The sequence below is a fragment of the Megalobrama amblycephala genome, linkage group LG3 (assembly GCF_018812025.1).
Source record: "Megalobrama amblycephala isolate DHTTF-2021 linkage group LG3, ASM1881202v1, whole genome shotgun sequence".
Taxonomy (NCBI): domain Eukaryota; kingdom Metazoa; phylum Chordata; class Actinopteri; order Cypriniformes; family Xenocyprididae; genus Megalobrama; species Megalobrama amblycephala.
The window spans coordinates 25,230,597-25,374,775 of NC_063046.1; the positions used below are offsets into that span (position 1 = coordinate 25,230,597).

At 40.3% G+C, this 144,179-nt stretch overlaps 1 pseudogene; it reads left to right on the plus strand.

Moving 5' to 3' along the window:
* Positions 1-112,950: 112,950 nt before the first annotated feature.
* On the plus strand, positions 112,951-113,069 carry LOC125265969 (annotated as a pseudogene).
* Positions 113,070-144,179: the final 31,110 nt, after the last annotated feature.

Below are 144,179 nucleotides of genomic sequence, written 5' to 3' on the forward strand. Positions count from 1 at the left end.
ATTTGTCTTTGAATAGTGTACTCTCTCTGTGGGCGTAGCCACATTAGTGGATGAGTTGACTTCCAAATTACTGACATCTCTCTCTTTTCAAACAGATTACACTGATAATATTTGTTTTCGATTTGACTTACATTATGTACAACCTGATTTCAATGTTTCTTTAGACATTGTCTCATGTTTGTGTGATAAGTATTCACTAAGTTACAGTTCATTTTCTAACGAGTATCAGAATGGACTTCATTGAGAATAATAAGGCAGATTGCGCATCATGTTAGTACCCTTTCGATACTTCACTCGTACTGCGTATGGGGAAAAGTCTCCCTTTTTCCCCGTCACTGAAGCCTTTTTCAATAACGCAGTGTAACTGCACCGTCATTGGTTCACTCATAGACAAGTTGTTGAACCAATGGCGGCGCGGCATAGCTGCGCGGCCTATGGCGAGAAAGCGTGCGAACTTTCCCTCCGAAATGGGCGGGGTTAAGGGCTATATAAGCAGGCGTTTCGCCATAGGATTTCAGTGCTTTCTCCTTCAGCGACGACTTCTACTTCTCCTCGCTGATCTCCGCCTGAAGCCGAAGAAGCTCGCCGCCTTCTAGAAGCTCTCGCCGCCGTCTAAAGAGGCTCCTGCAGCGGACTCAGCTGGACTCGCCGGTCGGAGACAGCGCCGGCGCCCTCGCTGACTGCAGCCCGCAGCGCCGTCCTTGAGTCGCCGCCTCCCGCTTCCCGCTTCCGGCCGCTTCCCAGCGTGTCTCCTGCCGCCATCCGGCGCGCCTTCCTGAGAGCTTCTCCGCGGCTTATTGCCGCTCTAAAAGAGCATAAACAGCGGTTTTCACAGCTTCATTTGAGCTTCTGCGGCCCTCGCCGCTCTAAAAAGAGCCCCCCAATCGCCGTTATCACGGCGGCGGCGTTGATACAAATGCCGCGCCACTCATGTGGCACGTGCAGAGCCCCTCTGCACGACGACGATGGTCACAGCGAGTGCGTCGCTTGCCTGGGCAAGTCCCACGCTGACGGCGCGCTTGCTGGAGCCTCATGCCCGCACTGCGAGAGCATGAGTCTCGGTTCCCTGCGCTCGCGGGTCGCCTTCTTCACAGAGGGCGATTTCGCCGCTCGCGCCCTCCCGTCTCCTTCCTCCCGCGAGACAGCGGGGTAGAGCGACCCAGCGCCCAGAGTTTGGCGAGCTCACGCCGGCCCAGCCCCCGCGTGCCTCGCCCTCTCCTCCAAGGGAACATTCTCCCGTCTTGTTCTCCCGACCCGAGCAGCGTCCCTCTGCCGATGCAAGCGACCTCGTCTCGTTTGGAGGATCGGACGACGAACAGGATGACTCCATGTCCCTCGCTGCCTCCGAAGCAGAAGGTTGGGCTGGCGAGCCGGAAGATCCCGCTCCCCCACCTCCTTTGGAGCCCATAGAACACGGCCAAGGCATGGATGCCGAACTCTTCCGCATCCTGTCCAGGGCCGTGGAAGAGCTGGACCTCGAGTGGGCCCCTCCAGAGGAGCCATCTCGCAGCAGCCTGGACGAATGGTTCCTCCCAGGCCGCTGCCAAGCGCCTCGCCAGCGCTCAGCTCCTTTCTTCCCCGAGGTCCACACTAAATCGTGGCGCGCTCCGTACTCCGCCCGCCTCCACACGACGCATCGCTCTGCCCTCACCGCCGTTGACGGCGCCGAGGAGAAGGGATACGAGCATCTGCCACCCCTGGATGAAGCGGTGGCTGCTCACCTCTGTCCTCCCGCAGCTGTGGGATGGAAGACGAAGAGGGCCCTTCCTTCCAAGCCCTGCCGGACCACATCCACTCTGGCTGGACGGGCTTACACCTCGGCGGGCAAGGCTGCCTCTGCGCTCCATACAATGGCCATATTCCAAGTCTTCCAGGCCAAACTCCTCCGCTCGCTGGATGAGTCTGGTATAGACGCACCGGCCTTCAAGGACCTCCGCAGCGCCACCGATCTAGCCCTGCGAGCCACGAAGGCTACGGCCCAGGCCATTGGCCGCTCAATGGCCAGCCTGGTAGTGTTGGAGCGCCACCTGTGGCTCAACTTGACGGAAATAAAGGACCTGGATAAGACGGCCTTCCTGGACGCTCCGGTCTCACCCTCCGGTCTCTTTGGGCCAGCAGTGGATGGCTTTACCGAGCGCTTCACCGCAGCGCAGAAGTCGTCTCAGGCTATGAGACATTTTCTGCCCAAGCGCTCCAGCTCTGCTTCTGCTTCCAGCCGCCCCAGGACTGCGCCGGCTCAGCAGAACAAGCTAACGCCATCCGCCGCACAGGCAGCGCCACCTAAGGAGCACCGCCAACGCGCACGCCCTGCAAAGCGCCCTCCCTTCCCGAGACGCCAGGGACCCCGGCCCAAGATTGTGCTGGACCCGGTGACTCCGAAGACGTCCTGATTTCTGAAAAAGGAAGAGGATGGGGGATTGTCTCATTGCGACCGGACCACCCCAAAAGCTACTACGTGCAGTTTCCCCTCCGCATCGTTTAATTCCAGGCGTGGGAAACATGCTTCATGTTGTAGCTGGGCCCACACCTGTTGCGCCCACTCAAAACGCCGTTTTCACGGCGAACACTATTTTACTTCATCAAAAAGAGAGCAAATTTCCTCATCCACCTCTCTCGGTGTGCGGCCCCCTCTCCGGTGGCCTGCCATCCGATGTCATTCAACCCCTTGTCACTCGGGCCGAGGCTTGGCAAGCCATCCCTGATGTGTCAGAATGGATCCTGGGGATCGTAACTCAGGGCTACTCGCTCCAATTTGCATGACGGCCCCCTCGCTTCGGCGGGGTGCTTCAAACCTCGGTGAACCCGGGCGACGCTCACGTCCTCCATGCCGAGGTTATGACGATGCTAAGAAAGGGAGCTGTGGAAATAGTTTCCCCTGCGGAGCGCGAGTCAGGCTTTTACAGCCGCTACTTTCTGGTCCCCAAGAAGGATGGCGGTCTCATTCCCATCCTAGATCTCAGACTTTCACGGCACCTCGCACTTGAACGCGGCACTTTCCCCTGTGAGACAAATGGGAATCCGGGTTCTAAATTACCTCGACGACTGGCTCATCCTAGCCCGTTCGTGAGCCGAGCTGGAACACCGCAGATCCGTGCTCCTCAGCCATCTGCAATGCCTGGGTCTCAGGGTCAACTTAGCCAAGAGCTCGCTGTGCCCCAGCCAGCAAATTTCGTTTCTGGGGGCAGTCTTAGACTCAGTCCGTATGACGGCAGTAGTCTCATCAGAGCGCGCTCTGGCGATTCAGCAGCTCGCGGCCTCAGTCAAGAACAAAGCCTATCTCCCTCTGAAGCTTTTCCAGAGGTTGCTAGGGTTGATGGCTTCCGCCTCCCCGGTGCTACAGCTCGGCCTTCTTCGGATGCGGCCTCTGCAGTACTGGTTGAAGTTCCGGGTTCCTCCAAACACCTGGCGGCACGGCCGCCTATGTCTCAAGGTCAATCAGGCCTGTCTTCTAGCCCTGAAACCTTGGTTGAACCCTGCCTGGTTCAGTCTTGGAGTACCCCTGCAGGCGGTCTCACGAAGGACGGTGCTCTCAACGGACGCCTCCAACTCGGGTTGGGGCACTGTGTGCGAGGGCAGACCGGCCTTCGGCTCGTGGAGTCACGAGGAAAGCCGTCTACATATCAATTGTCTAGAGATGCTAGCAGTGATGAAAGCCCTTCAATCCTTTCAGGCTCACTTGACAGGACGCCATGTCTTAGTCCAATCGGACAGCATGACAGTGGTGTCGTACATAAACCATCAGGGAGGTCTCTCGTCCAGCCGCTTGTGCGCTCTGGCGAAACGTCTTCTGATATGGGCTCTGCCAAGACTTCAGTCGCTCAGAGCGACTCATATTCCTGGCAAGACCAATCTGGGCGCGGACATGTTGTCACGGAGCAACATCTCCTCAGACGAGTGGATGCTCCACCCCCAGACGGTTCTCACGATTTGGGAGTTCTTCGGGAAAGCGGGCATAGATCTCTTTGCCTCAGAAGACAACTCTCACTGCCCAACATTTTTCTCGAAGGAGGTCGATGCTCTGGCCCACGCATGGCCCAGCACGCTCCTTTATGCTTTTCCTCCGATCGCACTGATCCCTCAGGTCATCAGGCGCATCAGAGAAGACCAACACAGAGTCCTTCTGGTGGCCCCGCTCTGGAGGAGCCAAGTCTGGTCCTCGGAGCTGTTCAAGCTCTCCACGAGAGCCCCCTGGCCGATTCCCCTGAGACGGGATCTCCTCTCTCAGGCAAACAGAACGATCTGGCACCCACAGCCAGAGCTCTGGGCTCTACACCTCTGGTCCCTCAATGGGAGCCGACTAACCTCCCCGGGGACATTCTAAATACCATTTCTCAGGCGAGAGCCCCGTCCACGAGACGCCTCTACTCTCAAAAATGGTCGGTCTTTGTTGATTGGTGTTCCTCACGCAACATAGACCCTGTGGAGAGTGACGTATCCTTCATACTGTCTTTCCTCCAAGAGCGTTTGGATATGGGGCGTGCCCCTTCAACGCTTAAAGTTTATGTGGCAGCCATCGCAGCGTTTCATGCTCCTATTGCCGGCCAATCAGTGGGGCGAAACGGCCTTGTAGTCCGTTTCTTAAGGGGTTCTAGGCGATTAAATCCACCTCGTCCCCTTACTGTGCCCACTTGGGACCTTTCTCTGGTCCTCAGGGCCCTAAAAGGCAACCCCTTTGAGCCGCTGCATTCAGCTGACCTCAGGTCCCTGACGCTAAAAACCGCTCTGCTACTTGCACTAGCATCGGTCAAGCGTGTTGGCGATTTGCAGGCCCTCTCTGTGAGCCCTGCATGCCTCGAATTTGGACCTAATGATTCTAAGGTCATTCTGAAACCCAGGCATAGCTACGTTCCCAAAGTGCTCTCAACCCCGTTTAGAGCGCAGGTCATCTCACTTTCCGCTCTTCCTTCCTCTACGGATGAACGAGAGCTGGAATTACTCTGCCCTGTCAGGGCATTGAGGACCTATGTGGAGCGATCTCAGCCTTTCAGGCAGTCGGATCAGCTCTTTGTTTGTTTTGGTGGCCGCACCAAGGGGTCTCTGGTCTCAAAACAACGTCTCTCATGTTGGATAGTCGACGCCATTAATCTTTGTTACTCCTCCCTGGGTGCTGAATGCCCCATAGGAGTTAGAGCTCATTCCACTAGGGGAATGGCTTCCTCATGGGCTTGGTCCAACGGAGTTTCCATAAAAGACATCTGTGAGGCGGCCGGCTGGTCTTCGCCGTCCACTTTTGTCAGGTTCTACCATCTTGATGTCCCGACCTTACAAGCTCGGGTTCTTTCAGTGTGATTGGCGGCCCCTTATGAGTTCCGCCTCACGCCGTTACAGGATTCATTTCCTTTGTAGTGTAACAAGGGATACGGCGGCTTTGCCTTCTTGCTTGTTTCCCTGGTCCCCTCCCGGCGTCCAAAACAAATATGTCATTCCCTGCCGTGGCACGGCGCGGTTGAATTCGTTCCCCATACGCAGTACTCGTTCCGTATCGAAAGGGAACGTACTCGGTTACTAACGTAACCTCGGTTCCCTGAGATACGGAACGAGTACTGCGTTACTTGCCGTGCCACGAGGCTGCGGCTTCAGAGTCGTCGCTTCAGTCGATTGGCACTGAAATCCTATGGCAAAACGCCTGCTTATATAGCCCTTAACCCCGCCCATTACGGCGGAAAAGTTCGCACGCTTTCTCGCCATAGGCCGCGCAGCTATGCCGCGCCGCCATTGGTTCAACAACTTGTCTATGAGTGAACTTATGACGGTGCAGTTACACTGCGTTATTGAAAAAGGCTTCAGTGACGGGGAAAAAGGGAGACTTTTCCCCATACGCAGTACTCGTTCCGTATCTCAGGGAACCAAGGTTACGTTAGTAACCGAGTACGTATTTTGAGTCTCTTTCGCACTTGTAAGAAAAAAAACTGAGGTGGTATCACTGGTGCGACCACCAACCCCGGAGAGTTAATTACTCACCCTCATGTCATTCAAACCCATAAGACCTTCGTTCATCTTTGGAACACAAGTTAAGATATATTTGATGAAATCCGAGAGGTATATGACTCCACCATAGACAGCAATTTAACCACCACTTTCAAGGTCCAGAAAGGTACTAAAAGACATTGTTAAGAAAAGTTGATGTGACTGCAGTGGTTCAACCTTAACGTTATGAAGCGACAAGAATGATGGATGGATGGATGTGGATGGAGACACTTTCTTCAGCTCATACTCGTTTGGTAATGCTTACTGCCATTATAAAGCTTGAACGCGTCAGGATATTTATTAATATTTATCCGATTGTGTTCATCAGAAAAAATAAAGTCATATACGATGGCTTGAGGGTGAGTTAAGCTTTGGATCATTTTCATTTGAAAGTGAACTAATCCATGAACTAAATGTGTATTAAAGGGTTGTTCTGCCAAAAGTGTGTCTGATGTGTTCAGCTATTAGGTTATAAAGCTTACAAAATGTTTATTATAAACTAACACTAAAACCAAGAATCTGCCCTACCTAAATTTACGGCCAGGAGCCGCTACTGAAATTTAGTTTACAAAACAAAGCAATGCATGTTTTAATGCTAGTAAATGTGTAAGTACAAGGTGCCTATCCACCCAGCCATGGTGTCTTCATCTGTGCTGATCTGCATCTTGAGCATATGATGTCACTTGGATGTAAGCATGGCCAAGCCCGCTGAACACACTCCAGTTTCTTGACTCCACCCCATGTCAAAACAGTGCCATGAAGTGAATGTTGCAGAGATAAAATAGGATCAAAGTTCTTTATTTTTCTTTATATTTATTTTTATTTTACAATTCTTTATTTTTGTTTGCAAAACAACTTTTTTTTTGCTCAATACTTTTATTTTTATTTTTCAAAACTTTATTCTTTTCCAAATCTATGTGCCATATTGCAAATCTATGGCTAAAAGGGGTTTATTACTACAGATTTGAAAACGTCTCAGGTTACGTATTTAACCATGGTTCCCTGAGAACAGGGAACGAAACACTGCATTTGACATGCTTTGGGGAACGCCTCCATATGAACCGGTGTCTGAAAACAATTATCAAATCACAACAATCCTATTGGCCGGTGACAGCCTATGATGTCATCATTGCGCGACCCGGAAGTATATAAGGAGTGCCTAGAGAAGCAGTCAGTATCTTATCATCTGAAGGGACTGTTCAGCAGGCAGCCCCGACGCATGGCAGGTAATGCAGTGTCTCATTCCCTGTTCTCAGGGAACCATGGTTACATATGTAACCTGAGACATTCCCTTTCGAAAGGGAACTCAACACTGTTTGACACACTTTGGGGAACGATATACCAACGCCGCCATACTTGAGGGGAGTGCATGCCAAAAAATGGCTAGACAAATGTCAGAACTGGCAGTTTCAACTGAAATGCCAGAACCACTCCCCCTATGGGTCATACATAGGCTGTCAGTGACAGTATTCCCTATGGCCAACAGCCCAAGCTATAAGCCTCAAAGAGGCCTTCAACAGAAGGCCTACCAAGACCACTCAAAGGCTTCTGGAACCAAGCTTCTTTTCAAAGAAAATGTACCTTTAAGGGTATGTAGCCATGGGGCCCGAGGGAACCCCAGCCAGTCACTTGTCAGGGGAATGTACTCGACCCTGATTGCCACCAGGGAGGCCAACCTGGTCTAACAGAAACCTAGTCTTGGCCAACAACCTGTCTGATCAGAGAGTCTCAATTCACATTCTTCAGAGAAGTTATCCAGTAAGAGGGACTGCAAAGAGGCATTAACCAGCTCAGACCAGATCATAGAGACGGGCATCCAGTGAGGATAGTAAAACTCTGCTCAAACCTAGGATCTACTCAGCGCTTGATTATTTGCACTGAGGAGACTGTGCACTCTAAAGGGACCCAAACAAGGGGAGTACAACCAGCCTAGGGGCCGGTCTTCAACAGGGAGGCCTCAGAGAGGCCTTCAACCACTGACCAGACTTAGGGAGCTAAGTACTATGCAGAACAACCCTCTAGACGAGAGGAGTACTGGGCTCAACCTAACAGGTAGACCATACTGTAGGCACAAAATCATGGAGGCTCCCAGAGTGCCTACAACATTAACTAATTCTACACAATGTAGAATATATCACCGCAGCCTTGCAAAGGCCAGCTATGTGAAAACTGCATGCTTAATCTACTAAAGACACCCAGAAGTGGGGGATTTGATTACAGGGCGACCTGTGAAGGCCACACACCTAAAAGCAGCTCAATTGCTTAAAATGCAAGAGCCCACAAAACATGGGAACTTGTTCTGATAGAAACCGAGTTAACCTAGCAGATAAGACTGTAGAGTGCCCACATAACAGTCTACCTCAACACATTCCAACAAGCAGTGTACTCAGTAAAAACACTTTTTTTTACTTTTTAAGCAAGAAGAGTACAAACTCACAGCATCATGCTCTGAAGGAGGCCCAAATAGGGCCTGCGATTCTAGAAAGACACGTGGCGTCAGCTAGTGGCAGTGTCTAAGCTCTAAGGGAGCCATATATGAGAACCAGTGAGGTTAACTATTTAACTCAACCTGAACTTAATTTTATCCACACATTCCAACAGGCAATGTACACCATTAACCCTTAAAGTAAGTACAAAGAATATTACTCTACCATGTTCTAAGGGAGGCCAAAAAAACAGGCCTACTACTTCAAATGATCACGGGCATAAACCTGTGGCAGTGCTAGTTCTAAGTGAGCAAACTCTAACTAAAACATCTATCAACAAGCCTTGTAATACAACAAGCTATTGTGCTCTGAAGGAGGCCCAAACAGAGCCTTCTACTTCAAACAACACGAGTGTCAGCTTGTGGCAGTGTTCGAGCTCTAAGGGAGCCATATATGAAAACCAAACCAAATGTAGTGAGGTTAACTTTATTAAACTCAACCTGAGCTTATACATTCCAACAGGCAATATCCTCAGTAAAAACACTTTTTACCCTTTCAGCAAGGGGAGTACAAACTATGTCACCATAATCTTAAGGAGGCCAAAGTCAGGCCTACTATTCCAGAACACACGGGTGCTAGCCTGTGGCAGTATTAGAGCTACTGAGCTCACATAGCGTAGGGCAGGAATCAGAACTAAAGTAATAAAGTACAATAACTTTGAATAACAAGGGAGTACTATTAATCCAACCCTGAAAAATACAGGGTGGGTACTTCACATCAGAAATTCTCACCAAAAACAGATACAATCTGTACTGAACTCAGAGAAACAGGAGCTTTCATAAAAAGCTACAACAATATCACTCAAGCTTGAATATAGTTCAAGGGGTTCAGGGGAAAAACTAAAGTCAAAGTACTAGTAGATAGTTCTGGAGGAGCGGGGCCACAGCAACAAAGTTTCTATTCACATAGTGAAAAGGGGCCTACACCACCTGAGACAACGACACCAGGGAGACTAAGCAATAGTCTGCTACCTTAGCTGCTATCTATTTTGCACTTACACCAAAGGGACAATGGGCCTTGGTCTGACAACTCTGATAAGAAGAGGCCAGAACTAGTAAATACTGCACTCACATAACAGGGGTAGTATAAAAAGGGCGTAAAATGCTTCTAGCAGACCGCCTAAGCCCTAGTTCTAGCCTTGGCCAGCCATAGCTGTGGGCCTATAAGGCCAACACATAAGCATAGATCTGCCTGGGGCTAAGAAACAACAGCCTCTACCAACGACTCTCAACTGAGAGGAGGCAAACTCTGAGAATACTGTATTTCTACAATAAAGCTCAGAGGAGCAGAGCTCAACCCAAGCACACAATGTCAGGCGGCCTGTAAGGCAGATGCTAAACATAGATCTATCTTAAGTTAGTGAATGTTAATCTCAAAACTCTAGCATTTACTATAGGAGAAAGCTAATTTACCATGAGGTGGCTAACAGTGCAGCTTAGTTAAAGCCCACATCTGAAAATACATATGAACGGTAGCTTCATTGTCTTAGTGAATTTTGCAAAGAATGAAGCCAACACATCCAAAAAGGGGACAAACAAAGTACTACCCTTAATAATATATCGTTCCAGCCAACCTAATGGAAATTCAGGGCCCTAAACTGCATCCTATACAGGAAACCAAGGTTTTTATAAATGTAAAGAGACCTACCAAGCCAAATTCAGCAGGCCCAACTGCTATGCTTACAAACAGACATTGTGTGTAAAGCAACACCAGCCTGACCTGCTGCCACGTATAGAGCGTTGAAGCCTGCCTATATCACGAGATAGTTGCACCCATCTCGTCAGTAGGAGGCATCGACACGTACCCATACTCACTCCATCAATACCAGTGAATTAGCCTGCTGATGTTGATGAATGCGAGCTGAATGCAGGTTCTTCCATGCCTTCTCGATCTCAGTATGAAGATCAAGAAGGAATGGAAAGCTTACGGTGACTGGAGGATTATGGCAAAAAAGGAACCGTTCGAACAGTCCGTGAGCAGTTTCTTTCTTAACCTGCTCCAATGGCAGAACACAAAACACACTCACAATAAAAACAGACAGATCCCACAAGAACTGCCTGTACATGCTCTTTTGTTCTCATAAAAGACAACATTATAAGTTATGTATGTGATCAGATGTCAACAATATTTGACACAGATGCACATACTTCCTAAAAGGTTTGTCAGACATAATTTGTCTTACCTTAATACCAGTTTGATATTGCTTGCTTTCAAACAAAACAGTCCCTGAAGATGAAAAAGATACTGACTGCTTCTCTAGGCGCTCCTTATATACTTCCGGGGCGCACAATGATGACGTCATAGGCTGTCGCCAGTCAATAGGATTGTCGTGATTTGATAATTGTTTTCAGACACCGGTTCACGAGGAGGCGTTTCCCCAAAGTGTGTCAAACGCAGTGTTGAGTTCCCTTTTGAACGTGAACTGTTAATGACAATCTTTTCTTTACAAAAACTTATTTATCACAAGCATTTCTTTAAAGGTGTCCTAGAACCAGTTTTTACAAGATGTAATATAAGTCTAAGGTGTCCCCTGAATGTGTCTGTGAAGTTTCAGCTCAAAATACCCCACAGATTTTTTTTTTTATTAATGTTTTTAACTACCTATTTTGGGGCATCATTAACTATGCACCGATTTAGGCTGCGGCCCTTTTAAATTGTGCGCTCCCTGCCCCCTGAGCTCTCAACTATAATACAGTGCATTTACAAAGTTCACACAGCTAATATAACCCTCAAATGGATCTTTACAAGATGTTCGTCATGCATACTGCATGCATGCGTCGGATCATGTGAGTATAGTATTTATTTGGATGTTTACATTTGATTCTGAATGAGTTTGAGGCTGTGCTTCGTGGCTAAAGCTAACATTACACACTGTTGGAGAGATTTATAAAGAATGAAGTTGTGTTTATGCATTATACAGACTACAAGTGTTTAAAAATGAAAATAGCGACGGCTCTCTTGTCTCCGTGAATACAGTAAGAAACGATGGTAACTTTAACCACGTTTAACAGTACATTAGCAACATGCTAACTAAACATTTAGAAAGACAATTTACAAATATCACTAAAAATATCATGTAATCATGGATCATGTCAGTTATTATCGCACCATCTGCCATTTTTTGCTATTGTTCTTGCTTGCTTACCTAGTCTGATAATTCAGCTGTGCACAGATCCAGACATTAATACTGGCTGCCCTTGTGTAATGCCTTTAACATGGGTTGGCATATGCAAATATTGGGGTCATAACAGTCGGTGTTATGCTGAGATTCACCTGTTTTTCTGAGGTCTTTTAACCCTTGTGCGGTCTTCGCTTAAGGGACTACACTCGTGGTCTTCGGGGTCTCTGACAACAAAATGCAATTTTGTAACAATATAATATATTTTTTAAAAACCAATGTAATTTTACTCTGTTTATTAAAGTTTTTACTCAACATTTTTGCAGTTTTTGGAGGATTTGTGATATCTTTTACATTTATATAAATAAATAAAAAAAAAAGCAAAAGCAGAAGCAGCTTTTTATGTAAAATTCACTTTATAAAAGGCCCAGATTTCTAACTTTCATTCATGGGGATAACATGGATAATTTGACATGGTTTAGTGTAAGATTTTTGCCCATCTTTTGGAAAATGCAGTTATAAAATTAAAAAAACTAAAAATCATTTTTACCAGTAGATGGCTGCAGAGCTCCACTATTTGCTATGTGCTATTTGAATGACTGAAAGACATCTTTTCACAATTTTTTTCAGTTGGATTCATATCTAAATGTTATGAAATCACAATAAAACAATAAAAATTACTTTTTGTCAAAGTATAGCATTTTTTGTACTAAAAAAAAAATCAGTTTTTCAATAATATCATCAATAATGTAACCCACAGAGACCCCACTTAGAAACTGGACAAAATCCACTCTCAAAATCAGAAACAACGCACAACACACACAGACAGAAATGAAGTGGCACACTTCCAAAAATGCAAAAAACATCCCCAATACAAAATGGACATGCTCACACACGCACACGCACGCACACAAAAATATAAATTATTTATTTTATTATTTTATTATTTTTATTATAAAATTATTATTGAAAAACTGATTTTGCCCTGCACAAAAAACTTTTTTTTTAATTTGTAGATCTTAAAAGTGTTAACCACTGTACAAAGTCTCATGCCATTTGGACAAAGAGAACATTTTTTTAATTTGAGCAAAGATCATTTGCAGGTCAAAAAGACCCCGAAGACCGCATAAGGGTTAAACAAATGAGATTTACACAAGAAGGAGGAAACAATGGTGTTTGAGACTCACTGTGTGTCATTTCCATGTACTGAACTATTGTTATTCAACTATGCCAAGGTAAATTCAATTTTTGATTCTAGGACACCTTTAACATACTGTAAGGAATCTTTCTAAGTCGATAATCTGGTGGTGATGTGGTTTTCAGACTCAATTTATTTGTACACAAGATTAATACTCTTCATTTGAAAGAATATTATGATTATATATATATATATATATATATATATATATATATATATATATATATATATATATAGTATAGTGCTCATCAAGATACATAGTTTCAAAGCAGCTTTATAGAAAATGCATGTGTCTACATTTCAATTTAGAGTGATCTGTTATCAGAGGTGAGTGTGTCCATGTAATGTCCATATTTTAGAAATGTACAGTTCGAAGATAATACAAATCACGCAGTTAGCTAACATAATGTATTGATTTTAGGCAGAAACAATGAGTTTAAGTAATTACAATTTGTTAACATAATTATTACAATATACAGAAAATTTAGCAGAGGTGCATGTTGATTCAGATTTGGCATCATCTAAAGTCCTTTCAGGAGTTATCTCTTCACAGGTGTTGGGTCATCTGAAGTCTTCATAGGCTTGAAACAAACTGGGGCTGGTGTAAAAAAAAAAAAAAAAAGTAGTGAGGATACTGTCATGGACTACAGACTCATCATTACAGAGGAAATGATGAGTTAAGAAAGTGTTTATTTAAGCAGCAGTGAGCATATCAGGCAGGTAAGAATTGAGAATACCAATGCAATGTAGAATGGTGATCTTGAATGGATATAATACAGTCTTTTGTCTTACAGGTATTGCCAGAAGAAGCAGACAGCCCAGGATACCAGGAATTGGAGAATACAGAAGTTGGAACACAGAGAATATTACACAAAGGTAGATAATCACAGATAAGTAAGGCATCAGACATTTTAGCAGTCCAAGTCGTAAACGACAAGTCCAGATAAGGAAAGTGAGAGTGGTGCTGTCTTTTATGGAGAGGAGCTAGTGAGGATGATGGCAGACAGATGTGGTGATTGGGAAGTGTGCTCAGGTGGTAGCCAGAGAGGATTATGGGAGAAGTAGTGTGCTGCGGTGACTGGGATGGTGACTGCAGATTCTGGCACAATCATTAGATATTTAATTAAATATTATTTAGAACTTTGTTTCCATATGTGGATGCATTTTTTTTTTTTTTTTATCTCTTCAATAATACAATTATACTGTAAGTGTATACCATGATAAAAATACAAAGGTGAAAGCACAGAAATATGTAGAAAAAAAAAAAAAAAACTGTTTGGCTGAGTAGTGACAGCAATGTGACCTTGTCAAATGGTCTCTGAAACTAATTGCATTGGTCTCAATCTAGCCTGGAAATGTGTCATGTCTGTCATGAGTTTTGTGGTGACACAATTCCAGTTTCATTATCCAATCCACGTCCAAGTTATACATGAATAAAAATGATTTTGCATGCATTCTACATGTCAACCAGGGCATAAATGACAAAACGAAATGTAACGTTCTCTCATCATTAGCAATCACAGAGCATCCTCAGTGCTAGTGCTGTCAAAACTGTGATGATTTTGCATCACTTTTTGTTAAATTTGTAGCATGTTGTCGGTAAAATAGTGTCCATAAGGGAAAGTAAAACTGAAATCAGAAACGTTCTATGTACAGAAGAGCTTAATGTATCTTTCTCTTAAATGTTGAAAGCTTCACTCCAGATTAATGTGTGTGATAGAGAGTGGATAGCTTACATTTGAACATTTTTATTTTCCTTGAGTCCTTGAGTTTCGGTGTCAGATACAAGCCCTCTTGAGTACCTGAACAGATTTCTTCCTTCAAATAGGACATTTAAGAAGTCCTCCAAGCTGAAAGAGCGTGATTAAATATGTGGAAGCAGTTTTAAAACGAAATATGAACTATTCACTGTTCATTCGTTGTACTGCCCCATCTTCTTCAAGAAAAAAAAAAACATTTTCATAGATTTCTGCCTCAGGCAGTTTGTCTTATCCAGAAAAAAAAAAAAAAAAAAAAAAATCCAGGGCCTCCTTTTATGATATCAGTAAATGTTTCATGCCAAACCTAATGAAATCCTAATTCTCATACTGACATCTAGTGTTAGACTATGGAATGGACATCTTCTTAGACTGTAACCATAGAAACACATAAACATATAAGAAGTTGTCCTGACCTTTATTGCAATGATCTGCTGCTAATGTCATGCAAGGATTCAGTGTTTGTGTAAATAAATTAGTATAAATGAATAAACACCATAACTACAAATACAACCACCACTACTACTACAGTATGTAACTGAAACCACTCTGCTGCTGCTGCTGCTACTACTACTACTACTAATTTACTTCATATCATACTTCATCAATTTACTGAATATATTTATATTCAGTTATGCCTTAAAAATATTTTATCTTATCAGTCTTTAGACTAAAACTGTAAGGCTGTTTTCCTTTGAAATATTAAACCCAACAGTATTTAATGATTACAAATGAGTCACCAGCCCTATAACTAATCATAAAACCTTAGTATGACGTGTCTAAAGCATATCGGTCAAAAGTGTCTGGCATTGAGGTGTTCAGTCATGCTTTCTGTTTTCTATTTTCAAGATAAATGAGCACAGTAAGGGTTTAGGAGATTTGCCATATAGGCTATAGCTTTCAGTCCATTGATTTACCTAGTATTACTATGGAACATATCATCATTACTCAGACAAGCAGTCTGATATACTGTGGACTATTGCGAATATTAGGAAATATCTGACCAATCAGAATCAAGTATTGCTTTAAAGTCAGTTGCTTTGTGTCCTTACTGAACTGCAGAGTATCTTTATTGCATGCTTGTGCACCTCCTGTTGAATCTCATGGGAAGCGATTACACATAACACCATGCTGTGGCACTCCAATCCTCATACTAGCTCTTGCCCTCAGTATATGCACACTTCAGACATGCACCCTGAAGGCTTTGTTGGCTGTTAGGTTGGATCCAGATGATATGCAATCTTGCTCTGATGTGAATGAGTTCTACTCCTGAAGCACCCTATTCCCAGTGTTTGCTTTCTCTCCCTAGATACACATCAGTTATGCTCTGCCTTTATGAGGACAACCTCAATACATCTACTGTGCCTATATTGCCTAAAATTTTATGAAACTATGATGTAAAAGAGTGCTATCATCAAGTTGCCAAACATGGTAGTTGTCGGCTATAATAAAGTACTGAGAAGCGCAGGGATGCACTCTGATGACTGACAAAAAGCACTTTCTTTTATATGCACCAAACAGCCTAGTCTACTGTACATGTAATCTGCTGTTCCACTCCCTCGTTATTGTTTAAAGGTTTGTGCTGTGTATTTGTGTATTTTATGTTTTCTGACTTTTCACATGACTGACAAAATCTGGAAAAAAGAAGAGAGAGAGAGAGAGAGAGAGAGAGAGAGAGAGGGAGGGAGAGAGAGAGTTCATTAGGAAGAATTTCATAGCATATTTCATACAATGGTAAAATTAAAAGTTTGGGGCCACTTAGAATTTCTTTTATTGAGCAATCATGAAAGTGAAGACTTTTATAATGTTACAAAAAATTTATATTTCAGATCAATGCTGTTCTTACTGTTAACAAATGTGACAAAAAAAAAAAAAAAAAAAAAAAAAAAAAAAAAGGTAACCAGCACAACTGTTTACAACATTGAGAATAATAATAGATCTTTCTTGAGTATCAAGGGAGTAATGGCTGCAGAAATGTCAACTTCACCATTACATTATTAATTTACATTTTAAAATATAATAAAATATGAAACAGTTATTTCAAATTGTATTAATATTCACAATGTTACTGTTTTTACTGTAATTTTTCAAATAAATGCAGCCTTGGGTAGCCTAAGAGACTTAATTTAAAAACATAATCTTGCCAACTCCAAACTTTTGAATGGTAGTTTTATATATTATAACTTATAACTCTAAACTTACTTTGTAGTTAGAGCAATGACAGTAGGATTAATCTTGTTGAATGTATGATGGGTGTTGAATTTAAGTTTTTTTTTTTTTTTGTGCTATAGTATAGTATAGTATAGTATACACAGTGTTTCAAAGTGGCATTTAAAGGGTATTGGGTAATTGCTAATTACCTTTTCTTCTCACATTAATTAGATAAAAAGAAAATGAAATTTATCTATATGAAATAGTCACAGGAGAGTGTCTTCATTATGCAATACTTCCTCAATACTTCACATGAAAAAAAAAAAAAAAGAAGATGATTTTTCTCTGTTAGAAAATGTATAGACTGAGAAATAGAACATTTATTATGCATTATGTTTTATTTTCTTCGACACTCTTGAAATCTCTCAGTCCTGGGAATTGTTGCCCCATAGTTTTTCTTCAGGGCCTGAGGCAGCAATGGATAGATCTCATTTTGAGCTTTATAAGGCAACTGCCTAATCTACAATCGCATGAAAAAGTAAAGTGGATTTTAGCACTTCAAAGAGGTATTTCATCCCGAAGATTTCCGCAACCATTTGTTAATATTGGGTTTAACCTTTCATCCCTTCTATTTCTTGTTTACTCTGTCAATTTTCCCAACATTTTCTCATTGATACTTATGTTCAGTGTCTGAACTGAATAAAAAGGTAAGAGCTTATTGTACTGAAACGCTGAAATGGGGACCAGACTTTTTGGATAAGGAATAAGCCAATGCAATAGCTCACAAATTGTGCTTGACAAAATTAAAACTTATGTATCTTGAACACAATCAGCCAGAGGGGTTGAATGAAACTGAAGGAATGTGCCATTATTGCAGGTTAAGAATTGCTGCACTGTATTTTGTCATGAGGTTCGACACCTGCAGGGGCTAGAAACTATTAGTCAACTGACACAACCATAGAACATGTTTATTAGGCAAATCAAATAACAGCAAACAGCATTTTTTTTTTTTTTTTTTTTTTTACAAATAAGACATTTTACAACTCTAGGCCTTTGTGTAAATCCATCTCTTTTGATAATTGGAAGACAACATTTAGCAGGTCCCAATTATGGGACTTCACAAAAAACTCTTCTGGCTCATTAAAACTGAAATAAATTAGTTAACCTGAAATAAATGCTATAAAATTCCATCCTAAATTATAATAATTCATTGCTCTGTGACACTTTCCATTACGTTCCAGGTTAATCAAATATCACACGCATTATATCAAATGCTAATATGCTGGCAAGCTTGAGAAAACAAACAGCGAGTAATGACTATCTCAACATTTACAAACGTTTTAACAAAGTCATATCCAATATTTGCATTTTGTAAATTAAATGGCACAAATTGGAATTGTGGGAGTTTGATTTATGATCCATTGCTGGCATGTCTTATATTTAAAAGTTGGTAAATTAATTGCTTCTCATATGTCTAATTATAGGTGTCCTCCTCAAATTGCATGAATTAATATCTATAGGCTACTGGATATAGCAACCAGAACTAATCAATTACATTTGCCTGCCTAGTCTCTTAAATGATCATATTTATCAGGATATCACTGGCTTATACATCCATGGAAGACAGAATAAAGACCTTACTTACTACAAGCTTTTTTAGCATGTGACATTCAGATATGCCAAGATACCATTATTGAGATCTAGAGGAGACATACGTGAGATTAGGCTTGAGAAACCTTTTACTCTTTATTTAATGTCATTGGCATAGAGAAAAGAAAAAAAAAAGTAGAGAATAAATATCTTATTTATGATTTAAATTAGTTTCATTCAGTAACCTTTCAGATTAAATAGTATACATTCCTTTAACAACAACAAAAATCTCCTTTTTAATGCATCATCGGAGTAGGATGTGAACAAGTTTGTGTTTTTTTCTTTTCCAGATGAAAGCACTATTCCAGGACTGGCTGCATTTCCACTGAGACCTCAGTCTCCTTGACCACTTCACCTTGTGTTTGTAGGCATTAATTTCTGTGTGACATGAGCTGGTGCCTGATCATAGCAATCAGGTGTCCCAAGAGCACCTATCTAGTGGTCAGAATAACAAAAGTCCTTTAGCAACCAGCAGATGGCAGTCTTGATCTATTTTGACTAGCACCAACTTTAAACCTTTGCCTGTGCGCTATAACATCTTGACTTAGTTTTCCCTTTCGAATGTTCAGACATGCTATCAACACATGAAAGGTACATTTGTTGAAAATCTGTCCTAGTAGCAGCCACAGCAAAACATAATCCAATATAAAATAATCTGATCAATTCTGAGTACATCTCAGAATTTTTTTTTTTTTTTTTTTTTTTTTGCTATCATATACAAGCAGATACAACAGTGTAGACCTATCCATGCAAGATTTTCTTTGTATATGTGTATTTATTATTAATTTAAACTGTTGTTATTATTATGTTTCCATTTTCACCTCAAAGCTTATTCCATTCAAACACTCTTCCTTTTGTCCTACTTCTTAAGGCACTGAGCCAGGTTTCTAGTATAACGCCTGGAGTAAACAAAGTCCCCTTTTTGTGACGCACTCTGGGCAAGTGACCCATTTTCACCACACGTTATTGAAAAAAGAAAGTCATCTGTGCATGAAAAAAAAAAAATCTCTCATGCATATAGATGTAATTCTGCAACATGGATATGTTCAGCTACATCAAATCAACAGATGAACTCAATTTCTCAATGACCTTGTCCCTTCTATGATTTCACACTTTTTATGGAATATGTAGCGCTGTCAGAAAACCAATCTCCAGATGTTTTTCACCTATTTATAAATGTGCGATGAGGGGTCAAGACTGGCATTAATCAGAACAGATGCAGATCTAGGTAAGTGCCAATGGAGAGTCTCTAGAGTTTATTCGTATCTGCAACACACCACTGCTTCTCACACTTTGACTCGGGGCGAGAGCGCAGAGTAGAGGAGACCAGACGTCAGGTGGAACTTTCTAACCCAGCGCTGTCATCAGCACCCACAGTGGGCCCGTTACAATTAATTTACCATTGCCAAAAGGCCCTGGCACTTCAAAAAGCTTCTCATCCACCTCCATCAGGCACCAAAACATGCTTGGTGTGATGTTAAATCAGGAACTGCAGCACAACACATTACATCCACCAAGAATGCAACTGTTGAATGATGGCAACATTTAAGATTTGGCCCAAACCGATTATATCAGCATATCTCAAATCAGCAGGTCAGTGGCATAATAATCACTTCACTTTCATTCTTGTTATTCTAGTCATCAAAACATGACCTTGTATACACAACCAGTGGTTCTTAATGACACTATAAACTGCCTTTCAATATTAGAAAAAAACTTTTTTTTCCCTCTCTGCTTGAAGTCTGAAAAACACAAAGAAAAAGGAAGCAGGGATAAACTTCACCCAGACAGGCCGGTCCTTTATCTAAATGGAATCAGTCACCCAGCATTATTAAACAGTGAATGGACACTCCACAATTGTGCGCTTTGTGGCACTGTGGCAGAAATAGCCTGCTAGCGTGTCTTAGCCAGCCGTGCTTGTATTTATTTATTCTGCTCAACCCTCGGATGCACCTGGGCAGTGGCCTCTTCCTGCTATCAAAGGCCATTCCCCAATGCAGTTCAAAAGATGGATGGTCTCGGGGGTGGGGTCGTCATGAAAGGTAAGATCAAAAACACAATGGGCCGTCCAGCTGCCCAGCCAGGCCTCGAGAGGAAGAGGAAGGACTGCTGATCTTTGTGGGGGGAAAGTTGACAGGCTTCATTTGTCAGATCTGCCCTGCCCTGGCACTCCAGACATCTCTTTGCTGGGAGAGTGCCTTTACAGGACCCAGATACACCAACTGGCATTTATATAGGAGGATTTTTACCTGTAAATGAAATATTTGTAATTTTTAATCATGACATGAGATTGAAGCTGCTATCGGAATTTGTGATATAAAGCTTACAGCTTTGCCATCACAGGGATATATAACATTTTAAAATATATTCCAATAGAAAACAGTTATTTTAAACTGTAAAAAAAGATATATAATTTTTTTTTTTTTTTTTTTTTTTTTGATAAAATAAATGCAGCCTTGGTGATCATAAGATACTTCTTTCAAAAATGTTTAAAAATCTTTAAAAAATTACCACAAACTTTTGAATGGTAGTGTATGTCCTTGTCTACAGTCTACAAACACAATGGTATGAAAACTATGAGGATCTGAATATGAAACATTATTTAAGATTGTGTCACTTGAATTTTGAATTTGGAAGACTTCCAGCAGGGCAACTAATATCCATTTACATATTCTATGTAAATACAAATGCTTTGGGTTTTACCCTTATATTTTCATGTACAGTTTGTTTGTACAATCCATAATTCATTGTTTTCTTTTCTGAATGCAAGTCATCTAAACCCTGAGGCTTCAAAGCTGCCTCAAGCTACGACACACCCACTGTGTTTCCAGAATTGAGTTTTTGTTGGAAAATAGTTTTGAAAAGTTACACTTGGTGCCAATTCCATAACTGTCCCTCTGGCAAAAGTGCCCTGATAAAACAAGTTTTTTTTTTTTTTTTTTTTTGTAATGCTGACATCTGCCAAAGAAAAAGATATCTGAAGATCCTTTGTCATAGGGATTGTATGTGACCTTTTGTTATATTGGCTGGTCAATTTACTTCATTTGCACACTTAGTTAGCCATGTAGGTACATGACAGACAGGGCTTCATGAGTATTAACGGTTCTGTCTTCCGAACTGTTAATATTCATGAAGGAATCTCTTTTGACCAGGTCATGATTTATTTCATAAGCTTGTGTCATCCATAGCATACTTAGAAGCTTATGTTAATTTTTACAAGGGCTCTTTAACTCACAAAAGACTGCCATCATACATTGATTGAAGTATCTGATACAAATTACTGTCTCCATAGAGCAGACTAACCTATACCTCACATTCTTTCCAATAAGAACTATGCATGTTAAATTAATGTCTTCAATAAAGACATGAATATATGTGGGTATTTGCCTTTTGTATAGTTTGTATAATTCAGAACAAAGATAAGCATACATTTTATGTCAAGTTAATGTAGCACCAAGGGATTCACAGACCAGGAGTAAACTAAAAATAAAGCTTTACAGTCTGATCCCATAGGATAACACTTTTAAGTTCCTGTGATGCCATAAGGGAACTGATTTAAATTTTATGGGTCTTTAGAAAACTATAGCCTACTTGTGCTTCAGTGAAACCCAGGACAGCTTCACTTTTCCTAAGTACAATTAATTTGCCTGAAGAACATGTAAGGTAACTGCAAACATGTTTTCTTCTCCAAAGAACAATACAGTCAACTAGAGAACAGCAAGAAGCAGTCTTTGATAAGACTCATAGGATCTATCACACAAAGAGCACACAGTCAGAAAATGCACTTCTCATTTCTTTGAGGTCAAGGAGAAACTGAAGGACTCCCTTTTCCTGTGTTTCTCTTTCCTCATAAATATGCATATGCCTGGGCTATGGGGATGCCATTGAGTATCCTTGTTTTCTGACCTCTTTAGCAAGTGTTAATCCATGAAAAGTCTAGACCCATTTCACAAAGGTGTACAAGCCCTGCCCATCTCCCTGGAGCTTCAACCAAGATTGAGAATTTGTGGAAGTTAAGTACCAAGAATGGCTGCCTTGATGCTCTATACTGATAAAGTACAGAGCATCAAGCTATGAAGGTTACACAAACATGATTTATGAATGAGTTTTAATTGTTTAAATTGTCTTTCCTCACTTTCCTATTTTTTTTTTTTTTTACAAACTCCAGGTTTTCCCAGAACTATTGCTTTACATATCAATTGTCACTGTGCATGTGCAAACCGAATTTATATAAATAAATACCTATATTTATACATATTTACTTCCAGTCCTTGAATCTGATTGGTCGAGTAGAGTTCCAGAGTGCTGATATAACAGTCCAACACTATTGGGACTTCATTTTTCATTGCTCGTCTGTGTTTGCGAGTTACATCTGTGCGTTAGTGGTGGGGATTTTTCAGTGATTTCCTCTTTATGAGTTTATGAATCATTCGCTCTGGAAAGCTATTGAGTGTTGTTAGGAGACGTGCAACGTGCAACATTCTGCTGTGGTTTCGTTAAAAACAAAAAAATCAACCTCAATATCGTATTGAAAATACAAACTTCTTGTTTAATGAACTGTTGCATAAAAGCAATATCACTATCACACGTGCACGATTGCAAGAGTGATATTATTAAGTTAATCTAGATCAGTGTTTCTCAACTCCAGTCCTCAGGACCCACTGCTCTGCACATTTTGTATGTATCCCTTATTTAACACACCTGATTTAGATCATCAGCTCATTAGGAGAGTCTGCATGAACTGAAGTGAGTGTGTCATATAAGAGAGACATACAAAATGTGCAGAGCAGTGGGTCCCGAGGACTGGAGTTGAGAACCACTGATCTAGATCAATGTATGTGTGTGAGCAATGTTAAAATTTTTTCATTTCATTTTTAGGTAGGTTATGGGGAAAACAACCATAGCAGTTGAACTGCTTGTGCAAATTGATAGTGCAACACTTAAAGTCACAACAGATTAGAAACAAATAAAAATGAATGGCCATGGAAATAAAGACTGTTTTAGGTTTGTGTTTCTGGAAAGATCTGGGGCAATGAGTTATTTGATTTGCAAATTGCTCTTGGCTATTACCTCCTACCCACACGCTCTTTATCCATGTTCCCTCACACTCTCTGAGCTGTCCAGCATGATTATGGGCCAAATCACTCCTACCCTGTCATGACAGTTATTAATGAGGGTATGTATTACTCTCCTAATTAGCTGTGACACTGAACATGTCATCTGGATCAAGATTAAATGTATGACAAACACTACATTCTGATAAATAGATGCCACTTACCCCTGGAAAAGCACTTTATCCTCAACACAAGCTAAATCTTATATCTTTTATTTGGAATACATTTACTGATGTAAATACATTTCTCATTAGGAAAGAATAAAACAAAACAGAATTGTGGAAATTACTGCGACAGAGTGAAGTGAAGTGAAGTGAAGTGAAGTGACATGTGGCCAAGTATGGTGACCCATACTCGGAATTTGTGCTCTGCATTTAACCCATCCAAGTGCACACACACACACACACACACACACACACACACACACACACACACACACACACACACACACACACACACACACACACACACACACACACACACACACACACACACACACACACACACACACACACACACCGTGAACACACACCCGGAGCAGTTGGGGGTACGGTGCTTTGCTCAAGGGTCTCACCTCAGTCATGGTATTGAAGGTGGGGAGAGCACTGGACATTCACTCCCCTCACCGACAATCCCTGCCGGACCTGAGACTCGAACCCATGACCTTTGGGTTACAAGTCCAACTCTCTATCCATGACTGCCCCAGAGTAATTATGGCAAGAAAGTTTTTTTTTTTTGTTTTTTTGTTTTATGAAATACATAAAAATAAAGCATATTGCGTATAATGGAAATATATTACCTTAAAGTTAGTTCACCCAAAAATGAAAATTCTGTCATTAATTATTCACCCTCATGTCGTTATCTGAAATCTGAGCACTTTGTCCCTCCATAGACAGCTCGTTACTGAAACTTTAATGCTTCAAAAAGTCCTAAAGTCATAGTCGTAAAACTAATCATTATGAATTGAATGGTTTTGTCCAAATTTTCTGAAGACTCGATCGCTTTTTCAGCAAACAAACAGAAGCTGCTTAACACACGAGAATTAACCTCATTGGTTATGCAGCACGTTTGAGATTCCACGAGAGGTTTGTTTTGCACGTCATTCAAGTTCGGTTGAGCATCTGTTTATGTTCGCTGATTAAAGTTTATATGTAAGTAAAAGCCTAAATTAAATCTGTTCACCATAAAAAGTGATCAAGTCTCTTCAGAAAATTTGGACTAAACCACTCAATCCATATGGATTAGTTTTCTGATCTCTTTATGAAGCATCAAATTTGCACTTGCATATACTGGGACAGAAAGCTCTCAGATTTAATCAAAAAGATCTTCATTTGCATTCTGAAGATGAACAAAAGTCTTACGGTTTTGGAAAGACATGAGGGTGAGTAATTCCCTTTAAAATGGGTAATTCCCTTTAAGATGAAATAGCACAGCTTCATCTGATTAAAACACCTCTGGGTCTCTCTACAATACTGGCTGTAGTGGACCAAAACAAAAACAAAAAACAAATATTATTTCATATCATACATTAAATTATTACTGTGTACTTTGACTTAAAATTAAGTCAAAATGTGATACGTGTGTCTGTCATTACTGCCATTTTCCTTCTGTAATACTTCTATGTAAATATAACCAAATTCTGGTAATAGTTCTATTTCTTTTTTCTTTATCCAAAATTCTAAATAAGAGCTTCTTTAAAAAATGCATTACAAATCAAAAAAAAAAAAAAAAAAAAAAAAAAAAAAAAAGGATATGAACAATATGACTTCATTTACATCACATTGTGAATCAGTAAACCTGAATTACTAAATCATCTGCAGAACAAGTAAAGCACAGACATTTTTTAAGCTAACTGACATTTGACAACACATTTTAGAAACTAAGCAACGATTTTCCATTCTTTGACATGAAATGTGCAACATACTGCATGCATTATTACAACTCCCAATTGCTTTGGTCTCTTGAGTGAGGAAACTGCATATCAAATCTCCGATATTGAAAAGCACCTACTGTGCTTTCAGAAATGATGAAAGGTTACCGGTCAAAAACGTAGCTTAATTATACTCTCTGGCTATTGGGAATTCATCTGTCACTTACATTAGTGATTAAGGTTTACAGTTTGTCAATCACCTGTGTTCCCCCTGAGCAAACACACAATGTGTGAACCACCTTTTTGACCTCACCATCAATGGCAGCACAGCATGCCCTTTTCCAACAAAACTTTTTGCCAAATGAACATCAGAATGAAACAGTCTGTGGTAGCCTTTGAACACATCAGTGCAACAGAGACAAAAGGTGATCTTGCTTCAAAGTTCTCTGCTTGTGAAAGGCATCTGAATTGCACCCCACATACACAATACAAATCACCTTCTCTGTCATTTTCTGTCATCATTGAAGGCTCCACTAACCCTCGACTAGAGAGAGTAGCTCACCGTCTGGACTGTCCAGAGGTATCATAACACTTTCTAAATTCAAATCCCTCACTGGACTAGTAAGGCTTGCGGGAGGATGGAAAGAACTGGTTGTCAGGCTCAATATATAACCCTGATCCCATTAGAGACAGACCCGCAAAATTGAAGAGAGGCATTATGAGGTCTTAGCGTAAGACAGCAACCAGAGGATTGTTTGATGGAGGTCAGAGAGGCTCTCCCATGCTGCTGAAGCACACATTTTGTTTGAACCCCTCGAACAGATTTGCTCTAGGCAAAATGTATCATTTCCAGATCTGAACCCACTGAGACATGAACCGCGCAGGGGAAGGTGACTGATCCGGTTCTATCGCTTGTCTGTTGGGTAATACTGCATGCATGAAAACACAGGTCTGTCCATGATACAGTAGAACAAAGTCTCTCTGTAGCCTGTGGCCACTTTTAATCTGCAAACCCTCAGGAATCCCAGTGGTATCACAGGTGTATAATTAGCCGCCTGCTTCCTGTACCAGATAACATGGTTTAGAGCTGACTATTTCTACTTGCTTTATTGATTGTATTTGCATTGTTGATCTGGAAGATCTTAAAAGCAGATTCTCATAGAGACTGTTAAAAAAAATTGTTTCTGAGCCCAAAAGCGTGAAATGCATGCACCCAACGAATAACCAACCCCACCCCACCCTATCCACTGTTTGCAAGCAGGTGCTGTTTGTACCTAATAGCACAAGTGACAAAACTGGCTCAGCCCGGAGATTATAAAATCTTGCGAAGGTATTAGATGTCACTCAGCCTGCTGCTCTACAGATGTCTGTTAGAGAGGCGACATTTGCTAGAGCTCAGGAGGATGCAACACTTCTCCTGGAATGTGCACGCACCACTAAGGGGCACAGCAGGCCTTGGGCCTGGTATGGCATCCACAATCCAATGATCCATCCTCTGTTTGGAGACAGCCTTCCCCTTCCGCTGTCCCCCAAAACAGACAAAGAGCTGTTCAGAGCTTTTGAAACTCTGCATGCAGTCCAAATAAACACGCAGACATGTTTCTCTTTCAGAGAACGCCTGCAGATCCCCAACCCTATTGACGGAAGTGAGTGCAGTCAGGAGGACCATCTTCAAAGAGACTGCACTTAGCTCTACTGACTCTAAGGGCTCAAAAGGAGCTCACGGTGGGCCCAGCAAGACTACAGAGAGATCCCATGAGGTAATAAGGCATGGCCTAGGAGGATTTGACCACCTGGCACCTACAAGGAACCTGATTATCAGATCGTGCTTCCCTAAATACTCAACATCCACTGCATCATGACATGCCACTATGGCAGCCACATACACAAGGTGGAAGCGGACAGAAGTGAACAGGTCTATTTGCGCTGTGCTGAATCGACTCCAAATCGGCTGGACCACCTGGGGAAGGAGTGTCCTCTGCCCCTGAAGGGTAACTCATCATGAGAGAATGTCAGCTGTGTGAGTGAGTTTGCCAGGGATTTGAGTGGACCACGGTGACTTCAGACTTCACACGGCAGTGTTGGACTCGTCTGTTGTGACCACAACATTTGTAACCACTTGGCCACTTGTTCTAGGGGAATCCCTGCTCATAGAAATGCAAGGTCTGTCCGAGGGCTGAATAAGCAACGAAAAATCGGCATGATGGCCACACAATGTGTGCCACTGCACCATGACCATTTTGGGACTTGAGTCTGTAACCAATGCTGAAGCAGTCCTATATGCATCAACCCCAGCGGAGTGACCTCTGCTGAGGATGCCATATGCCCCAGGAGCCTCTGAAATTGTATCAGTGGAACCGCTGTTTTACCCCTGAATGTCTTCAGGGAGTTCAGCATCAACTGAGCATGCTGATTCGTGAGGCTCACTGTCATAGTGACTGAGTCCAACTCCACGCTGATAAAAGAGATGCCCTGCACAGCTTGCTCTTTTCCCAGTTGACCTGAAACTCCAAACGGCTGAGGTGTCTGAGTACCAGTTGTTGTGTGCACACATCAAATCTCGAGAGTGAGCTAGGATCAGCTAGTTGATGAGATAGTTGAGAATGCAAATGCCCACTTTCCTTCACAGGGCAAAGGCAGTCTCTGCAATTTTTGAGAAGATGCGAAGACCCAAGAGGACCTTGGATGGGAGTCTGGGATGATTCTGCCAGGTGGCGGCATTTTGCGAGCATAAATGCACCGCAACTGCATGCTCCACCTGTGGAACATCTGGAAAGTCCCTGGCCGTCTCACTATTGAGGGTAGTGAGAGTGGAAGAACTTGTGAAGCTGCAGGGCAGTGAAAGGTGCCCTCCACGACTTTGTCAGCAAAGAAAAAGGGGTTTTTCTTCTGCACTTGCGGTCACTGGGGTTGGCATGGCTGTGAGTTGCATTCTGAGCCCAGATACTAATCTTCCAGCAGTGAACTCATGGGACAGGTGGATGATTCCACTCCAGCCCCGAGCCCAAATGAGAAATCAGGTGCACCATGTGACACACGGTCAAAGTCATCCAGGAACTCCACCGGGTGCAATGTGCAAGACATGGAATGAGAGGCTCATGGGGATTGACCTGGCGGAAACTCTCCCATATGCCCTCATACTGCCCTCAGCGCTACCTGCCGCAACCTTGTGCATTGCAGAAGGACCGGAACAAGCAACTGAGGTGACTCTCTCTCTTACCAGAAAAGAGAGCTGTGATCACAGCATTGCCATGGTAATGTTCTCGCAATGAGGACATGAGCCATCCACAAACTCTTTCTCAGCGTGGGTGAGACCCAAACACTTGAGACGGTGATCATGACCGTCCGAGACTGGAAGATATTGATCACATCCAGAAACACACAGGCGGAGAGGCATCTTTAAAATACACTCTCTATCTGTTTTTGCCCTTTTAGAGGAAAGCTGCTCTCTTATGTTGCTGAAGCACCCAGGGGAACTCTCTCTGCACTTATCAGAATGAGTGATGTACGGCGTCTCCCTTTGATACCGGTATGTCCAAGGGGGTGGCATGCAAATTCCACTTACCAATTCACATGGCCTTTTCTCAAAGTATCAGAGGTGTATGGGGCTCCCAAGTGCGACCCCTAGTGTAAATCATTGACAGCACATCATTGATAGCACATCGAAGTGACTAATAGATAATGTTTCATGACAGAGTTTCAGTAATTTCTGAGTTGAAAAAGAATTAAAAAAATGTTGCCTAAATAAACAATACATGTTCTCAGTCAGACCATTTATTCTGTTTTATATAAAATGTTTTTTTTTTTTTTTTTTTTGGACATGCTTAAAAACAAATCCTCCAATTACACACCATTCATAGCATGATTCTTAGAAATGATTCATGATTCTTCAAAATCAATCAAAGCAGTTTGAACTAAAAAACAAACACTATGCCTGGGGTGAAAGCCAGGATCCAGCATATGTTTAAAATCATAAACATGTCAAAGAGAGTTTGTCAATCCAGTGCTTTGGTGTGGATGTAAGATAATAAAGCATAACAAGAAGAGAAAATAAGATGAAAAACTAAAGGCATTTACACCAAACTGTAATCCAATAGTGTTTGTTATTCCATGTAAAACAGGAATAAAAGCCTCTAATCAATCTGCAACACCACAGTAATTTGAGGTTCTCAAGCGTTTTTGGCCAGTTCGTATGCCCTACTTATTTAACGTATTTCAAGCACACTCTCCTATCTTACTTTTAATTAATTCTATAAATCATTATTAATAACCTTTAAAGCTTCCCATCTGCATGCCTGTAATCACCATAGTCAATCTTTGGTGTCAGTTTTGATTGCCAATCCATGTCCTCCACTAATTGACCTTGTCCACTGAGGGAAGAGGAAAGCGAATTGCCTTCCCTTTTGATAGTCGATTTATTCCTGCGCTGAATGATGAGTGCTTAGATTTTGTTCTGAAAATTTAATTAAATCTTGTCTCTTTGAGAGGCAGAACGAAATGCCAGAAGCAGGTGAGCATGGGGTTAAAACATAAGTATATATTATGTGAAGATGTGATATTATGGATCTTTTTAGGTTCATTCAAATTCAGTTTCAAAGAAGATGCAGTTCGAATTATGAAAGCTTATTGCTACCAATGAAGAAGCTGCTTGGCAAGCAGTGGGTTTTGTTTTGTTAGTATTCCATCAAAGATATTATGGGTCATATGCTGTGTCAGACTTGTTATTGTTCCCTAGCTGTTAGAATTTGTCATAAAGGTTTAAAGCAACATCCCATTAGTTGAGAAATTATTTTAGTAACCAGATCCATACACCTTCACTCTCTTCCATTGTAGTAACTGAAGCTGCCAGTATGTCTATATGGTGCTGACATCTTGAGTCTCGAGTCTGCGCATAGTGAACATGGAGCCCAAGTCTGCGCAGTAGTGAGCGTGAAGTGGAGCCGCGATATCAAGGTCCCGCCCAAACTCAGAACAACTCATTATTTCGGTTTGAAATAAACAGAAAAAAAAATATTTGAAGTGTAATTTAATTGTTTAATTTGTCTCACGTCCCACTGGAATACATGGGGAGGGCGGGGTTTATGATCTATACTGCATCCAGACACCTGGGGGCAATCGAGATGCTTTGGCTTCACATTTCAGTACTTGTGTGGCACACTTGCTTTAATCTGGTTAATGCACATGTATTTAAAAATATTATTGTTATTGTTTAATGCATCAGTTCATGTTGGAGTTATCATTAACATTAAGCCAAGCTTAATTAGTGATGAAACATTTTTACTGTTATCTAAAGTATAGATTGTCTAGATAGCTAGCTAATGTGAACTTCTATTTTCCAAAATAATAGCCCACAGAATGTTTAGAAACTAAACAGAAATAAAAACTTGGCTTTTTTTTCTCTACATGTATCAAAACTAGGTAGCTAGCTATGTAAACAAAGCCACAATGCTAGCTCAAATTTTGCTGCATCATACTTAAACAATTAAGGTAAAAATACAATAATTAAATGGGAAACAAGTCATTTACTTACCATAATTAAAATGTGTGTTGTATATCCTAGAGTTGCTAGTTGCCATCCAGCCTTCTCGCTTAACTGCTGCAATCCAAGTGTCATATTGATTTTCAGAAATCTAAACACTTTAATTTACAAAAGTAGGATAGTTCCAGGCCTGAGGTAGCATCCCACCACCCAGCAATATGGATCTTTTGATATTTTTAATAGCGGGATTAGATACATTATCACAATCCTATACATCAAGCACCTCCTGCCGATGTTTTGAATGCGCTGGACCAACTGGAAACATCCAAGGAACAAAGACGTCACTTCCTTAAACTGACGAATAGCCATTGATATGGTCTATAACGTGCGTTCAGACCTGACAAAACATTGCAAAACGTTTTTTAAACAGAAACGGTGGTGCGTTGAACCAAATCCACTGGAAGGCAAGCCTGCAACCTTTAGCCAAAAAAGCGGAATGGCTAATGCTAGCGCTCTGCCTTGGGCGGTACGAAGGGAAGGAGATTAGAGGCTGTTTGTTGAATGGATGTCAATGGATGAGAGGCTTCACTATGCTAATTAAACAGCTTTTGTGGGGAAATAGCTAATCATTTAATTAATCGACAACCTGTTCACTAATCTTCAGGGTAACACTTTAGAATACTGATCCTTCATTTATGAATAACTACAACAATTGAGTAATGCATTGTTTACACTCTAGTAACTACTATTAACTAACAATAAACTCTGATTAATGAATTAGTAAGTAATAGTGATTAGTTAAATGTGGTAGTTCATTATTAACTACTGAATGATGAGTAGCGTTGGTTATGACGTTATTGACTGGACGAGCGGCGTTATGGGGAACGGCGGTGTGGGAAAACAGCCATCCGTGCTGCTCCTCGTTCCAGATGAGGCGAGTGTTCGACCGTTCGGTGGCGGGATGGGAGGCTGCTCGCAAGCTCGCGGACCTGCGGCAGGGAGCTCGACCTGTTTCCGACTACGCCATTGAGTTCCGCACCCTGGCGGCGGAGTGTAAATGGAACGAGGAGGCGCAGTGGGATGTGTTCCTGCATGGGCTGGCCGACCGTGTTCAACAAGAAATTTATTCACTGGATTTACCCACCACTCTTAACGGACTGATTGAGCTCGTGCTACGAGTGGATGGCCGTTTGCACGAACGCGCTGAACGCAGGAAGCCTGTAGCACGTCTCGAAGAGCTGGTTGCTATGGGGATCAGTGGAGAGAGCACGGTCGGTCCCCCGTTCGATCCTGAGCCCATGCAGGTGGGGAGAGCTCGGCTCTCCTGGGAGGAGAGGACACACCGGAGGGAGAAAGGACTTTGTTTGTACTGTGATGGAGCTGGACATTTTCTTAAAGACTGCCCAGTAAAAGAAAGCCCGGCAGTATGACCGAGGTTACTGTCGGGCGGTCTAACCTTGGATAAACCCTCGTCTGCGACGCTCCTCCCGGTGAGACTGCAGTGGGTATCGGGACATCACACCTGCCAGGCTCTGGTCGACTCAGGCGCTGAGGGAAGCATTATGGACTGGGATCTGGCGATACGTTTGCACATTCCTATTCGCCCTCTGGGTCGCACCATATCTGTTTTCGCTCTCAACGGACAGAAATTACCCACCATCACACACGCCACGGAGTCCATAACCGTCATCATTTCCGGTAATCATACTGAACTGCTGTCATTTTACCTCTCCAGATCTGTTCATCATCCCATCGTCCTGGGGCATCCATGGCTGGTGGAACACAAGCCCAGGATCGAGTGGGGCCAGGGATCCGTGGCGGAGTGGAGTCAGCATTGTCATGCATCTTGTTTGTTGTCTGCGTGTTCTTCTGTGTCTCGTTCTGTGTTGCAGGAGGAGTCGGTGAACCTGTCAAACGTGCCCCAGGAGTACCTCGACCTGAAGGAAGTGTTCAGTAAGTCCCGGGCTGCTTCTCTTCCTCCGCATCGTCCCTATGACTGTGCCATAGACTTAGTTCCAGGGTCTTCTCCGCCTAAAGGCAAGTTATATTCACTTTCTAGTCCTGAAAGGGAGGTCATGGAGAAATATATTTCTGATTCTCTGGCAGCTGGGATCATCCACCCTTCCTCGTCTCCCGCGGGGGCAGGTTTTTTTTCGTGGGTAAGACATATTGATATTTTCTTCTTCTCTCCAGGAACATGTGCAACACGTCAGGCGAGTGCTCCAGAGGCTGTTAGAGAATGGGCTTTTTGTCAAGGCGGAGAAGTGCATTTTCCATGCACAGTCAGTTCCATTTTTGGGGTACATCGTGTCATCCGAGGGAGTGCGCATGGATCCTGACAAGGTTAAGGCTGTGGTGGATTGGCCAATTCCAGATTCCCGCAAGGCCCTGCAGAGGTTTTTGGGATTCGCCAATTTTTACCGGCGTTTTATACGCAATTTCAGCCAACTAGCCGCTCCTCTGACTGCCTTGACCTCCCCCGCAACGGCGTTCAGGTGGTCGGATGCAGCTGAGGCTGCATTCTCCAACCTCAAGAGCCGCTTCGTTTCGGCTCCCATTCTTGTCGCCCCTGATCCTTCACGTCAGTTTGTGGTGGAGGTTGATGCGTCAGAGGTGGGGGTAGGTGCAGTTCTATCCCAGCGCTCCGCAGCGGACGATAAGATGCATCCTTGCGTGTTTTTTTCACATCGTTTAACCGCTGCCGAACGCAATTACGACATTGGCAACAGGGAGCTGCTGGCGGTCAAATTAGCTTTGGAAGAGTGGCGTCACTGGTTGGAGGGTTCAGGGGTACCTTTCATCGTCTGGACTGATCATAAGAACCTTGAATACATCAGTTCCGCTAAACGACTAAACTCTAGGTAGGCTCGGTGGGCTCTGTTTTTCGGTCGTTTTGATTTTTCTCTACCTTACCGTCCCGGGTCCAAAAACATCAAGCCCGATGCATTATCTCGTGTTTTTGATCGTTCCGAGCGCCCGTCCACTCCCGAGTGTATTCTTCCTGAGAGACTTATTGTCTCTTCACTCACATGGGAGGTCAAGTCGAAGGTCCGCACGGCCTTAGAAGGGGTAACGCCTCCGCCTGGGTGCCCACCGAGTCGGTTATTTGTGCCAGAGGAGTTACGTTCAGACATTATCCGATGGGGCCACGATTCCAATCTGGCTTGTCATCCAGGGGTTAGTCGTACCAATTTTTTGGTCAAACAACGATTCTGGTGGCCCTACATGGCTCGCGACGTTCGCAATTTTGTTTTGGCTTGCTCTGTCTGCGCTCGTGGTAAGACTTCCAATCGTCCCCCAGAGGGGCTCCTTCAACCGCTGTCTGTCCCTTCGAGACCCTGGTCCCAAATAGCGCTAGATTTCGTCACAGGCCTCCCTCCTTCACAGGGCAATACGGTGATTTTGACCGTAGTGGACCGGTTCTCGAAGGCGGCACATTTCATCCCCTTGCCCAAATTACCTACTTCCAAGGAGACAGCGGTTACTGTCATTAATCACGTCTTCCGTATCCATGGCCTCCCGGTAGACGTGGTTTCTGACAGGGGATCCCAATTTACCTCCAAATTCTGGAAGGAGTTTTGTCGTTTCCTGGGGGCGACGGTTAGTTTGTCATCTGGGTTCCATCCCCAGACGAACGGGCAAGCTGAGAGAGCCAACCAGGATTTGGAGAGAATGTTGCGATGTCGGGTTGCTCAGAATCCTTCTCCTGGAGTCAGCAGCTTCCTTGGGTGGAGTACGCGCACAACTCATTACCGGTGTCAGCTACGGGCCTGTCGCCTTTTCAGTGTAGTCTAGGTTACCAGCCACCTGTTTTTCCCAGTCTGGAACCCGAAGTCGCGGTCCCCTCCGCTCACGCCTTCGTCCAGAGGTGTCGTCACACGTGGAGAAGAGCCCGAGAGACTCTTCTTCAGGTGGGAGCGCGCACCAAGGCCCAGGCCGATCGCCACCGGCTGAAGCCTCCCGTATACGTCGTTGGTCAAAAAGTGTGGCTTTCATCCAAGAACATTCCGCTCCGCTCCATGAGTAACAAGTTAGCAACCAAATTCATTGGCCCGTTTACGGTCACCAAAATTCTTAGCCCGGTGACTGTCCACCTCAAATTGCCACCAGCGTACCGCAGAATTCATCCCGTCTTTCACATGTCTAAAATTAAACCTGTTTTTCATTCTAACATTAATCCGCCGGTTCCGGTTCCTTCCCCCGCCGCGACTCGTAGATGGGGAACCTACTTATTCGGTCCGTCGTATCTTGGACGCTAGGCGGAGGGGACGCGGATTCCAGTACTTGGTGGACTGGGAAGGTTACGGTCCGGAGGAGAGGAGTTAGGTTCCTGCCAGAGACATCCTGGATCACTCTCTTATTGATGATTACTATCGACAGGTAGGCTCTCCTGGGAGCGCCAGGAGGCACTCGTAGGAGAGGGGGTACTGTCACGGTCCATGGGTTCACTTACTCGCCCTCTTGTGGTTGTGGTGTGTTGCCTGTGGTTACTGATTGTGTGGGCGTCACCCACCTGTTTGATTGTGATGTGCTGCCAGCCGTGTCTTGTTCTGTGTTTACTATATCTCGTGCGTGTCTACATGGTGTCTTTGTCAGTTCGCTGCAGGCTGTCCCGGTGTCGTGTGTTCCGTGTTTCACTTCCCGTTTCCTGGATTTCTGGACTATCGTCTTGTGCCCGCGTCTGGGTGGATTATATGAACTGTCGTCTTGTGCCCGCGTCTGGGTTGGATTATCCTTGGTTTCTGATACCCGCTGCAGCCCTGTGCCACCCTGTTCATCTGCCTCCGCACGCCATTGCTTCAGCACGCCTCAGTCACTGCAACGACTGCCCATTTGGAGTTATTGTACAGCGTATTCTGTCAATAAATATTGTTTTACTTGCACTTGGATCCTCTCTCCGTGTTCATTTCCTGACAGATAATCAGTAACTACTATTTTTTTCATACCTCCCAGAGAACTACTAAGAACTACTATATACAGGTTCATAATTAATGTGAATAATGCATAATGTATAATTAATTCTAAAGTAAAGGTCATGGTAGTCCTCTAGTAATGACTGAAGTATTACCAAATCATTCAGAAGGAATTACTAATTATTTGGATCAGTATGAAAAAACATGATAACTCTCTAGTAACTACTGGAGTCATTGTAAACTTTTGAGGTTTTTGTAAAGTATTGGATAGTAATAACTCAAGAGTTACTACATAACTCTAAAGTAACTACTTCTTATTTGGATCAGTATTCTAAAGTGAAGATCATGGTAACCCACTATTAATTACTGAAGTGTTACTACATCCTTCTAAATGTCAGGTTTGAAGGTGGTGAAAGGAGCGAGGACTCAATTGCAGGTAGAAGGGCTCTTTATTAATAATAAAAAATAAAACCAGAAACAAAAACTACCCCGTGGGGGAAAAGAGACATGACAAAGACTTGACTTGACTACAAGAGGGAAACATACGATAAAGAACGACATTCAATGACAGGAAATTACGACAACGAACCAGCACAGGACTGCAAACACAAGGAGAATAAATAGCAGAGCAAACAAGGCAGGAAATGAGGGAGGACAGGTGGGGCAAATCAACCAATAATGAGATAACAAGGTGGGCGGGGTCAAGACAATAGACATGAGAGCACATGGCACAAAGAAACACATGACAAGCCATGTGCTCACACCAAACAAAACAAAGACACAAGCACATGGCCAATGAAGACAAATCACAAGCCATGTGCTCACACCAAACAAAACAAAGACACAAGCACATGGCCAATGAAGACAAATCACAAGCCATGTGCTTACACAAGACGAGACACGAACACGTGACTATGAAAACTCATAAGCCACGTGTTCACACAAAACAAGACAACATGAGAGCACGCAGCCCGTGAAACACAGACTGCGTGCTACACAACACAAGACAAAAACACAACATGAAAGCACGCGGCAGGTGGATATAACCGCGTGCTACACAAAACATGAGACAAGAGCGCACGGCAAGTGAAAGTACACACAAACCGTGCGCTCACAATAAAGACAGGACTGGGAGCGCGAGTGTCCGAATCCCGACACGAAACCGAAACCAAACTAGACATGGGTGCCGGGATCCGAACGCCACGCTCCCAACATGAAACAAGGCACGCAGACGAGAGAGCGCACGGCTCGAGAACACTCGAGACCGTACGCTCCCACAAAAACAGGACAAGAACGGGAGTGTCAGAGCTCTGTCACAAAACCAAGAAATAAACTAGACAGAAGTGACAGAACCCTGACACTACCCCCCCTCTAAAGGGACGCCACCTGGCAAGACAACACGACAGAACATCAAAACTCAAAGACAAAGAGGGGAGGGAGGGAGGGGAGCCAAGTCAGAGCCAGCAAAAACAAAACAGGATGTCTTTAAGGAAACCAGGGAGGGACGGGAGGGTTGAGCCAGGGAGGCTCAGGCAGGTCTGGGGTCCCAGCTGAGGGCCAGGGAGAGGCTGGAGGGACAGACCAGGGCGGGACTGGCGGGACAGACCAGGGGGGCTTCAGCTGGTCTGGGGTCCTGGCAAATGGGCAGGGAAATGCAGGGAGCTTGGGTGGAATCGGCTGGGCAGACGTCTTGGATGGCGCCGGCAGGGCAAGGCGCTTGACTGGCGCCGGCAGGGCAAGGCGCTGGGGAGGCGCCGGCAGGGCAAGGCGCTTGGGTGGCGCCGGCAGGGCAAACGGCTCGGGTGCCGCCGGCAGGGCAAGGCGCTTGGGTGGCGCCGGCAGGGCAGACAGCTTGGCAGGCGCCGGCAGGGCAAGGCGCTTGGGTGGCGCCGGCAGGGCAAACGGCTCGGGCAAGGCGCTCGGGTGGCGCCGGCAGGGCAAGAAGCTTGGGCGGCGCAAGAGTGGCCTCCAGACCGGCCTCCGAGACTGGAGCGGGTTCAGGAACGTATTCACGGGCAGGAGCGGGCTCTGGAGCGGACTCACGGACAGGAGCGGGCTCTGGAGCGGACTCACGGACAGGAGCGGGCTCTGGGAAGGCCTCCGGGCCTGAAGCGGGCTCTGGGAAGGCCTCCGGGCTTGAAGCGGGCTCTGGGAAGGCCTCCGGGCCTACAGGGATGGAGGAAGACTTCTTCCTCCTCTTCCTCCGTTTATGAGAGCGAGGAGGTGGCACTGTGCCTACCTCCTCTGTGGGCGCTGCAGCTTCCTTGGTCAGCTCTGGCGGTGCTGCAGCGGTCACAGCAACCACTGGAAGGGCTGCAGTGGGTTCAGCCACCTCTGGGCAGGTGGCAGATGAGGCTGACCTGTTCTTCCTCCTCCTCCCTCTCCCCGAAGAGGTCATCGGACGACTGGGGACTTGGCAGCTTGTGAGGGGAATGGGAGGTGGACCAAGAGGGGGGAAGGCCACCCTCCTCTCCGCGGTTGTAAACAAACCCCACAAACTGCCAGAAAGACAAAATCCCCAGCATTCCCATCTCCCAGGCGCTGACGGGCTCATTAAGGCTGCTGTTAAAAATGTCCTTGAGCGCTGCGTCGCTGATGTTGAGCCCCTCCGCTGTGAGCACGAACAGGTGAGCAAACTCCTTAACGCTGGCTTCCCCTTGCCGAAGAGAGAGGAGCTTGCTGCGCTGATCCACCATCAGCTGAGCGGAGGGGCTGGGAGATGGAAAAAGGAAGATGCCCATCCTTCTGCTGAGTCCTCAATTGGCTGGTTCGTTCTGTCAGGTTTGAAGGTGGTGAAAGGAGCGAGGACTCAATTGCAGGTAGAAGGGCTCTTTATTAATAATAAAAAATAAAACCAGAAACAAAAACTACCCCGTGGGGGAAAAGAGACATGACAAAGACTTGACTTGACTTGACTTGACTTGACTTGGCTACAAGAGGGAAACATACGATAAAGAACGACATTCAATGACAGGAAATTACGACAACGAACCAGCACAGGACTGCAAACACAAGGAGAATAAATAGCAGAGCAAACAAGGCAGGAAATGAGGGGGGACAGGTGGGGCAAATCAACCAATAATGAGATAACAAGGTGGGCGGGGTCAAGACAATAGACATGAGAGCACATGGCACAAAGAAACACATGACAAGCCATGTGCTCACACCAAACAAAACAAAGACACAAGCACATGGCCAATGAAGACAAATCACAAGCCATGTGCTCACACCAAACAAAACAAAGACACAAGCACATGGCCAATGAAGACAAATCACAAGCCATGTGCTTACACAAGACGAGACACGAACACGTGACTATGAAAACTCATAAGCCACGTGTTCACACAAAACAAGACAACATGAGAGCACGCAGCCCGTGAAACACAGACTGTGTGCTACACAACACAAGACAAAAACACAACATTAAAGCACGTGGCAGGTGGAAATAACCGCGTGCTACACAAAACATGAGACAAGAGCGCACGGCAAGTGAAAGTACACACAAACCGTGCGCTCACAATAAAGACAGGACTGGGAGCGCGAGTGTCCGAATCCCGACACGAAACCGAAACCAAACTAGACATGGGTGCCGGGATCCGAACGCCACGCTCCCAACATGAAACAAGGCACGCAGACGAGAAAGCGCACGGCTCGAGAACACTCGAGACCGTACGCTCCCACAAAAACAGGACAAGAACGGGAGTGTCAGAGCTCTGTCACAAAACCAAGAAATAAACTAGACAGAAGTGATAGAACCCTGACACTAAAGGAATTACTAATTATTTGGATCAGTATTCTAAAGTGAAGATCATGGTAAACCACTAGTAATTACTTAAGTGTTACTACATCCTTTTAAAGGAACTACTAATTATTTGGATCAGTATTCTTAAGTGAAGATCATGGTAACCCACTAGTAATTATTTAAGTGTTACCAAATACATCAGAAGGAATTACTGTACAAAAACTTACAAAAACCTCAAAAGTTTACAATGACTTCAGTAGTTACTAGAGAGTTATCATGTTTTTCACTTTAGAATACTGATCCAAATAATTAGTAATTCCTTCTGATGTTACATGTACACTCTGTTCTGGACTCATTTGGACTTGTTGTTGTTCCATTTCCCACCGCCAGTTAGTCACCATGGCAACTGATCACCACCATCATCACACCCAGCTGTTCCCAATTACCCTCCTTGTTATCCCGTGTATATAAACCCTGTGTTTCTGGTCTTATGTTGTCTGGTATTGTTCGTACTATGTTGCTGTATGTTCCTGTGGATTCCTGTTTCCTTCCTAGTAAAGACTTATTCTGACTCTATCTCTATCTTCGATGACCGTGGATTTCTCCAACGACGCCAGTCCCACTCCTTCTCCAGTGCACAGCCATCAACACCCTGACTGCGAGGATCGGCAGCATGAGCCCACCGCAGACCGCGAAGAGGACTTTGCTGCGACGTTCAAGCCAGCGCCTACGAGAGCGACCGAGCGGGACATCGCCACGGAGCCTGAGCAACGCGGGACTGACCAGGTGTGGGAGCCGGCTGTACCATCCGTCGCCGAGGGAATCTTAGTGGAGTACGAGGGTATGGAAGTGAGCCCCACCCAACCCCCTGCCACTGAGAGTGAGTTTTTGGTCAACTCTGGAGACATTTTTTTTAATTTAGAAGAGGTGAATATACAACCTGTTTTACTACAGTCTCTGGCCCCTCCCAGCCTCCCTCTCCCACCACCTCTTCAAAATTTTTTTGGGATTCTTTCATATTCTGAAGAACTGTTTAGCACACTCCAAACCCCTCCTCTGTCCCCAGCCACGCCTGCTATCCAGTCGTCACTGTCTCCCGTCAGCGCCTCAGTTTCCCTATCTCCTCTCAGTGGTAGGGTTCCACCTCGGGACTGCTGGGAGCCACCTCCTCCTGGACGTGAGGAGCCTGGGGTCCCCCATCCAGCCTCAGAGCTCTTCACTCCCCCTCGACCCGTCGACCTGGCTCCTACACCTACGCTCCTTCCTCCCTCAGCATCAGCAGGTACCATCGGGCATTCGGCCTCGCTGAGCTCCCTCGGCACGTCGGCTCTGCCTGGGTCGGACATCGCCATGCCTCTGCAACGGACTTACGGGCCAGTCGCTGCTCTCTGGCCCTCCACCCCTTCTGCGACGGTTAGCTCCGCCCTCCATCAGGCTCCACCTCCGCCCTCGGTCACTCCAGCTCCACCTCTGCCCTCTGGATACCTGCTTCCACCTCGGGGGGTCGTCACTGCGGCTCTGTCGCGGTTGCCAAGGTCATCGGGGTCGTTTCAAGTCTTCGGCGTTCCGGCTGCATGGTGGGCTCCTATGCTCATGTCATCGCCTCTGCCGATCATCCCCATGGTGACGTATGGAAATACACCACCATGGTTCCTCCCGTCAGCGACGCCGCCATGGGGCGCAGTCTTGGCTGTGTACTGGATGGTTTCGCTACTTCCTCTGTTCAAGGCTCCCCTCTGGACTTCACCTCCACCTGCACCTCCCTGGTCATCATCACCTGCATCTCTCTGGTCACCATCACCTACACCTCCCTGGACTCCTGATCTTCGCCTCCTCCCGGATAGCCGCCCGCCTCCTGAACCGCCTCCTACATTATCTGCTCCATCTCTTCTTCTTCTTCCCCTCTCCACGGCACGAGGATGCGCCTTTCCGGGAGGGGGCGATATGTTACATGTACACTCTGTTCTGGACTCATTTGGACTTGTTGTTGTTCCATTTCCCACCACCAGTTAGTCACTATGGCAACTGATCACCACCATCATCATCACACCCAGCTGTTCCCAATTACCCTCCTTGTTATCCCGTGTATATAAACCCTGTGTTTCTGGTCTTGTGTTGTCCGGTATTGTTCGTACTATGTTGCTTTATGTTCCTGTGTATTCCTGTTTCCTTCCTAGTAAAAACTTATTCCGACTCTATCTCCTCGTCGTGTGCTTAGTATACCAGCAACCGTAACATCTGAAGGATTTGGTAGCTAATAGTTCAGTCATTACTAGTGGGTTACCGTGACCTTAACTTTAGAATTAAGTAGGCTATACATTATGCATCATTCATGTTAATTATGAACCTGTATTTAGTAGTTCTCAGTAGTTCTCTGGGAGGTAACAGTAGTTACTACTACAGTAGTTACTGATTAGCTAATAGTGACCTATCACCTTCAACTGAGCACTATTACTTACTAATTCATTGATCAGAGTTTCTTGTTAGTTAATAGTAGTTACTAGAGTGTTAATAATGCATTACTCATTTGTTCCTGTGTAGTAATTCATTAATGAAGGATCAGTATTCTAAAGTGTTACCATCTTCAGCATGTTTTACACTAAACAATACTTTCGTTGGGAACTATATGTAGATTTTAGCTTGATAAAAATGTGTTTTTTTTTTTTTAAGAGAAGGCAGACTAGGTCAGGCAGACAGATAGGACTCATTTACGGCATTACCAACAGCGAATGTGCCTCATTACTGTTTAACAGATAGAATAATAGGTGTTGTGTAAAAGCCACTGGAAGGCAAGCCTGCAACCTTTAGCCAAAAAAGCATAACAGCTAATGCTAAGGCTCCGGCTGTGGCGGTATACGCAGGGAAGGAGTTTTGAACGGCGGGCACTGATGTCACTGCCGTTACACAATAGGCTGAGAGGTGCAGCACATGATTAAGTTAGCCGTTACGGTTTCTCCAATGGTAAGAGATACAGACCCTCTCCTTATAATATACAATCTCTGGTTGAACACCCCGTTCTGGCAAATGAGAAGGCCATTCTTTGTGTTCTTTTTTGAAAAATGTTCAGAGCCTGATGAAGTCGGTATAAATACGTGTTTAATACTGCAAAATACACTCGATGTTACAGTCACTGCCCTTGTCGTCCAGAATAATAAAAAAAAAAAACATGAAGGGATTTGTGGAAACTGTGGTTTCTAATTATTGTGATCCAACATTTGCATTTATGTTTATGAAAGTTTATGAAAGTACCACTCCACAATACAATAGAAAAATATATAAGTATAGTATTTTTATGTTACATTAATCAGTGTCTAGCACACCTTCCTAAGCAAGGGATGTGGACCTGAAGACATTGCAATTACTAAATGATATTTAGACAGACTTAAAGAAGTTCCAGATCTATACTTGTGCTCTTATTATTTAAGTTATTTTGCCATTCATGTAAATAAACATGTGCAAACAATATACTTGCTCTTGTGAATTTATTTTGATGTTAATTACATTTACGAGCTGTTTCTTTAATATTGCATGGTTTATATGCATGTTGATGCTGATTGGGCTGACATTTTTGACACACCCACCAAACAAGAGAAAACGTCTCTCAAACCAGTTGCACACCATTTCCAGGAAATATGTCGTTCAACCCGAAAACCGTAGCCAAATGTTGCGCACCAGTTTGAGCTTGAATGTGCCCATGGTCTATAACATGATTTACGTAATCACATTACTTTTTTAAGGAATGAGTAAAGTAACGCATTTCCCATTTAATGACTGACACCTCTCCTGTCCGCATGCTGAGAAAAAAAAGGTGTAAGCTGGTGCAGAGGTGTGTGCGCTGTCACTGTGTAAACATAATGGTTATTGCAGCTCTAGACTAAATGAGAGCATGCATTTACTCTTCTCACTTGCACAAAAATAGATTAAGTATTCCTCAAAATGAACAAAAACAGTGAAATGCAAACTCAAAATATTAGAAAAACCTGCAGTAAATAAATTTGTTAAATAACACAAACATAATAGGCCTATGTATTTAAACTCACTTTATTAACCAAATGTCTCCTTTACATTTTTTGAAGAAAAAAAACATGCAAGCCCAGCCTAGGTGAAAAAAAGTAAAGCAAAAGTATTACTTTCCATAAAAAGTAACTAAGTAACACAAATTAGTTAATTTTTAGGGGGTAATGCAATATTGTAACACCTTGCTTTTCAAAGTTACTTTCCCCAACACTGATCAAATTGTGTATTTTACTTACCAGTAGAGACAAGACAAGCCACTATTTCACTGAAACTTCAGTTTATTTACTTACCCTCATGTTCTTTCAAACTCATAGGACTTTCTTTGAAAATCTGAGATTGCTGTCCCTCCATTGAAAGTCCACATAACCAATAATGACACGTCAAAGACACAGTAAACATAAACAATTTGAAATGAGCTGTTTAACTCAAATGTTGAAGAGAAGACTTGAAGCTCAAGTGTCCTTGCTTGACACACGAAAACCAATGAGGTATATGTTCCATTGTGTCACACAAGCATATTTGAGCTTTTATCAGATTTAATATGCTCGACTATGTATTGATGACAGAATGTTTTTTTTTTTTTTTTTTTTGAACTACCTTATCCAATACAAGGACGGCCTGCTACCACAGGTAACGGAAATACTCTATTCAATATTGAGAGACTGACATTATTTTACAAATGCTGCAGTAATGCAAACATTTAAACAGAAAGAAATTAAGACAATAGAGATCTTGGTAACACTTTACATTAAGGTTCCCTTTGTAAAGGGTTTATAAAGGTGTTTGTTAATGAGTAAAAAGTCATTTACAAATGCATTATAAATCATAAATAATGCCGTTATAACTGCATGAATAAAAAGGGCGACTTTAATGCAATACCTGCCAAATAGTGAGCCATTTTTTAACTTGCATGTTATGCTTAATAAATGTATTTATTAACACTTATTTAACTCAAAATCAGATTCCTGGTTTATTTCATGATGCAGCAAAAATTGACTATCATAACTAGACTGAAGGGTGTTGTATTTGTAGTTTTATTATTAATATCAGAGCCATCTTAAAGGATTAGTTCACTTTTAAATAAACTTTTGCTGATAATTTACTCACCCCCATGTCATCCAAGATGTCCATGTCTTTCTTTCTTCAGTAGAAAAGAAATTAAGGTTTTTGATGTAAACATTCTAGGATTTTTCTCCATATCATTCATTTCAATGGGCACCAAACGGTTGAAGGTCCAAATGGCAGCTTCAGTGCAGCTTCAAAGGGCTTTAAATGACACCAGACGATGAATAAGGGCCTTATCTAGTGAAACGATCGGTCATTTAAAAAAAAAAAAAAAAAAGTTCAAGTTTTATAAGCACAAATGCTGGCTTTGCTCTTTTCTCCGATGCGCGTTCATGACGTCACGTAATATGCAATTACGTTGAAAAGGTTGAAAAAATTACGTTGCCCTTATTGTTTCCATGGCGACGCGTGCGCGTCATGAGCACTGAACGTAGCCACAATAACACTGTATGAGAGATGGATCACTATTATTTTGTTTTTCCTTTTTTATTTAAAATATTCGCAAACTTGCTTATGTCTTCAACTATATGATATTCCGATTCTCAAATATGTGTGAGTGAGTGTGTTTTGTCGTTTAAAAACCTTTATAAATGATCTTTATCTTGATCTATAATGCGAGATGGGCGCCGCCATCTTAGTTTGCACTGCAGTTCACAGAGTTCTGTCAGTCTGATTTACAGCAGGTGAATACATCAGTTTCTCCTGAAATATATGCAAGTAAGTGGCTGGTGAACTGGAAGAATAAGAGAGTAAACTTTATAGTTACTTAGACCCATTATGTGTGTCTGATATGAATAAATGTCGGCAAATTATATTTGAATTCACTGTTTATTGATGCTTCCACTGACGTCTGACATCAGTGTGTATTTTATAAACTCCAAATGTATTGTTTAATGGTGCTTATGCGTATTTAAATGTCTGAAACCTTAAAAGAAACATTATGTGGCTGAAAACACTGCATAGCTGTGATGACAAGAGAGCACGCGTCCGTCTCGTAGCCAGAGCGCGAAAGCACAGTTTGAATCTAGCAGTTATGTGACGTCGCTGAACATTCTAAATCCCATATGTGGAACCGTACGCCCAGGGGCACAGAAATAAACATCCCATATGTGGGAACGTACCGCTCAAAGGGTTAAACAATAAACTGACACAAAGACATTTGAATATGCGATCCTCCTTCCGCACATTTGTAATGTAAACACTGACTCGATACTTCCGCCTACGTCAACCGTGACCTTTTCAACGTAATTGCGTATTACGTGACGTCACGAACGCGCATCGGAGAAAAGAGCAAGGCCAGCATTTGTGCTTATAAAACTTAAACTTTTTAATTATTTTTTTAAATGACCAATCGTTTCGCTAGATAAGACCCTTATTCATCGTCTGGTATCGTCTGGTGTCGTTTAAAGCCCTTTGAAGCTGCACTGAAACTGCCATTTGGACCTTCAACCGTTTGGTGCCCATTGACATGAATGATATGGAGAAAAATCCTAGAATGTTTACATCAAAAACCTTCATTTCTTTTCGACTGAAGAAAGAAAGACATGGACATCTTGGATGACATAGGGGTGAGTAAATTATCAGCAAAAGTTTATTTAAAAGTGGAGTAATCTTTTAACAAAATGTAAAATCTTCCTTTGATCAAATTGGAAGACCGATTATTGCCCGAAAGTGAACCTTAATGTAAAGTGGAAATCTGTGAACCATTTATTAATTAGTTATAAACATTAATAACCAGTGAAAGTGAACCTTAATGTAAAGTGAACACATGTGAATCATTTATTAATGAGTTATAAACATTAATAACCTGTGAAAGTGAACCTTAATGTAAAGTGAACACATGTGAACCATTTGAAGACTTCGGATGCAAATAAAGCCTCTAAATGCCATCTGAAATTTAATGAGCTTTTTTATCAAGCTTGTATGTTTATGTTCAGTAATTTCACTTTAATGGCAATAGATCCTTTCCATTGCCATTAAAGTGAAAAAAACTGAACATAAACATACAAGCTTGATAAAAAAGCTTATTTTAGAAGAAAATTTCAGATGGCACTTAGAAGATTTTGCATCTGAAGTCTTCATCATGAGTTATAAACATTAATAACCTGTGAAAGTGAACCTTAATGTAAAGTGAACACATGTGAACCATTTACTCATGAGTTATAAACATTTATAACTGCATTTATTTTCCCCAGGTTTTTTTTTTTTTCCTAAAAAGCGTGTTTGAATGTGCGGCAACTATAGTTGCCGGTGGGCAAATATGTTGTATGTACCCCTTCAATGTAAAAGTTGAATAGGAGGAGAACATTTATGCATCTAACTCAAAATAACTGCTTTCAACAGATCAACAGATCAATCACAGTTGAAGAACATTCAATGTGAACACAAAAAAGTTGCATCTAGCTTATAATTTCTTGAATATGAAAACACAACAAACAACAAATCCTTTTGTTTTAAAGTGGTGGAACATGGTGCAGAACAAAGTGCAGCCGTTAAGTTGCTCCAACAGAGCAACACAATTTTAAACAAAATTTTAAATTACATTATTCATTAGAAAAAATTACTCCTATATGTGATCCTGGACCACAAAACCAGTCATAAGTCGCGCGGGTATATTGGTAGCAATAGCAAACAATACATTGTATGGGTCAAAATTTATTGATTTTTTTTTTTCTTTAATGCCAAAAATCATTAGGATATTAAGTAAAGATCATGTTCAATTAAGATATTTTGTAAATTTTCTACCATAAATATATAAAAAAAATTGTGAGTGGATATACATTGTTAAGGACTTCATTTGGTCAACTTCAAGGTGATTTTCTCAATATTTTAATTTTTTTGCACCTTCAGATTCCAGATTTTCAAATAGTTGTATATTGGCCAAATGTCCTATCCTAACAAACCATACATCAACGGAAAGATTATATTCACCTTTCAGATTATGTATAAATCTTAATTTTCAAAAAATTGACCCTTATGAATGGTTTTGTAGTCCAAGGTCACAAACAAACAAAAAATAAATAAATTAAAAAATAAATAAATAAACAAATAACAATATATAATATATAACAATATAAAATATTATGAAAGCAAAAAGCACTAAACAAGACCAATAACCTTGATTTATTAACCCATTAGACACAGTATACCCCATTTCCCCATGATATATGTACTTACAAGTCATTTGCCCACCGGCAACTATAGTTGCCGCTTGGAATTTTGACTAAGTATGCAAAAAACTATAGATCTCTTGTAAGATTTGTTTTGTTTGGATGATTCTAGAGACCCTCATGATTACGTAGATATATATATGTCAAGAAAAAATTCTTAAAGGTGCTAAAGAGGATGTTTTGTTTTATACATTTTTGCAATATTACTTTAAACTGTCTTTACTAATTGATAAAAGACTATTTATTAGGTGCACTGGAAGTAATAATATTAATATAGATCATCTTTGCACGAGGCAGGACCTTAAAAACCTCAGCCAATCTGATTGGCCCTCTGGCTTGTCAATAACTGCCGTGACGTTCCTTGTGAGAGACGGACGCGGCTACGCTCTCCAGTAACTTTCCATACTGCACAGGCGCTGCATGCAATGTTTTTGTCAGGAGACAGGAATAACAACTGCAGATTATGAGTTACCTGCGGTGAGTCTGACATAATGAATCCAAAAACACGACACAGCGAATACCGGTGGTAAACACTCGTGTTCCAATACTCGTGCACGAGTTTTGGGAGGCGTTCCTTTGAAATGAGCTGTGAAGGAGGGGGGCTGTTCTTACGCACGTGCTCATTTCAAAAACTCAGTAACAGTCTTTGGATTCTCAGTTGACGAAAAAATCCTCTCTATCACCTTTAATATTAACATGAAAATTACTTTTCTTTGGGAGGGTTTGCCTTCTCTATGCTTCCTGGAAGAAGGGGTAGGAAGTTGACAGCCTCATGTCAGAGGAAGGAAGTGAATACCTTTTTTTTGTTCTTGAAATCCTTTATTTGGATGTTTTCTTGCATGTCATTGAGAAATAAAACATGGAAAACATCTAGAAAAAAACTTACAAAAGGAAAATGACAACCATACAGCCGCAGTGCCGGTCTTAAATGGGTTAAGACCGGAATGCATCTAAAATGCAGACACGCATCCGATTTTCTCTCAACTGATTACTTTTACTTTAGACATAACCAGCTCTGTTTATTTAAACTTTGTGTGTATTTGACAGTATTAGTGCAGATGCAAAAGATAAAGTCCACTAATCGGAGGCTGTTAGTGTGCACGCGTGCTTCTGGTTAAGAACAGCATGCAAATGAAATGTTTAACCGGCAATGCTTTAAAGCACTTGCAAATAATGAACTTTTGTGATTGCGAATAAGTGCAGTGTCCTGTGAGTGAGTGTAACATGTGATGCAAATGTACATCAAGTTTTACAGTATTGAGACGGATGCGCCAGAACTGCAACTGATAGTTTGCGCAATGTCAAAATCAAGCTGTCATTTAATTTGATTTTTTACATGAAATTTACAGTTGTAAAGGGCAATGAAGAACAACCAATCATTATCAAGCGAGGGCATGCCTACCTGGGTGTTACGTCATCAGCTGTCGACCAGAGTCTTGTAGAGAGATATGTACAGTTTGATCGTTTCATCTATGTTTACTGAAGTAAACAAAGTTAGAGATCTGTTGAAGCTTTTGTTTAGTCCAAGTGTGAACATAAACATTTATTTTAAGTACTGATGGATTCTTATGTTTACTGGATTCTTATGTATTCTTATGTATTCTTATGGATTCTTATGGATTCTTATGTATTCTGATGTCAAGATCAAGATGGTGCCGCGCATGGCAGCCACAGTGCTTAGCTCTTCAGTGTTTGTTCTGTTTTTGTTAGTTTTTCCTGTTTTCTGTTTTTCAAACACCATCAGTTTTACCAGGGATGAACTGCTGAACATTCGGCAGTACACACAACAAAACACACAACTTTTACCGGATTTCGATTATTCAGACGTTTTGTTGAATGTTGTAGTCGGCGGAGCGGCAGCGCTGTTTAGACGCTTCAGGACACGCAGACGGGGAAAGCGCGCCGGCGCCCTCGTGAAGCTCAGACAGCGCGGATTAAGAACGCCGCTGCCTAGCATCCATCTGGCGAATCTCCGCTCTCTGCCCAACAAAACGGACGCACTCCTTCTGCTCTCCCGGACAAATAAGGATTTCTCGAACTCGGCTGCTCTGTGCTTCACGGAAACCTGGCTGAACGACGCCATTCCGGACAGCGTGTTAAGTCTGCCGGGCTTTCAGCTGTTTAGATCAGATCGCGATGCAGAATCAACGGGGAAATCGCGCGGCGACGGGACGTGCTTTTACATCAACGAAAGGTGGTGTTCAGATGTAACGGTGTTAAAGAAGATGTGCTGTCCAGATCTTGAAACACTCTTCATTAACTGCAAACCGTTCTATTCGCCGCGGGAGTTTTGCTCGTTCATTCTGGTGAGCGTCTACATTCTTCCGCAAGCGCACGTGAGCTCGGCTTTACAGATACTCGCTGATATGATCACAGAGAGCGAGCAACAACACCCGGACTCTGTTCTTATCATTCTCGGGGACTTGAATAAAGCGATTCTCTCATGTGAACTGCCCAAATACAGACAGCATGTTACCTGTCCCACCAGAGACAGTAATATACTCGACCATTGTTACACAGCAATAAAGGATGCATATCACTCTGTCCCACGGGCAGCTTTGGGGCTCTCTGATCACTGTTTAGTTCATCTCATACCAACCTACAGGCAGAAACTGAAATCAGCTAAACCTGTAGCAAAGACTGTAAAGAGATGGACCACCGAAACAGAGCGGGCTTTACAAGCCTGTTTCGAATGGACTGATTGGAGTGTTTTTGAAGCTGCTGCCACTGATCTGGACGAGCTCACAGAGACTGTTACATCATATATCAGTTTCTGTGAGGATCTGTGCATTCCTACAAAGACTCATCTAACTTACAACAATGACAAACCCTGGTTCACTGCAAAACTCAGCCAGCTCCGTCAGGCCAAAGAAGATGCCCGCAGAAAAGGGGACAGGGTCTTGTACAAACAGGCCAAATACACACTGGAAAAGGAGATCAGAGTGGCAAAGAGGAATTATTCTGATAAACTTCGGAATCAGTTCTCTTCTAATGACACAGCTTCAGTGTGGAAAGGTCTGAAAGTTATCACCAACTACAAGACACCATGGGTTTTATTGCAGGTTTGAAAAATCACCATTCACACCTCCACCAACCCCCCTCTCCCCCACACCTGCAATTCAGTTCAGTGAAGATGACATGCGCCAGGTCTTCAGAAAGAACAAGAGAAGAAAGGCACCAGGCCCACACAGCGTTTCACCAGCCTGTCTGAAAACCTGCGCTGACCAGCTGGCCCCCATCTTCACACAGATCTTCAACAGATCACTGGAGCTGTGCGAAGTCCCCTCATGCTTCAAACGCTCCACCATCATCCCCGTCCCAAAGAAACCCAAAATTACTGGACTAAATGACTACAGACCTGTGGCTCTAACGTCTGTGGCCATGAAGTCATTTGAAAGACTGGTTCTGGCTTTTCTGAAGGACATCACTGGACCCTTACTGGACCCCCTGCAGTTTGCTTACTGAGCAAACAGGTCTGTGGATGATGCAGTCAATATGGGACTGCATTATGTTCTCCAGCATCTGGATAGACCAGGGACTTATGTGAGGATCCTGTTTGTTGACTTCAGCTCTGCTTTTAACACCATCGTCCCATCACTCCTCCAGCCTAAACTAACTCAGCTCTCCGTGCCCAGCTCTGTCTGTCAGTGGATCACCAGCTTCCTGACAGACAGGCAGCAGCTAGTGAGGCTGGGAAAATTCTCATCCAGCACCCTCACCATCAGCACCGGTGCCCCTCAGGGCTGTGTTCTCTCCCCACTGCTCTTCTCCCTCTACACAAACGACTGCACCTCTAAAGACCCCTCTGTCAAGCTTTTGAAGTTTGCGGATGACACCACACTGATCGGCCTCAACCAGGATGGTGACGAGTCTGCTTACAGACTGGAGGTTGAACAGCTGGCTGTCTGGTGCAGTCTTAACAACCTGGAGCTCAAGACAGTGGAGATGACCGTGGACTTCAGGAGAAACCCCCCTGCTCTTCCCCCACTCACCATCATGAACAGCACTGTGGAAGCAGTGGAGTCATTCAGGTTCCTGGGCACCACCATCTCCCAGGACCTGAAGTGGGACAACCACATAGAGTCCATTGTGAAAAAGGCCCAGCAGAGGTTCTACTTCCTTCGCCAGCTGAGGAAGTTCAACCTACCACAGGAGCTGCTGAGACAGTTCTACTCTGCTATCATCGAATCCATCCTCTGCACTTCAATTACCGTCTGGTTCAGCTCAGCTACCAAATCTGACCTCAGAAGACTACAGAGGGTAGTCCGGACTGCTGAGCGAATCATTGGCACAACCCTCCCCACTCTCCAAGAACTGTACTTATCCAGAGTGAGAAAAAGGGCAAAGAAGATCACTCTGGACCCCTCACATCCAGCACACTCCCTCTTTGAACTGTTGCCATCCGGTCGACGCTACAGAGCCCTGAGCACCAGAACGACCAGACACAGGAAGAGTTTCTTCCCTCAAGCAATCCATCTCATGAACACTTGACAAACACAGAACACACAACACTATTACACTTTATTTACTTAAAACACATATTTATATCTCAATTTGCACACATAATTGTACATACAATTGTCTATAATATATATTGTCTTTTGCTTTTTTTGCACTTTGTCTATCTTGTAAATTTGTATATTATTATTTTATTCTTTTTATTATGTGTCTTGTCTTGTCGCTGTTACTCTGTTGCACTGTGGAGCTTCTGTCACTAAAACAAATTCCTACTATGTGTAAACAACATACCTGGCAATAAAGCTCTTTCTGATTCTGATTCTGATTCTTCTTCTTCATATAGAATTCATGTGCATTTCATACAACATTGGGGTTTTAGATAAACTAAACATAGAACGCATAACAATGGTTTGACTGATGAGAGATGTTGTATAGAGGATAATGAAAATATAATGTTTATTTATTTATTTAGGATAGGAAAGAGCAATCACAGCTAGGGGTGTAATATAAATATCGTCTGTGATAATCATTGTTGTTTTAATAATGTGCGATCTGACATCTGACATGATCTGACGAGTATATCCCTCACACACACCCAGAGAATGCATGCAGACATTACATTATGTAGTTTTGTAGATTAGACTAGCGACTGTACATTTAGAATGCATGATTTCACTGCAAGATTTACTCTATATTTATATAATTTTAATGTAGTTAATAAATATCACACAAAGAGAGCATTTTTTCTCCAGATATCAGCATGATAACAAATGTGACAGATTTATTCAAGTTTAATAAACAAGTTAATATTAAGTGACACAATATTGCCTGTTTTTGCTCTATTTTGTCAACGACAATGGTTCAAAACAAAGCCACAGCACTGTAATTGCGTCTTTGAGCAACACACAGCAGTTACTGCTTACTGAGCGAATCAGTTGAATCGACTATGTTAGATTACGATAGTCAAATGCTTAGTTCCTGAATGAATCAGCCGTTTGAAAGAATCGGTTGAATCTTAATGACTCAGTCATTAAAGATGACTTGCTGCACCTAGTGGCAGTTTTATGTCTTATGTTTTTAATCATTTCAAATATCAATATTCAACATTTTTACACCAAAACATTATTTATGCATTTGCAACTTTATATTATTGTCACCTCAGAGCTGTATTAAACTGTCTGTGTAAATGCATCTAAATGCCACTTCAGATACAGCTTCTGTTTCCTCTATTGCAAAGATGAATTTTGTTGAAACTTATTTAATTTGATTGGAGACAGTCCTCCTTTTGTCTTATTATTATAATTGAATTTGATTACATTTATGAAATTGACATAAAAGATGATGCATGTATAATTAGGTTTAAAGAATGGATTTATAAAGGTAAAAATGAAAATAAATGTAAATGTATTGGGAAAAAACAAAAAACAAAAAAAAATCTGTTACTGCTGTGACCATCACGCAGAATATGAAGAATATTAAAAACTGTCCTGAGTCAGCTGTCCATGACAGTCCTAAACCTGCCAAGGTACCATCACAGTACACACTCAGCAAAATATCATCTAGTTATCGTTATCGATAAAATCTGATTGATCATAATTTGTCTATATTGCACACCCCTAGTCAAAGCAGTGTGTTTGTACCTGTACTGCATGTCATGTCCACCACACATTCAACTGATGATAATGTGTGTAATGACATGCACATTAAGAACATTTGTGACAACCAGTACCCTGACTTTACCATTCCTACTGTAATTCTTTCAAAATAGTCATGTTGCACACTGTCCAATTTGACAGCTCTTTCAACAAGAGGTTGAAAGTCATGCATTGTTACTATTAATTTGTATTCTGCTGACTATACACACTCAAGGAATAAAGCCCTGCTATTTATTATTAAATGTTCTTGTTTATGTCAGAATTAAAAGATTCATCATTTGCTACAGTTGTGTAACGTGCCGGTTGTAAATATAACACACAACGAAGATGATAACACTCAAATCAGTCTTTACTTTGATAATCCAACAGAAGACAGAGTCCAGGCAGGAACGGAACACGACACAACACAACTAAATACGAGACCCGACCTTGAACTAAGGAATAACAGGAACTTATATACTGATGATTAACTCAAATGACAGACAGCTGTGATGATTAGTGCAGTGTCCATGGTGACTGATTGTGGCGGGAAAACAGAACAAAGGAGCACATGTGACAGAATGAAAACCAAAACAAACAGAACATGACGGTGACCGTGACAGTACTCCCCCCTGCCGGTAGGTGCGTCCTCACGCCGTAAAGTAACATCAAGGAGGGAGGGCAGGAGGGGGTTCTGGAGGTGGCCGAAGTGGTAGTAAAACAGCAGATGATGCTGGAGGTGGTTCTGGAGGTGGACGGCCGACCGGGAGGAGGTGGAAAACAAAAGTCCAGGGTGGAGTGAGCCAAGGTGGAGCCTTGAACAGAGGAAGATGTAGACCGATTCAGGCCACAGCCAAGACTGCGCCCCATGGCGGCGTCGCAGGAGGGAGGAGTCATGGTGATGTAGTCACTGACTCCACCATTGGGACGACTGGAGGCGACGATGACATGGACGGTAGAGCCCACCACGCAGCCGGAGAGCCGATGATGTGAAGGGACCCCGATGGCCTGGGTGACCGCTACGGAGTTGCAGCGACGACCCCCCAAGGTGGAAGCAGGGATCCGGAGGGCAGAGGTGGAGCTAGCCGTAGCAGAAGGGGCCCAGCGAGGCCAATTGCCCGATGGTACCTGCTGACGACGAGGGTGGAAGGAGCGTAGGTGTAGGAGCCAGGTCGATGGGTCAAGGGGGAGTGGAGCGTTCTGAGGCCAGAGGCGGAGCCACGGTCTCCTCACACCCAGGAGGAGGTGGCTCCCAGCAGTCCCGAGGTGGATCCACGCCACTGAGAAGAGATGGAGGAGAAACTGAAGGGCTGATGGGAGACTGGAGAGGGGTTTGGAGAGCGCTACAAAATCCCTCAAAACATAGAAAAGTCTCAAAATAATTTTGGAGAGGTGGCAGGAGAGGGAGGTTGGATATGTAACAGGCAGATTTGGACGGTAGTAGAACAGGCAGAAGATTAACCTCTCCAAAATCAAAATAAATGTCACCAGTGCTTGCCAATAACTCACTCTCAGCGGCGGGAGGGTGGGGCTCACTTCCATACCCTCGTACTCCACTAGAATTCCCCCTGGCGATGGATGGTGCAGCCGGCTCGCACACCTGGTCAGTCCTGCGTTGCTCAGGCTCCGTGGTGATGTTCTGCTCGGTCGCTCCCATTGGCGCTGGCTCGAACATCGCAGTGAAGTCCCTCTCACGGTCTGCGGTGGGCTCATGCTGCCGATCCTCACAGTCAGGGTGTTGATGGCTGGGCACTGGGTAGTTAGTGGGGCTGGTGTCGTCGTTGTCAACGTTGTTCACTGTGAGCAGCGATCCACAGGACACCAGCACCCACTCTACGTATTCGGGGAAGCTGCTCTTTGGTGGCGGCGTTGAGGCCGGCATATAGGAAGCTGCAGAGGCAGTTGTCGGGGAAAGTTGTAGCTGGTACGAGGCCCAAAAACACATAGTAACAAAAATAAAACAAAAACACTAACAACAAAAATACGCCTCTTATCTTATCTAGGTCAGGTCTTCTGTAACATGCTGGTTGTAAATATAACACGATGAAGAAGATAACACTCAAATCAGTCTTTACTTTGATAATCCAACAGAAGACAGAGTCCAGGCAGGAACAGAACACAACACAAGTAAATACAAGACCTGACCCTGAACTAAGGAATAACAGGAACTTATATACACTGATGATTAACTCAAATGACAGTCAACTGTGATGATTAGTGCAGTGTCCATGGTAACTGATTGTGGCGGGAAAACAGAACAAAGGAGCACATGTGACAGAATGAAAACCAAAAAAAAAAAAAAAAAAAAAAAAACAGAACATGACGGTGACCGTGACAAGTTGATTAAAATGTTTTATTAATTTGAAGGTTTCTGAATCCTTTGGAAATAAAATCTGTATAAAATGACCATGATAAATTATATTGTACCTGTTGCATATGAAGATCATGAACTGGCAATCTCAAGTATGAAGGAGCACAACATTCAGTACAGAAAAATATATGTTTCTTCCATAGTTGTGAGATTGTCTGACTAACAGTTTGAAGCTGGGCTACAAGTTCTTCAGTCACAGGCCATTCTACTGGAACCACAATTCCACTGCATAGCCAGTCAGGGATGATTGTAGTGTTTCAGTCAGAGTCCTTTTTTCTTTTAAAGTAGATGAATGTTTATGGCCAAATGATAATTATATGTGCAATACATCAGGTGAAAAATGTATGTAGAGATGTATTCAATCCAGTCATCTCTGTAATGACATACCAGATTTTGGTCTGATATTTAAAGCAGTCAGCACCCAGTACAAGAGGTGATGGTTAAATAATTGAAAAGAGTTTACCGAGTAATCTTAGTTGTATAATGTTAATTGCATCTCTGATCAGTATGCCTGTCATGCCGCTTGAGAAAAAAAAAGGTATTTTTGTTTTGTTTCAGCAGTACAGCGCGATCTGTTTATTTCTGTAACTATAGTAACGTAATACCAGTGCAGTCTTGAATCAGGAAGTAGATCGCCGTGCGGTAGTCAGTTGCAGCAGTGCGCGAGCTCTCCCGGTCATCCGTTTCTCAGGCGATCACTTTTTCCTCTTCTCTTTTGCCAAAGCAACGTCTGTGAGTATTTCTTATCATGTAATATTAGGATAGTGCCTATTTTCATCCTTGCAAGATTATTGAGACCGCTAAGTTAGCTTTATGTTCATACTGCTGATTGTTTATTAGCTCGATTGCGTTTTCATATAGATCACTGCTGTGTAGATAATCCATGCTGTTTTCTCTGTCACTTTGTATTTAGATTTAATATTAATATACATTTTATTTGTATTGCATTACAGTTTCACAATATTCCCAGTAAACTTTATGGAAATGTATCATCTGTGTCCTGGAGTTTCTTGGGAGTGTTTAAGCTGAATGGAGCATAGTCCATGACAGTGAAAAGACGGCGACGCAGCTAACGAGGGTCACAAGGATCGCCATCTTACGGAGCAACTTAATACCTAGAGATAAGTGGCTAATGCTACAGCACCCTGTCAGCAACACAATAGCTTTCTTATCCTGTTATTGACAACCCAGTGAGTCACAATGTCACAACATAGCAACAGTAGAAAGAGGAAAGAAGATATCCAGTCTGATACTGTGTGTTCAAGAAGCAGTCGTTCATCTGGTTCATCGTCCAGCTCGAAGATTAGTATGGCTGTTGCCATGGCAAAGGCGAAGGCTGAAGCAGCGCAAGCTAGAGCAGCACACACGCAGAAGGAAATCGAACTTAAAGTAGAGCAGGCCCGCGTTCAAGCTAATCTTGATGCATTAAATGATGAGAAAGAAAAGGATGCCGCCATAGCAGAGGCGAATGCCCTCGTGGCTGGTCTACAAGATATGGGTTTTGAAGTATGCAGTAAGGCTAGCAGCCAGGTTCCTCAATCGGTCAAAGACCAGCGAGTCGCTGCTTATGTGTCGGTACAAGCCAGCCTATGCAGCAGAGATTTATCAGTCAGAAGAGGTAGTGATTACGCTCCGCCAACGCTGCATCCTCCGCATTCTCAACTTTAATGATGCTATCTTCTCAATGCCTCACCCACTCAGCGCGAGTCAAATTCAAGCTGCTGCTTCCACAGATATTATGCCACATGAAGTTCATCAAGCTCCTCAGACCAGTGGAGCGCCGCTACAACAAAGCTACAATCAAGTGCTTAACTATTCCCCAGTGCTTCAGCGTGGTGGGAGTCGTTTGCAACAGAACGTGAAAGTGGATCCCTCACCTCCTGCACGCAAGCACGCTCACAAGACACCTTATGGAGCTAGCTATGACCATTCTACATCCACTGGAGATCTCATTAAATACCTAGCTCGTAGCAGCCTGGTGACTTCAGGTCTAACCGCATATGATGACCAGCCAATGAACTATTGGGCCTGGAAAACATCGTTCCTGAACGCTATCGCTGACCTAAACCTGTCTGCTGCAGGTGAACTCGACCTCCTCACCAAGTATCTAGGAAGAGAGTCGACAGAACAAATAAGAAGAATTAAAACAGTTAACATTAAGGATCCAACAACTGGATTGCGTATGGCATGGGAACGCCTCGACGAAATATATGGCTCACCAGAGGCTGTCGAACAGGCTTTGTTCAACAAGCTAGAAAACTTTCCGAAGGTTACAACGAAGGATCCACAAAGACTCAGGGATCTAGCCGACCTGTTGTCGGAGATACAAGCGGCCAAAGAAGATGGCTACCTTGCAGGCTTGTCGTATTTGGATACCTCCAGAGGTATTAAGCCTATTATTGAGAAACTTCCATACAACATGCAAGAAAAGTGGCTTTACCTTGGCACAAGATACAAACAGGAACATTTAGTTAGCTTTCCACCTTTCTCTGTGTTGGTAGATTTCATCGCCACGGAGGCAAGGGCTCGTACTGACCCAAGTTTTAACTTCTTCACGCAAGCTCCAGCAGAGAGAAAGAGTAAGTGGGAGAAACCTACTAAAACATCTGTATACGTTCACAAGACGCAGGTCTCAGGAACTGCTAAGGCCGAGTGTAGAGAAAGTATGGAACGTATTGATCCTAACAAACACTGCCCTCTGCATAGAAAGCTCCACCCTCAGAGGAAATGCAGAGGCTTCCGTGAGAAGAGCATAAATGATCGCAAACAGCTTTTGAAAGAGCATTACATCTGTTTTCGCTGTTGCTCCTCCACTGACCATCATGCAAATAATTGCACTGCTGAGATAAAATGTACAGAGTGTGGGAGTGCAGCTCATGTGACAGCACTTCACCCCTACCCACCTGCCTGGAAATCTAAGTCGTCCCCTTCCACTTCAGAGGATGGCGGGGAGGAGGACAAAGCAGAAATCCAGGAGGTCAAGTCAACGTGCACTCAAGTATGTGGTGAAGGATTGAGTGCCAGAACATGTGCTAAGATCTGCCTTGTCAGTGTGTTCCCCAACGGCTGCAGGAAGGAATCCAAGAGAATGTACGCCATACTAGACGAACAAAGCAATCGCTACCTTCTTTGAGGTTTTTAAGATCTCTGGAAGTCCCTACTCATATACCCTCAAGACCTGTGCAGGGTGTTCAGAGATGGCGGGGAGGAGAGCAAGCGGTTACACTGTGGAGTCGGTGGACAGGAAAATAAGCATTCATCTGCCTACACTCCTGGAGTGCAACCAAATCCCTAACGTTCGCACTGAGATTCCTACGCCGGAAGCAGCCTACCATCATGCCCACCTGAAGCGCATCGCTGAAAAGATTCCGCCTTTAGATCCGGATGCCAAAATTCTCCTCTTACTGGGCAGAGACATCTTACAAGTACACAAGGTCCGAGAACAGATAAGTGGCCCAGGAGATGCACCGTTTGCGCAAAGGCTTGGTCGGTGATGTTTGCCTTGGAGGTGCTCACAGAACGCAAGAGGTGAGAAGCTACAAAACAGCCATCTTAGAGAACGGTCGTACGAGTTATCTTCAACCATGCAACAACCAGATCAGAGTGAAAGAAGTATTTGGTCAAGCGTCTAGACCTCAGCATCTTCCAGCACCAACCTCCATCCGTGGTTCAATGACGCTTGGTGGAGTCTGCTTAGGGCAAACTGTCTTCACTTGTTCTCCCGACGACCATAGACTCGCTCCATCCGTGGAGGATCTAGAGTTTCTGAAGATAATGGAAGCTGAGTGCTATCAGGACAGTTCTAAAAGTTGGGTTGCACCTTTACCCTTTCGGTCGCAGAGACAACGTCTGCCTAACAACAGGAAGCAGGTTTTCGACCATCTTATCTCGCTCCAGCGCTCATTGGAAAAACGACCACAGATGAAAGCCGATTTTCTAGAGTTTATGGAGAAGATGTTCAAGAAGGCACACGCTGAAGTCGCCCCACCATTACAGCCTGGACAAGAGTGTTGGTACCTACCCCTGTTCGGTGTGTATCATCCAAAGGAAACCGGATAGGATTCGTGTGGTCTTTGACAGCAGTGCATCATATGAAGGAGTGTCGCTCAACAATATCTTGCTCACTGGTCCCGACCTTAATAATAGCCTGCTAGGTGTTCTTATGAGGTTTAGGAAGGAACAGGTGGCGATCACTGCCGACATTGAGCACATGTTCCACTGCTTTCTCGTCAAGGAGGACCACCGTGATTTTCTCCGCTTCCTGTGGTACAGGAACAACGACCCTACCTCCGACATCGTAGACTACAGAATGCGGGTTCACCTTTTTGGGAATAGTCCCTCACCTGCCGTTGCAGTGTATGGTCTGCGACGGGCAGCTAAGGAAGCAGAAGCCGACTATGGCAGTGATGCAAAAAGATTCATTGACCGCGAGTTCTATGTTGACGATGCTTTGAAGTCCTTCAGCACAGAGGAAGAGGCCATCAGCGTCCTCGGGCGAGCACAGAAGATGCTTGCAGCTTCTAACCTCAGACTACACAAAATTGCTTCAAATCGACCAGCAGTCATCGAAGCGTTTCCATTTGAAGATCGCACCAAGGACGTAAACAGCTTAGATCTCTTCGTTGATGATCTGCCAATACAACGTAGCCTTGGATTGTTCTGGAACATGCGTGCAGACACCTTCATGTTTCAAATCGAAGATAACCAGAAGCCATTCACTCGTAGAGGAATACTTTCGACCGTGAACAGCCTCTACGATCCTCTAGGATTCCTTGCACCCATCACTGTTCATGGAAGACTAATACTCAGAGAACTGACTAAGCAAGCAGAGAATTGGGACACACCTCTACCCAAAGACATGGAGACTGAATGGACTAGATGGAAACGATCACTCCAAGACCTGGAGGGACTCCAGATACCACGTCCATATACATCATTCTCCACCGCAGGTACTCTAAGAAGAGAACTCTGTATCTTCGCAGAAGCATCTGTCAAGGCAATAGCAGCCGTAGCCTACATCAAGGTGACAAGCCACGAAGAACAGACTGAGATTGGCTTTGTTTTCGGGAAGGTGAAGTTGGCGCTCCAGCCTGATTTAACTATACCAAGACTTGAACTTTGTGCGGCTGTACTCGCCGTCGAGATCACTGAGATGGTAGTTTCAGAGATGGACACAACGTTCGACAACATCACCTACTACACAGATACCAAGGTCGTATTGGGATACATTCAGAACCAGTCAAGGAGATTTTATGTCTATGTACACAACAGAATCCAAAGAATCCGTCAATCACCTTGTTCCGGCCCGTGGAAGTACGTTCCAACGCACCTCAACCCAGCTGACATTGGGTCAAGAACTGTGACTTCAGACTTGCTTAGCAGCACAACTTGGCTCAAAGGGCCAGCCTTTCTTCATGATGTATCTTCACATTCGCCTGAGCTTCAAGAGACTTACGACCTTATCGACCATGAAGCCGACTCTGAAGTGCGTCCCCAGGTGGTGGCAAGTTTCACTCATATTACCAGAGATGTGATACATCCACAGCGCTTCGAACGCTTCTCCAAGTTCCGCACTCTCCTCACAGCCATAGCTCACCTCATCCACGTGTCTCGTTCTTTCGCCCACTTCACCCAGGATGAATGTCAAGGGTGGCATGTCTGTCGACCTACAGAGGAAGAGTTGTTGAGAGCCAAAGTGTGTATTGTGAAGAGCGTCCAGAAAGAGTGCTATTCAGAGGAACTTAAGTGTATCAACTCAGGATCTAACATTCCACCGAGCAGCAGCCTTTGGAAACTGCACCCCATCATGGACCAAAATCAACTTCTTAGAGTAGGAGGTCATATTGAGCAGTCGGATCTGAGCATGAATGAGGTTCATCCCATCATAATTCCTGGCCGGCATCATCTAGCTACCCTGCTTGTGTCTCACTATCACGAAGCAGTGAAACATCAAGGAAGACATCTGACCGAAGGTGCCATTCGAGCGGCAGGATTCTGGCTGGTGGGAGCTAAACGCTGCATCAGCAGTTTGCTTCATAGATGCGTCACTTGTAGAAGACTGAGGGGAAAAATGGAACATCAGCAGATGGCAGCTTTGCCAGCGGAACGATTACAAGTAGCGCCTCCTTTCACACTATGTAGGTGTCGACGTCTTTGGACCCTGGGAAATTGTCTCACGCCATACAAGAGGAGGAGTCTCCAACTCTAAATGATGGGCTGTGATGTTCTCTTGTATGTGTTCGAGGGCAGTCCACATCGAGGTGATTGAAGCCATGAGTACCAGCAGTTTTATCAATGCCTTGAGGAGGTTCTTTGCAATCAGGGGCCCCGCGAAGCAGATCCGTTCCGATTGCGGAACTAACTTCATCGTGAACTGGAGATGGATCAGTCGAATCCAGGTTTCAAAAAAGTGGAAGAGTACTTGGACACACAGAGCTGCACCTGGGTATTCAACCCGCCCCACGCGTCTCATATGGGCGGCGCGTGGGAACGAATGATTGGCATTGCCCGCCGTATTTTGGATTGCATGTTGCTTGAGCAGATAAGGTCTCATCTTTCACATGAAGTCCTGACTACCTTCATGGCCGAAGTAGCCGCAATCATGAATGCTAGACCGCTCATCCCAGTGTCATCAGATCCGGAATCGCTTCTCATGCTCACTCCAGCGATGCTTCTGACCCTCAAGACAGGTTCTGCACCTCCTCCTCCGTCAGGAAGCTTTGAGGAAGCACATCTCATCAGAGAAGAGTGGAAGCGAGTTCAGGGCCTAGCAGACATGTTTTGGAACAGGTGGAAACATGAATACCTCAAAACATTACAGCTTCGGCACAAGTGGCAAGGAAAGAGGCCGAATCTACAAGAAGGAGACATGGTTCTCTTGAAAGACAATCAAGCTAAGAGAAATCAATGGCCTAAAGGCATCATCACAAAAACCTTTCCAGGAGAAGATGGATTGGTTCGGAAAATTCAAGTGGAAATTGTCAAGGATGGAATCAGAAAGACCTTTTCTCGGCCCGTTGCAGAAGTGGTTTTGCTTTTTTCTCCAAAGACTGATTCTGTTAATTAATGTGGGCTCTTTAAAGACCCCAAGCGGGGAGTGTCATGCCGCTTGAGAAAAAAAAGGTATTTTTGTTTTGTTTCAGCAGTACAGCGCGATCTGTTTATTTCTGTAACTATAGTAACGTAATACCAGTGCACGTCTTGAATCAGGAAGTAGATCGCCGTGCGGTAGTCAGTTGCAGCAGTGCGCGAGCTCTCCCGGTCATCCGTTTCTCAGGCGATCACTTTTTCACTTTATGTTCATACTGCTGATTGTTTATTAGCTCGATTGCATTTTCATATAGATCACCGCTGTGTAGATAATCCATGCTGTTTTCTCTGTCACTTTGTATTTAGATTTAATATTAATATACATTTTATTTGTATTGCATTACAGTTTCACAATATTCCCAGTAAACTTTATGGAAATGAATCATCTGTGTCCTGGAGTTTCATGGGAGTGTTTAAGCTGAATGGAGCATAGTCCATGACAATGCCTTCATAATGAATGTTAGTTAACGCATTAAAAAATGTTAACAAATGAAACCTTATTGTAAAGTGTTACCAATTATTGCTTCACAACATTGTCCTGTGAAATTAAAAACCTTGAGATGACAATACAGGACAGAACATAAGTAAATTAATATTGGATATATTAAGACATTAATACATAACATATAAACGCATAAAGAAACAAAATGAATTAAGATGTTTGTGACTGACATCCTGATGTCAAGCCAACAGTGTTTAATCCTGAAAAATGCAGAGAAACAATAAGTGTGTAATAATTTAACACTGTATACAAATGTCAAGAACAAATATGGTCATTACTAAACAATGAGTGCTCATAAAATTTGGTCTATCTACTATTTAAACAATATGAAAGCTGATCTCGTTGAGGCCAGTGCTAAGTGGGAGCTAGGGTGGACACTGCCAACAGTTGATTGTTTTGCAATCAATCTGAGGGGCTTTGTACCCACAGCTAAAATACAACAAAACAGGCATAATTTCCTCTTCATTTTGGACAAAATGGGACATCTGATTACAACAGCAGTTGCTTATATCTATTAATAGTTAATAAACTATAGCTTCAACAGATCTCTAACTTTGTTTAATTCAGTAAACATAGATGAAACGAATAAACTGTATATACCTCTCTACAAGACTCTGGTTGACAGCTGATGACATAACACCCAGGTAGGCATGCCCTCGCTTGATAATGATTGGTTGATTAATAAGCTTCAATCTGATTGGCTGAAGAGTACGAATGATCCAGATGCAGTGCCAAGGGAGTCTCAGAAATGCACACACACAAATCCAAGTTGATTCTCATGCGAATGTGAGGATAAACTCGTAAACTCGTAAGTTCAAAATCTATGAATTGTGTTTTGCATTTGTGAATTGTATTTTATGAATATATAATTTTATTTTGTGCACGTGAATTGCTTTTTGTGAATGTATATATTTGTTTTTGCGCATGTGAATTAAGTTTCACGCATGTGAATTAGGTTTCACGCATGTGAAATTGGCTACGCATGTGTGAATCATGTTTTTTGCGTGAATTATTATTGAGGCATTTCTCACTCCATATTTACTGTTTGTTCTCCTACATTCCAACAGTTCAGTTATCTTCATAATAAAAAAAATGCTGCATCTAAATCCTGCTTCCTCACTGCTCTTTACAAACAAATAATAGACAATAATGTATAATATGCAATGTATTCTTTGTATTATTATTATTATTATTATAAGTAGTAGTAGTAGTAGGCTATATTTATTATACTCTTTCAGGTTCACATCACCATGCGTGTTCTGGCGTGTGACAGGAGTTAGAACTAGTGAGCTTCCAATAAAGCCTTGCCACTTTCATGAGAAGTCACGCAGTACTGTTCCGACATGCTTTTTGAAATTTTGTGTTTAACATTACTGATTTGATGGGTAAACTAACTGAGGTGAAATCGCAGACTTGAGTAACACATGAGTAATCGCTGTGTTAGTTTGTAGTTATCTTAAACAAATAACCGCTTCGGAGCTCCCGCGCAGGTACTGTAAAGCCGCCTTTCCACTGCACATGACAAACGACAGCCGTTGGACCAGAAGTCATTCATTTCCAATGGAGAGTAGTACGGGGGCTGCGTGGAGTTCCGATCATATGCGAATGCGGAAATTTCGGATCCGATTTGAGCTTCGGATGCGTTGAAATATTTGAACTTCTGCGGGTAGACCGTATGCTACCGGCCAACCGGATATGATGTATTCTAATAAAAACTATGAGCGCGAAGTTAGAATTACCAACATTTTAACACTTTGATGCAATAATCACGTCTCAAAGACAATAACGGAAATAATAGAATTGGGCAAACAGCAGAATTGACAGATACAAGTTCTGACATGGAATGATGACATGGAATAATGAGCCATGTTGCAGTCATATAAAACAGTTGTCATGCCAACGTGCTACTGTAAACAGAAGCTCGCAACGCTTGCCCCGCCTCCGAGTTCATCTGATTGGTCGACTGTTTTGGAACTGACATTTATGAGCGGCACTGCATGTAAAAGTTGAAATTCTTTTAACTTGACACGGCGTCTTAAAAACGCGGCGCTCATGTGAGAGGCGCCGCAAAAGACGCGAGACGCAAGCGTAGCGGTCATGCACGTCCGTCAAGCGCGTGTTTACATAGAAAAACAATGGGAAAGTAGCGCATTGGAATAGAAAAACGCGTTCTGTGTGAACGGCCCCTAACGTTATTCTGTAAACACTATTTCTGTGAAATGGTGGTTATTAATAATTATGTTTAAAAAAAAAGATATTTTATGATTATTAAATCAATTTTTACGTTGATTAGCTCTATAAAATCTACTATGTTTTTATTTTAGATGTATTGAGGGTCATTTGCTTTGTATGGATATATTCATACATGCATTAACGTTACATTCATTAAAATCCTTCAGTTTACCATGGTGAATAAGCCGATCGAGGGTAAAGGTTGCTTCACTACCAATTTCGAAGTTCTGTGCGACTGCTGCTAGGGGGCGGAATGCGACAATCGGATGCGAATGTCGTGTGCAGTGGTGCGGATGGCCAAAGCCAAACACTCAAGTTACGGTGGCCTTTATCATGATATCAAAAATAATTATTGAATGCTTATTAATATGCTAATGTTCTGTAACGGTGCATTCGGTCATTGATTTAATGATATACATAACTGTTAAATAAAAGAATACATATTTAGGTGCCTTTATTTAGCTTGTATCAAATATGATTTGCTTATTATCTTTTTTGGAATACTTGGTTGTTTCTCTGAATGTTTTAATTTGAGTTTACTTGTACAAGCCACTTTTCATGAGAAGTCATGCTCTGTAATTTTGTGCTGTAAAAGAAAAGTTTAATCTTTTTTTGTTTCAAATTTAAAGTTGTGTTTACCGATACATGCATCAAATAAAATATTTCATCAGAAAAAAAAAATACTATCTACTGTGTGTACATTAATAATTAATAAATACATGATTCACATGTGTTCACTTTACATTAAGGTTCACTTTCACAGGTTATTAATGTTTATAACTCATTAATAAATGGTTCACATGTGTTCACTTTCACCGGTTATTCATGTTTATAACTCATTAATAAATGGTTCACAAGTTTCCACTTTACATTAAGGTTCACTTTCACAGGTTATTAATGTTTATAACTTATGAATCAATGGTTCACAAGTGTCCACCCTACATTAAGGTTCACAGTTAACTAATACTGACATAAAATTTTTCATTATTAATATCTCATCAAGTTATGTTTATTATCTTATATTTTATTTTCAAAATAAAGTTGGAATTTCATCTTTGAAAAACAAGAAATCAGTTTTTTATACACTGCTGTGGATAGGCATCATGACCTTTTTGAAGAATATCATAGACAAGACAGGAACTTCTGGTAAGCAACATAGTAAGAAAAGTGGCAGTCATGAGATATTAATAAGAAAATGTCTCGGTTACGTATGTAACCCTCGTTCCCTGAAGGAGGGAACGGAGACGTACGTCAGTAGTGACCGACGAATTGGGATATCGCTAGAGAGCAATGGAGATTGGCGTGCGATATTTGCATAATGCGCACCGCCCCTAACAGGTGGATATAAATAGGGTAGCAGATGCAATCACACTCTGTTTTTCGCTGAGGAGACAATCGGTGTCCGCACTGCAGCGAGGGTACAGAAACTGTGGCGATGGGACGTACGTCTCCGTTCCCTCCTTCAGGGAACCTTTCAGTCGGTCACGTTCAACGTACGTCAGTAGTGACCGACGAATTGGGATCCCAAATAAAACGCCACAGTTACGAAACCCCTTCCAGTGCCCAGCGTAAGCCCTGGCCGCCCGTCGTGCCAGGGGGACGGAGAAGGGGGCGAGCTCATGCCGGGAAGTTTACTGCTGTTCCGAAATACCCACTAAGTAAAGTAACTACACTTTACGTGGGAATTACGTGGGAAACACATATGGACTGGCCAGTTGGGCAGTACGCATATGAAGTCCCTGGGATGGCTCTGCCTAAGAAGGGGGAGACACATCTGACAGGTGACGGCAGAGGTGGCTCTGCTAAGGGAAGACACGGGCTCACCGGAGGAAGTTTAACCATGGATAATACACATATGGGACCGCTGACACAGAGGGGTCACAGCATGTGGAACCCAGCCAACATCAATGCCGGAGACGGACGTTGGCCTGGCATCAGACACTCCGCAATGTCCGAGCCGAAGGAGGAGGCGGAGGAACTCGACAGGGTTCGCCAAGCGGGGAACACGACTGGAGTCAAGAATGCACGTACCCAGCCCAGGGGGGCGGGAGTGGCAACGCAAGCCGACACTTAGAGCTGGTTCAACGCGTCTACCTGCTGGTGGAAGCAAGTACACGGGAAGAAACTGGCTCTACAGGTAGGCTATAAAATCTAGCGAACGTGTTGGGTGTCGCCCAGTCCGCAGCTCTACAGATATCTGTCAGCGAGGTGCCATAAGCCAGCGCCCAGGAAGAGGCCACTCCTCTGGTGGAGTGGGCTCTCAACCCAAGTGGGCAAGGCATGCCCTGGGCTTCATACACCAGGGCGATGGCATCCACTAACCAGTCCATCCTCTGCTTGGAGACAGCCTTCCCTTTCTGTTGGCCTCCGTAACAGACGAAGAGCTGATCTGAGGTCCTGAAGCCACGTGTTCTGTCCATATAGATACGCAGAGCGCGGACTGGACAGAGCAAGGCCAGGGCTGGGTCTGCCTCCTCCGAGGGCAGCGCTTGCAGGTTCACTACCTGATCTCTGAAAGGAGTGGTAGGAACCTTGGGCACATATCCAGGCCGGGGTCTCAAGATAACGTGAGAGTCACCAGGCCCGAACTCCAGGCACGATTCGTCGACCGAAAATGTGTGCAAGTCCCCTACCCTCTTAAGCGAGGCCAATGCAACCAGGAGGACGGTCTTAAGGGACAGTTCTTTTAACTCAACTGATTGCAAAGGCTCGAAGGGATGACGCCGAAGAGATGTAAGCACTAAGGTGAGATCCCAAGAGGGTATAGAGGAAGGGCAAGGTGGATTTAGTCTCCTCGCCCCCCTCAGGAACCTGACGACCAGATCGTGCTTCCCCAAGGATTTTCCATCAACTGCATCGTGATGTGCAGCAATAGCGGCAACATACACTTTGAGAGTGGAGGGGGACAGTCTATGCTCCAGACCCTCTTGCAGGAAGGAAAGCATGGATTCACCGAATAGGTTCCACTTCAACGCATAGAGGTTCCTAGTTGAAGGAGCTCTAGCGGAGGTGATGGTGTCTGCAACCGCTTGCGGGAGATCACTTAGAACCTCCGCATCCCATCCAGGGACCATACATGGAGGTTCCACAGGTCATGATGCGGGTGCCAAAGAGTGCCCCGTCTCTGAGTCAGAAGATCCTTCCTCAGAGGAATGAGCCAGGGAGGGGCTGTCGCGATGTGCGTCAGGTCCGAGAACCAGGTCCGAGTGGGCCAATACGGAGCCACTAACAACACCTGCTCCTCGTCCTCCCTGACTTTGCACAGTAGCTGTGCAAGAAGGCTCACTGGGGGAAACGCATATTTGTGAAGGCCCCGGGGCCAGCTGTGTGCCAGGGCATCCGTTCCGAGTGTACCGCTGGTCAGGGAATAGAACCACTGGCAGTGGGCAGTCTCCGAGGAGGTGAACAGGTCTATCTGAGCCTCGCCGAAGTACTGCCAAATCAGCTGGACCACCTGGGGATGGAGTCGCCACTCGCCCGCAAGTGGAGGCTGCCGTGAGAGCTCGTCGGCTGCACGGTTGAGCACACCTGGGACATGAATGGCACGAAGCAACCTCAGATGCTTCTGACTCCGCACCAAGAGATGGTGGGCGAGTTGCGACATGTGACGGGAGCGTAGACCACCCTGATGGTTGATGTACGCAACGGTCGCAATACTGTCTGAACGAACGAGAACGTGCTTGCCTGACAGCAGCTCCTTAAAGCGGCCCAGAGCAAGACGAACCGTGAGCAACTCCAGACAATCGTTGTTGTCTCTAGCAATATCCCAATTCGTCGTCACTACTGACGTACGTCGAACATGACCGACTGAAAGGGAACCACAAATATAACACCCTTCAGTCTAATAGTCTGATAGTCAATTTTTGAGTTTTGAGTTAAATAAGTGTTAATAAATACATTTATTAAGCATTTATAACATGTGAGTTAAAAACCGCTAACTATTTGGCAGGTATCGCGTTAAAGTTGCCCTTTTTATTCATGCAGTTATAACTGCATTATTAATGATTTATAATGCATTTGTAAATGACTTATTACTCATTAACAAACACATTTATAAACCCTTTACAAAGGGAACCTTAATGTAAAGTGTTACCGAGATCTTTATTCATGCAGTTCACTGAAAATATTACTGGGGACAAGGAAACAAACACTCTCACTCCAGGTCAAAAATACACACATCTGAAGGTGGCCAGTAAGCTATAATAGGAAGCTGTCAAAAAGCTCTATTTTGAACTCCTCAGAGTGTTGGCATAGATGTACACACACGAAAAGGACTTGATGGGAATAACTGTTTCATTATTTCAGACAAGATCCCCAAGGCAGATACATATCAAACATCTTTCATTTGAGCCCTTGCATCAGGGGGTGTCAGGGGGTTGTTGAGGTGTTGGAATATGATATGCAAAGCCTTGTTTTAGCCTGATGGGAAAGCCATGTCTTTCTCCTCAGGCTTGTGGCCTGGGACTCATCCAGCATGCAGCTACAATGAAGGTTATATAACCTGGCCTAGGGAGCCACTAGATCTGAGCTCAGCGTGTGAGTCCTGGGTCTGGAGAGATTTCACCGGCTGATGGAACTATGTCAGGCTCGAATGAAAGGATCAGTGGTGTAATTTATTAAAATACCCACAATGGGCTTGGAGATGGTGGTGGTGGGGAAACCGGCACAAGCTTTTGCTCCAAAACTGCCATTTAGAGGAACTGGCAAGGGGTCATAAATCCTCATCAAAACCACAATGTCCAACCTGTCATTCAGCTCTTATTGTGGAAAGAATTTAATTAGAGCTGGACCCTCGGCGTGTTTAAATGGGATGAGCTGATTTGCACGTCAAACTATAGCGATGGCAGCATTAGCATGTGACTTATAATGGAATGCATTTTCCAGCTATCAAGCTTATTTGAACTGCATTGAACAATGAACTTGTTTGCTAGAATGGCTTGGATCCACATGAGATATTAGCATATTAGTGATAATTTGCAGTTTCTTGTACTGCCTACATAATGCTCTACATTTGACCTGCAATGGATTTCACAAACCACCAAGGACATTTCTCACAGATGTCTGTCTGCAGAAATTAATTGCATTTACTTAACTGAACCACTGAACATTAATCTAGGAACTGATATATATATATATATATATATATATATATATATATATATATATATATATATATATATATGAGCAATATCACATGAGTAGCTGTGCGATATGGCTGTATATCAGCACGGCTGTGATTCAGGCCATATTGCACGCCTACAAGTGTGATATTGCATTTATACAACAGTTTGACAGCACAAGTGTGTAAATAAATAAGAACGACAATGAAGTGTCTTTAAAACCCTCTTTATTATGGTATTATGAGAGAGAGTGTATTATTATTATAATAGCCATAAAAAGACATAAACACAAGCAAACAATACACAATCAAATAAATAACAAACACAAGCAAACAATTCAGTCAAATGTACAAAAGTAGCCCTCCAGTACAGGATTTAAGTAAAATATAGTCTGAATATAAAGTTTATATAAAGTAAATATAAAGTATAAATTTAATTTTCCCCTTAACCCAAATTGTTTTGCTCTGGAACAAGTAATAGATGAATAAGACCAAAGATTGCCCATTTGGTATACCCAAATGAATTATATTTTTAACCACTATTTACATAAGAGCCAGCAGCAATTACCTGAAGGACTGACCAAGATAAAATTGTTCTCTGCAGACAGAGTGGCGCGCAAGAGCGCTGACTGCCTTGAGCTCGCATCTGTGAAAGCATCACAACAAATAGTAAAATAGGCCCCATGATTAAATATCACATATTTCAGGTCTACACAACATTCTCACCTAAAAAACTCTTAAAACTAGTTTGTGGTACAACAAGTGTAGTATTTCATAAAAATATGGTGGATTTACAGTGGAGTGATACAAATAGTGAAAATATTGGAGTGCTGTTATCACTAGAATATCGCACTGCTCTCAGCCAATCAGATTCGAGAACCAGAAAAAAAACTGTTGTATATATATACTTGCAAGTTAGTAAGCTTATAAGAGTGTTATTCTCTCTTTCACTCACTTTCATAATCACATATACTTTGACAGGCGAAAAGAGCCATTTCACAGTGTGGAGTGCTCAAATGCCTATACTTTTTTGGATTTCATGATTTGTTTGTGGTTTTTATCTCTAGAGTCCTTGCACAAAGATGCAATTAGCACCGATCACTAGCATGATCACTGCTATCTCTAGTTTCAGAAGTTTTTTTTTTTTCTTTGTTTGTTTTTTTTTTTTGACAATCCTCTCCCATTTCCATTAATTCCTGAAACAAACAGGTAAAATTCCCAGGTAATGCACATTCTCCCTGTGAATACCCAAAGCCTCTCCCTGCATTAATAGCTCCTCAGGAGAGGGTCTGTACGTCAGACTTTATCTCCAGAGGAGACGAGCAAGCCAAATGAAGGCTCAACTTGAGAACAAGACTACCTTGCCATCTCGTGGGGATGCTCGGAGAACATTAAGTGAAACATCAGTAATGTGAAAAACAAATGGGAGGATGCGAAAACCCCTTAAGAATTGCTGCGCCAGCGATTCATCAGACCCCACCATAAATCTCAAAAACTCTCAGTTGGGGAGGAGACAAGAAGTGTGTGAAAGAGAGAGAGAGAAAGATGGGGAGATAAAGAGAGAGATGAGCTGGCACAAAGGAACTTCCTTCTGCTTCTGCTGGTGAATGATAAAATTGGCTCATTTAAGAGAAAATATATGGATGTTGTCACTTTGGGGTGTTTTGTAGAACATTTAGGAGCTCATCTTCACATGAGAGCTCTTGTCTCCAGACCAAGCTGTTCTTCAGGCAAGGCTTTAATTGGGCTGCTGATGCTGTTCATTCGTTTTGCATTGGGGTTTTCCATTTAAAGTAGGCGCCAACATGATTTGGATAAAGACAAATGAAGTTTGTTCTATGCTTGGGAGCAATGGGAACGGTGTAATAAAGATGCATTAGGAACCGGAGTAACACGTCTTGGCAATGTGTCACGCAGTTGCGGCCCGTGGGAGAGGTGGGCAGGAGCAATCTCTCACTGTAGGCTCTCATTGCCTCTTGTCAATCAAATCTGTGTATATGATAATGAAGTTCAGCATTTTGGGTGTTGTTCTGTATTAGAGTTGCTCCTCTCAGTGGAACAAGCCCCATCTGTTATTTCAAACACCTAGAAATTACTGTCATGTAACTTTAGTGAATCCCATACTAATATCAGTGACAAGCTTACATGGATATTATTTGGCTGATGTACAAAGAAAACAAGCAATGTTGGGGATTGAGCAAAGAGCAGGAGATAAAAGCACCCACTCCAGTCTCCATTATGCTAAGCTTGTTTCACCCACACAATAACAGTGGAGGATATTTCAGAGCGATGAGCTTCAGGGTCTCTGCAGGACCTCCAAAGACTGTTATTATACGTTAGGATCAGGTGGAGCTGATTAGGCTTCAAAAATAACTTTTTTAAACATACAGCATGCACATTCATAGCAAAGCATTTGGCAGACACTTTTATCAAAAGCAACTTGCATTGCATTCAAAGTGCACATTTTTATCATTTCATACATTTCCTGGGAATCAAACCCTTGACCTTGGCATTGTTAATGCTGCACTCTACTGTTTGAGCTAAAGTAAACACATTTGGTTTGTTTTTGTTATTTTAACCTAAAATCTTCATCCAGAGAGGGTTTTTTTCTGCTCTATTGTCTTATGCCTGATGACTTCCTGTCAAAGGAACAAGTAAAAGCTTTTCTCTTAAACAATGATAAAGAAATTTGAATACAAAAATCAGTGGTTAACTGTTTAAAATGTCACATGCCATTTAACACCTCAGTAGGGGCTGACTGAGCTGTCTGAAGATTGGATATGAGTCCGAATATTCATTCCCTCTGAAGTATTGCTCATTCTCATTGGTCATTTGGGTTTGCCTGGCCTCATTTGCTGGTTAATTGCATTCTATACTTGAGCTAAAGACCTGTCATCTGTTTCTGTGGTCCCATTTATCTTACAAATAACCTACAGAAGGTGTGCTGCACCACCTCGCTATGCTAAATGAGAGACTTTTTCTTTTCAGGAGATTTGGAGACTGTTTGCCCTAATTTGCTTTTACTTATTCCCCACGTATTACATTAGTGACAAAGTGTTCTTGTTAAAATCTGCGTCGTGTTTGATACACATTTTTAAAATTAAGAACGGATGGATGCCTTCACAAAGTCTCCCTGGATTTTTGTGCCACAGTTGATAATTATGCATTTTTAATGTATGTGGTAGTTTCAGTAGCAGTGTGAGTCTCCTTATTCGAGGTAGATTAATTACAGATACAAAACAATCTAGCATCCTGTGCTGAGGGTCCATCAGCAGCTGCACCTCTCTTTCTGCAGTGTTCATCAAGAGGATTTTCACTGCGATCAAGGAAGTGGCTAATTCAGAGGTCTGGCTGCCATCAAGCAGCCGGTGTCATGCTGGGACAAGAAGCAGCGGACTTAATGTAACAGGTCTGGGAAGACTTGTGTGTTTTATGTGACAGTGAGTGAATTTCATGCGAGTTCATCTTTATTTCTTTATGTCCTCCTCCGATCGGGGCTCATCCCGCTGTGCGCGCTGTCCCTATTGCTTGTAATTATGTAAATGACACATTAATGAGGTGTAATTCAGAATTCATAAAACAGCAGGGATAAACTGTTAAAAGACACAGCTTCTTAATGAGTGGGAATGTGTGTTTCATCATCGAACGGGCTGCTATGCTAATTGTTTACCTACCACTGTTTCTTAAATGCAGCACATTTATACCCAGGTCATAGATATTTATGACAATTTTGGATCGTTTAATCAGTCAGGTGAAATGTTAGCCATGCTAAATACCATCTGTGCTCTACCATCTCTACAGGACGCAGCATGGCATTACAGCTTGCTAGCAGCTAAAAATGGTTGGGTGCCCAGAGCTTAACCTAATAAGTCACTAGTGTCAGTGATTTACCAACTCCTGCATATGTTCCAGAGGCCTCCTGCGGTTGGAGGACTCAGACTGTCGCCTGGTTGCCAATGTAATAAGTACAGTTTAAGTGTGGAATGTGATGGCTGACCTCTTGTTTAGCAGAGAGGGACAATCAGAAAACATTACTTAAAAAATCAGTTCACTGGCTGAAATCTAAAAAAAAAAAAAAAAAGTGTATATATATATATATATATATATATATATATATATATATATATATATATATTTACTGTAGCATCTACAAGACACTATTACAAGACACTAAACTGATGAAAAATGCATTTGAGACTCTTTCCCCAACAGCGTTTTTTTTTTTTTTTTTTTTTTTTTTTGCCAGCCACTGCCAGCATTCTGTTGCATGGATATCTGAACATGTAAAATATCAAAAGGAAGAACAGAGCCTTTTAGCTTTGTGCTTTTTTTTTTTTTTTTTGTGTGTGGGTAAGTTGTGGGTACGTTTCATAAAAAAAAGGCAACATTTTGAACAAAAAGCTGAGAAAATCGCATCTTTGTCAAAGACTACAACTTGCATAAGCAATGTTTTTATTGCTTGTTTTTGCTTCTATTTTGCCTGTGTTTTGATCCAGAAATTCTGTACTCTTTTAGAAGATGCGTAATACCACTTATACCATATAATAGTGAAAACATGGATTGCTGAAAAAATTCTGTCAATCACGGGGAAGTGTTATGTAATAAATCACAGAAAATTCTGTCAATGGCGGGGAAAGAGTTATATGAGCAACTGACATTGAGATGAATGTTTTCTCCAGACCCCCTTGGACCTTTGTACATGTCTGGTGAATTATTCTATTTAACTTAAGACATAAAACCCACAATATAAAGAATACTATATTTAACAATATTTTAAACCTATAATTAAGTGCAATGTAAACAGTGAACAGTAAAACAGTGTGCTACATTACAATGGCAAACCAATAAGATTTATTGACATTTATGATAAGACATTTGTAAAATAAGTGTGAACTTCAAAACTGGTTCATTGAGGGGTTTGTGAAGAAATTCTATTCTCAGATTAAACTACTCAGCTTCAGAAAAGGTGATACGATTTGAACTGAACCATGCATGCGATCACCTTAGTGCAGAACTGACTAACAGGACTAATATCCACTTTTCAAAAAGTATTAGAACTACTGTCATACATAATGCTGCTTTACAAAGTCTTATTCTCACTTTTCTTCAATACCCCAGCAGAAGCAGTGCAGTGTTAATGTATTTTGTAGTGTCTGAGATGAACAAAAAGTCGTTGTAAATGTTAAAAATGAAAGAAAGATGGTGTTAAATATGTCAAGAATTATCACAGATTAATACTCAGATTATGGCATGGTTTCTCAGTTTGAAATCACGTATAGCACAGATTGTTGTATTTTACAATCCTCTACAAAACACCTCACCGCACACATGGCTCAGTAAATCAATTAGGTGTAAAAATGGCATGTATTAAAATAACACTATAAAACCCTGTCATAGAGTACTGGTTTTAGACTTTAATTAGACAGGGTTAACAAAAGGAGAATGACCCATAGACTGCACCTATCTCCACCGTGACCCCAACTAAAGGGTGAATTCAGTGGGCTGTCGAATGGCCAATTCCTCATTTGATTAATGTGTCCATGTCCATGGAGTAATTCTGGCAAGGTTCTTGTCTGACATGTCTGGAAAGTCCAGCTGTATTCATAGCAAAGAAGCACTTAATTCAAATGAGCTGATCTGAATTGCAAATAAAGCTAGTTTAAAAGGGCTAAGGTCTGTGGGTGCATGTGTCAGAGTGTATGTGTAGTTTGTGCACATGGTTTGTGTGATTGTGGTGTATATGTACATACATAATTTTATCTTTATATCTCGTCTTTGCATGTTTTCCAAGATGAAATGGACAGAAAGCTATACTTCACTTTGTAGCTATGAATGAATCCACTGGACATCCACTGGAGCATTAATTTGCTGCATGCTTGACATATATTGCAGTGTTGCCCTCTGAAAAAGGGTTTTTATTATTTCACCTGCTCCTTGTAGAGAGACACTGTGAGAAGTTCTTTTCTAATCAAAACGTAAATTGCATTGCATTGTTATCTTATGATGTGTATTGCACTCCTTGGCCCTCTTCTGTCAGTCCTCCACTGTACAGTTAAAAATGTACTGGAGTGCATTTGAAATTGCACCTTGCCAATAAAATCTAATATTTACTGATCCCCTAAAGTGTCAGTGTCATCTCAGACTGCCATTAAAACACCATTATATAACGCTTGGAGCAGATAATGATTACAAAATGAGAGCTGGCAGCTCACTGATATGCTAATAAAAATAATTAATAGTCATGAATTTTGATGGATTGGGCAATAATGTTTTTGTGATTGTTTGGATGGACTAACGGTTGCGGTCTTACTGTGGTAAAGAGAACAGTGCAGTACAAGCACAACAACATGCTAATAATAGAAATGATGAAGTCATGATCATGCAGAACAGTGAAAGGAAAAACAGAAAAGATGTGTGTTTTGATTTCTATGTGATAGGGTATAATGGGGCAGGATGCAAAGTCAAAGCAGAATCAATATAGTATTTGTACATCTCCAAGATGTCTGTTAAAGAGCACTTAATCTAGAAAACAACAAACATCTAATACACATCTTGTAAAAATCAGTTTACATTTTAAATAAAAAATATCTAACATCTGACAGGAAACGTTTGACAGACATATTGCAGATGAGCAAACACCCTTAAATACATCTTCCAGATGAAAACACACAAAAAGTTATCTTTATACAGGGTTACGTCTCCAAACAAACACACCACAGTGGCGTTATATTTCTGCATGGATAAATGTTGTTCGGTTGAGCGAAGAATTCAATGACTTACTCATAAAGACAGACAATTCAGATAAAGTAGTATACAAATAGTAAGAGCAATATACTATTCTGAATTCAGACAGTCACTTGTTTCATTCTTGAATTACTGTGTTTTGAACATATTGGAAACAAATCAAAATCTAGGTCATAATAACAGACTTGTTTTGTTCCTGAACTATATATGCATTGTTGCTGTTATTTGACATTTAAAGAATAGACTAATAAAACCCACCTGCTGGAATTTATAGCTGTCAGTTTTGCTTTGTAACAGCGATGTTTCCATTTGTGGCTCCTAATACAGTATGTTGGATGATGGATCACTGTCATCATCATGTAACATATATCTGAGTGTGTTAAAATGTATTAGTAACTGTATCTGGACATTATCTTAAGGGAAGCATATTACGCCTTTTCACACTATCACACATCCAATGTGATTAAACAATAATGTAACATCATAACAATGCTGACATGATTAATGCCGAAGCAAGCAGTTACACAGCAACCACATAAACTATGCACTGTAATCATCCCCCTCGTCAGCCTTCCATCAAGAGATTTCAAAAGTGATAAATAAAAATAGGCAGTTTAGCCATGGATTGCCTGTTAATCGTTTTGGCATTTTTGCTCCAATGTGCCGTGCATTTCTTCCAGAGTAGGATTTGCATTTGCATGTTAATGAAGGTTAAGGGCAGAAGCCACTAATTACAATCCAGCAAAGTTCTGCCTAATGGTCCACTAAAGACACAGCATAGTTCCCATAATTCCATTATGCAAATAGCATCAAGGGTTGGAAGCCCACAACCTGGGCAGACCTTAAAGAGACCCCATGTCTGGCATCTGCCAAATGAATACACACTCTCAAACTGAATTACTGTGGCTCGGCAGGGAGGCAGGAATACACTTTAATTCAAAATACTGAGTAAACATTAAAGCTTTGTGCTTCAAATAACAAAAAATAAAACCTCTCTTAGACAACTTGAATGTCAGTAAAAGCACAACAAAATTGATTGTATCCTAAACTTCTTAGCTGACTAATAGTAAATATTGTCAAAAGGAATGGAAGGAAATGACGGACAGACGGATTTATTTATTTGTTTGGTTAAATACAATTAATGTTGTTTTATACATACCCCAGACAAACAGTACACCTCTCAAAGGCCTGGACAAAATAATTAAGAACCTCCCCCCTCTCAAACACTGAGGAACATATGGCTCAAATTCTAAAGTAGCTTCAGAGACATAATGTAGGGTGGCATTGCCAGGGACTAGTGGATGTCATGGCATGACAGTCACTAAGCTAAGTCCATAACCCCGCGCATCTGCCTCCAAGAGAGAAATCTTTCATCTGAACAAGTCCATATGGCCAATTACGAGAGACATCCAGGGAGAATATTTTGCTTTATTATTTTTGTTACCTTTTAACTGCCAAGGGAACAGGTCTGCATAAAGTATGTTTAGGGATGGAAAGTCATGACAGTTTAAGGGTGTTTTATAGCTTAGGTGGAGAAAGGAAAAAAAAAAAAAAAAAAAAAAGACTAAAAGTCCTAGTTCTACCCTTGCAATGTGGAAAAGCAGGTCTTTCTAGCCATAACCTACTTCTTTTCGAAAATCTGAATGAATGATTGAACGGATAAACAAACAGAATAATGTAAATACAGTCAAATTTGACCGATTCAAAGCTTTAAACAGCAGCCACTTTTATTCATGATTTAACCTTGCTAGCAAAGCAGGGTGAACAAAGGACTTAACCTTGAAGCTAATGTTCTCTCTTTTTTCTTTCGAAAAACAAAAAACAAAAAACAAAATAAAACATCTGACCTAGCACTGCTACTGTCTGTTGTGCTTTCATGCATGTTTTTCAATGTTTTACAGTCTCACAGAGTCTCTTGTTATTCATTTATAACAAGGATATGAATGTGCAGTTGAACACACATTCAATTTTGCAGTATCAAATATAGCAGTGGGTTATTGAAAATGATGTAATACTTCCTGAGGACTTGGAAATCCTCTCTGGCCCAAAATGCAATAGCACCGTATTGAAGGGAAAGTCAAGTGCATGATAGTTTAGCTATAATAATTTAGATGAATCTCTTGCATATTACATTGTGTTACAACTCCATATGGTCACAAGTTTTGATTGAACACTGAAGTGCAAAGTCATACGTGCTTTAAATGTGCTTTTATTCTGGATTATTGCTTGGTTATCATAAAATAAATAGTTACAAAAGAGAGAAAAACAGCCCAAGACCAAGTGCTTATTTCCTCTCTTTTGACCAGCCAACAAGTGCTGGCCTTCAGAAACAGATGCTTTCACATCCTTGTAGGTGATAATAAATGAAGTATTCTCATAAAACTTAATAGTGATGTTTTTCCTTGCCAAACATCTAAAGCAATGTCCTTTTGTCAATGGTATCAGTGAATGTGTATGGACTGTAGAAAATGCCCTACCCTGATGACGATGGAATTAATTAGTAATAAAAAATGGCAATCAAAATCATTGGGATATCACAGCCAGTCCCTTCAGGTTAAGCAGTCGTGCAATTAAATCACAGATGCTCTAATAAAACAACATCACCTTGATTATCTCAAGGAACACACACTTGGGGGTGAAAATAGCTTGTCTATTGCAATCACACAAATGATAAATCCAGTGAGTGACAAACATAACTCATGGTGAGGATTGCATTAAAGTAATGTTGCAACTATCATGCAAAAGTGAAACCTCGTATTTGGGCTCAAAAAGCCCATCTCTAAGTAGCTTTTTACCTTGCAATTTAAAAACAAACGGTGTAACCTCGTAGGAATTTCCTTGGAAACAAATTGACAATAACAAAGGTTTTATCCAAAGTGATCTTGAACAAACCTCATGGAGTATGCATTTCACATTGTTCAAGGGCAATGTGTTTGAAACAATAAAGGTTCTGGTGTCATTGTAAACGACTGTGTGGCGCTGTCACATTAAAGGCAGCAAATGAAAAAGCAGGAGAAAGAGGGAAACGGCTCACCTCCCTCCCCTCTCGTCTGTAGTCTAACCACACATACTGTAGGTCTCAACTTGTTAAACCTGATATGTGATGCTGGGTGAATAGCAATGTGCTTACTCTCAGATGCTGTTGCTTGGTGCAATTCAGTGGAGTCATTCTCTATTAGAGTTGAGATGAAGAGGACTCGTCCTCTCTGACATTGACTCAGCTGCCATTATCATGGCTGACGGTCCATGCTAACAGTTCTCTCTCAGCCATAACATTTTCCCTCACTTTTTTTATTCTTTTAATATTTTGGTAATACATCATTTCTATTCAGTTGTTGACTATGTTTGCGGTATAAATGATCATATGCTATATCTTTATCTGAGATTATTTTGCATGCAGTCGGAGTCACGATTTGGAGAGCATGCTGATACCAAGATGCCGTAAAATATGTTGATTGATCTCAATGGAGTGATGTAAATGACATCAGCATGTGTGTTCAATAGCATAAAAAATTAGGTTATGATTGATTCTTCAGATGAGATTTGCCTAGGGCCCATTAAGCCACAGATCTGATTAGTGCATCTGTAAAATGGGCAACAGAACGAAAAAGCACTTACATTAAGCATTTTTTTAAACAACACTTTAACCCTTAAATGCATGAATGTTTCACCAACCATTCTTACATATTTGGGTCTTTAGTGACCCGGATCTATATCTAACACGGATGGATCTCTACCTGTCGAGATAATATAAAATTCCTCTGATATTAGAGTAACAATTACAGAAGAATAAAATTAAAGATATTTTGTTACCTTTTGGAGCTTGGAAGGGCTCAGTTTGAGCAGATGTTTTATGCCATCACCACTGTCCTCATCAGAGCTCAATTTCCAAGTACATTCAGCAAATGAGAATATGTTTGTTCAAAAAAAAAACATGTCATTTTCAACATCTTCAAAATCAATATTTTGATCGCTGATAGCTTCACCAGATCCATCAAGTGACAGTGACAGTCATATTTAATTTCTTTCAGTACTTGCTCTGCAGTAAATCGCTAAGCCCATTTCACGTTTTGCTAATGATACTTCCTATTCTTTCGTTTTCTGTCTGAATGAAACGTCACTTCATCATTGTGTATCAGACATTGCCACCTTGTGGAATAAAGGTGAATTGCACTTATTCAGTCATCAAACATTCAATTTATAGACTGATACACACCTCGGGTTGTTAGCAACCCTATACTATTTTTACAAAAAATGAAGGGGAAAATAGGCATTCTTTTATAATTTTATGATTTTTTTTTTATTTTTTTTATTGTTTATAATGAATTGATTGAGGAATACTAAGAAGGTTGATGTCTAACTTTAAAAAATGAATGGGGAGGATGTCCCGGGTCGATAAAGACCCGAGGTATGCATTTAAGGGTTAAATCTATACATAAAACATGATTTAACCTTGCTAATATATATTCTTTGGAGATTGATTCCTTACTGCAAGAGAGCAGGCAACATATATAAGAATAAAGTTTGAATGCTCTCTTTGAAAGACTTTAGCACATTCCCTAAAAGCTAATAAATGTATGCAGCAAATCAAATAATGTAAGGTATTACTTTCAATAGACAGGAAAGCAGGCTACACACCAGCGGTAATTCAGCAGTTCTTTCATTTGTGCAGTTGGAAATGAATCAGTGAAGAGTCAGTTATCGCGTGATAAGTTTAGCTGTAAAGAGATTAAGAGCTCTAGGCAGAGACGGAAGGCTGGATTAAATCCGCGTTAAACAACTTCTTGTGCGACTTCAGCGCTTATACAAATTCCGTGCTTTCCACCTTTTGTGCGGCTTCTGCTTTCAGGCCTCGAAAGAAGATACTACTCGCATGGAGCTAAATTCTACACAACGCTTGATGCCTTCTTTTGTCAGAGCCTTCTGCACAGCACTTTCATGCTTTGTGTCGATGGTACTAGTGAATCTTCTGACACCAGGTGCTTTTGGAGCTAAAAAATTATTGCTAACAGGACTCCCTCTAAAGATCAAATGGATTTTTAATAATGGCCTCCATACGACAGAGTCCAGAAGCAGGAAACCTGTTAAATGTGAGCCAGGTCACATCTCTCAGTGTCCTTTGTAATGCCTTAACCCTTCAAAATTGGGTTCTAATCTGGGCTCATCCAAAGCGCTTTCATATAGCTATCGAAGAGCTGGAGGGTAGCAACTTTTACACCCCCCAACACTTTAAGCCCCTCCCCCAAAGGACGGCTTAATGGTGTCAACGTGAGGGACGAGGTCTCGACTCTTGTAACAGAGCAAAATCTTAGTCCCATCATCCTCTCTGTGTGCTGTAATTGCAGGAATGGTGTCAGCACTCAGCAAGGGAAAAGAAAAGGGAGGGAGATGGGGAAGGGAGGGACGGGGGCAGGGGTTGTAAAGAAAGAGAGTGAAACGAGAGGCTCAGCTTCAATCCACTTGACCGAGCAGGTCAACGGAAATAAATGACTTTCCCCTGACCAAGGCTGGAGCTCTCTCATCCGCTGTGTCACTGCTGCCATATCCCTTCGTCAAGGACAGGAGGGCTCACTTGACTGCAGTCAGACAAAGATAAAACTGTGAAGCACTCAAAACACTGATTATGTTTCCTTCTCGCTGGCCAACTTCCCCATCAGACAGAAGTCATAGAGATGTTTTTTTTTTTTTTTTTTGGTTGTATAATTAACATTGAACACATGTGGTGCCGGCTACATTACAAGTCATGTAATGTGTGTTTTGTTTTGTTTTGTTTTTTGTTTGTTTGTTTGCTTTTTTTTGTGTTGTTTGCTAGTGGATTCTAAAAAGGCTGCCACATGCTGTGATCCACTCTGGAACTAAAAGGAACGTTTTTTTTTTTTTTTTTTTTTTTTAATTTGAGAAAAGTAACTAATTTCTGATTGATCTTCTTAATCCTTCGCCAAACGGCAACAACTCCATTGCAGAAGGTGAAAGAACAAGCAGTCAGATAAATGAATCCTTCTTCACATCTGGAGATGTAAGTGGTGTGAAATGTGTGAATACTGAGCAGATTTTTATCTTGTGTGCACCTTGTTCACACCACGCTGGAGGGAGTCTCTCCAGTTCCCACCTGAAAAGACCCTGGCAGGAGCAGGCGTGCCAAGTGGCACAACAGATGGCCCTCTGCTCACCATCATTTCCTCTCACACAATGCTTCGGGAGCACAGAGAACCCACTGGGAGAGGAATCAGCAGCCTTCCTCTATCTGTCCAACTGAACGAAACCTAGAAGCCTCTCCGTAAATCCTCATTATTTTATCAAAGTCTCCTTGTGGCTTCATGAGAGTTGAAGGACAAAGACTATTGTGTACCTGGTGCAGATACGCATTGCATTTCCTGACTCATTATCCATTCTGCAGTCCTGCTGCCAGGAAAGCTGATGCTGCTTCCATTTGGAGTGTTTTGCCCTCAATGCTCTGGCTGCCACATGTATAGGCTGTTTCATGGCCTGCCCGTGTACCAGATGGAACAGCTTTTTAGTTGCACACCTAATCTTTATTGTTTTTCATTCAAGCAAGCAGAGCTTGACTCATTTTCATATATCCTGGTATAGTTTCTTGAAATGACTCTAGCATTTGGTTAAATGGATAACCAATTTACGCATTTACGCATGCTCATGTCATTCAAAATGTGCATTTTATTTATTTAGTTAGTTAGTTATTTTTGGGAGTGTGAGTATCCATCCATGCAATTAATGTAAATGGAGTTATGTGTTGTTTGGATCCCATTGTTCTTCAAAATGTCTTCTTTTGTGTTCTACAATAAATAAATAAATAAAGGCAGAAAAAAAAGCCAGTTTGAGCGATGGTGGGTAAATCATGAAAGAATTTTTGTTTTTGGGTGAACTATAATTTTAAAAATGAAGGCTTTGCATAAAGGTCCGTTCAAACCAAGGACAATAACTATAACAATAACTGTACATTTTTAATAATCATTCTAATTCTATGAGAATAGGGAAGTTTAAAACTACGACCAAACTGCGGTGCACGCTGATGAAGAAAACACTATCATGTATTGGTTTGGATGCTTATACATTGTTATAGTTATCTTTGTGGTTATATCCCACTGTGTGAACGGGCCTTAAGTCCAAAAAAAGTTGGACTTAATTTAAGTCCAATGCCTTCAAAGGCATTTCTGGGATAATCTGCCTTCTTCAATCACAAGCAATGCATTAATTGTTGTTTGGTGTCCCGCATCTTTGCAACCATCTTTTTTCATTATATCTCATTGGATGCACCACAGGTCTGTGCCAAGTGGTCAGACTTTCTCCCAGATGGCGGTCATCTGCTTGCAGTATTCTCAGTCATCTGTTGTGGTGCATCCAGTGAATCTTTTGAAGCTAAGAGTAACCAAGTGAAGAGTGGCAGTGGATATGCATATGCTGTTTCATGTCTCATAATTTATGTATTGCAGAAACCACCAGGAAATTCATATTAATTAATCTTGTTGTTTTTTACTGAATCCAGACTAGAGTACTGTATGCTGAATTAGGGGTCTCAATCAATTACACATTTTACTTTAATTAATTACATGATTTGTTGTTTAACTGGAATTAATATATCAATATATTTAATGAGAAAAGCCATCCAACAATCCAACAAAGATACTTTAAAGACACTGCATTATGGTTGCAGACAAAAAGATTGAACAGACATCACAATACTAATACTAATTCATACAAAACTATTCATTCAGTCAAGTTTGTTAATTGATAGTCTATGGCTAGTTTCTCAGACAGGGCTTAGCCTAAGCTATGATTAGGCTTTAGTTCAATTAGGATATTTAAGTAGCTTTTATAAATGTACACTAGAAAAATACATTACTGGTGTGCATCTTGAGACAAAACAAGTTGCTTTCAGTTAAAGCTGCAGTCTGTAAGTTTTGCTTCTTTGTCACCATCTCTGTTTGAAACCTGTAATTGCAGTTATTTGTGGAATTATCATCTTTATGTGGGTTGTGCATCGGCAGTTGGAAGTATGACAAAAATAAGAATTTTCACTGGAAAATGTCATCTGAAGGAGTAAGTAACAAATCTGCCAGTTTTGTTCTGACCAACTGAGAAAAAGCATAAATAGCGCTGCAAATGGTGATTAAATCTAACGATCGCTTAGCTCGGATCATGCCAAACTGTGCAATGATTATTATTGTTATACTTTGTTCTCAAATTGTTAATGTTAACAACATCAGCATTGCATGACTATGTGTATTTAGTGTTAGCATTACCTGTAGATTTCAATTTCTGTAGCCATTCCGCAGTCCAAAGTTTTTTGCTTATGACTAGAGGTAAATCTCCAGTTGTCACTGATGATTGTCATTTGGACCTTTCTGGATTTCAGTCTGCCATCAAAATGATAAATTGAATTATTCCAGCTACTGTGAGAAAACACTAAATGATCCGCTACCAGTAGCATCCTCACATATAGGTTCTTTCTGTTTACAGATGTGAAGTAATGATGCAAAGACGAACGGCTACATGCTCGAGTTTCCCGCGAAAACCCACCAGTACCGACTTCATTATAAAATGTTATTACAAGCTTACTGTTGTGAATCGGGCTAAGGTAAGGAGTTAGTTTTGAACACTGACTGGTTATGTACTTGCTCAGAATTTTTTTTTTTTGATAATTTTTAACCAAAAAATGTTACGGACAGCAGCTTTAAAGGTGCCCTAGAATTAAAAATTGAAATTATCTTGGCATAGTTAAATAACAAGAGTTCAGTACATGGAAATGACATACAGTGAGTCTCAAACTCCATTGTTTCCTCCTTCTTATATAAATCTCATTTGTTTAAAAGACCTCTGAAGAACAGGCGAATCTCAACATAACACCGACTGTTACGTAACAGTCGGGATCATTAATATGTACGCCCCCAATATTTGCATATGCCAGCCCATGTTCAAGGCATTACACAAGGGCAGCCAGTATTAACGTCTGGAGCTGCACAGCTGAAACATCAGACTAGGTAAGCAAGCAAGGACAACAGCAAAAAAATGGCAGATGGAGCAATAATAACTGACATGATCCATGATATGATGATATTTTCAGTGATATTTGTAAATTGTCTTTCTAAATGTTTTGTTAGCATGTTGCTAATGTACTGTTAAATGTGGTTAAAGTTACCATTGTTTATTACTATATTCACAGAGACAAAAGCCATCGCTATTTTCATTTTTTAAACACTTGCAGTCTGTATAATGCATAAACACATCTTCATTCTTTATAAATCTCTCCAACAGTGTGTAATGTTTAGCTTTAGCAATGGAGCACTTTCAAACTCATTCAGAATCAAATGTAAACATCCAAATAAATACCATACTTACGCGATTAGACATGTTGCATGATGAACACTTTGTAAAGATCCATTTTGAGGGTTATATTAGCTGTGTGAACTTTATGCTGTTTATGCTGTTTAAGGCAAGCGCGAGCTCCGTGGGCAGGGAGCGTGAGGAATTAAAGGGGCCACAGCATGAATCAGTGCATAGTTAATGATGCCCCAAAATAGGCAGTTAAAAAAAAAATAATAAAAAAAAAAAAATCTATGGGGTATTTTGAGCTGAAACTTCACAGACACATTCAGGGGACACCTTAGACTTATATTACATCTTGTAAAAAAACATTCGATGGCACCTTTAAAATAGCTCAAACATGCATTTTAGTCCAGGACTAGCTTAAGCCTCGTCTCTGAAACGGGGGAATGTGCAGGGGAATGTAGCATGCAGTGGCTAAAAAATATGTGTCTGTGTACATAGGCTATATTTTTGCCTCTTTTCTGTTTTTAAAGTGCTTCACAACATGAACACAATTTTTAAGAAGCCAAGTTAGGGCTGGTATGTCAGTAGAAGCCTATAAACTAAATCTTGTCGAAGCAAATTTTCAAATAGGTGCTATCTTTATAAATTCTTGCCTTAAAAAATTCTTAAAATTACGCCATGACAAAACAACAGTAGTATTTGTAAAATGATGGGGGCTTGCTCGTCCACCATGACACTTGCTGTGAGAAATGTTTCAAGCGGAGTGATATAAACAGTGAAATGGTTCCCGTGGTGATACTTAGTAGAATATCACATGGTTGGAAAGACCTCAGCCAATCAGATTCGAGGACCAGAACTAACTGTTATTGTGTGTATATACAGTACATATTTTTAACTTTTTTATATATCATTATATCAGATGAAAATAAGTGAATTCTCATGTCCTGTGTGCTCATTTCCATTCAATTAATCTTTTCGATATAAATCTGAGGTCTGTCCTGTGGAGAATTATAAATCTAAGAAGGCTCTTAAGCGTCCTCTCTCGCCTGAGACGAATGTGTCAGTCAGCACTCTCAATCACACTGTGAAATGATGTGGGCTGATTACTTTTTTTTACTCTTGATTTATTTATATATTTATTTTTATACCATTAAATTTGTTTATATCAAAACATCATACGTGTGAGAAGAGATAGCGAGTGGGAAGACAGAGCTTTACAAAAAGTTCACAAAAACCCAGTCAGAAACTTTCTGTCATGGTTGAGAGGGGAAATAAAAGATTGAGAAAGAGTGAAAAAGAGAGAGAGAGAGACAGTGAGGGTGCAAGAAGAAAGAAATTCACCCGTTCTTTGCTTGGTGTGTAAAAGCCTCAGAGCTCACTGCCCTCCACTGTTTAGATTTAGGATTTCTACACAGCCCCAGTAAAGCGCTTTAGGGCTCTTTTCCCACTGTCGACAAACCCATGTTTCTAGGTCAACCCCTCCCTCTTCCAAAATGTTTTATGAGCCTGCATTAAATGTACACGTCCTTGTCTTATTTCATCTGGGAACAGAGAGAATGCAGCCACAGCAGTGCAGTTAGTTCCTCTGTCTGTCTGTAGAGGGCACATAAGGATGGAGAATGAGCCTGAAGTTTGAGGAAGAGCAGAACAGATGCTAAAGATAGCGGCCACATGCGATTTCGCAATTTGGCCAACATCAGTAGTTTTCATCTGATTCAATATGTCATTTGTTTACTATTTTATGGGAATATTGGTTTTAACAAGTTTCAATATAATAATGCTTGTACTAGAAAGCTGTCTCTCCATTCATACTGTAACATACCTTTCCACAAACTCATAAATATTAATGAGACTTTCAAAACCCTCTCAGCTATATAGCATATAGTCATTGCATAGCTTTGAATTCAAGCTCTTTCAGAACCCATTCAACAGCATACAGAGAATTATTCACTGTTAATATTTACCTTAAGATGGTTCACTCCCTCAAGCCTTGTTTGTTCCCTCAAGTGCCTGGGATGCTGCTTTGTGCCTCCTCATGAAAAGAACACTTTTTTTTTTTTTCTTCTTGTTTTGTTTTTTTCCCCCCTCAAGTGTCTGGCAGGCACAAACCCAATGCAGTGTTATGCCCATCAATATTAAAACGAGAGAGAGAGAGAGAGAGAGAGAGAGAGAGAGAAACAGGAATCTTTCTGATTGAATTGAGTATAACCCATCTTTTTATTGATGATAGCAGGTTTGGAGTTTTTTTTTTTTTCTTCTTTTTCTTTTTTTTTTTTTTTTCTTTTTCCTTCCTTAAACCCAAATATAAATTTCAAATGCAAAGAAAAAAAAAAAAGGATGCCAAAGTCACACTTAAAGTCATCATGAAATCAAAACTGCCAATTCTTGTTTCTATTTATATGCACATCATTATTTTTTAAAATTCTGTTCAAAAGGCACAGAATGCCATAATCATTAATCAAAATAACTTCCACTCCCTCTTGCAATGGCATCTCCTTTCTTCTCTGATGATGTTTACTGGCATGAGGGTGGGAAAATGACCTCTCCCCTCTAGCAACCAGTCACTCACATGAAATCACAGCATCAGCAAATGATAACAATCCAACAATCCAATCAATTCCTGACTGGAAACAAAATCAAGTCCCGCCCTACATTTCTGCCATTTCACAATAGGGAAGAAAAGATTATCGCAACTTCAGTTTCATGCCAACTTTAAATATGTCTGAATGGCACTAAATTGGATTTTTAAAAAATAATAACAAAAATTGCATCTGCAATTAATGATTCTATATGAACCTAAAAGAATATAAAATATTGATGCGCTCCTTGCTCTTATCCATGCATGGATGGGTGGGGAGTTCTTGCCCAGAACAGAGCCATACTGCCAATCCAAACTGTATGCTAATTGTCAATTATCTGTGACGAAAGTGGTCCCGACAGAAATGTCCTAGTTAATATTTGTTCCACAGAGGTGGGGTATACGTGCAGAAGTAAAGGGCCACAATGACTGAAGTGGCCATGCCAGGACCCCTGGGCCTGCTCATGGCACCAACACTGGCTACTGGCTCCTCCACATATACTGACACAGAAAGTGTCCAAATACATTTTGTCCTGATTTTGAACACAATGTAGCTATTGTTTTATATCTTTAAACCAAACAATTTTTTTTTACTCACTATATATATATATATATATATATATATATATATATATATATATATATATATATATATATATATATATATATATATATATATATAAAAGTTAGGACATCCTATTGAATTCCATGGTTTTCCATATCAGGACATAATAAAAAATCATCTGGTCCTTGGCAGGTCTTAAAATTTGGAAAATAAAACCTCAGATGAACAACAACACATAACATATTACACCATATCATTATTTATTTAACAAGATTAAAGCCAAGATGGAAAAGCCATGAGTGACAAACTAAGGACACCCTATGATTCAACTGCTTATAGATCCACTTTGAGCAGCAATAACTTGTAGTAATCATTTTTTTGTATAACTTTATCATGTCTCTCACATCATTCTGGATGAATTTTGGCTCGCTCTTCTTTACAAACATTGCTTCAGTTTATTAAGGTTTGTGGGCATTTGTTATGCACAGCTCTTGCCACAGCTTATCAGTCAGGATGAGGTCTGGACTTGACTGGGCCATTGCAACACCTTGATTCTTTTCTTTTTCAGCTGTTCTGTTGTAGATTTGCTGGAGTTCTTGTTTGGCCACACTTCAGCTGTCGTGCGTATGGCCTTACATTTGACTCTAGAATACTCAGAGGAGAGTTCATGGTCAACTCAATGACTGTGAGATGCCCAGGGCCCGTGGCTACAAAACAAGCACAAAATCATCAACCCTCCACAAGCATGTTTGACTTTTGTTATGAGGTGTTTGTTCTGATATACTGTGTTTAGTTTTCACCAAACTGTGAAAACCATGGAATTCAATATTCACAAGGCTGTATACATATAGATAGATAGATAGATAGATAGATAGATAGATAGATAGATAGACAGACAGACAGACAGACAGACAGACAGACAGACAGACAGACAGACAGACAGACAGACAGACAGACAGATAGATAGATAGATAGATAGATAGATAGATAGATAGATAGATAGATAGATAGATAGATAGATAGGTGGAAGTCATGGCTGGACAATTTCATGTTCATGATCACCCTGGTGTGCCAAAAAAATATAAATATGAATGGGAATATACTTCAGAGATATTTTCCTCATAACAAATTCTAGGGGTGCCAATAACTGTGACCAACATGTTTTGAAGAAAAACATTTATTTCATAATGTGATTTTCCCCCAACTTTCAATTCTTTTCCTTCAATGAGAGGTTAGATTTTTGCTAATTTTATGAATTAAAGATTATTTTTATAGTCATCTCCCACGTACAATGCGACGTTCTAAGGACCTTGCGCAACGTTCCCTAAAAGTTCTCTAAAGGTGACGAAAATTACGAACCTTTACAGAACATTCGGGACGTTCCTAAAGCATCCTCTTTTGGTAATGAAAGTGCTGCAGTTTAAGGTTCCTTATATCACTTTAGGGGGACGTTCCATTTTGGTTATTTTATGGTCAAAAAAGAACGTTACAAAGAGGACATTGAGGACAAAGAGGTTGGTCATTTAATAATGTTCCTGATATGAGTTTAGGTCCCGATAGGACGTTCTATTTTGGTTATTTTATTGGTCACGTGAGAATGTTACAAAGAGGACATTTAGTAGTCCCCTTATGTATTACTTGGATATATATTGAAATTTAATATACACACACTGTGTTTATATATATATATATATATATATATATATATATATATATATATATATATATATATTTTTTTTTTTTTTTTTTTTTTTTTTTTTTTTTTGATGCTGTTCACTTTACTTACACAATTTATTTTGATTTAACACCATTGTTTCTGGTTCAAATGTGATTGCATCATGTTAAACTGACTTGAAATGGTTACTAGAACTCACTTGATGTTTTCATTTTGAAATAACATGTTTCAGTCAAGTAACCCAATCAAGTAACCCAAACAGGAGTTTCACTTCCCATCATGCTTTGCACCAGGCTGAATTGGGAGAATAAATGTTGAAAAAGTGTTATTATATGCTTTTTTTTTTTTAGAAAGAAGAGAATATGGAGAGACTGCCTACAGTTTAATTTTCTATTATGTAAAAGTTTTTATTTTTTTATTTTTTATTTTTTATTTTTTTTTATGTTAGTGTTTTTTGGAGATTACCGTTGTGGTGAAGTGTTGAGCTTGTGCTTGGGTTGAGGACCTGTTAACAAGAATTGCTTTTTTTATATAACGAAGAAATTATTATGATAGTGCTTTGGATCAGACTAGTATCATTTCTAGACTGACAACCCTGAATGTCACAATTGTGAATAGTTATGTTTAAGGACAAAACAAAAGCATTGATAATCATAGGATTATACACACACACACTCACACACACACACACACACACACACACACACACACACATATATATATATACATATATATATATATATATATATATATATATATATATATATATATATATATATATTTATTTATTTATTTTTTTTTTTAATCGTGATTAATTTGTGAAATTAAGCATACACCATTTTTCTTGTTTAACACATCCATTTTGCCATCATTGCCTATATCCAGCAAAGTAAATCATCAGATTGAAGTGTGATTTTCACAAAACTGTATTTTTCAGGTACGGAAAATGAACTAAGTAATCAAATATAAAATAACTGCATATAAACTTCTTTGAATAATTAAATAAAGGTGAAACATTAAGTTACAAGAGTTCAGTCAAGAGTGATTTCTTTGTCTTTTGATTAACATTAAATGTGAACTTGGCTATGGAGCATATTGAGAAGAGTTTTATGAAATATCAGTCACTATCCCTGAATGCTCCAACTTTTATCATGGGTGATTTTAATAATTGTATATTGGAAAAATCAGTAAAGAAGATGTATGGGTATGTCACGTGTCCAACTAGGTATGAAAGGACATTGGACCAATGCTATGGCTCTATTAAGTAATAGCCTCTCTATTACCTCCTTTGAGTTCGTCAGATCATAATCGCATTCATCTAATTCTATGTTATACTACTGAACTGAAGAGGGGAAAAGCTGAAACAAAAACTGTGAAATCTTGGACTAATGATGCTATTGAGAGCTTACAAGGATGTTTTGATTGTACCATATGGAGTGTTTTTTTATGGATTCATCTGCTGATTTTGATGAGCTTAATTATGTGGTTAGTTCCTGGGTAACTTATTGTGTTGACTCTGTCATTCCTGAAAAAGTTGTGAAGATATATCCAAATAGTAAGCCATGGGTGAGCACCAATCTTAAGGGTCTGTTGATTAAGAAAAGAATGGCTTTTCAATGAGGGGATTTGCTTGAAGTTAAAAATGTACGGAAATTAATTAGACAAGAAATTAGGAGGGCAAAAATACGTTATAAGGAAAAAGTGGAGATTAAATTAACAAACTGTATGGGCTCAGTATGGGATAGTCTTAAATTAATGACGGGCCTAAATAATGGATGTAGAATACAAGTGAAAGTAACCGTTTATGAGCTAGATAGTGCCCTTGCAGAGAATTTTAATACATTTTATGCTAGATTTGAAGAGCAGAATGGTGGCATAAGCCATGAGTTCTATAACTCCTCTCAAGAGAGAAGTTTATTTGTTTCTTTTAATGTAGAAAATGTAGTCAATTTTTTTAAACAATGTAAAATTAAAGTGAGTCCTGGTCCGGATGGAATAAGTGGTAGGGTCCTGAAACAGTGCAGAAGAACTGGGTCCAATCTTTACTTATATTTTTAATTGGTCTTTTGAGGTTCAGTATGTACCAAAACTTTGGAAACAGTCGATCATTATTCCAGTAGCAAAATATAATTGTCCTAAAGGCTTGACAGATTATAGACCTGTCTCCTTGACCTCATTTGTAATGAAGGTATTTGAGAAATTAGTAAAAGAGGTATTATTGGAAAAAACTAAACCATTTCTCGACCCAATGCAATTTGCCTACAGGGTGGGGAGATGTGTGCAGGATGCAACACTGACCTTACTGGACCTGTTATATAAACATCTGGAGGGTAGTAGTAAACATGCAAGGCTATTTGTAGATTTTTTGTCTGCATTCAACACGATTTGACCAAACTTGTTGGTTCACAAGCTTAGGTTGAGTTTTTGGTGTGGATGCAAGAATGGCCGCTTGGTTACTAGATTTACTTACAAATATGTCTCAGAGGGTAAGAATTAATGGCGTTCTGTCAGGCCCTATAATTACATCTATTGGCTCCCCTCAGCGGTGTGTACTTTCTCCTATATCCTATACACAAATGAGTGTCATAGTCAGCTTGAGAATCGGTACATTCTTAAGTTTGCTGATGACACAGTTATTGTAAGTTTGTTGGTTGGTGAGGAGAGGGAACACGGGCCTATTGTCGAGTATTTTGCAAATTGGTGTTGAGAGGCTGGTCTACTTCTGAATGCTGAGAAAACCAAGAACATGTGCATTGACCTGCGGCGAAATCAGACAGCAGCTCCATCTACTATTGTCGATAATCATTTGATTGAATTGGTCGAAAGTTATAAGTACCTAGGTACTATTATCGATAATAAACTAAATTTTGCAGAGAATACCGATAGATTGTGTATGATGAGCCAACAAAGACTTTATTGTTTGCGGAAACTAGCTAAATTTAATATTGATAGGACATTGATGACTGCTTTTTATAAGGCATATATTGAATCGATTTGAACCTTTTCATCGATTTGTTGGTTTGCCTCTTTAAAGGTCAAACAGAAGAATTCTCTCTCAAAGGTTTTAAATAACTGCAGTAAAGTATTGGGTGTGAAATTGCCTGGGTTGTCAGATTTGTTTCATATTCAGGTGATAAAGAAAGCGCATCATATCATGTCTGATCTCACCCTCTTTATGATTAATTTCAGACCCTCCCCTCAGGATCTTTGTATAAGGTCCCTCTAGCTAAGACAAACAGATTTAAATTTTCATTTGTTCCATACGCTATCACCTTGCTTAATACAAATAGAAAGAGAGAGATTTTTTATTTTTTATTTTTTATTTTATATATATATATATATATATATATATATATATATATATATATATATATATATATATATATATGTACTATTAATGTTGTGTATTTGTCTGTCTTGTGCAGTAATTTATTTTAACACTCATGAATCAGCGTATGAACCTCAACAATGGTGACAATGAACAAAACTTTTTTTTTGTGACTTTAGTACCTATTTTTGTGATGTTCAGAGTTAATCTGTTTATCTGAAAATTTTGTCACCATTGTTGAGGTTCATACGCAGAATCTGGATGTCTGTGTGAATCTACATGATCTTGTCTGAATAATCTCTGCACTATGATAAAAACTTTCAAAATATTAAAGCAGGACAGGATTTTATGTGCTATCATAGGACTACAACAACATGAAAGAAATACAACATTCAGAGATCAATGAATAAGACCCCTGTATGAACACGAAATCATCAACAAGCAACAAAATCCATTTGCTCAGAATTGTTTTTCTCACTTTTTCTTTTCTTTTTTTTGTAACAAAGGTGTTTTAGAAACACACAGTTACAACAATAAGAAAAAAAAAAAGTAGAGTCCAAACATCAAGGGTCAGGAGCCCAACTAAAGCAAGCGGCAGTGATGTCTCGTGCATATACTTCAATGAGAGCGAGACATCACTGCCGTTGTCAGAGCGCGATCAGACCAAACGAATCGAGTGATGAATGCCGTTGGACATAGTGGTGTATTAGAGGTAAAAAATGATATAAATACTGTTCGGTTTCTCGCACAAACCGAACGTTTCTTGTCTTAGGACATCAATGTGTCGTCACGAGCTGCAGGGTTTAATTTGGACTTGTCTAAGCAAGTTTTATTTACTCAGTAGACGTTCCCATCAGTGGCGATTTCTTTAAAACTGCAAGGGAAGCTCGGCTTCCCTTATAATGTCACAAAATGAATGGTCAAATATGTACTATTAACATTTTATTGACTAAAAATGCGTTAGAAAACGTTAATCTCAAAGACGAGTTCGTTCAGAATCAGTTATAGCAGGTCGGCTGACTCGATTTCCTTCTCATACATTCCCGCAGCGTCACAGTGCATTTCCCTATTGAAGCCCAGCGTCCATTGACTTCAATGGGGCTGCTTTGAACGGTTTTTTTCAGCGCTTCGAAACTAGACGGTCATTGGATAAACGCTGCGATTATGTCCCGCCCACGGACGCTCAGCGTCTCTGGGGGTGAATGGGGAGTGGGCTGGCCCGGACTCCGAGCTTCTGCGTGATGATTGGAGGGTCTGTCGAAAGACTGCATCTCCTTTTGACTGACAGCGATTCTGTACTATAAGGAATCACTGAAGCTATTTGCGCTCAGTCCCATCGCGGATTTCTCAAGTTCAGTCGAAATAAAAACTGCTGCAACCTATTTCTTTGATATTTTCTTGGCGAAATTGCTTGATTTTCATCATACATTTCACACAATTATACACCACATTCCTTGTTTCAGTTTTACAGAGTTTAATATTTTTTTTTTAGATTGTTCATTCATTCATTCATTCATTCATATAACGTTAGTAGGCTAGGCTAGCGTCGTGGGTGAAACTGCGCACGATGGCAGACGGTGCTAATATTGTCGACCTGATTTTGGCGAAGCCATTTGAAAGTGTTCCTTACGAGGAAAAACTTAGAATTAAACAGCAGGGCAGATCAACACCTAAGATTGATTTAGTGCAAAAGATAGGGAAAAATAACAGGTCTTTTCAGCTCTCCTGGTATGACAAAGTTAGCTGGCTGACTGGAAGTGCTGTGACAAATAAAATGTACTGCTGGCCATGCCTCTTGATGAAAGGAGCTTCTCCTGTTTAAAGCGACTCAAGTCCTACACCCGAAACACAATGGGCCAAGGCCGTTTAAGCAGCCTAGCTCTGCTGGCCATTGAGAGGACACTGGTCAAGTCACTTGAAAAGACTCCTAGTTGGTACGACAGGGTCACAGACAATTTTCTTGAAAAGGAACGTAGGGCAGAATTTACTTTTAAATAAATAGACAATTTTATGATGTAGGCCGAAAATGAGCTTCCCCTCTCTGACAGACCAGTAGCCGCCACTGGTTCCCATCCACTAGCATTATTTGACTGACAGACAGCAACGGTTGGAGTTAAAAATCATAATTTGTGTTCTACTGAAGAAACAAAGACACCTACATCTTGGATGCTCTGGGGGTAAGCAGATAAACATCAAATTTTCATTTTTGGGTGAACTATCCCTTTAATGCTTTTGTTTTGTCTCTTTCATAGCAACAAACTAAACACAACTACTTAGACATGTGATGATTGTTGTTGGCAGTCTAGAAATAACACTGGTCTGATCTCATAGCGGTTTATTCATTATATAAATAGTAATTTCGGTTAGCAGATCCTCAACCCAAGCACAAACTCTACACTTCACCACAACGGTAATCTCCAAAAAAAAAAAAAAAACTAAAATAATAAAAACTTTTACATAATAGAACATTAAACAGTAAGAAGTCTCTCAATATTCTCATCTTTCTAAAAATGCATAAAATAACACTTTTTCAACATTTACTCTCCCAATTCAGCCCAGTGCAAAGCATGATGGGAAGTGAAACTCCTGTTTGATTGGGTTACTTGACTGAAACGTTATTTCAAAATGAAAACATCAAGTGAGTTCTAGTAACTATTTCAAGTCAATTTAACATAAATCAATCACATTTGAACCAGAAACAATGGTGTGGTCCCACTTTATATTAAGTGGCCTTAACTACTATGTACTTACATCAAAAAATAAGTACAATGTACTTATTGGGTTCATATTGAATTGCAAAACACTTTTGCTGCTATTGAGGAGGATACGGGTAAGGTTAGGGAAAGCTTTGGTGGTATGGGTAGGTTTAAGGGTAGGGGTAAGGTGTAAGGGATGGGTCAACAGTGTAATTATAAATGTAATTACAGAAATTAATTACAGATTTAATTACATGCAGGTATTTTTAAAATATAAGTACAATGTAGAAACATGTATGTACACAATAAGTGCATTGTATCAAATGATTAATTTAAATGTAAGTACATAGTAGTTAAGGCCACTTAATATAAAGTGGGACCAATGGTGTTAAATCAAAATAAATTGTGTAAGTAAAGTGAACAGCATCAAAAAACTAAACAAACAAAAAACAACTATTTTATATATATATATATATATATATATATATATAGGTTTTAAATTAATCTAGTTTATTTTAAATCTGGACTCCATAGTCCAGGTTTTAGTAATCTGTGCTTAATCTGTGTTTCAGAAAGCCATTTTTTTAAGCCACGATATTCTAGATTAAGGCCTGTCCTGGTTTAATTTAAACCCTGTCCAGGAAACTGCCCCTAAGTGTTTAATGTTCTGTTTCTGTTATCTGAGTTTTGTGAGGTTACCATTGTGCTGGAGAGTAGCGCCTATGCTTCAGTCAGTGTTGAGCCAGAAATGCTGTTATGCTGCTTGTTGCTTTATTTAAAGGCTGCAGTGACTGTGTATTTGCTGATGCTGTAATACAGAAGTTAAATTAAATTTACTCTACAGATTTTTAAGCCTGGTTTGCAGGTTAACGAGCTCACTGACAGGTTGGGCTGTGATCGGGACAAAATCAGCGGGTGATTGGCACTTGCCAATCTTTATGTGTGAACTACTCAAAGACAAAGAGGCTCGCAGATGCCAGACAAATATCTAGCCTGCTAAATATCTGGAGCTGTCGGCCAACTCGATATCCTGTGGTGTCACGTGTCGCGACGCAACAGCCAATGATGTCTATGAAAGCAGCAATAACAATCCACTCAAATATAATTTCCCGACGTTTATTCAATCAGAGACACATTGTGTAAGTAACTATAAAGCTCACTCACTCTATTGTTCTCCCAGTTCACTGGCCACATGTATTTCAGAAAAAAAAAAAAGAAAAAAAGATGAATTCACGTTATATATTAAGATCAAGGTCATTACATAGGTTTTTAAATGACAAAACACTCACTTGCACATATTTGAGAATCGGAATATCAGATAGTTGATGACGTGGTGAGAAAAGCAATACATCTGTCATACAGTTTGGCCGGCTGGCCATGGTGTGTCACGTGACAAGCATGACATCTTGTGTCATCATGGAGACAATAAAGGGAAACGTTATAAAATAACAGTCGCTTTAGCTCATGCATGTGCTGTTGTCAGCTAATTTTAAAGAAAAGGTCTCTAATTTTCAATTAAATTTTTTGACAAGGGCAGCAGGGACATTCTGAGAACATTTCCAAATAAAATATGTTTCCCTAAACGTTCAGAGAACATTTTGAATGTTCTGTGAAGGTCTGCCAAATAACGTCCCCCAAACCTTAAAATAACTCCACATCGTGACCATCTCTGAACATACTGGGAATGTTACTAGACAACATCCTTAACAACAGTGGGGACGTTCTGAGAATGTTCTGGGAACGTAAAATTTCTAGCGGGGCTTTGATCATATTTATCAAGGGTACCAACAATCAGGGGTGGATCTACCGGGGTGGCACGGGGTGGCAACTGCCACCCTAAGAAAAAGCTTTGCCACCCCATCTGCCACCCTAAAATTATCAGAGAATAAAATATAAATGTTAGCAGTGTTTCAAGTACTACTGCTTTTCAGCAGCGGCGCTTCAATGTGATGACATAAAAAAGACAGCATATTGCAAAATAATGGCAAGAAAACACGTCTTTCAATAAGCTGCATGACAGTTGCACGCGCACGCAGCGCGCTCAATGTAGTCAGCTTCATTAACAAATGACTCTTATGGACCGGTTCTTTGGGAGTCAAAAACACAGCGCAGCCAAGTTCACTTACGAATTGTTTTCCATTTGTTTGTGAATCGGAAAATTACTGCTTCTCGGCTAACTCAGAAGTCCTCGAATTTCCGTATTTTTTGCGAGCTGATTCACCGACCGCCCGCTCCACTTTCATCATGGATAAAGGTCTTTTTGCCATCCGACGAAACTGTAACATGAAATCAATAAGAAGATCCCGATCACAGAAACTAGTTAGGTAAGAATCTAAATGTATTTTAGCTTTTCCCGATTGCTAACACATTATAAGTGATTCAGTTGGCCCCGTTTCCCAAACCATTCACTCAGTTCTCAAAGACACATTTCTCAAAACGTTTAACAATGACTACATTAGGTAGCAAAACTGATCACACATCAGTCAAAATCTGAGAGAGAGCTGAATGAATAATTTACAGGGGTTTTAAACTTACACAGTACCAGTACTTTAGATGAAGGAAATTTCACTATGTTCAGTAAAATGTAGCACGTTGTACACCCTCAAACTTGTGATTGTCAACTTTCTCTGTAGGATACTGTATTGTGGTCACAGATTGTGGTGCATACCAAGTTCATACATATCTACTGCCAGATCAATTTACAATAGTAAAATGAAAAAAAAGAAAGAAAAAAAATCACTGCTGTATTTTACTGTATCTGTAAATTTATTTTTGTATAGTGTAGTAGACAGTGAGCTGCAAAATAATTCCTGAATCCCAGTAAGCGGTATTTTTGTTACAGTGTTATATGAATTGATCTCACTAGTGTTCACTGGGCAGTGCAGTAGTCTGTGTATTTGTTAAGTTTTGGGTGTCATCGGAGGCCAAAGTTTGATTATGTCATACAAGAATAAGTTTTTGACTAAAACATTTTATTTTAACATTTATCATAACATTTTAACCTGCAAGTTTGAGGTTTGTACAAATTGGTGCTTAGTTTTGAGATTGTGTTTATAGTTGTAAGAAAATGTTGAATTGTTTCATTTTAACTAGATTAAAAGTTTGAAAGACAAATTTATGCTGGCTTGTCATAAAGCCAACTTAAAGTCTTGTTTAAAAAACATAAATAGTTTGGTCAGTTAAGCCAGAATATAGATGTTCTGGGTGATTGCTAAAGTGTTGCTAGGTGGTTGCTAGGAGATTCTGGGTGGTTGCTAGGCTCTTGCTGCAATTGCTGGGGTGTTGCTAGAGTATGTGGTTGATAGGGTGTTCTGGGTGAACACACACAGACATTCCCACCTCTGTTAATAACAGAAACTCAGAAATTGTTTGCAAAAAACATTTTTTGTTGTTCTTTAACTTGCACTAAAACATGTGATTTATGCCATCGAAGTAACCTGTGTAATATTAATAAAACTGCTCATCTCCTTTAGTGATACAAGGTCAGAGTCATTTTAAATCTGTTGATGTTTTTCATATAGTGCCTTTACTTGGTGCCATGATGGATATTGAAATCTTGTTATTTATTTTTGGTAATGCAATGTTTGTGAACACAATTGTGTATGTCAGCCCATAAATCTCCAAAAAACTATGCATGGGCGCTTGCTTTGGTGTTGCCACCCCTCATAGACCTCATGCCACCCTATAAATAATTTTCTAGATCCGCCCCTGCCAACAATTTAGTCCACATCTGTATATACAGTTGAGCTCAAAAGTTTACATATCCCTTGCAGAATATGCAAAAATGTTAATCATTTTAATTAATAAGGAGGATCATGAAAATTGCATGTTATTTTTTATTTAGTACTGTCCTGAATAAAATATTTCACATAACAGATGTTTACATAAAGTCCACAAGATAAAAAAAAAAATAGCTGAATTTATAAAAATGACCCAGTTCAAAGGTTTAAATACCCTTGATTCTTAATTCTGTGTGTGGTTACCTGGATGATTTACGACTGGTTGTTTGTTTTGTGATGGTTGTTCATGAGTCCCTTGTTTGTTCTGAGCAGTTAAACTGAACTCTGTTCTTCAGAAAAATTCTCCAAGTGCTGCAAATTCTTTGATTTTTCCAGCATCTTTTGCATATTTGAACCCTTTCCAGCAGTGACTATATGATTTTGAGATCCATCTTTTCACACTGAGGACAATTGATGGACTCAAACACTATTACAAAAGGTTTAAACATTCACTGATGCTCCAGAAGGAAACACGATGCATTAAGAGCCAGGGGGTGAAAACTTTTGAATATGCAAGTTTTTCTTATTTTGTTTAAAGATCATATTTTTTCATTTAGTACTGCCCCTTGGAAGCAACAGAAGATTCTTGCATGTTTACCAGAGGAGACAAAAGTATAATTTACCCTGTTCATCCAATTCAAAAAGTTTACATCCCCGGCTCTTAATGCATTGTGTTTCCTTCTGGAGCATCAGTGAATGTTTGAACCTTTTTTAACAGTTGTGTTTGAGTCCCTCAGTTGTCCTCGATGTGAAAAGATGGATCTCAAAATCACACAGTCACTGCTGGAAAGGGTTCAAATATGCAGAAGATGCTGGAAAAATCAAAGAATTTGCAGGACCTAAAGGATTTTTCTTAAGAACAGGGTTCAGTTTAACTGCTCAGGACAAACAAGGGACTCATGAACAACATCACAAAACAAACAAACAAACAAACAAACAAACAAACAAACAAAAAAACAGCTGTAGATCATCCAGGTAATGACACACAGTATTAAGAATCAACTGGGTCATTTTTATAAATTCAGCTTCTTTTTTTTTTATCTTGTAGACTTTATGTATACATATGTTATGTGAAATACTTTATTCAGGACAGTACTAAATAAAAAAATAACATGAAATTTTCATGATCCTTCTTATTTTGTTAAATGTTAAAACATTTTTGCATATTCTGCAAGGGGTATGTAAACTTTTGAGCTCAACTGTCTATATATTTTGCATAAAATGATTAAAATGAATGTGACCATGCTGTTTATATCAGGAGCTGACTGTAGTAATTGGGTTTTTGCTGGAAGGCAGCAGCAAACATGAATATAGTGATGCACGGGTCAGCTGAGACTGACCTTCATAGGGGATGCTCTGCTGGGCTGTCTGTCACAGGTGACTTGAATGCCCCCCAGTTTTAGGGAAGTAATCTGATTTCTTCCCTGCCTCTTCAAAGAGCATTTTGCATTTAGGACACCTTAGTGTGAGATCACAGGTCTCACGTCTAATCAGACCATAAGTGACAGTGCACAGGAAGATAAGGCCAGGTGAGTGCTACCTTTGGCTGTTACAGCAAAACATTCCCAGCAAGAGGACAGCAGGTAGCCGACTAAGCGGTTTTAGAAGCATAAAAGAGAGCCAAAAAAACAAACACAGAGAGGCTAGAGCAACTGCATATGCTTGGAAATGTCGTTACTGCAAGTTTATTTTGCTCACAGTACAAATATATATATTTATAATTTTTGAAATAAATGTATACTTTTTTTTTTTTAGGAACAGACCAAAAGTGGCAGTAAAGCCTTGCATTCATAATATTACAGAAGATATTCATCAGACAATCCTGAAAAAAAAAAAAAAAGTATCGTTTCCACAAAAATATTAAGCATCACAACTGTTTTAACACCGATTATGACAATAATATACAGTATGTAACTTTGTTGATAATAATAATGTTTCTTGAACACCAAATCATCATATTATCATGTGGCAATAAAGACTGGAGTAATGATGCTGAAAGCTTTGCCATTACAGGAATGAATTAGAATTTAAACATATTCAAATTCAACTAATTTTAATAGTATAATATTGTTTCTCAATATTACTGTTTTTAGTGTATTTTGATCAAATAAATGCAGCCTCCGTGAGCACAGAGTAAGATACTTCTTTAAAAATACTTAAAAATTGTAGCGATGCAAACTTATGAATTTAGAACCAATTTAGCAGACTTTAAGTATACCAGTTTATCAAAAGTACAACTGTAAGGTATTTTTATTTAGCACATAAATATGTAAATGTATTTGTTGTATACTTAGCACAAAATAAACGTATTTCAAATACATTTTAGTATATTTTTTACTAGGGATAACAAACACAATACGCATTTACAGCCATTTCACACTGCAAGCTTGAGCTTTGTGTCATCATCTCATGTATCTACATTGTCACTGCAGCTCCAGACTTAGTAGTCACAATGGAAGCGTTTGTAGCTACAGCGACAAAGCAGTGGCTCCAAAGCTACATATAAGATGAGCATTTCTTTCTTTACAAAGACAACAATAAATTTGTTTTTAGAAGTTGGTCATTTATAAACTTGATAGTCTTGAAAGCTTGTTAACATGGGAAAGTGTACAACATTCGCATGTAAATGGTAAACAACAACACAACCAAGAAAACAGCTCCGATCACATCATTTCAGTCATACTGTACTTCAATAAAGAACATACTGTTTCTCTACTTGAAGGCAGACAAGGAACCATTTCAAACAATGGGTAAGTTCACTCAATGTTTTTGTTTTTATACATTATATATTTAAATTGTAGAATATTTGTAATAAAATTGGCTGACAATTAAGCTATTTCAATGTAGGTCTATATGTTCTATCCATAATATGTGTGTAATTATCACTTTTCTTTTTTTGTATGTTTTAAGTGGTCTTTTGTAGTTGTCATAAAAATCTTCTTTAATAAATATTTTTGATTCTCTTTTTGATTTTCTTTTCTGACATACTCCAGTAGTTGTTAAAACACCCTAGAAATGCTTATTCTGCACTGCAAAAAATGAATGTGATTTTAATTGTAAAATATTGTAAAAACGCTACGGAAAAAAAAAAATTGTAAATGTTTTAACAGTAAGTTCCCATATTATATACAGGGAAAAACTGTAAAAGCTCTAACCATACATTTATGCAATTTTCACTGTAAAATGCTGTAAATTTTTATAAGTAAATAAGACAAAATCAATGTATAATTTACAGTCAAAATCTGTAAATTGATGTTCCCACAATTCCCTGTGTGACACTCAACATTTTGAAAGTATTTTGTTTAAATAATCATGTTTCTTAATTGTTTTTGTTATCAGTTATGTACATTAGGGTTTTATTTTACATCATCTGTTGTTTAATGAATGTTTATTGCATTATTTAAGTATTGTGGGTTCCCATGATGGTGTTTTGCGTTTACGTGAATGACTCTTTGCACCTTCTTTATATTAGTATATACTTCAGCTCATGGAAAAGCTACTTGTGATGAACTCTGATTCTTTATGTGGCTGCCTATTTTGGGGCATCATTAACTATGCACTGATTTTTTCAGCGCGCCGCCCCTTTAAGAGATGCGCTTCCTCTGCCCCACGAGCTCTCGACTATATATACATCGCATAATCAAAGTTCACACAGCTAATATAACCCTCAAATGGATCTTTACAAGATGTTCGTCATGCATGATGTATGCATGCTTCGAATTATGTGAGTAAAGTATTTATTTAGATGGTTACGTTTGATTCTGTGTGAGTTTGAGGCTATGCTCTGTGGCTAAAGCTAGCATTACACACTGTTGGAGAGATTTATAAAGAATGAAGTTGTGTTTATGCATTATACAGACTGCACGTGTTTAAAAATGAAAATAGCGACGGCTCTCTCGTCTCCGTGAATACAGTAAGAAACGATGGTAACTTTATCCACATTTAACAGTACATTAGCAACATGCTAATGAAACATTTAGAAAAACAATTTACAAATATCACTAAAAATATCATGATATCATGGATCATGTCAGTTATTATTGCTCCATCTGCCATTTTTCGCTGTTGTTCTTGCTTGCTTACCTTGTCTGTGCACGGATCCAGCCGTTAATACTGCCTTTCCTTGTCTAATGCGTCGAATGGGCTGGCATTATGCAAATATTGGGGTCATACATATTAATGATCCCGACTGTTACGTAACAGTCGGTGTTATGTTGAGATCCGAGTGTTTTCCGGAAGTCTTTTAAACAAATGAGATTTACATAAGAAGGAGGAAACAATGGGGTTTGAAACTCAATGTATGTCTTTTCCATGTACTGAACTCTTGTTATTTAACTATGCCGAGGTAAATTCAAATTCTGATTCTAGGGCACCTTTAAGCACTTTTTGTGTAAAATCATATTTATGTTGTCCATCAAAAGTGTGCTTTCACTTTAATTGAGCATGAGCAGCGCAGCAAAAATAGACTTGGCAACAAAACCCTGCTCATGCGTTGCTCCTGCTCCTGGTGTGAATGCGCTAATTTGTTAACATGCATGCTGAAAGAAATGCGCTGCTCATGCTCCGCACAAGCGTGCGTTGTGAAACGGACGTTATTCTGGTTCCACTGCACCTTGTATGAAAAAGATATTTCTTACCCCATGAGACAACCTTCATGCCCTCTTCACAAACTTATGGAATGGCGTCACCTTAAAGCTAAAATAACTGATGACTCACTGAATAATTCAGAACATATTAGAATGTGCACAGTATCTCAGTACTCCAAGGACTGAGTTCCTAATTATGAAACTAAACTTGATCGAGCCATAAATCCAGCCCACTGTGCCTCTGGTGTGCTGTGGATCTTCAAGCCAGCCTTACTACCTCAATCCTCCACACAGGAGCAGTAAAACTTTCCAGAGGAGCCCAGAGGGTACCGTTAGCTAGCGTTCCTTAGCCCCACTACCCAGCCCACACTCCATCTCCATCAACCCCATGTGGACTTCTTTAATAGCACCCTTTAATGGGCCTTCCACATGCTTTACAACAGGACTTTATGATGGATGTTAGGGGAGGCATAATTGGGAATAATGAGTATGTTGTTGGGCAGTATCAACCCCCTCCGCCACCGCCACCACCACCCCCACCACCCCACCCCCAAGCAATCACAACACAATGTGCCAGAGTCACCAAACAGCTCTGTGTGTTTAGAGTGTCACAGTAAACCTGAGTGCGAATAATTAATAACAAGAGATTCCATCTCTGGTTTTATGCTAACCTTGTGAATACCCACCATTGGCTTCTCAGTGATTTTTATACAGCGCTGCATCAATAATAATTTGTTTCCTCCAAGGTCAATTATAAGCTCATTGTGTAATCATGACATATAAATCATCAAATTTACTTCTAATATAGATGCTTAAACTGTGTACTTGCATAGATCATTCAATAATAAGATGATTTTGCTGTCCCATTGCGCTGATGATTCCCTTCACTCAGTCTTAATGAGAAACCTGAGACTGCTTCAAGGGTTTTATGAGGTCAAATCCATTCATGTTTCTAGCAGTACTCATTCCCTCCTTTCAACCCCATTCCCATCTTTCCTTCATCCTTCTACCCTCCAAAGCAATCAGACACATGATACTGCACCTAAAGCATATCATTCCTCCTTTTCTGACCTTTAATGAAACATGCATGTGCTCCATTAAGTCAATAACAACATCCATTTTTCATTCCAATGTACATAATATCTATTTGTAGAATACATATAATGGCATTACCGAGACTTGCTGATGTCATATTTGTGTTAGCAGAATTTCAATGGGATTGGCGCCATATATATATATATATATATATATATTATATTTATTTATTTTTTTCCCTTAAAGACAAGAAGACAAACTAGGAAATAAGGGAAAACAGACACAAAGCAATTGGAAAGTCAACAACAGAAACTCAAAACAAAGCATGATTTTTTTTGTTGTAAAATGTAAAAATTTATTAAAAAATAAATAAAAAATAATTCAGTATACAGTGGGTACGGAAAGTATTCAGACCCCCTTAAATTTTTCACTCTTTGTTATATTGCAGCCATTTGCTAAAATCATTTAAGTTCATTTTTTCCCTGATTTCGTTGCCTCGCCACGGCCAAACCGTGTACAAAATCCGTTTGCAATTAAACAACTTCAATGTGTTAGCAACAAGTTAAAAAAAGTTTGGTGTAAATTGGATAAACCCAGGAGCAGTATTAAAATTCATAGCCTGTTTTTTCAAAAAATTAACATTCAAACCAAAATAGCTGACTTCCTGTTGGTCGGAGCTAATGAATGTAAATTAGAAAATTGTCCGGCTTGATGAGAACAATATGTGTACCGAGTTGGTGATTGTAGGAAAAACAACCCCCCACTTTTGTCAAAAGGTGGCGCTACTGAGCCCTCCACCACGCCCATTTCTATGGCTTTGTCCATGTCTACTGGTTGAAATATTGATGTGTGTGTCGAGTTTCATGCAATTTGAAGCTGTTAAGAGCCTAAAAACACTCAAGAATATTATTACATTTGACCTGTTGCCTGGCAACAATATTTCAAATATCAAAAATCCTGTATAGGTCACATCTGCTGTGTATTGACATTACCTGATGAAGTTTGAAGCAAATCAGTAAAAATAAGAGGGTTCTCAAAACATTTCAAAAAGTATACACTTCCTGCTGCCAGTTGGTGGCGCTATAACTTTGCACAATAGTCCTCCATGTGATCAGACTCTATAACGAACACACTCGTGAAGTTTCATAAAGATCAATATATGTATGCAGACGTTATAACACATTTCCTGTTTCCTTTTTCTCGCCATAAATTCGTTGCCTCGCCACGGCCAAACCGTTCGAGATATCAAAAATCCCCTGGCAATTTTTAATCATCAGTGTCTTGACTTCATGCTGACCGAGTTTGGTGGCATCGGATTAATCGTCTAGGAGGAGTTTCAAATTCAGAGCATGCGTTTTTCAAACAACCCTTAATAGCTGATTCCTGTTGGGTGGTGTTTAACTTAGAGCCGAAAGTTGTTCGGCCGATGAGGTCTATATGTGTACTGAGTTTCATACTAATACGTGCAAGCGTGTTTAATATATGGACCAAATTTTCAGACTTTTTTCAAGGGGGCTGTCGCCCCCCCCTGCCACGCCCGGGTACCAGCCTCTCCGGCGTCCTAATGGCCGCGGATTCCAATGTGTGTGCCAATTTTCAAGAGTTTTTGAGCATGTTAAGGCCCCCAAAAAGCCCCGGAAGACGGAAAAAAAATAAAAAAATAAAAAAATAAAAAAATAATAATAATCCTTAGAAGAACAAGAGGGCCCTGCGCGAATTTTCGCTTGGGCCCTAATAATTCAGTATACAGTGGGTACGGAAAGTATTCAGACCCCCTTAAATTTTTCACTCTTTGTTATATTGCAGCCATTTGCTAAAATCTTTAAGTTCATTTTTTCCCTGATTAATGACACACAGATCCCATATTGCAGAAAAACACAGAATTGTTGACATTTTTGCAGATTTATTATAAAAGAAAAACTGAAATATCACATGGTCCTAAGTATTCAGACCCTTTGCTCAGTATTTAGTAGAAGCACCCTTTTGATCTAATACAGCCATGAGTCTTTTTGGGAAAGATGCAACAAGTTTTTCACACCTGGATTTGGGGATCCTCTGCCATTCATCCTTGCAGATCCTCTCCAGTTCTGTCAGGTTGGATGGTAAACGTTGGTGGACAGCCATTTTTAGGTCTCTCCAGAGATGCTCAATTGGGTTTAAGTCAGGGCTCTGGCTGGGCCATTCAAGAACAGTCACAGAGTTGTTGTGAAGCCACTCCTTCGTTATTTTAGCTGTGTGCTTAGGGTCATTGTCTTGTTGGAAGGTAAACCTTCGGCCCAGTCTGAGGTCCTGAGCACTCACAGCGACAAAGCAGTGACACATACCGCTTAGAATTAGAGCCCAAAAGTTCTATCTTGGTCTCATCAGACCAGAGAATCTTATTTCTCACCATCTTGGAGTCCTTCAGGTGTTTTTTAGCAAACTCCATGCGGGCTTTCATGTGTCTTGCACTGAGGAGAGGCTTCCGTCGGGCCACTCTGCCATAAAGCCCCGACTGGTGGAGGGCTGCAGTGATGATTGAATTTCTACAACTTTCTCCCATCTCCCGACTACATCTCTGGAGCTCAGCCACAGTGATCTTTGGGTTCTTCTTTACCTCTCTCACCAAGGCTCTTTTCCCCTGATAGCTCAGTTTAGCCGGACGGCCATCTCTAGGAAGGGTTCCGGTCGTCCCAAACATCTTCCATTTAAGGATTATGGAGGCCACTGTGCTCTTAGGAACCTTAAGTGCAGCAGAATTTTTTTTGTAACCTTGGCCAGATCTGTGCCTTGCCACAATTCTGTCTCTGAGCTCTTCAGGCAGTTCCTTTGACCTCATGATTCTCATTTGCTCTGACATGCACTGTGAGCTGAAAGGTCTTATATAGACAGGTGTGTGGCTTTCCTAATCAAGTGCAATCAGTATAATCAAACACAGCTGGACTCAAATGAAGGTGTAGAACCATCTCAAGGATGATCAGAAGAAATGGACAGCACCTGAGTTAAATATATAAGTGTCACAGCAAAGGGTCTGAATACTTAGGACCATGTGATATTTCAGTTTTTCTTTTTTAATAAATCTCCAAAATGTCAACAATTCTGTGTTTTTCTGTCTTTATGGGGTGCTGTGTGTACATTAATGAGGAAAAAAATGAACTTAAATGATTTTAGCAAATGGCTGCAATATAACAAACAGTGAAAAATTTAAGGGGGTCTGAATACTTTAATTACCCACTGTATGTGAGTAATTTGCTGGCAGTTTTGCTGATTATTTCGCTATGATCTTGTGGACAGGACCAGTAGATCTAACAATATGTTTTAATTTTTCTGTTCATGGCTTTTGGGCAGATTTTACTGCTGCTTTTTGAAGAAAAAAAAAAAATAAAATGACACCAGTACCAATCAAAACTTGGACACACCGACTCAGCGTGCACTTTCACAAACCAAAATTTTCAGTAATGGAGTTTCCAAAAAAAAAAAAAAAAGAAAAAAAGAATAATATTGACAAAACCTTTGACAAATAGTGAGTCAAAATTTTAGAAGTGCACAGAGGTCACTTACATGAGGCCTCTATGAGGTCAACTTGACCCTCTTAATTTATTGTAGGGTTAAGATCCTAAATCACCCCATATTAAGGTCTATATTATAAAGGCACTAATGCAGACAGGTACGTAAGCTAAAATTGTATGATAAAAATTCTAGTCTGTACCTGTGGTGAACTTCCTCCTCACCTTTGTAAAAGCCTTTTACTCAAATTCATGCACACTTATGCAAGCACAAACCCACACTCACACAAACCCACAGAGAATTGCACAGGGGACTGTGATGGAGTAGAGTGGCAAGAGAGAGAGACAGCGTGAGCAGCTAAAGGAGTTCATGTGTGACACATCCCCCTCAGAGCTGGTGGAGGGGCAGCCACATGAAACCTATTAGCACGGGTGTCTGCTGGAGTGTCATTCTATGGCACGGCTACCTCACGCAAAACCCCTTCCTCCCTCTGCACCTCTGTCACCACAGCGAAGAGCAGACTCTGTCTCGTTCCCTACAATTAGCTTAAGAAAAGCTCACAGACATTTGGCAACACATTATTGTGATTCTGACCCCATTATAAACACTGTACATACTGGAGGTTAATACATAACTGCCAAGCTCATTAAGGCCACAAAGCTCTTATTCTGCTTATTCTGCTGTACCTACCAGTATGAAAGTGCATTACCTTGGGTCTAGAGGTAGATGGGCTGCCCTTGTTGAGTCTTAATTCCTCTCAAGATTTCTACATCTTAAAGATCAAATATCTCAAAAGAGATCAAATGCCTTTAGAGTGATAGTTAACTTCTATATAGGTTTTATGAAAAGCCCTTTGTTATTTGGTTTATTGTAAACCATTTCTTCCTTTTTTTTCTTAGGAAAAGTTCACAATAGAATAACTGTGAAAAGTTTCTTTATGAACATCTCAGACGGTATAGAAGTTTTGGTTTGTTATATTTTATTTTATTATTTTTGTTAGCAATGTTACACACAATGTATTAAACACATCATGGTTTTTTATTTACAGTATTTTTAACCAATTAATTTCAATGACTTTTCCATGGCATTTTCATGATGCATTTTGATTCAGGCTAAATTTTTAACATCATTCAGATTTTACAATTTTGGAAGTAATTTCATCATGGAAGTAAGTTTTAACTCTTAAAATAAGAGCAATATCTAACCAAATGAAATATTTTGCTGAGCTGACTATTCATGTGAAACGGAAATTTACATATGATTTTTAAGATTTTATAATTTTTATTAACATTCCAGGCCTGGAAAACTCCATTTTGAGTTAACTGAAATTTTTAAATTTCCACAGATATGGCCAAAGGAATCCAACTTGATTAACCTAAAAAGTTTTGTGGAAATTGATGGAAAAATATTTAAACCAAGACAAAGCATGACGCTTTCCATTAGCTGATTTTCTATGCAATGTAAAGCACTGATAATATAGGAAGAAAAAACACCGCAAGCTACACAGGGTGATCAATAAATATATGAAAATATCATTGTGTGTTTAGACAGACAGTGATTTTCTAATATAGAGACTCTGGACTAAATATATGGTATTTTCAAAAGGGTTGTAGAAAGGCTAATAAAAAAATATGAATAACTTAGTCATTTTGCAATTTCATATGGTTAGTTGCTGCATCCATTTCCACAAGAATGTGCAAGATAAAGGTGACCAGATCTCTGAATTAAAATAAGGGACATTTCTGGTTCTGTGGTTAATATATCATCAAATTTTCCAATTATGATTTTGAAAGGGGGGCAATTCTGGCTTTGTATTTTGACCTTTTGTAAATGTAGTCAACATATTCTTACCTGCAAAGATTGTTGAGAGTAAAATGCAAAACACTGGTTCAAATAATTCTAGTAAATGATGATGCTCTGGGTTTCATTCTTAAAGGTCATCTATTCTGATCCAGTTTTCAATGGCAATATTTGTATGAAAGTATTAGTACAGAAATGATAACTCAAGGCTGCAATAATGAGCAGTGCCCTCTACTAAACAGAGACATATGGTCAGCCTAAGAAGGATGTCATCATATACAGCAGGATATCGCTTCTCTGCCTTCCCTGCTAAGATCAAGTGTAGTATCTGTTCATATCAATTTAATATCCGATACGTCTAGAGAGTTGTTAGAGTGATGGTTAGAGAGTCTGACTTGTAACCCAAAGGTCGTGGATTTGAGTCTCAGTACCGGCAGGAAATGTAGGTGGGGGAGTGAATGAGCAGTGCTCTCCTTCCACTCTTTACCCACAACTGAGGTGCCCTTAAGCAAGCCACCTAACCCCCAATCGCTCCCTGGGCACTGCAGCAAAAAAGGCAGCCAAATGTTCTGTGTGTTCAATACTCAAAGCTGTGTGTGTGCCCTTGGGTGGGTGAAATGCAGGGCACAAATTCGAAGTTTGGGACACCATATTTGGCCACACATCATGTCCTTTTTTTTTCTTTTTTCTTTTTTTTTTTACAGTTTAATTACAGTTTGGTCAATTCATTTACCAATTCTACAATGTTTCTTTTTTCAAGGTCATGCTTCCTTTCGAATATCTTCTGGGGTAAGTCAGTGGAACAGTTTGACTATATGCAGGTTTAGCTTTAAAGCAGTACGAAGCTTTAGTCACTGAATATAATTCTTGTATAACTTAATCCTTTCTTCAGGAACCAACTGTAAAAATGTTTCTTAAGCAGCAAATCAGTATGTTAGAATGATTTCTGAAGGATCATGTGACACTGAGGGCATTCAATTTTTAAAATATACAGTCAAACCAAAATTTATTCAGACACCTTGAACATTTCATTCATTAATACAGTTTATTCACTATACTTTAAAAAATGGTAATAAAATATGACAAGATCTCAGAGTTAAACTGTCAGAAAAAAACTTAACTTACTAAACTTAATTATGTCAGATAACACTTAAGCAAAACATGGTCAGGCCAAAGTGTCTTTTGGTTCCACATTTTTTATAAATTTTACTGGTAGTCCACTGTATGAACATTTGAGTATAATATGTCACGGTTTACTTTATTTTGCTATCCTCACTTACATAAATTAACTATAGTGTCCTGCACCCACTAGTAAAAATATATCAAAAAAATATCAAAAATGTCTGAATATATTTAATATCAATAAAAAATGAAAACATCTTTCACAATATGTCTGTTTGTACTGTATTTTTGATCACATAAATGCAGCCTTGCTGAGCATAAGAGACTTTGAAATTCTGTAGTATACACAGTGTATGTAGAAAGAGTTGTGCATAATAGGGTTAAAATTGTCTCTGGCTTCACAGTACATCACAAATACACATGATAAAAAATAATAATAATAAAAACATTAAAATTTTTGACAGCACTGGGCACGAAGGATTATTGGTAAACTTTCCTTGTCACTAGTGACTGCCTATAGCCTATAGCATCTCCCTGATGGCAACAGTTGAAACTCGGCATGAAGAGGGTCAGACATACTCAACTATCTTTAAAGACTTTTTCTTGACTTTACATCGAAAGAGATCATTCAAATGTCTGTTATTGTAGAATGATCTAATTGGTATTTTTTCTTTTTGAAAAAGAAAATATTTCCTGTAATCCCTGTTATGCTTTTTTTTTTTTTTTCTGTACTCCTATTGAAATTCAAAAATAAGTTTTTAATACTCCGCCATCTGCTATCGCTCTGCATGTTCATGTAGCACACCTATGAAACTCTGTATTTCCAGCACAGATCGATCTTTGCCATCCAGCTCAGTGTCAGCTAACATTACATGCAGATAAGGCAGAGAGGAGCATTCCTAATAAACACACAAATGCAAATACACGTGCCTGACTAATCTCCTTACATTCTGGGGTGCAGGTCATGTGTCTGATGTGAGGAATTACTCTGTGTATGTCTGCCATGTTATTGCTTAAGCTCTGCTTCTGACATGCTTTAATGGTGATGAGGGAAAGCAGGCTACGGTGTGTTTCACAGAGGCTTCTATACTGAGACGCACATCAAACCTGTCTGCTTGGCCCGTGAAAGTAATATTATTAAACCTTTATGTATGAAAAAATGAAACCTCTTTAATGTGTTGAGATTCTGTGGAAGTTGCAGGCCAATTGCTTTGGACTTATCTTGCCATTATATTGAACTTCTGGTTATGAATGACAATATACACAATGTCATGAAAAACCTTTCAAGCAGCATTTTTACTCCAAAGAATTGGTGATGGATACGGGAGCATAAACAGGTGTCAAAAATGTCGGATTAGTTTTGTTCAGGACTTAACGGCACAAACCCCCTTTGAATTCATTGTCAGGGTAAATTGAAAAAGAGAAGAAGGGCAAAGAGGAAAGGAAATCATTCATCTCTCTCTCTCTCTCCCTATCTCTCTCACACGCACACACATACACGCGCACACAAAACTATGTCAACAAATTTCTTTACTCTAATCCTTAATGCATGTTAACATAACATTGTGTTCGCATAGATAATGAAATGGATTTAATAAAGACATGAGTCAGAATATTTAAACAATTGATGTTTCCCTCTTCCTATTTCACTTCCCATTTCTCTCTTCTCAATGTGTCCTGTAATGCTGTTTATGAATGTTCTTGAGAAAGCGGCTTGAAGCTGTCAGGGCCTGTGAGGTGATAAAAACCTTGAGGAGGAGAATAACACCTTCATTCTGACACATGAAAAGGAATCAAATTCTCTGGAGCCTTCTGCATAGTGGAGATAGGCTTCTTTTTTCTCTCTTCTCCATAAACATACAACTGCATTAAAGGTGAGGTGTGTAATTTTTGCAATACTAGCGGCACAAGATGGAATTGCAAAAATAAATGACTGAATTCAAACAAGTTTTCTGAACACTACTGCAGAAGGAAGTGGTAAACAAATCTTATGTGAATTGAAGTAAAGATACCCTAAATTAAATATTACTCCAGTAAATGTATAATACTTTAGTACTTTTATATTTTACTTGAGTACAAAAGTGGGCTACTTGTTTTTTTTTCCTCCACTGTGAGCACGGAGCCTGTGATGACAGCACCCACAAATGCCCCAGAGCCGAAGCCCCAACGTGAGTCTGACCAGAGGTGTGAGCTGGCAACAGCCATTCCTGTGGGAATTTTGGTGGAGTTTGATACTGTTGAGGACTGGCTTATAGACTGGTACACTGAAATACTGCCTCCCACCCTGAATTATTTGCACTTCCATCATCATCGCTGGTTTTAACCAGCACAGAAACTGAATCATTGCCCTCTAAACACTGTGAACTGTTATGAGTGATCCCTCCCAACCTCCCTCTCCCACTTCCACTATTCAACACTGCCAGTCCTCCAGCCCTGTCTCAGCTGGTTTCCTGCAACCCTTCGTATATCCCCATGATGCCCTGCAGCGAGGATAAGCCTCAGGTCTTGCACTCACCAGCCTCGCCTGAGTGAGAGGATCCTGTGGCTCCGTCTCCGGCCTCTGATCCCCTCGTTCCACATTGGCCCGTCTGCTCCGCCTTGGCTCCTCGCACACTCAGCTCCACCAGAGACCCTCAGCTTTACGGCTCCACCGGGTTCCCTGCATGCATGCACCACGGACCTGCGAGCCTTCTGCTGCGCTCTGTCTCCGTCCGCCTTGGTCCTCGGTCACACCGGCTCCGGCCCAGTCCTCGGGTGCTCTAGTTCCACCTTGAACGCTCATCACTGCGGGCCCACCTAGGTCTTCAGTGCCAGCGGTGTCGCTCAGTTCCATTGGCTCTCCATCTTCGCCCTGGGATCCCCTGACATTGGCTCTGTCTCTGTCAGTCGTCCTGCGGTGGTCGTCGGCCATGCCTACACCTTGGCTCCTCCCTCCAGGAGTTTATTGAGGGAAAACTCCTAGTTAATAGTGAATATGTGTTCCCTAATCTAAAGTGTTACCAAAATAGTTTATGTCTACCACTGACAAACAGACCGTCCTGCCCCAAACTCACGTCTCTGGTTGTTGTATGTTACTGTTGCTGGTCAAGAAGCTCAAATAAACAGAGAAATGTTTCTAAAGCCACAGTTTATAATCAATAATAATTCAAGGTATTACTATCTGGGGAAATCAATTGAAACAATAGGTTTGACAACATGAAATCAAGTTTAAAGCTTCAATTTATGGCATGTAACTGTTGGACTCAAAACACGCATTGTCCAGAAGACCAAATACAACCAACTCTATCCTATCTTTAGTCTAATGGTCACATGGTTTAACTTGCATTTCTCCTTTCAATTAATGCATGTATAGAGTGAACTTATTAACTCCAATCACAAATTAATCTTTTTTGTTTTTTTTTATTTCTCCCTCCGGTCATATTTGAATGAAGACACCCCAAGCACTCTCTGTGTACAAGGTTGAAATACATATGTTATTGTGGGGATCTGTTGGGGCACAATGAGTCCCATGCTGTGCAGGAGATTGAAGACAATCAACTGCTTGGTTTGGTAATAAGGCTAAGGGACTAATCTGACATCAAATTTGTAAATAGAAGTTTTGTGGAAGAGCTACACAGTTTAAAGTTTTAAAGTTTCACAGTATTTTTTCATGTCTTTATATGTGACCTGATCCAGCAAAATGAGTCACAGTGACCAAAATTTCAAAATTGTGATTTTGGTATCAATGGAAAGATGAGACAATAAGCTTTAAAATGATATCATAGTCAAAGTCATACCTTGAATCGTTTTAAAGATATATATTCATTTTAATTATGGTTGTCTGCCCTCTTTTTCCAATTGAAAACCTGAGAAAATCACTTTTAAAGTTTTTTGCCCGTTTTTTTTTTTTTTTTTTTTTTTTTGATATCTTTCAAAATCCATTGCATTTAAAGGGATAAACTATTTATTTTACAGCTTAATTTGACCAAACACATTTTTATATATATAAATGCTATTAAACCATGCTGAAGCTCAAATTATTTTAAAGTATTTATTTGAATTAATATTTTATAAGGCACTTTTACAAAAATTTACTAAAATCAGAAAGATTGAACAGAGGTGCTACATTTTTGCTTGAGAAAGAGGGTGTGTGTGTGTCATAGACTGTAAAAAAAGATGGACGACGCAACACAACTTCCTTCCATTGTATTGAACTGAAGCCAAAATGGGCTGATGAATGGGCGCTGACACGTTACGCAATACGTAAAAAAAAAAAAAAAAAGTTTGGAGCCTGGGCATGCGCAGAAGGAATCGTCAGTGGAGGAGGGAGGCGGAGTCGCGGTATCAAACTTCCGCCCAGACGACTGCGTCATCATTCATGTATTTTAAATAGACTATAAAAATTATACACAATTTAAAATTCTACTTCTAAAATAATAGGCTATTCTGTTTCTAGAGCAATAATATTTTTGAAACAGCAAATTCAGAAGATAAAATCAATATAATATGCCACTAGAAACAACTCTAAATCGTCAGAAACGGTCCTGTCTGGTGTGCGAGCCCCTTAACAAATTCATAACGGAGATACCAGCGCGCGCTAGTCTGACAGGAGGATGGCTGGACAAATCACGTGACTGTCAGTCGAAACGGGGCTTCCCATTGATAAAAATCACAGTTTATGTCAGTGTGTTTACATTTCTAAGCTTTTTGATTGGTTCTATACAACGTGTAACACCATATTTGGAGAGCAGACATTTCAGGGGATACCGGGAAATGCTTATAAGTGACAAGAGGAGATGAGAAATTCATTTCCAGCGAATTTAGTAAAACCATGTCAAATTTATTAGCCATTTAAATACCTTTACTCAATTATCTGGACTACGAAACTTTGGGGGATTATTTTTAAATGTCTATTCTTTGAAATTATCTTAAAAAAATCGATTTTTTCATTGTTTTTCCACATTAGCGGCCCATATCTTAAAAAATAGAACGTTGCGACTTCCGACTCATTTCGCCAGAGCGGGTCACATATTTAGCCAAAACTGGAATTTTGTAAAGTATGATCAACCAGGGTCGCCTTAAGATAACCAGAGGCCCCTAGGCTACAGCATTATGGTAGGCTCCTCTACCCTACCCCTAAAATTAAAATAATAATAATAATAATAATAATATATATATATATATATATATATATATATATATATATATATATATATATATATATATATATATATATCTCCATGGGTTTCATGTGACGTCACTGTATGTTATCGCCGCCATATTTGTGTCCGGTTACAGCTGCGCGCTCTGTTTAAGTCTATGGTGACAGCAGCTACAACTACCAGAGGAAGGCCAACAAAACACTCTCAGAAGGTTCACAACAAATTTACAATATGTCTGGGATATGTGGTGCTGTTAGCCGTTTCAACAGTCGTCAGAACTACAAATTTATTTGATCCCAAAGGAGTTAGATCGGCGGAATTATTGGCTTCATTCAGAAAGGACCACACCACTGGCAGCCAAACAGCAACGCACAACATAATAACTGTTGGGACTGTAATTTACATAACATTATAATTGTATACAATATTGTATTAAAATATTGTGAATTCTAGTTGGTGTGTTTCGGCGTGTTATTATAGGATGAACAAATTCACGACACGAGCTGACTACATTACTTAGTTCAAGTACATGCGTGCATGATTTTGTGCAAATATAAGTTGTAATTTTATGTCTATCTTGTATAAATATATATGAATTACCCTATATAGGATGTGTTCCTTTGAGTTAATTAACCTTCTAGCAAAGTGCTTAATTTTACGGGTGTTCATTCAGCGCGTGCAGCTCAAATAATACTGTTATCAAAATAAGATGATTTGAGAAAAAAATCTGTTATTGTTCGTGATCCTTATTAATCAAACCATGTGTTGCTGAATATAATACGAGAACGATATAAGAGCTAGTTATTAAAAATAATGCATTCATTTTTAAAAAAAAAAAAAATATGAAAGTTTTAATATTACTGTAAACTTTAATGACTTAATCATTGCTGTTTGAGCTGCGCACGCTGAAGTTGAAGAGAATAAAAACTCATAAACTGAAAGTTAATTAACTCAACGGAACACATCCTATATAAAATAATTCAAATATTTATACAAAATGAAAATAATACTAGGCTACAACTAGTATTTGCACAAAATCACGCATGAACTTGAAGTAACGTCATGGAACTCCGAAACACAGCAAATAAGCCCAAATAATTAACAACGTTATGTTACAAGTATATACGACTATAATATAATTTATAAGAAGACAGTCCCAATCATATTAATGTTTTGCCTTACTTTTTGAGCGCTCGCGCTGAAGCTATATGATCATCAGCTCTGTGGGTTATTTCCTCAACGAAACACATCCTTTATGAGAATAATCAGATATTTATACTTCAATAAAATTAATATTACAAGTTTTATCTGCACAAAATTACGCGAATGCACAAGTGAAGTTTGAACAAGCTATGTAATCAATGTTTAACTCCAGTAGACGCCCTCTTCCCACAACAACACGCTGAAACAACAACATAGAGAATTCACAACATTTTATTACAATAGTGTTCTCGTTATAAATGTAAATTACAGTCCTAGCAGTTATTAATGTTGTGCGTTGCTGTTTGGCTGCCAGTGGTGTGGTCCCTTTCTGAATGAAGCCAATAATTACGCCGATCTAACTCCTTTGGGATCAAATACATAGTTCTGACGACTGTTGAAACGGCTAACAGCACCACATATCCCAGACATATTGTAAATTTGTTGTGAACCTTCTGAGAGTGTTTTGTTGGCCTTCCTCTGGTAGTTGTAGCTGCTGTCACCATAGACTTTAACAGAGCGCGCAGCTGTGACCGGACATGGCGGCGGGCATAGCGGAAGTGACGTCTTTGAAACCCATGGATATATATATATATATATATATATATATATATATATATATATATATATATATATATATATATATATAAGTTTTGCCTCTTTGTCGCCATCTCTGTTTGAAACCTGCAACTGCAGTTATTTGCAGAATTATCATCCTTACGTGGGTTATGCATCGGCATGGCTCCTCAGGGAAGTTGAATCTAATGTTTGCTGTCAGTCGCCACACTGGTGTGGATACTGTACTTCGGAATCACAGATTCTATGTCTTGGTTATATGACCAAAATAAGAATTTTCACTGGAAAATGTCATCTGAACAAGTAAGTAACATGTCTGCCACTTTTGTTCTGACCAACTGAGAAAAAAGCATTAGGCCTACAATAAATTGCACTGCCAATGGTGATTAAATCTAATGATCACTTAGCTCAGATCATGTCAAACCGTGCAAACTGTTAACAACATAAGCATTGTGTGACTATGTGTATTTAGTGTGTATAAGCGTTACCTGTAGATTTCAATTTCTGTAGCCACTCCGCCGTCCGAAGTCTTTTGCTTTTGACTACGGGTTAATCTCCAGTTGTCACTGATGATTGTCATTTGGACCTTTCTGGATAACAATCCTCCATCAAAATGATAAGTTTAATTAATCCAGCTGTTGTAAGACAAGGCTATAAATGCCATATAGCCTACTAGTTGGGATTCCTTCTTTCTGTTTACAGACATGACATAATGACGCAAAGACGAAAGGCTGCATGCTCGAATTTCCAGCGGAAATCCACCAGTACCAATTTTATTATAAAACATTATTACAAGCTTACCGTTGTGAATCGGGCTAAGGTAAGGAAATAATTTTGATCACTGGCTGGTTATGTACTTGCTCAAAAATTGATTACGGTTTTATTACGGTTACGGACTTCAGCTTTAACATTTAACATTTACAACAAATATATAGATCAAATTTAGGTGAATATGCAAATTCACTCTTTGACAGTAACTGTTACTGTAAGTGGTTACAAAAACAAAGCAGCGTTGCAACATTACTTTGCAGCACTATGTTATTACAGGCATTATACAGAGGTAATATGGAATGAAAATGTGAGTTTACAGGTAGGATATATTAACACCATAAATTAAACAAAGTATGCTTTATTCATCAGCAGTATCAAAACAATCACTTGTCATAAATATGGGCTATTCAGAGATGAACATGAAGCGCTCATATTTATTTAATTAAATCATTGCCTTTTGAAGTTTAATTCCAGTTGTTGTTGTTGTTTTTTTTTTTTGTTTTTTTTCTGTATATCAATTTTTTCCTGAAATTAAAACTGAGTCTTTAAAGCAGCACCAATGGAACACAGTTGACCTTCAGATGATGCAGATTATATCCACATTTTTGTAAGTTAGCCTACTGAGCCCGCTTTCTGCGCAAAACAGCTCTTTCGCACTGTATGACGCTGTAGAAAGTTGTCCAGTTCGGCTCCGTTCACTCAGCAGGGTTTCCCCAAAAATGCAGTAGTCCTGATAATTTCTGGGTGTAAGTTTGGTTATAGAATGCTGTTGTCACTGCTGTAAACTCCCATATATACACAAATAAATATTTGAAAAATATAATTTTCGTGCACCCAGTGGGCCCCTCCCCAGTGTAGGCCCCTGGAAGTGAATGCACCCCTGTCATCAACAAGGGTAAAGGATGATGTTTTTTTTTTTTGTTTTTTTTTGAAAATCAGTTGCATGCTTTGAAATTAACATCAGCTTGCTTTTCAAGAGCATCCGTGGCTTCAGAACATGCTTCTCTGTCTCTCTTATCCCCATCTTATTGACAACAGATGGGATCTTAACCTACATCTACATCTGCAAATCCTCATGCTGTCTTCATTACCAACTCTGGAGTGAAATGTCTCCAGGATTCTCTCTGTTGGCAAGAAAATGCCTCCAGCAAAATTTAATCAACCCACTGCCAAATTGAACTATAAGGATTTTTTAGAGCAACATAACATAACATAAATGCCTATATGCCAATATGTGAAAATGTACATTACACATTTGATGCTTAATAAAAAAATAATTTCCAAAATTGCATTACACTGTAAATGCTGTGTAATATTTAATTATCACATTTAATTTAAATAAATCAAAAAATAAAATAAAATAAATAAATAAAATAAATAAAAGAACTCTGACCTACAAGTACTAAAACAGACAGACATATTTGGCTAATGTATGTTTCAGTCGATGGACACGCATTCCGGTTTCCCAATGCATTATGATCAAAAGGACATGGACAAAACAGTCACTCTTTGTAAACAAATGTTCAGTGCCGAATGCTTTATGACCCGGATGTTGATAGCGTGCGAACGCAAGTGAGACCTGAACAGCTCACGTTGCTATCTCTGTTTAAACTAAACTAAACTTTAAACCTTTTCCAATTTAAACATTCAACTGTAAGACGCAAAAGAGAATTTGTATGCACTGTGGAGAGCCGCGTCACAGCGCCCATCTTAGCAAGTATTCTAACAAACTTTGTATGTTATGTCTTAAGAGAAAAAAGAGACAGACAATGCATGTGTATCAGTATCAGTATACTAGATCTTTGAATTATGTCTTAAAGGGACAGCAGTCTAATATTCCTACTCTCTGTGTTTTAATGTTAATCAAAAGATGAAGAAATCACTCACTACTCTTGACTGAATAACTTTTGTAACGTCAATAATGTTTAATCTTTATTTAATTTATTCAAAGAAGTTTATATGCAGTGTTATTTTATATTTGAGTACTTTATTCAATTTCTGTACCGGAAAACGGCTGTTAGATATCTGAAAAACCTGTAAAGCATTGTTTATTTTATTTGTATCTTAGCACTCATGTATTTATTTGTGCTGTTTCTTGTAGTTGGATTATTTGTTTTGTTTTTCTGACAATGGTTCTATTTTTTACTGAACATAGCACATACCGAACCATGATAAAAACCCAACTGTGAGTAATCTGAACCATTGCACCCCTAATATACAGAGGTGGGAAGTCCAGGGGTCAGAGGGTAAAAGTCCTGTCATATCCTGCCAGAAGGTGGCCTGGTCTGATGAATCATGTTTTCTTTTACATCATGTGGATGGCTGGGTGCGTGTCTGTTGCTTACCTGGAGAACACATGGCACCAGGATGCACTATGGGAAGAAGGCAAGCTGGTGGAGGCAGTGTGATGCTTTGGACAATGTTCTTCTGGGAAATGTATATATATGGGATGTGCTGAACAAACAAGTCAGATCCATGGAGGCCTCACCTCGCAATTTACAGGACTTAAAGGATCTGCTGCTAACATTTTGGTGCTAGATACCACAGCACACCTTCAGGGGTCTAGTGTTGTCCATATCCTTGACAGGTCAGGGCTGTTTTGGCAGCAAAAGAAACGAACCCCTGCTACACTGCTGCTGCAGAGCAAGTACCGAGACTTGCTACTGCCAATACATTTACAGACATTGCTGTGAGCATGTAAGACATGCTGCTGCACATGTACCATACATGAATTAACCCCCCGTAGCAGATCCACACAGGTGGAGCTGGGAAAGGAGGGTTCGAAAGCATGCTGCAGACTGCTAACAGCAAATAATGCCAAGTATTTGAATGTGTGAGCAGCAAACTCATTGGCTGCTGATGCAGCAGCAACCAATCAGCTGTGGTGTGTAGATAATGATGTGATTGCTACCAAAATGAGTTAAAGACCTACCAGCTTGCACCATCAGAGTTTCATGGCAGAGCTAGATAAGTATTCAAGGTTAAACAAGCACTACAGCGTTTCAACTGATTTTTTATTTTTAATTATTATTATTTATTTTTTTTATTTGACCAAGGACAAAATTTATCTGAGGGTGCTGAGAGATGGGCAATAAGCAAATTAGGTCAATAAGCAAATTAAACATAAGGGCAATAAGCAAATTATTATTTTTTTTATCACATAAAGAAAGATAATTTACTGATTAAATTGATCATGATCTTAAGATACTGTTAAAACTTTGAGTGAAAGGTGCAAAGTAGTTTGTGCTACATAACAAAGGCATAACACTTAATCATTGCAAGCAAATTAATGAGAAGGAAAAGAATCTGGACCCCAAGGCATGTGTGTAAATGCAAATGCTTCAATCCAAACACTTAATTATTTTAATTGGATTTTGTTAGTTTGTACAATTGTATAAACAGCCTTTGTATTTCACCAGTAATTGTGAGGTTAAAAAGACAGTGCAGAGCTGTGAGATGCACATGTAGGAGATGATGAATTATTGTTTGCCACTTTCCAGGACATAGTGTATGTATACTGCTTTTGTCCTCCAGTGAGTCTTGGCTGACCCAAAACTCTTGGGATCAACTTCTGGTACTAAACACGCTGACTTATTAGTGTGCAGTGTTCTCTCCTTCACAGGCCTTGGGGCAATCATGATACTGAAGTTGCTAAATGATTACAGCAGTCTAGTGCAATGGGTGTTTTTTTCTCTTGTGTATTTTAGATGTGCGTGAGCTGTGGTCACACATGAAAGTAATACACAGTGCAAAATCAGTATGTGGTAGTAGAATTGCTTATTGCAACCTCCCTTAAATTCCTATAATCTGCCTTAATGAGATGCCAGTCTGAAAGTCATAAATGTCCAGAGGCAGTATGTTGTAGAAGAAAAATCTAATTAGCAACAAAAATGTAGGGAATCTATTTAGTTAGTTGGTTAGTTAGTTAACTAACTAACCAAATAATTTATTTATTTGGTGGGTTGGTTATTCTGTTTGTCTAGCCTCTGTTTACATTGCATTTTATTGCACAACATTTTTCTGAGACATTTACAGGTTTAGAATAACATCTTCAATGTGTAACAGTAATCATTCTTTTGTTTACCATCTGCAGGGAGATGATTACGAATAGATGTTTTGTTCTTCTGGATTTGCTTTACATTGTTCTCTTTTTCTAACGACTGGATACCCATTCAAGCTATCGAACAGGCTAGCAATTTTTCCTGGCAGAGTTTTGATGTTGTGGTTCAGAGCAGGGTTTAGATTTAGGTTCAGTAAATATAGGCCTTTATATTTTATGTGCCATGCTTGCTATGCTTTTGAACAACTCAGGAAAATAATCTGTGCACTGTTTTGTGGACATGAAAATAATCGTCTGGTATATTAGAGACTAAAGTATAACTCTTATATTAACTATTATATTTTCTGCTTTTCACAGTTTGCATCACTCTGCTTGTTTGTGTTTGTTTGAGACAGACCGTTAGTCCGTGTATAGCATAACCTGATATCGCTGAGTTCAGCATGTTCCTGGGTCAACATTTTTGTTGATCCTGGAACAACATTCAAATCAGCCAATCAGATTTGAGGGACAAGTTTACAGATTATGTCAAGTTTAGGCTTAAAATCTTGAATTGGTGCTTCTACATCAGTGTTATTCATCTATCATTTCCCTCAGATTTTTGGGATAACTTATGGGTAGGGTTAGGTTTAGGGGTAGGAATAGGGTTAAGACTAAATTTTCAGACTAGAATGTTGTTTCAGGATCAACAAAATATGTTGACCCAGGAACGCATCTAACTCAGCAATATCAGGACATGCGTCCGTGTATTACCGTACAAGTGGGGAATTTACTGTGACTTTTTCAGCAGGTTACATCGTTACACCAGTAGGGGGAGACAAGTGACTGTCTTTATAGCTGCTTCCCATTTCAGAGGCTGCATACGTCAGCAAAGATGTCTTATTGAAGCGTCTTTGTTGTTTCCATGGTTTTTACAAAATAAAAATGGAAACCGAGGGTAATGCGAATATGACACAATTGACAGGCGACTCCTAACACGTCTCGGAGCCTTGGTTAAAATAGCAATTTTCTCACAATTTACAAATAGTTGGAAACATTTAAGATATTGTAAGTACTTAACTGAACAAAATATATAACACTGGCCTAGTGGTTTTGGGATATTTTACTGCAAAGATTTTACATATTGCACCTTTAAGTAAATGGAGACTTGGCGAGCATAATAGACTTCTTTCAAAAACATTAAAAAGGTTGTCAATTAGCACTGCATTATTCATATACTTTATCATCAATAAATACCTTGAGATGGTTTGAAAAACACACATAAACCATATCTTGTCGCAATCGTGTGTTTGTCTTCACATTTCAGTCAAAAAGTTTTTGCATTTTATTCAGCTGCTGCTAGAGCGAATTGCTTAATTATTTCTATGAAACCGTTTTGGACTTTCTGCGAGACAGCGCCCTCCGGCTTCCAATATGAATGAAACGTATATTACACAAGAGTGAGTGCCACATAATGTTTAGATCGCCTCATTTTAGTTAAGAATAAAATGATAGGTCATGCAAAAAGTGCGGGGGACGATTTTACGTTTTATTAAAGGTCCCGTTTTTTGTGGTTTTTTGAAGCTTTGATTGTGTTTATAGTGTGCAATATAACATGTGTTCATGTTTCGCGTGTAAAAAAACACAGTATTTTTCACATAATTTACTTATCTGTATACCGCTGTTTCCACTGTCATAAAAACGGGCTGATGACTTCCTTGTTCTATGAAGTCCTTCCTTCAGAAATACTTAACGAGTTCTGATTGTGCCAGCGGTTCCTGTGTTGTGATTCGACAGCTCTGAGCGCACCGTGCTCGGAAAAGTCACGCCTCTTACCATAACGTGGAGATGCACGCACTCAGTGTTATTGTAAACATGTCTTTAATTTTACCCTATCAATTTGAGCCGGAATCAGACCCGGTGATTGGACTGCGGGATGAAAATAACAGCGTTTCGACCCTTAATACTTAATGACATGGCGACAAACACACTCTACAAACGCAACTCTTGTGTATTCCTGTGGGCGGAGGTTAGTCAAAAAACTGTTTTAGTGACGTCATTAAAGAAGGAAGTAGAGGGATGTAGTCCAAACTGGCTATAGTGGTATATGTTCGTTCGATGTAGGCGACTTCTGTTAAATAAAATATCTCGCTTGGCATTGAACTTTGAGCTTTAAAATTTTACAGATTTTATTTATACTCTAACAACAACATTATTGTAAAATGTTACACACTAACAATAACTTTAAGAAACATTTTTTGTTTGTTTGTTTGTTTAGATAAATAGGGGTTTGACCTGTAAAGTTTGATAAATATTATTAAATTGTGAATAAATAAAATACAAAAGAATTCCAGGCGCAGTTCATGGGATCACAAAGAACGGCCAAATTAATTTCTGACCTTTAAAAGTGCGGGGACACGTTTGAGACACGTGCCCCCGAGAGAGAGGAGAGGCAGTCCCTGTATATTTGAGCCGCGTATTCGCGAGAGCAAAGGAAATATGCCCATGTTTATTATTATTATAATGTTATGTGGTTTGAGACATGAGGTAGTTTAACGCCGTCTCTTGTGATGTTTTGCAGAGAGCAGCAGTTTGTGTGGGTGGGTGTGTTTGTGTGCGTGTGCGCATTCATGTGTTTTGGAGGAGGTTTATTATTATTATAATGTTATGTGGTTTGAGACGTGGCTTTGGGCGGCGCTTTACAGGTAGGGTGGGATCATATGCTTTCAATGCTAGCAGGCTAACATTAGCATTTCCCAGATCATCTACTGCACCTTTAATCTTAATTCTGAAACAAGCACAGTTCAGTTCACAATTCAGGTAATGACAACCACATTTACAAAAATTCTACCCAGTGTGTAAGAACTGATTTCAACTTATAAATATAATTAATGAGTACCTTTAGTGTTTTCAATGATGTGCTGCCTATACATATCTGTTCACAGCTCAAAAAAAATGTTTTCTGACCCTTTCATGACCCTTTAATGATATGTAAACGTGCATCAGAGACTCTCTTCTATATGTCTCTCTTCTGTATGTGTGGTGCAAGAAATCAGCAAAAGAACCCATTGACATGAGATGCTATAACGGTCCTATAATTATCATGGTGTCAATCATCGCATTTTCGGAAGTGAGTCATGTTGGGTAGCTACAAAAAGTGAAAATTTACAGGATTCACTCCTATATTTAAATGCGGTTGTCAACCCTGAAACTTTACAGAGTTTACGTCTATGTTGCCAGTGTATATCTGTTGCTACAAAATGAAGAAAAGTTCATTTTGCTTGGAAGACACACCTTAAGAAAATGTTTTACTTTTCACTACTCCCATAGTGTATGATTGCAGAATATATTTTTTTACTTACATTTATATTTGGTCACTTCAAGCCTTTTTACTGATCGGATCCCATCCCTGATCGGATGTGGGCCAGATCTGGGCCGACACTATGTTGCTGTCAGGGATAGCTATCCGTTTTGTTAAAACTCTTCCATTTACACTTGGCAACATAATTCCGATCTTCAATTCCCACACTATATGCAAATTTAACAGATTTAAATTCAACAAAAGCAAAAAATATGAGCTTCATTTTATTAATTATCAGCTCATTTCAACATCAAAGATCACAATAGGAGAAAAAGCACTAATAAGCCAATTTAGTCTCACTACCTTGAATGAAGATGATTGCGTGTTGAGCTTCAGAATGTGATGCAGTTTGCATGTTGGCTTGTTGAAGAGATACTCATCTACGACGGGCCATATCTGTGGTGACGCATGTTGTTGTAACGCTGACATATCTGGCTTATATATATATATATATATATATATATATATATATATATATATATATATACATTTGTCCAGTTTCGTCTGGAACCTGTCTCAGACCACCATCTGAAGTAGTCTGAGTGATCGGATTTAAATCCTTTTCGAATGTGTTTCGGAGGGCATTTACACCTGATCTTTATTATAGGATAGCTATCTGATCAGAGAAAATGCATTAAGTTACAGTAAATAAAGAAAGCTAAAATTGAAATGTTCTAAAAAAGTATAACAGTGAAACTCTTGAGGGTAGACATAGTAAAAGTAAAGTAAAGGCTTTTTACCAGTTCTAATTCCTGCATTGAGGGTTTTGAACGGCCTTGTCTGTAGGTCGTAGCATTAGCAGTGTAAAGCTGGCGGTTTTCCTGTTTACCTGCTGACTCAGATGTTTCAGATCTTTGACCTCCCCTTCAGTAATCAACCGGGTGATTGTCAGGTATGTGTGCACAGACATCATCTCATGGCCCCTTTGTCCTAGACCTGAGGTCTACATGAGCAGCATATATTCCAGCAAAGAGATTGTATACACCACTTCTCAGCATCTATCTATCTATCTATCTATCTATCTATCTATCTATCTATCTATCTATCTATCTATCTATCTATCTATCTATCTATCTATCTATCTATCTATCTATCTATCTATCTATCTAACTATCTAACTATCTATCTATCTATCTATCTATCTATCCTAACTTACATTTTAAAACCAGTACAGTATAGTACTTTTGTACTATTTTTTGCTCCCTCATAGTTCCGACTGAAGTCCAAGCATAAATTGTTCAGCGTATCCAAACAACACTTAATGCAGTCACTGAATGAATCACTGTTTTTGACTCATTCATCAAGCCAGCTACTTGTATGAACTGATCAGTGTTTTAACGAATCAGTTGAAAGAATAATTCATAACTCACTCATAAAGACAGCCATCTTGTCACCACCTATACCAACTTAACAATGTATCCTGTTGAAAGAGTCATTGAAAAACCCAAATCAACCCCACTACAAATTTTACGTTCCCAGAACATTCTCAGAACGTCCCCACTGGTGTTAAGGATGTTGTCTAGTAATGTTCCCAGTACGTTCAGAGACGGTCACGATGTGGAGTTCTTTTAAGGTTTGGGGGACGTTATTTGGCAGACCTTCAGGGAACATTCAGGACGTTCATTGAACATTTAGGGAACCATATTTTACTTAGAAATGTTCTCAGAACGTCCTTGTCAAAAAACTGAATTGAAAATTAGAGCTAAATTGAATAACAAAAGTGACTGTCTTTAAATGAAGCAACATGCAGCAGAACATCAGTGTTTCTGGATCATCACTGACTGAAGCACAGGCTCTACTCTCCAGCACAATGGTGACCTCACAAATCTCAGATAACAGAAACAACATTAAACACTAACAGATCTCTATAGATCGCAGCATCTTCACTTATTACAAACTTGACTTTATTTCTATCATTCAAATCTTCTTAATGAGGTGTTGATATTTTATCAAAATTTATAGATGTCATCATTACGGAGGTAAGCGCTTGCTTTAGTTGGGCTCCTGACCCTTGACATTTTGACTTTATTTTTTCACCAATTGTTGTAACTGTGTGATTCTAAAGCATTTGTTACCAAAAAAAAAAAAACTAATCTGATCAAATGGATTTTGTTGGTGATTTTATCATCATACAGTGGTTTTATTCACTGATCTCTGAATATTGTATTTTCTTTCATGTTGCTGTAGTCCTATGATAAAGCATAAAATCCTGTCCTGCTTTGATATTTATAAAAAAACAAAAAAAAAAAAAAAAAAAAAAAAAAAACATTTTTAATCATTTGTGAAGAAATTCAGACAGCATCATGTAGACTCACACAGACATCAAGTTTCTGTGTATGATCCTCAGCAATGGTGACAAAATTTTCAGATAAACAGATTAACTCTGAGCATCACAAAACAAGCAACTAAAGTCACAAAAAAAGATTTTGTTTATTGTCACCATTGTTGAGGATCATACGCTGATTCATGATGTCTGTGTGAGTCTAAAAGACACTGCTCAAAACTCTGTCTGTACAATAAATGAAAAACACTAAAAAAAAAATAAACTAAGCATTAATTAATGCAAAACTAACAGTTACTAGACTCATAGTTTAGACTCTGGTGATGATAAGTGGATCAGGACACTCCATGATGATTGGATCATCATTTTCTAAATAACCTAAATCATCTGATCAGCTTGCATTTTTTGCTATAACAAACATGAAAGCCAGAGAAAATCTAATGTTAAATGTCAAGACTCAAGAGCCCATCTAAAGCAAATGCTCACCTGTATAACGGTGACTTCAAACTTTATTATTTTCTATAAAACACCCACGTAGAAGGCGACATTCTCAGCACCTTGTGCAACTTTGCCTAAAAGTTCTCTAGAAGTGACAAAAATTCTGACATTTTACAGAACGTTTGGGACATAAAACATCCTCTTTTGCTAATGAAAGTGCTGCAGTTCAAGGATCCTTATATGATTTTAGGGGACATTCCAATTTGGTTAATTTTATGTTTTATGTTACAATGAGGATATTTGAGACATTAACTGAATGTTGCCACATGGTCCTCTGTTGGTCATTTAATAACGTTCCCAATATGAGTTTAGGGGGACGTTCTATTTTGGTTATTTTATGGTCACGCGAGAACGTTACAAAGATGACATTTGGGAAGTTAACAGAACATCCTATAGTAATAGTCCCCTAATCATTCCCAGAACGTCCTGAATGTTCCCTGAAGGTCCACCAAATAACGTCCCCCAACCCTTAAAAGATCTCCACATCGTGACCGTCTCTGAACGTTCTGGGAACGTTACTAGACAACGTCCTTAATACCAGTGGACGTTCTGAGAATGTTCTGGGAACATACAATTTAGTAACGTGGAGTTATAAAAACAAGTCCCAGGGCTGTTGGACTGTATATCTTTTATATATTTAGAGGTTATTGTTTATTATTGTATGATAAAACATATTTCATTTGAAATCAGAGTGTTTTGTGTCATTTAAACACATGACAACATTCAAAGATTGATTTGACAGAATCCTCCAAACAGAGATGTTTATGTCTTACTAGAAAGTTACTACAAAGATTTATTTATTTATTTATCACACATAGGGACCTGCTGTTCACTCTGAGGTGGTCATTTGGTCATCTGCAGGGAAAGTTTTCCCCATATCAACACAAGTCAGGTGAAACTGTGAGGGTGTGAAACTAAACATTGTCGCCAGATGGCTCAGTAATGCGTAGATGGTTTTCGTGGGGCCAGTTTTATGGGAGGTGGCTGTTCCGTGACAGTGGTTACCCTCTACGACCATATATTTTCACCTCTGTCAAAACCCATTGGCGTATAGAGGAGAGCCACAGAGCCCACAGCTGCACCTGCAAAATAGAGAAGTAGAAACTTTTCCTTTAAACTGGCTTTATGTACCAAGGGCTTATAGATTGTCTTTTTTAAGTGGTGTGCAAAAGTGGTCAGTTTTGACAAGGTTTGTAATCATCTTATTTCTTTTCTTTTGAGTTGAAAGTCATGAATTACCAACATAAAATGCATAATATAGGCCTACACAAGATTGCTCATTTAATTGTCCAACTGATATTTTATTGATCAATGTGTCAGTGGCATTTACAATTTATAGTATTAAAGGGATATAAAGGATCTAAGGATTTTCAATAGCAACCTCTGTGTGTTTAAGAGAGTATAACCATGCATCTGTGTTGTTTAATATATATATATATATATATATATATATATATATATATATATATATGCACTAAATTGCTGTCTTCCTGAGATCTCAGGAGGTTTCCAATTTGCATTGAACCGGCTTATAGTTGTTTTACAAAAAGAATCCTTCCTCCCATCCTTTTGTTTGACAACCCCCAAGACAATCAGGCTGTAGTTATGCAGAGTTGGATGGCAGGGTGGAAGTCTCCTAGGGAGGCTGTGTCATGGGGTTAGACTCCAGGTGTTGCTCTGAGGGAAACTTCAGCTCTCTCTCTGTCTTTGCACGTACTCCACCAGTGAACAAGTTGCCCAGCTCTGCCCTCTACACAAAAGAGCACATGCCACCTGCAGCTACTGAGGTGGTTTTCTCAGTCAAATAATTTTTTTATAACCATTAAAGCTACACGTTTTTGCGTCTTTTTGTAGATTGGTTTGCTGTATGTTATTTTTATGTCTGGAATATTTATTTCTTTATTGAATAAGTTGAATACATGCACATGTGTCTTATATTTGTCCTCTTCCTCCTCCAAATAGCCTTTTTAGGACGAGAATGAGCCAGTGCATTCAGCTCACACATTACCTGACCACACTCGGAACCCCTCTCATTTACATTTAGAGTGAATAGCACTCTGCTGCTGTCTCAACACTACTAGGATGAAGCTACTGTTTACAGTTGTATTGACAGTGAGCCAAGCAACTGTTATTTGTGTCCTCAGTGTTTTGACATCCTCATAGTCAAAGTCTTTACGGCAAATGGTTTTGTGCATTAAATGCAAATATAAAGCACATCATTTCCTGTTAATGGTTTGGAAAAATGAACGGTATATTTTGAAAAGTAAACAACAGATACGGATCCTGATTCTGGGCAAGTTTGAAACACCACGCAGTCTCATATTGCTATTAAGACTCACAAAGACTAGGACATGCTAAATTGATCAAAAGAGACAGAAAAAACATTTATAATGTTACATAATAATTTTTATAATGTTCTTTAACTTTCTGTTTATTTTTCTATTTAACTTTCTATTTCTACTTCTAACTTTTCTAAAAATAAATAAATAAATAAATAAATAAATAAATAATAATGATAATAATAATTATAAATTTTGAACCGCCCCAAACTTTTGATTACCTATAATTTTGTCCATCATCTTTGTCTGTGTACAACAAGATCACCCACATACAGTAAATAAGGACCTTAAAGTGCTGACAACTGGGTTTCTTTATTGATAAAAAATTATCTGGATTGAACAGGTTAACTAGTGACTAATGTATAAGGACTTCATTTTGAGAATGAGAAATTATATCCTTGCAAAAGGGTAAATACTGAACAAATGAGCAATAAAGAAATGTATGCTAAGTGTATTAAGTGACGGTGCTCTTATAACCAGGAATATATGCAAAGTATGTTGTTGGTAATTAGAGGAGAAACCTTTGGCTCTTAAAGCAGGAAAGAGAAAAGAGATTCAAGTGAGTCTGTCACAACAGAAAAGCGGACTAATTAACCGCATATGAGTAACTGTTTTTACTGCTGAAAATCTGAATTTTCCATGGGGTTATTCATCAATCTGGACACGAGGCTGTGAAAACTCAATGGAATTGTCACAGATTAATTTGCAGCTGGCAAATGTGTTCTTGCAAGCATGGGTAAAAAAGACTTCTTTTAGTTAACCTACAGTTAATAAAACAGTGATTTTGTTCTCTCTTTTTTTCCAATTTGGGATTCCTGCTTTGATTATAGGGCTCAGTCTTTGAATGTACAACCATTGGCTATCTATTGCGTCATTCACATATCCATCATAAAGTTTAATATCTGCATGGAGATTCGTGTCTGCACGTCTACATGTGGCACACCTGTGATTTTGCCATGTTAGACGATTTCCTGGGTCAACACATGTTGTTTATCCTCAAACAACATTTCTGTCAGAAAATTTAGTCCATATCTCTACCCTTAAACCTAACCCTACCCATAAATTATCCCTCAGGCTTATTAGAAAACCATACCTGTGTCAACATTTTTGCTAAATGCTAAATATATTGTGTCATGCACGTTTCACGTCAGTTGAAATTGAAATGTTTTTTCTGGAACAGATGAACGTGAATATGGCAATGTGTTATTGCGTTTGCATTTGTGTTTGTATGTATTACTGCAGTTCTGAATTGAAATGTCCACCATGTTTTAAAATAACGTACACATACACTGATAAAAATGATTTTATGGTGAAGTAAATACTACAGAAAAAACATATGTAATTGTTACATTAAAAAGTTAGTTCATGCAAAAATTAAAAAAAACAAAGTAAATTCTATATTAGTACTCAATTCAAGCTTGTAGAAATTAGTGTAAATATTAACATTATAAAATTAAGTAAAACTACTCAACTTTTCTGATACTGGTGTTCCCATAATGCACTGGGCCTTGAATAATTAATGATTTTTCGCTGTTTCCCAGCTGTATTTACACTGTTTTATCATTGCTTTTGTGGTTACATTTAGTAACTTGCCATTTTGTGACATTTTCTACAAAAATGATACATTCACACTCAAAAACGATCCATGGAATGTTACAGTCATTGTGTATTGTGTGCTAAGTATTGTGGTCTCTGTGTTCAGGTGCCATGTTACTTCTAATATGTAGATATGATGTCTACACAATATCTATTATGCTATTTACTTAAATGTTTCTAAGTATATGCTTTAAAAGCATGGTTTAATTTAGTTTTAATCGTTTGAATAAAATGTATTGCAAAAGAAACTTCAATTAAGTAGAAATTACTCAACCTTTTAATTAAAATTAAAAATTAAAATTAAAAAGTTAAAATTACTTATTTTCTTTGTTAATTTACTTAACTTAGTTAAGTAGAGTTTACTTAATTCCACATGTGAAATTTACTTTAAAAATATGCGTGCAAAACTTGCAAAAGAACAATTAAGTAAATTTCACTTATTGTTTTTTTCAGTGTACACTAAACCCTAAACCTACCCGATAGTGTTAACAAAAGCAAATGTGACATAAAAACTCAACCCTAACCATGGAATTTTAGCTTGTTTTTGAACTCTTGCCTTTGAGCTCTTTTACTGTGATTTTTTTCACAGGATTCGTACCCGAGCTCTTTGCATCACAAGCAAAATCCTGTACCAGCTGAGCTATCGAGCAAACTTATTACGTCAGTAAAACTGAACATATGGAGCTGGGTAAGTGATGCAAACTCCAAAGTTACAAATCATGCACTATGGTAAAAAGGGTTTTGAGGTCATAACATAATAGTGCAAGGAGCCATGTGAAAAGTCTTTATTAAAGGATTAATCCACTTTTAAATACACTTTTCCAGATAAATTTACTCACCCCCATGTCATCCAAGATGTTCATGTCTTTCTTTCGTCAGTCGAAAAGAAATGAAGGTTTTTGAGGAAAATGAATGAGGCTGAATGTCCTACGCCTTCCCTATTCAAGTTAGGGAAAAAAACGAAATTGGCGCCGCGTTCGTTCCATAAGTAGAATAGGGAAGGCATAGAACATTCAGCGTAAGCGTTATGAAGAATGTGGAAGAGGAAAGTACGTTCAGTGCGATATTTTGTTTATAAAGCATAAATGGTTGTATTTTTTTCGAAAATGACCGATCGATTCGCTAGATAAGACCCTTATTACTCATCTGGTATCGTTTAAAGCCCTTGAAGCTGTACTGAAACTGTACAGTAGCCATTGAAATCCACTGTAAGGAGAAAAATCCTGGAATGTTTTCCTCAAAAACCCTCATTTCTTTTCGACTGATAAAAGAAAGACATGAACATCTTGGATGACATGGGAGTGAGTAAATTTATCAGGAAAAGTGTATTTAAAAGTGGACTAATCCTTTAATCCATAATCTGCCTCTGTAATCATAATTGTGTGTAAAAATGATTACAAGTGCTTGCTGTTGCCTCTAGTGTTCATTTCTGTTAGAAACTGCAGTGATATTGGTACATATTTTGCGATTTTGCAAAAATGTTGACAGGTACGTTTTTCAATGAGCCTGTGTTGCGAATAACACTAATGTAGAAGCATCTAACCCTGGTTGTAAGCCTAAACTTGAAATAAACTGGAAACTTGTCTATCAAATCTAATTGATTTAAATGGAATAACAATGGATCAACAAATGTTTATTCAAGAACATGTTGTACTTGGCGTAATCAGGTTCTGCGGCATCCTATAGCAGAAGGCTACAGGCAGCTACGATGGTTTTCCAACCTTGTGCGCAGAGAGGTTTCATAGCTATTTGCTGGAATGCAGCGTGAGTTCAAGAAGCAGAATGGAAAATGCCCTGATTCTGAAACATGGCAGGAAAAAAAGAAACGAGAGAGTAAGTACCTGAATGAAAGCAGTAGGCCAGACACGAGTGGATGCCTCATGTCTGAAGCCTGCTGCTTTGTCTTGTCAGTGTGTGGTGTACTTTCTCTCTTTTCATGTCTGTGTGTCTACAGAAGAGATGTACTGCTTTCATACCCCAGCATGAAGGCATTTGATATTCATGGAGAAGAAAAAGAGGGAAGGGAGAAAAACATCAGCAGGGATGGTGCTCAGTGCATAAGATTACGTAGTAATTATCAAGCTGACTCAATCACAGAGAACTGGCAAATTCATACACACTTTGTGCAGGCGGCAATCGTGAAGATTATTTCGAAGGGGGAACTAAGGAGCAAATAAGGACACAAGTTCTTTCTGCTCATCATTTGAAGTCATATGAGCCTGTCGAGGCATATTACCTTGTGTCCCAGTTCATCTAAGAGCATGAGGAAAAAATAAACAACTCTTGAATTATAAGCAGACTTACAGTGACTTAGTCCAAGCAGCCAATGCTATGTTGTTTATCCACAAGTTTTCTTCTCATGTATTAAAATTGACTTGCTAATGTAATCTTGAAATGTGACACTGCCTTTTGCTAGAGCACTATCTGAAATATAACAACACATGGAGATGTGTTGTTTATTTTTTCTCAAAAAGGAGAGAGAGACAGAGAGAAAGAGAGTCATTGCTCCATTACAGGGAGATCTACTGTGCCTCAGTGGCCTCTTTTATCAAAGATAAGTAGTATTGATTTACTTCAAGGCAGAGAAAAGTATTGGGCTTAAGGCCTGACATTTAATAATCTCCACCTAATCCATGATGTCTGTGGACCTACTTGAGTTCTCGTTGTTTATTGTTGAATTGTGTAATTTACGCTGACAGATGCCACACATACGTTAGACTGTTTTGAAAGATAAACGTATTTTGAATTGGTATTGTAAACTGTGACATATAGTTATCATGAATAATAAAAGAGAAACACTCAAAAAATAATGTTGCTTCTTGTTCAGTTTACTTAAAGAAAACAAATGAATCCAACAAATTAATTGTTCATCCAGTTTACCTAATCCATTTGAGTTGAGACTACAAATTATATTTTTCCCATTTTCCATGACCTAATCTAAAGTGAGAATTATTTACTCCTTATAACCAATTAACAATTGATTTATAAGGTAATTAAACAATAATATTTGTGTAAAGTACAGTGACTATGAATGAAGAACTCGCTAATTGTATATAGCCTACTAATATATTAACAATGTAGAGGTTATATATATATTAACTATGAATGAACTATAAACTAGTTTATGTAAGTACTTTATTACTGTATACTAATTATAAAGTGTTACCCAAATGTTTTATTTCATGTATGAGCTATTAAATGCAATAAACCAATCATCTAATACCATTAAATATGAAGTGTCTTTATGAGGTATTTTATTAAATTGTATAGGGCTTGTTTTGTTTGTTTTATGTAGAGCTTTGTTACTTAGACCGATAAGAGACTTTTAACTACAATGCTTTCTTTTTATTATGTATCATTAAATGTCTACAAGTTTATAAAATTGTTCTGAGATCAGGCAAAAATCATATAGTCACTGGTTCATGGGTTCACAGAGATCATTGCCCCTAGCGGCTAACTATTGAAATTTCGCCAGTAATGAACAAAGCCCCATTACCTGAAATCACGCGTCTTGGCAGTTTGATATGCGCTCCGAATTACTGGTTTGAAAAAAAATTATTCGAAAAGGTTTCAAAGCTTCACAAAGTGTGTTTCAAAAGCACACATCACTAATATTTAGCTTGCTAAATAAGTCGTTGTAAGTTATCTGTAGTTATTATAAGTCATTAGGACATGTTTCCATACTAGCAAGCCAAATCTAAATTTAAGTTTATGCTTATTGCAGTTTACGCACAAAGTCTTGTGTACGAAGCATTGCAGACAAGATCAACCTTTGTCACAGAGTTGATCTCAGCAGATATTTAGCACCAAAGCACCTTGCACAGAATGATGTGACCTGCGCATTGATGTCCAATCTATTTATACAGAATGACATTGAGAGAAACGCAAATGTGTTCTCCTCTTGCTTGATTAGCTCTGGTGCATGTCTTGTCTTCTGAGAGGCATGCAATTTTCACCCTCCAGCTCAAGGGTAGGAGGAACACCCACCCTTCCATTTAGAATGGGCTGAAAAACGTTTGATAATTATGCAGTGCGAGAAATACCGAAAATGAAAAAAGGAGGGGTGAGCTGGGTGGGTGATGTTGGTTAAGCTGGTTTAGATGGATGACATGTCAGTCTACTGCGTCTACCAGGTAGGTATTTCTCTGTTCTTTGGTTTGGGCTCTAGGGGGAACAAGGGTCTTCTTTTTTTCCTGCAGGTGGGCATTAGCTCGGATGCGATCAAAGACCTCTGGTTGACAAGGCCGGTACTCTCATTCCCTAACCTGTGTTTACGGCGTGTGTTTTTTTCTTTCTTTCTCCCCCCCTCTGAATCGATGCCAGAAAGAGGTAATGTGTTAAAGGGGAGAGAGAACACCCCTGTTTTTTAAGTGTGTTGCTGGTGCAGGATTAATGATCAGAGCGGCAAAACTCGCCTATTGGTTGCATCAGGCAATCAATGGTGATGAGCAAGGCAGATGTGAGGGGAGCAGGAGGGTTGCGGCAGACATGCAAAGCACGAGCGGCCCGTTAAAACACCTCCATTTCTCACTAAGATGGAGTGCCCGTCCTCACTGAACAGACAAGGTGAGGCACAGCTGAGACCCAGGTTAAACGCAGCAGGATTTTGAGAATGGAATGATTATGTCAATTTGTGGAATTGAAAGCTTGCTTCATCATTTACATCACAAAGTGTCATCTCCAGCACGTATGCATTTGTGCCGTGTTACTGGGGACGGGTGAAAAGTGTTATTGATGGCAATAATCACCTGTTAGCACAAACAAAACTTTCAGAGTAAGACTGATATACAGTTGTAAGAAAAAGTATGTGAACCACTTGCAGAATCTGTGAAAATGTGAAAAAATGTAACAAAATAAGAGAGATCATACAAAATGCATGTTATTTTTTGTTTAGTACTGTACTGAGTAAAATATTTTACATAAAAGGTGTTTATATATAGTCCACAAGAACAAAAAAAAAAAAAAAAATTAATTCAAATGGCCCCATTCAAAAGTATGTGAACCGTTGGTTTTTAATATCGTGTGTCGTTACCTGGATGATATACGATTTTGAGATCCATCTTTTCACACTGAGGACAACCGAGGGACTCAAACACAACTATAAAAGGGTTCAAACATTCACTGATGATCCAGAAGGAAACACAATGCAGTTGGGGGGTGAAAACTTTTGAACCCCTAAAATATTGAACCACTGTACTCACATGAACTGATTTAACCCTTAAATGCATGACTGTTTCACCAATCATTCTTACATATTCAGGTCTTTATCGACCCGGATCTATATCTAACACGGAAGGATCTCTACCTGTTGCGATAATAAAACTCCGTTTGAGCAGATGTTTTATGCCATCACACTGTCCTCGTCAGAGCTCATTTCCCAGTAAATTCAGCAAATAATAGGCTAGTTTTATGTTTGAAGTCACGAATATGCGCCCATTCGCGATCTCAAACGCATTCTCAAAACTATGTAATTTTCGATCGCTAACAGCTTCACCAGATCCATCCAGTGACAGTTGGTCATATTTGATTGCCTTCAGTACGTGCTCAGCAGTAAATTGCTGAGCCATTTCATGTTTTTCTTATTATTTCATTTTCTGTCTGAATGAGTTGTCACTTCTGCATTGTGTATCAGACATTGCCACCTTGTGGAATGAAGGTGAATTGCACTTATTCCGTCATCTTAGATTCAATTATTGGTGTGCAGAAAACGTCTCGGGTTACGAGTGTAACCCCTGTTCCCTGAGTAAGGGAACGAGACGCTACGTCAATGACGTGATGGGAACCTTCTGCATTTTGTGTTCGTGAAGCACCTCTGTATCCAACCAATGAGAAGACGTGACGTCAGAGGCGGGTGACGTCACGGACCAGGAAACTATAAAGCATACCCAAAAGCAGAGAACGCCAGCTTCTGGAATATGTCTGAAGCAAGCGCTCCAGGTATGAGGGAGGTACGGCAACGTGACGTAGCGTCTCGTTCCCTTACTCAGGGAACAGGGGTTACACTCGTAACCCGAGACGTTCCCTTTCGTGGGAACTATCGACGCTACGTCAATGACGTGATGGGAACGCTGTCCCAACTACGCCGTATCTTCAAGTGCCTGGTTGCTATCTTGCAAGACCAAGGAACCTGGAGTAGAACTTATATTAAGATTATAAAATCTGATGAAAGTGTGCTGGGATGACCATCCAGCTGCACCACATATGTCGTCCAGTGACACTCCTGACAAAAGAGCTTTAGAAGCGGCCATACCTCTTGTAGAATGAGCTCTAACGGCTAAGGGACATGGCTGTCCCACTGCTTTATATGCGAGTGAGATGGCCTCGACCACCCACTTGCTCATCCTCTGCTTGGATGCTGGGCCCCCCTTCTAGGGGACCCGTAACATACAAATAATTGATCTGTTTTTCTCCACAGGGCAGCTCTGTGGGTGTAGGCATCCAGCGCCCTCACAGGGCAAAGCAGATTACGTTTTTCCTGATCCTGATTTTCAAATGGAGGAGGACAGAAAGCCTCCAGTACAATGGGACCTGGGACTCTAGTGGGGACCTTTGGCACATAGCCCGGTCTAGTATGTAAGAAAGCCTTGATCATACCAGGCGCAAATTCCAAACATGATGCAGCGACTGACAGCGCTTGCAAATCACCAATCCTTTTCAAGGAAGAAATTGCTAACAGAAAGACTGTTTTTAGTGTTAGAAATTTATCTGACACTTCTTCTATTGGCTCGAAGGGAGCCTCAGCTAACCCTTGGAGCACAATAGATAAGTCCCAGGTCGGAGCTTTTGTGCGCACCGAAGGCCTCAACCTCAGTGCACCACGGAGGAAGCGTATAACTAGGGGGTCTCGACCCACCGAGGAACCCCCTACAGGATTATGATAAGCCGAGATGGCTGCGATATATACCTTCAATGTTGAAGGGGTTAAGCCTTCTGAAAACTTTTCCTGAAGGAATTGTAGCACACAGCTAATAGGAGAGTGGACAGGGTCCATATTACGCTGGCCACACCATGTGGCGAACAGTTTCCATTTATACATATACAGCTTCCTCGTGGAGGGAGCTCTGGAGTGAAGGATGGTCTCCACAACCTCGGTTGGGAGACCAGATTCTATGAGCCTTGCCCCCTCAGAGGCCAGGCCCATAGTTTCCACATTTCTGGGCGGGGATGGAGGATCGTGCCGCCCGCTTGTGACAGGAGATCCTGTCTGAGAGGAAGCTCCATAGGAGAGCCATGAAGGAGAGATATTAGGTCCGCAAACCATATTCTTGTCGGCCAGTAAGGGGCCACCAGTATTAGTTCGGCCCTCTCCTGGCGAACCTTCTCCAGAACTCCCGGGAGCAATGAGACCGGGGGGAATGCATACAGACATAGCCTCGGCCACGTCTGTAGCATAGCATCTAGCCCTAGAGGCGCTGGGTGCTCCAGAGAGTACCACAGAGGGCACTGAGTTGACTCCTCTGTGGCAAATAGATCGACTTGAGCTCGACCATAAACTTTCCATATCAACTCCGCCACCTCGGTGTGGAGTTTCCATTCCCCCGGCCTCGCGCCCTGCCTCGACAGAGCGTCTGCTCCCACATTCAACCGCCCCGGAATATACGCTGCTTTCAATGAAAGGAGTTTTCCCTGGGCCCACAGGAGGATGCGGCTGACCAGATTGCATAGCAGGCGAGACCGCAAACCCCCTTGGTGGTTGATATATGAGACCACCGTGGTGTTGTCCGTGCGGACCAACACATGGTGTCCCCTCAGGTCTGGAAGGAAGTGTTTTAGTGCTAGAAACACCGCCATCATCTCCAGCCGATTTATGTGCCAGGAGAGCTGATGGTCCTCCCAGAGACCCTGAGCTTGAGCGACCACTCATGATCGCCCCCACCCGTTGACGGAAGCATCTGTCGTTAGCATTACACGACGACGAGGAGTTCCCAACACGGGTCCTTGGGACAGGAACCAAGGCTTTTTCCACATGACCAGAGCACGAAGGCATCGGCCGCGTGACTTTGATCATACGAAAAGGATTTCCCCTCGGGGAAAACCCCTTGGTCCTGAGCCACCACTGTAAGGGTCTCATGTGCAGAAGGCCAAAAGTAACAACGTTGGACGCAGCTGCCATCAGACCCAACAGTCTCTGAAACTGTTTTACAGTGAGTGACGAGCAGGGGTCAATTGCGCCTGCATCGTGGTGGAATCCCAGATTACACCCAGATAATTTGCAACCTGACTCAGGACCAGCACACTCTTTTTGGCATTGAGCCTCAACCCAAGCTTCTTCATGTGTGACAGAACAACATCTCGATGTTGAACTGCTAGACGCTCTGTTTGAGCTAGTATCAACCAATCGTCGATATAGTTCAATACGCGGATGCCCTGGAGTCTCAACGGAGCCAGCGCTGCATCCACGCACTTCGTGAACGTGCGGGGTGATAAAGATAGGCCGAAAGGAAGGACCCTGTATTGGTAAGCTTCGCCCCTGAAAGCAAACCTGAGGAACTTCCTGTGAGAAGGATGGATGGATACATGAAAATAAGCGTCTTTCAGATCTATTGCCACAAACCAGTCCTCGGACCTGATCTGTGGGATAATCTGTTTGAGTGTG